The sequence below is a fragment of the Neofelis nebulosa genome, chromosome 11 (genome assembly GCF_028018385.1).
Source record: "Neofelis nebulosa isolate mNeoNeb1 chromosome 11, mNeoNeb1.pri, whole genome shotgun sequence".
Taxonomy (NCBI): domain Eukaryota; kingdom Metazoa; phylum Chordata; class Mammalia; order Carnivora; family Felidae; genus Neofelis; species Neofelis nebulosa.
This window is the reverse complement of record NC_080792.1, coordinates 64,897,037-65,018,932: the sequence shown is the minus strand read 5'-3', so window position 1 is coordinate 65,018,932 and position 121,896 is coordinate 64,897,037. Positions and strand designations below refer to the sequence as shown.

The 121,896-nt window shown below is 48.0% G+C and overlaps 2 protein-coding genes and 1 non-coding gene across 10 annotated transcripts; 1 reads left to right on the top strand and 2 right to left on the bottom strand.

The window, feature by feature from the left end:
* Positions 1-230: 230 nt before the first annotated feature.
* Positions 231-30,422, bottom strand: PPM1F (protein phosphatase, Mg2+/Mn2+ dependent 1F). Of its 4 annotated transcripts, none has more exons than XM_058692851.1 (9): positions 30,300-30,380; positions 25,683-25,851; positions 23,841-24,087; positions 19,462-19,610; positions 14,115-14,317; positions 13,262-13,450; positions 10,129-10,272; positions 5,575-5,668; positions 231-4,402 (listed from the first exon to the last, which is right to left on the bottom strand). In XM_058692851.1, exons 3-9 carry the CDS (start codon positions 24,035-24,037, stop codon positions 4,050-4,052), a joined length of 1,329 nt encoding a protein of 442 aa, XP_058548834.1. In that variant the 5' UTR covers positions 24,038-24,087; positions 25,683-25,851; positions 30,300-30,380; the 3' UTR covers positions 231-4,049. The 4 variants fall into 4 exon arrangements, with proteins under 4 accessions (XP_058548834.1, XP_058548836.1, XP_058548837.1 ...); XM_058692853.1 differs by having other exon boundaries at positions 25,683-25,855; positions 30,300-30,352; XM_058692854.1 differs by lacking the exon at positions 30,300-30,380 and adding an exon at positions 29,143-29,682.
* A 4,964-nt stretch (positions 30,423-35,386) lies between these two features.
* On the bottom strand, positions 35,387-57,529 carry TOP3B (DNA topoisomerase III beta). Of its 5 annotated transcripts, XM_058692849.1 has the most exons (19): positions 57,206-57,223; positions 52,459-52,648; positions 52,291-52,379; positions 51,154-51,285; positions 49,514-49,620; positions 48,842-48,916; positions 47,243-47,439; positions 46,585-46,741; positions 45,697-45,810; positions 44,119-44,209; positions 42,481-42,635; positions 42,252-42,357; positions 41,377-41,523; positions 41,058-41,231; positions 39,720-39,848; positions 38,744-38,893; positions 38,025-38,125; positions 36,990-37,191; positions 35,387-35,950 (listed from the first exon to the last, which is right to left on the bottom strand). In XM_058692849.1, exons 4-19 carry the CDS (start codon positions 51,278-51,280, stop codon positions 35,469-35,471), a joined length of 2,514 nt encoding a protein of 837 aa, XP_058548832.1. In that variant the 5' UTR covers positions 51,281-51,285; positions 52,291-52,379; positions 52,459-52,648; positions 57,206-57,223; the 3' UTR covers positions 35,387-35,468. The 5 variants fall into 5 exon arrangements, with proteins under 5 accessions (XP_058548832.1, XP_058548829.1, XP_058548830.1 ...); XM_058692846.1 differs by lacking the exons at positions 52,291-52,379; positions 57,206-57,223 and adding an exon at positions 57,473-57,528; XM_058692847.1 differs by lacking the exon at positions 52,291-52,379 and having other exon boundaries at positions 57,206-57,224.
* TRNAK-CUU (transfer RNA lysine (anticodon CUU)) lies at positions 52,890-52,962 on the top strand. The gene has a single exon. It is a non-coding gene; the product is annotated as a tRNA-Lys (tRNA).
* Positions 57,530-121,896: the final 64,367 nt, after the last annotated feature.

Below are 121,896 nucleotides of genomic sequence, written 5' to 3'. Positions count from 1 at the left end.
CATCCTCAGTGTCCCTGGGCCACTTCAGGCATCTAGGGGCTCCCCAATCATGTGAGGTCCCCTGTGTGTGGGGGGGGCGTGGGCTAGCAGGGCTTTCTCCTGAATTAGTCTGCTGGCTTTGTGGGGAGACTAGTAGATGGTCTCTCAGCACCACAGTAGCTCCTAAACATACTCTGGATACTCAGGCACCAGCTGCTGAGCGGTGAGAAAAGAAGGCAGGACTCAGGTGACAGGGTTTCAAAACTCGTGGTTTATTGACACTTGAGCACAGTGACCCCTGGGAAGAGACTGTGTTTCTGGGCCTCTCCTCCTGGGACTTGCCCCTGCACACAGGGGAAATAGTAGTCCCATCTTGGAACAAGATGCCCCTTGCAGAGAACACCTCTCTCAGGAGCCCTGCTGAGACGCGCACAAATAAACCCTTGGCAAGGCTGGCATGGCATGTGAATGGCAAAGCTCGGCGCATTTGGCAAAGCTGTGGAGCCTCGGCGAAAAGCGTGGGCCTCCTGGGGCTGCCTCCTTTGGGCTACAGGCAGAATTAAACCAAAAACAGCTTATTTTGCACAAGCCCTTAGGTGCCCATTTGACTCTTGTCGGGGCCAGGCCTAGGAACTGCCAGAGCTGTGACCCAAGCCCTGGGACTACTGCTGAGGTGGCCAGACACCCAAGCTGGAACTCAGAACTGGCATTATAAGGGTAGGGACGAGGGCCACATGCTGGTTTCAAAGGGTAGGGGGAGATAGGACTGTGGCCAAAGGCTGGCTCAGGACCTCAGAGGGCCTGTGCTTCCCCAGTGAGGCCTGCCCCCATCACTGTCCCCAGTAAAGCACACCCCTTTCCTAGTCCTGGATGCTGAGGACAAGCTGGGTCAGGGAGGCCATGCATCTGCCTCTGGATTTCAGCAGGTTGGGAGCTTGACTAAAAGGCAAGGGAGACCCTGGCTGTGCCCTGCCCTTCAGCCTCACACCTGCAGAAGGAGGTAGCTGAGCCTGTCTGCCTCTCCTCCTCCTGCTGGCTTGGGATCAGCTCTACCTGTAAAAGCAGGGCTCCCTCTCTCCGGCTTCTGTGTTCCTTATACGGCTAGCAACTGTAGCTCCATTCCTTTCCAACCCACTTAATTGTAAGAATAGACACTAATGATACTTAACCACCCCTCCCACTAGCAGAAGGGGAGGGTTCCTTAGCACTGGCAGCAGCTCTCCAGGATGTGCCAGGCTTGCCCTCGATGGGCCCTGAACCTCCAAAATTCCAAGATCTGCTGCACAGATTCCGTGCAACCCTGTGTCCTATAAAGGAGAAAAGGGGGCCCAAGGAGGCTCACGACTTGCTCAGCTCATATAATGAGCTAGTGGCAAAGTGGGGATTTGAGAAGGGGACTGAGGCTTCTAGACTTGGGGTCCTGGCTAGAGGCCTTCTTGGGACTGTGGCCTGACAAGGAGGTGGGCCAGGACTTTCAGAGGCTGAAGATGCCCAGTGGCTCCCAGTCCTCCCTGGTCAAGAGGGAAGAGACCTCTATGCCTAGATGCTTGCACAAAGCCAGCATCTGTGCAGTGGGAACAAGGGCTCCCCCCGCCTCAAGGCAAGGCTGAGCAGCACCAGATGGCAAGGGCCTCTCACAGACAAGAGGGGTGGGCACTGGGACGAGCCTGGAGAGATCTCCCGGTGGAGCCTTGAGTCTGGGCAGGAATCAGACCACCACGTGGGGAGTCCAGACTCCACAGGTGAAACCCCACTCTTGATGGCAATCCCAGAATAAGATTAGCAAAGAAATGAGAAAAACAAGCCCACACCTCTTTCCTCTGTTAAGGTCATGCTCAGGGGCAGCCAGGCTGGTAGGGGCCACATGCCATCTCTTGCCGGCCCTGCGCTGGGAAGGGCCAAAGAGGGGGCTTCTGGCCCCCAGAAGGCAGCAGGGCCTTCAGATTAAGTGCGGCAATACCAGGTCATTGTTGGCTCCCACCAAACCTTCTCTGAACTGCGGTGACCACATTTAAGATACTTTTTCTGTCACGAGCCCTTGAGCATGGCACTGACCACATCATCTTGGCTTCTTCATCCCTGAGGTGAGAGTAGGGGTAAGTGCTGAACCTGCGGGCGGCATCCCCCACTGCCCCCCTGCCTGCCCAGAGCTGGCTCCCACCCTCCCTGCTGCACAGCCCTCGGGCCTCGGGGGGTGGCTCTTACCAAGTCTGCCCTTCCCTGGGCTGATGAGTGCTGCCAAGGCTCTCCCAGCTCCCACCTTCCTGGAGCCTTGCTACTGCAGGTGGATTCTGGCCTGGGGGACGCAGTGCCAAGCTTCCTCCTGCTGCCCACCTCCCAGTGACATTCTCCACGAGCCTCCAAAGCCACCCACTGCTCTTCCCAGACCCGTAGGCCTGGGTCCTCCCACAGAGACCCCTCTCTGCCAGACTCTTCACCCAGCCCTGCCACTTCTAGCTCAACACACATGCTATATCTGCCTCACTGGATGTGAGTAGCCTGGGTCACCCAAGCTTCGTGGCTTCTGAGCCTCACCTGCCCAGGGCATGCTAGGGAACGTAGAGCTCTCCCCCAGGTGGTCAGGCTGTGGGCAAAGCAAGGTAGCAGAGGGTGCCGCCATGGTGGGCAAGAAACAGGAGGAGGGGTTTGGGGAGCTGTGGGGCAGGTGGATGGACAGACTCCAAACAGAGCCAGAACCCCCCAGGCTGCCTCCAGACTTGCCAAGGCCTCATAAGTGTGTTTCCCAAGGAAACCAATTCGATTACCAACACGAGACGTTCTAGGACATTCCAGTCAAATGAGAAGTCTGCTCATGGAGCTCAGTTCCTCAGCCTGGGGACCAGCCAGAGACATGGGCAGCAGGACTGAGGTGCGTAGGGAGGCTGGGGGAGGTGCCATGGTCACCCTGAACTCCCAGAGCCCCTAGGTCTGGCCCAGGCTGTGCAGCATAGCTCATGCTCTTTCAGCTGCTTTGCTGACTGTCAGCAGCAAATCGCATCACAAAGGGGCAGAAAGGAGGTGGAGTGGGAAGAATTCTAGCTGAAATCATGCCACTATAACAAAATAAATCCTGCTCTTGTAAAAACTTAAACATGCCTAGTAGAATCCATCCCAGGCCCGGCGGTTCTAGCCTCACATAAAGCTGTTTAAGGCACTTGAATGGCTTATTAACACCACCTGGAAAAGTGTTTGCTTCAATCCTGATTTAGGAAAAAAAATCAATAATACTGCAAAAGAAGTTTCTTCCAAAAAAAAAAAAAAATCAATACTTAAGGTTTCCAAGAATAAAATAAATGCTAAGCTCTGCTTAAGTTACATGACACAACAGGTCACCTTGGCACTGACAAAACAAAGACAAAAACCTGAAATACTGCTTCTGAGTTCAACTGTCCTGGAAAAAAAAAAAAAAAGACCACAAACTGAAGACACACACCTCATCGTCATTCTGACCTTCCTCTCACTGGGTGTGTGTGGGACGGGAGGGACCCAGGGAGGCTGGGGGCTGTGAGCATTCACTGCAGACCAGGTCCCTGGTGCTCCATTCTCCCCAATTTGGGAAGCTGGCTCGGGAGGCCAGGTGCGTCAGCGGAGACAAGCCTCCCAGTGGCGGCCAGTGAGGAGCAAGTGAGAAACCTGTGCTGGACACCCATGTCGCACTTGGAAATGTCCGTGGCTCCTGGGTCTGCCTGGGGACTCATGCAGCATCCTGCTGCCCCATGCACATGCCCAGCATCTTTGGTCTGGCTGTGGTCCCCACCTGAGCCCCCCACCTGATGGGGCTGGGAGCAAGAGCTGCTCCACTTCTTGGGTTGTCTTTTCTTTGGTGAGGTCTCTTCCCTAGGCCTCCTTCAGAGAACAAGGCCATCCCACTGCCTGTCTGAGCAGGGCACATCCCCCACCACCCAGTCCAGTTCCACAGCCACCAGGATGGGCCAATGCAAGCAGCACGGGAGACTTGGGGCCCTGGGAAAGCACTGTGAGGGTGGCACCCACCTGTCCACCATCACCTGTTGGGTCCTAAGGCATCTGAGGGGGAGGGTTACGGGGTAGGGGCAGGGAGCCTGCACCTCCTAGCGTCTCTGTGGAGCATCAGTCCCTGGCTCTGCGAGGCCAGTGGGCATGTCTCCTACCCCCTGGGCCCTGCCCTTCAGCAGGTCTCGGGGGTCCCTGAGGAAGACCACCATGACTGTGATGTTATCGTGGGAGCCCCGCTCCCGGGCTGCAGCCACCAGCTCCTCAGCAACCTGCAGCCCGCTGCCCCGCTCCCTGACCAAGTGGCTCTGGACGAGGTCCGCGACCTCCTGGTGGGGGACGACATCGAAGAAGCCATCACAGGCCAGCAGCAGGTAGTCCTCGGAGCCTGTCAGCTCCCGGGAGGCTGAGTCGGCCTCTCCTGACACGTAGGGCTTCTGAAAGACGTCCCCTGGGCACAGGAGAGAAAGGCCTCCTGTTGCCAAGTCCAGCCAGGCCCGGGGCCTCACTGTGGCCACCCTCTTCCGATGCCCGTGTTCACCAGTGAAATTGGATAATTTCATGTGGTGCTAAGGGCAATGTGGCAGACCTATTGGGTGCAGAGTTAGAACCCAGCCAGACCAGAGGTCAGCTCTACAAAACAGCCTTTTCACTTCCAGTGGAGCTGGGCCCGAGAGAGGGGATGACTGAGGTAAAGGACCTCACTTTTCCTCCCTTATACTCAGGTCTGCAGGTTCCCTTCCCCCCAGGTCCCTCTCCCTGAGGGCCCACATCCAATTCGTTAGCAAGTCCTGGTGGCTTTACCTTTAAAGTGCGACTCGAAACCACCTCTGTCTCCTCACAAACTGCCCAGGCCCACTGATCCCCCTCCTTCTGCTCCTGCCCAGGGGTGTGCACCAGACCACACCGCTGACACAGAACTGCCTAGGGTGTCCCCCTCCTTTGAAGGTGCCTCCACTTTTGGAGAAGCCCATCCTGCTGCCTCCGCACCCGGATGTGCCAGAGACCCAATAGGCAGCAGCAGCAGGGGGAAGGGCTATAAGGCAGGCACCGCAGGCGGCCTTAAGGATAGGATGGCGTGTGTCTGGAGGCTGGGAGGAGACATGTCACCTTGAGGGGGTTAGCAGGAATGGAGTGTTGCCTAGGTACCTGGGGGCAGCGTTGTGGCTGCGGAGCCCAGAGTGAGGCCCAGCAGCTGTAGGATGCTGAGAAAACAGGATTGTGGGGAGAGGGGGCTGCTTTTCTTTTTTTTTTTAAAGATAGAAAAAGGAATCATCACCATGAATGGGGGAGGGGAGGACAATCCTCATTTATGACCTTTCAGCACATACAGTAGCTAGCCAAGGACCTCCTGGTAGGTTTTTCTGGGGAACTGTTTTAATGAGGAGATAATCACGTAAAGGTTAACTTCTGTGATTATTTGTGTGAGATGGAAGTTTCTAAGGTGTCTGCACCTGTACTCTCTCAATTTACCAGATTGAGGAATCTCAGTCTGATTCCATGGCCCCACAGACCATAGGTGCTTTATCAGCACAGGACGCTGCTGTCCCCAACAGCTATGTGAGCCCCTGGGCCTCAGGCATGAGGCCTTTGTCTCCTGCCCCCTGTCTCCCGTCTCCTTACCGATGGCTCTAGACACGGCCAGGGTCCCGTTGACTCTCCAGCAGTCCATGTGAGACACAAAGCCGCCCAGAGCTTCAATACGCTCCTTCTCATCCTGTGGGGGACAGCCAGAGTGGGGGCTGGGGTGCACCCATGGGGAAGGGTGCCAGGTGCTGCTGCCTGAGTGGAGCTGAGCTGGTTTCTTCTTTTTTAATGTTTATTTATTTACTTATTTATTATTTTAATTTTTTTTTTTCAACGTTTTTTATTTATTTTTGGGACAGAGAGAGACAGAGCATGAACGGGGGAGGGGCAGAGAGAGAGGGAGACACAGAATCGGAAACAGGCTCCAGGCTCCGAGCCATCAGCCCAGAGCCTGACTCGGGGCTCGAACTCACGGACCGCGAGATTGTGACCTGGCTGAAGTTGGACGCTTAACCGACTGCGCCACCCAGGCGCCCAATGTTTATTTATTTTTGAGAGAGAGAGAGAGAGGGAGAGAGAGAGACAGACAGCGCAAGCAGGGGAGAGAGGCAGAGAGAGAGGGAGACACAGAATCTGAAGCAGGCTCCAGGCTCCCAGCTGTCAGCACAGAACCCAATGCGGGGCTCGAAGCCATGAACCGTGAAATCATAACCCGAGCCAAAGTTAGATGCTAAACTGACTGAGCCACCCAAGTGCCCTGAGCTGAGCTGGTTTCTAAGCACTGGGGGCTGCGATTCTCAAACAACGCCCAGATGAGGCGTTAGTGGAACCGCAGGAAACCATGAATAACCTAGACGTCCTTCAGTTACAGCAAGGGCTACCTCAGTTATAGGGTGAACACAGCCAGACCATCCATAGTCACCGACCCCCCGACCCCCCCTCTAGCTGTCTCACCTTTCACTTGGGAATACTTTCTTCCTTGCAAGCTGCTGGGACGAGCCCAAGCCTGTGTTACACGTGGCCACCTGGCAGGATTGGATGAAACCTGAACCAGGCCCCTCAGCTGTCCTCCTACCTTATCCTCTCCACCAGCCTGAACAGCTTCTCCAAGGTTGAGCCCAGAGCCGGTGGCCAAGTGGGTTCCCATCAACGGCCATTTCCTACTCGACCTGGAATACAAGGCTCTGCACAGCTGGGCCCCTGGGCCCCCACTTCCGTGAGGCTGCCCTGTCCAGCCATTTCCCCTCATGGCCCTCCGGCCTCCCTTCTGCCCCCTGACTGAGTGGCCTCGCTCACCTGCGCATTGCCCAGGCAGTGGTCAGTTCCTCCTGGGCTTGGCTGGCACCGAGGTCAACTGCAGAGGTATCGTGCCCTGCACTGCGCTTCGGCCACCCCTAGGCTCTCCTGCTGGGTTTCCCTCTGCTGTGTTCCCCACCTCCCTACTTCTGATAGGATAGGCCCACTCTCCTGCCACATGCTCGCTCCCACACACGTCTCAGCTCTGTGAGCATGCAGCCCCCAGGCCCATGTCCCCGGTCCTGCCTGTCATCACAGGATATCCTACCCACCCCTCCAGACTCTGCACTCACAGGGCCTGCCTGTCATCACAGGATATCCTACCCACCCCTCCAGACTCTGCACTCACAGGGAACACCCCACCCTGTCCTCCCTGGCCCCCGGCGCCCCGGGCTAATGGCATTGCCAACCTCTTAGAAGCGTAAGGCCCTTTCCCCATCCTCAAAAGCCTGGATTCTTCTCCATCCCTCCTGATGCTGCCTTGCCAGGCAGGTCCTCCTCCCCATAGCTGGCCAGGTGACTGCAGCGGCCTCTTTTGTGACCCAGCTCTCACCTTGCCCTCTGGTGGTCTGACCATTCTAGAAGCTTCTAGTAATTCCTTGTGAAGTTCCTCCTGACACAGAAGCAGGAGCCCTCGGTCTCTCAGTGGCTGCTCCTGGCTAAACCTGCCCTTTCCTCCTGGACTCCACCCCTGGCCTGCTGGGGTCCCACCTGCCATCAGGATTGGGCTCTATGCCTCCTGCTCATTTCCCTCTTCCACATCTCCCAACACTTTGCCCAAGTACTATGGCTTGCAGCTGCCCATTAGTCTGAGAGGTGCTGGAAGGCTCACTGCCTCAGCAAAGTGTCCTGTGCACAGTAGGTGCTAACTGTTCGTTGGCCTGAACTGAATCCAGTGGCAGCAAGGCTCTGTCCAGACAGCAGCAGAACAAGGCAGAGTGCCACGTGGTCCCCACGTGTGCCTCAGAGCCGGTTTCAGCAGCTGCCAGACCCTTACTGCCCTTCACAGTGGCTCACTAGGTTGTTACTAGTTTCCCACTCTCGTGACCAGTGTGATGGTGGTTATTATTCGTGGGAGACCTTTGAGCCGGTCTTTGATGACTTCTCAAAGGGTGTAGGTGACAGGCTAAGCTTGGGATCACAGGGCTCATTAGCCGGGAGTGGCTGGCAGGGGCCAAGAGGGCCCTGGAATCTAGTCTCTGTAGCCATGTAGGGTGCAGATCAATGAAAGAACAGACACTTTGGCAGGCTTTTCCCATGCCGGCTGTGGTCCCAGCACCCCATGTGCACCAGGACACTCCATTCTTATCTCCTGGGAACCCCATTTCACAGACAAGGCACTCAAGGCTTGGAAAGGGTGGAGCCAGGACTGAGCATGGCTGTCAGTCTGTGATCTTTGCTGTGGTGTCATTCTGCAGGGCTCAGGCAGTGCTGGGGAGACACTGCCAGAAAAGTCCTCACCGGGCTGCAGAGGAGGCACAGGACGCCAAGCTTGTAGGGATGAGGGTGGGCAGGAGCAGGCCAGGCACCCCGAGCAGAGGCTTGCAGCTAGTCCTCACTTAGGCAGCATTTCACCTGACTGCCCATCTCAGGGAAGGAGGGTCCACCAGGGAGCAGGTGCCGAATGCCCCAGTGCTGCAGTGGCAGTGGAGTGACACAGGACACCTGCCACTTCCCGGCGGTATGCTCTGGGCAAGGTACTTAACCTCTCTGAGCCTCAGTTCTCTCCTCTATATAACAGGGAGGGCTTATGTAGGAGGTTTAGCACAGACAGAGCTGCAGTGAGGCCAAGGAATGCTGTCATTCCTGGCTGTTTTGGTGATCATGGCCTGACACTCCTTTGCAGTGCTTTCCAAATCTAGAAGCCACAAAAGGACAGCTCCGTTCAGTTACATAAAAACCAACATGTCTACAAGGCAGAAGCCCATAAACAAAGATAAAGCAGGGGGCAACTTGCAAATCACCCTGCAGACAAGGAGCTGACCTCCCTGGTGTATAACAGATGCCTACAAATTGATAAGAAAAATAGCAACAGGTCAGGAGACAAATGGGCAAAGGACAAGAATGAAGGGTTCTCACAGAAGGCAATGTAAATGATCTTAAGTGTTTGAGAAGATGCTTGGCCTCATACTGTAAGAGAAATGCAAACTGAATAACCACTTTCCTTCCTCTCAGACTGGTCAGTGGGGCTATGGCCAGAGGACATGCAGCCTGAGGAGGGCAGTGTGGCAAAAGTGCCAAGACTGTAAATGGGAGTGCCCTGACTCATCCCTCCATTCCTAGGAACCGTTCTATTAACATACTTGACCCAGAACAATGCAACGCTATGCAAAGTCATCTAGTGCCCTGTGGACTTTAGCATGAAAAAGACTGAGGAAATCTCAGGGCACCTGGGTGGCTCAGTCAGTTAAGCGTCCGACTTTGGCACGGGTCATGATCTCATGGCTCATGAGTTTGAGTCCCACATTGCACTCTGTGCTGACAGCTAGGAGCCTGGAGCCTGCTTCAGATTCTGTATCTCCCTCTCTCTGCTCCTCCCCTGCTCTCTCTCAAAGATAAATAAATGTTAAAAAAAAAAAAAAAAGAAAAAGACTGAAGAAATCTCAACGTCCATGCACAGGATGGCGGACAGATGGGGCTCTGCACAGCCCTGTGGAAGGTGGGGGCGTTTTCTGTGCTGATGTGGAAGCCTGTACATGTGGGGAAAGCAGAGCAGGGACAGGGCTCCTGGGCATTTCCCAGTATGCAAACTCCCACCATCCTACAGAGACAGACAGACTGGACACCTCTGTGAGATGTGGTCCAAGGAGGAATGTCAGCCTTACATCCAGATGAGGACCCTGAGGCTCAGACAGTTGAGTGACTTCAGGGTCCCAGTGTAGCCTCTACCCAGTGAAGTCCCAAGCCTGCTTCCTTCTGACCTTGGCTTAGCATCACCTCCTCCCTGGAGCCCTCCACCCCCACAGCCCAGGTGGCCAGCCGCCCCTTGCCCACATGCACAAAGTACACGACCCTGCACTTTGACCCCACTTCCTGGGCTGCCTCTCCTCTGCAGCTCTGGGCTCCATGTCACTGTGGTGAGAAGGGCTTACGTGGGACTCTTGGCTATTAATGCCCCAACTTTAGGGAGGGGACCCCTCTGCCAACAGACAAATCCTGTTTGCCAACAGACAAACCCCTGGCCACTTGAATCAGGCAGAAGGACCCTCCCTCTGGAGGAACACCAGGATCTCCCTACGAAGATGGTGCAGGGCCCCTCTTGCTTCCTTGCCTACCTGACCATCCACTAACCCGTGCAGTCCAGCACGATCGGGGCCGAGGATGACCCAGGCATGGAGGGAGGGAGCCCCTTACCTGTCGCTCAGGTCTGTGCGGCTCCATCAGCTTCACCACCTGTCCCTGTTGCACCAGGATGACCTGGGAGTCCCCAAGCCAGGCGACGTGCAGGGTCTTTCCCGCAATGAAAGCGCACACACCCGTGGTGCCACTCTGCAGCCGCTGAAGGGAGAGAGGGCTAAGGGTGAGCCATGTGCTGGCACTGTGGGCCCAATCCTGTCCAGACTGAACGACTCCTGCAATAGTGCTCAGCCAGATAAAAGGAACAGACTCCAGAAGTACACAGGGCACAGTCAGTCTCCTAAGGGTTACGCTGCATGACAGGAGAGCACATCCTGTGTGGTCCTGCTTATCTACAACTCTGGAAAACACAAGCTCTATCGTCTATTACGTCTGAAAGCAGAGTGGTTGTCTGGGGAGGGTGGGGTGACAAAGGCCGGGAAGAAATTCTTTGGGGGTGATGGGTACTTCTGTTATTGTAGACAAATGCTAAAACCTATCCAATTGTACACTTTATTTTTATTGAACCAACTGTACACTGTATATTTGTAATATGTGCAATTTATTATGTGTCAATTTCATCCCAATCAGCTATCTTAAATTAATAATACACTTAATTTAGGGGCGCCTGGGTGGCGCAGTCGGTTAAGCGTCCAACTTCAGCCAGGTCACGATCTCGCGGTCCGTGAGTTCGAGCCCCGCGTCAGGCTCTGGGCTGATGGCTCAGAGCCTGGAGCCTGTTTCCAATACTGTGTCTCCCTCTCTCTCTCTGCCCCTCCCCCGTTCATGCTCTGTCTCTCTCTGTCCCAAAAATAAATAAAAAACGTTGAAAAAAAAATTAAAAAAAAAATACACTTAATTTAAATACTTGCTTCAGTGAATCGTTATTTTGGGAGGTGGCCCAGAGCTCCAGGGCCTTCTTCACCTCCCAAGGGTGACAGTGACCAGGAGGTCTGAGGCATGTCAGCTTTGCACCAGGCTCCCACTTTGTAGTTTTAGATGCTGTATGGTTTTCTGTTAAGATGCAAAGTCTGGGGGCTCCTGGGTGGCTCAGTCGGTTAAGTGTCCAACTTCTGCTCAGGTCATGAATTCACGGGGTGTGAGTTTGAGCCCCACGTCGGGCTCTGTGCTGACAGCTCAGAGCCTAGAGCCTGCTTTGGATTCTGTGTCTCCCTCTCACTCGGCCCCTCCCCCACTCACGCTCTGTGTCTCTCTCTCTCAAAAATAAATAAACATTAAAAAACTAAAAAAAGGGGGCGCCTGGGTGGCTCAGTCGGTTGAGCATCAGATTTCGGCTCAGGTCATGATCTCACGGTTCGTGAGTTCGAGCCCCACGTCAGGCTCTGTGCTGACAGCTTAGAGCTTGGAGCCTGCTTCAGATTCTGTGTCCCCGCCCGCCCCCCCCCCCCCCCCCCACCTCTCTCTGCCCCAATCCTCCTTGTGCTCTGTCTCTCTCTGTCTTTCAAAAATGAATAAACATAAAAAAATTAAAAAAAAAATTAATTAAAAAAAAAAAAAAGATGTAAAGTATGGCTTTGCTGATTTCCATTGAGGCCCGTGCTTAGAGTGTCTGAGGACAGTATACCCCCTTCTAAGTCTCCTTACGAGCCATGTCAACTGGGGCACATCCTTTAAGCTCTCTCAGCCTCAGTTTCTCCAAGTCTAAAATGGACAAAATTTTAGTAGCTACCTCACGGGGCTGCTAGGAGGGCCCCACAGAAGTTCTGCATTCTGCACGTAAGGTTCAGTGGGTGGTTAAGTTCACAGAGGAGGGGCTGGATGGCTTCTTTCAGAAACAAGTGCCTCACCCCTACACGGTTCTAATTCCCAAAGAAAGAATATACCCAGTGGACACCAGCAGCTTGCCAAGACTCTGCTTGGGTGAGCAAGGGAAGGTATTAATCATGGGCTTTATTTTTTGTATTTTCCTTTCTTTTCAATTTTTAAAAAATGTTTATTTTTGTGAGAGAGAGCGCACATGCGCGCGCACACACACGTACACGCAAGGGGGGGAAGGGCAGAGACAGAGGGAGACCAAGGATCTGAAGCAGGCTCTTCAGGCTCTTTGCTGGCTCTTTGCTGGCAGCTCTTCAGGCTCTTTGCTGGCTCTTTGCTAACCATGAGATCATGACCTGAGCCAAAGTCAGATGCTCAACAGACTGAGCCACCCAGGCACCCCATATTGTATTTTCTCATGCTTTGACAAACTGGGGTACTTGCTAATTCTAAAGAGTGCCTGTCCCAGGACAGGAAATGTCTTCCCTTCCCCCAGGGATGCAACCTTCATGTATGAGCCAGCTGGTCTGAACCCACTTCCTCAACCATCTCCTCTGTTTCTCCCATCAGGCTGCTTCCCCTGGCCTGGATGGCTGGGGACTGCCCCTGTCTGTAGTCCAGAGCCCATCAGGTTATTCAAACCATCCAAACTTGTGACTTGCCTGCTCTGCCTCATCCAGGCCCTCCTGTGAGGCCAGAGCAAAGGCTCCAGTCATGCTGTGCTCTCTCCCTCTGCCTCCTGACCAACCCTGGTGCCCCCCCATATGGCCTTGCATGGTGTGATGTCTCCTCTTGGGCACTGTAAATAATAAAACTCTTCTTCCAAGGCAGGTGTTTGTGCCTGTCACCTTGCCATCCCTGATTAAAAGAGAATCCTTGGCACATTTTAAAATAGACTGACCTTCCCTGTGAGGTCTGCATACCCACCAGTGGGGCCAGGCATGCAAGACCAGATGCACGCTTTATGTGACTTTTATTCAAATGGAAAACAAGCCCCCTTTTACCATAAGAATGAAGTGATTTGATTGCCAACAGAGTTTAGTGAGGACCTTCTTTTTTTTTTTTATAATTTTTAAAAATGTTTTATTTATATTTGAGAGAGAGAGAGAGTGTGAGCAGGGGAGGGGCAGAGAGAGGGAGACACAGAATCTGAAGCAAGCTCAGCTGTCAGCAGAGCCCAATGTGGGGCTTGAACTCATGAACCATGAGATCCTGACCTGAGCAGAAGCTGGATGCCCAACCCAGGCGCCCCTAGTGAGGACCTTCTGACACCACCAATCGCTTTGATTTCCTTCCTTCGGCAAGGGCTGGGCCTCTCTGATGCTAATGGCTATTGGCCCCAAACTGCACATGAGGCCCATTCACTGGTTCTCACCTCTCGCTTGGCTTTCCAGAGGAACATCTCATCTGTGTGCCGGAAGGCTTCTCTGAGGGCTCCCGCGGGGTCTGTGGGCAGCTCCAGCCGGTGGGCCACGTTGGTGTGCACGTGTACAGCAGCATACCTTGCAGCGTCCACCCCTCCATGGCCATCAAACACAGCAAAGTAGGCTCGGTCCACGGGGTCCTGGTAGGGAATGCAGTGGGAATCACACTGACTTCGCCTTGACCAAGGCTGTGACCTGGCCAGAGGCTTTGTCTGGGGGTAGAGTCCAGGTGCTGACTGGGGTGGGTCTGGAAGAATCAGCATGGACTCTGCCATCAGATAGGTCAACCTGACTCAAGCATTAGGAACTGGAAGATTTGGAAAAGGACAACTCTCTGGAGTTGGTTTCACCTTCTATACTGAGTTGCTGGAGCATAAAATGAGGTGCGATGTACCAGCGCCTCCCAGTGCTGGAGATAGAGCAGAGCCCAGTAACTGTGAGTCTGGGGCAAATGAGAGAATCCTGGGGCCTCCCCTTATAACAGATTTGGGCAGACCATTCCCCTTCCTCAGTCCTTTAGCTGGGAAAGCAAGGTGGCCACGGTTGGTCTGGCCCAGAAGCCAGACGATGGGACAATGAATAGGACTGATGGGATGATGAATCGGGTCTCTCAGACCTCCTGGGAAGTGCTCTGCCTCACCTAGCACCTTGGCCTTCAGATGACAGCTACAGCCGTTACTCCTGCTTCGGCTCTGGCTAGCAGCTCTGATGGGAACCCCAGGTGGCCCCCACCCCCTGCACAAGGCCTCCTAGGCTGTTCTGCTTGGGGGCCAGGAGGTGGAAGACTAGAGGTGGAGCACTCACAGACAGGCCAAAGAGCTGGTTGAAGGCAGGAAGGCACACGTGCCGGTCCTCCATTTTGCGGCGAGTATTCCGGATGGCATGGATGGAGACCAGCCACTGCCGCTGAGGAACCTGGGCACTCGAGGGCACCTGCTTCTGCCACTGGCTGCATACTTCCCAGAGCTGGTTAAAGAAACTTCGCGCCAGGCCCTTGGCATCCAGCACTGATGGGTATAACAGAAGACTGTCAGGGAAGCACCAACCAGACCAGCTGGGCTCCACTCGCTCTCCCTGCCACCCCTTCCCTGTGGCCCCTTTGGCTTAGCAGACAGCTCCCACCACAGGCCTGCACAGGCCCCATGAGCCCATGAACCCCCGGAGCATTCCAGCCTAGTAACAGGCACACCAGCCTAATAAACTATGTGTGACAGCCTGTGTCATCAGCAGTGAGCAGTGTCTGGTTTGGCAATATGCACAGGAAGGAACCTCCTGTCCCACAGTGAGCAACTCCACTCGTGGGAGCCCACCCCAAGGAAATAGCTGGAAATGCAAGGATAATTTAAGGATGAAGTAAAGAATCATTTATAATTGCGTGTTAATTGGAAACACTATGTATCCAGTGACAGAATAAATTACATTCTATTCTCTTGATGAAGAATTAAGCTGCTATTAATCATGATTTTCACAACTAAACATGCAACTGCCACATGGCCCAGCCACTGCAGCCCTGGGCTTTTATCCCAGAGAAATTAAAGCTACGCTCACACAAAAACCTGTGAGCCCCAGTCAGTGTTCCCAGCAGCTTCACCTGTAATAGGTGAAAACTGGAAATGGCCCAGATGTTTTTCACCATGTGAGTGGGTAAATTTCAGGACATCATGCCATGGGATACTGCTCGCAGCAGGAAAGAAAGGAAGGAGCTATTGGCAGGTCACAGAAACCCGGATGGATCTCCAGAGAAGTATGTGGAGTGAAAAAAGCCTATCCCCAAACTTACGTATTCTATGATTCCATTCATAGGCATTCTTGAAATGACAAAATTATAGAAATAGAGAAGATTAATGGTTGTCAGGACTAGGGACAGGGCATGGGGTATTAGGGTGGCCATAAAGGGTAATGTGGGATCCTCATAGGATGAAACTGTTCTGTATCTTGGCTATGTCAAGATCTTGGTCATGATATTTAAATATAGTTTTTCAAGATGTTACCATTGTGGAGGGACTGGGTAAAGGATGCATGGAATCCCTCTGTGTTCTTTTTTTTTTTTCTTTTAATAATGATGGCTTGATGGTTATTCTTTTATTTATTTTGAGAGAGAGAGAGAGTGTGTGTGAGTGAGCACAAGCCGGGGAGGGACAGAGAGAGAGAAGGAAAGAGAGGATCCTAGGCAGGCTCTGTGTTGACAGCGCAGAACCTAATGCAGGGCTCGAACCTACAAATAGTGAGATCATGACCTGAGCCAAAATCTAGAGTTGGATGCTTAACTGACTGAGCCACCCAGTCGATTCCCTCTGTATTATTTCTTACAACTGCATGTGAGGCTATGGTTATCTCAAAATAAAGTTTAATGGAAAAAAATTACAGTGTAAAACAAAAATGGTCTTTTAGAGTGTGTGAGCACGTAAAATGCTTATGTCATGATATTAAGGAAATGAGAAAAAGAGAACAGAAAATCCCACATACAGTTTGATTGTGAGGACATGAAAAAGCCTTTATCTGCTTGGACTCGGAAAATAAAATGCAGGAAAGGCATACAATCAAAATGTCAGCAGTGGTTGTCTGCAGGTGGTAGCTCTGCCTGTGAGGTTTTTTTCTTAAGAATACTTTCTTAGTGCCTTTTCAATTTTCCATGACAAGTGTTAGCCCTAGTAATCGTTTCAAAATATGCCCATAAATTCATTGATGCTTTGATTGGGAGTCCGGTTTCCTTTCCCTCAAGCATGGGCCTTAGTGACCTGCTCCTAGTAAACAGAATAAAATGGAAGTGACCATGACAGCTTCCTAAGAGACACTGTGGCTCCCACCTTGCATGCTCTCCTTCTCCCTGTCTGTCTGTGTCTCTCTCTCTCTGTCCTGGTGAATCACTGGCCCTGAGGGAAGCCGGCTGCCATACTGTGAGGATGCTCAAGAAGCCCTGTGGAGGGTCCACGTGGTAAGGAACTGAGGCCTCCTGCCAATAGCCAAGTGACTGAACCACCTTGGAAATGGAACTTCTGCCCCCACTGGTTGTAAGCTCGTGACCACGATCTCCTGAGAGACCCTGGGCCAGAACTACCAGCTCAGCTGCTCCCAAATTCCAGACCCACAGAAACCACGGGATAATAAATGTTTAAGCCACTAAATTTTGGGAGAATTTGTTATGCAGCAACAGGTAACAGCTTCTACAACATGGCTTAAAAAAAAAGTGGGGGCGGAGGCTCAGTGGCTGACTTGGTTGGGTGCTCGACTTGGTTCAGGTCATGATCTCATGGTTCATGGTATTGAGCCCCTTGTTGGGCTCTTCCCTCACAACGCAGGGATTCTATCTCTGCCCCTCCTGCTTTCTCTCTCAAAGTAAATAAATAAACATTAAAAAAAATCCTATCTAAACCTGTTTTCTAAAGAAAAGATTAACAAGGAACAGGTCCCAAGGAAACCTCAGGTGACATGCCTCAGAGACTCTGTTCATTTCCACCTGTAAAGCCCTCCTGAGACTCCTGCTGGCCCAGGTACATGCAGCAGAGCCAGAGTCAGAGCCAGTCAGAGCCAGTCACCTGGGGGGGGGGGGGGATTTGAGGGCAGACTGAGGAGTGTCGCAGGTCCCACGTATAGGACTTGGGGTGTTGGAGAAGAGCTCCTGCCGAAAGGCAGTGGCTATAGAAGAAAAAGAGAGGCAGAGACAAGGTGGGGGGGGGGGCAGAGAGGGTCTGAGAGCACAAGAGGCTATGGGAAGACACATCTGAGGGAATCCATGCACCAAGGCGGGGGTGTCTAGAACTGGCCACTGCCACCATACCCAGGACACAAGGGCCATTCAGGTGTCTGGCAAGAAACGGGAGACCATCAGGACTGGCCTGAGGGGCTGTGGGTACAGGAAGGCAAAGCTCAGGGAAGACAGGTCCACATGCACTTGGCCCAGTGAACCCCCTGCCAACAAGTCAGGACCGTCATTCAGCTGGACTGCACAGTGCCGCCTCCCCCAGTCTCCTCCTTCTCTCCTCTGCAGATGGCTATGCTCGTATGACTACCTGAGCTGTTGGGCTCCTTTCTTCCCCCTCTGGGCTCTGCTTTTATTAGGCCTGAGACACCCAGGGAGGCACAGGGCACCGTGTACTCTCTTGCCTTAGGTTGTCCTACCATTTCCGTCAGCGTGTTTGAACTTGAATCTCGGCTTAAGCAAAGGCAATTACCACTGACAACGATAAGCAATGGATAAGCAATGGGAGGTTCGGCTGGCTCACAGACTCCTGATGCCACTGGCAGGAGATGCCTGCTTGTCTGGCTGAGGGCCTCATCCGGGCGCCCACAGGACCTGCTCACTGGGGAGGGGCTGGCTGGCGTTCCCACCCGACACAGCTACAGAGGTCTTAATCATATCTCTGTCCTTGAGCAGTGATGCTTATAACACCTGCCATGATGCCAATTTTGTATGAATGGCTTCGAAATGATAGACTTAACTATGTTCTGCTCCAGTGACAGGGATAGCTGATCAAGACCACAGGCCCAGGCCTGCGTGGAGGGCGGGGGCAGGCTGTGATTTCCTCCTACATGGGCCCCTCCCTCCTTCACTGGCCTGCGGGAACCCCCAGGTGTAGGGCACTGCGGGTGCCAGCCACCGCCTGGGGCCTTCCTGCCAGCAGGTGGCGCTGGTTTCCCGCCGGGACTCTTGGGTGGGGCGCTCCCTTTGTGGGGCTGTGTGCCTGCAGGCTTTGCAGAGGACAATGGCTGCCTGTCACTGTGGGCCTGGGTCTCCCCCAGCTCCCAGGCAGGAATGCGAGGCCGTGCTGGGATGGAACGTGGGCAGGGAGCCAGGGAAAAGGCAGGGCACACGGCTGAGGAGGGCTTGGCACCTGCTGAAGCGAGAGGCCACATGTTTTTCCTCTTTCTCCCCGGCCTGTTCTTGGTTTGTCCTCAATGCTTGTGCTAATGCTAAGCTTAAAGTAACATAGATAATAAATACGTGACCTGATGGAAGTAATTATATGCAATATATAAAGAGACAGAATCAGCAAATTGTACAGTAGTCTCCCCCTCCCATCTGCTTGCCTTCCGCGGTCTCAGTACAGGCAGTCAACTGTGGTCTGGAAGATGATCCTCTTCCTGATGTATCGTCAGAAGGTCGACAGTGACCTAACGCTACCCTGTAATGCCAGGTCATTCACCTACTTCATCTCATCATGTAGGCATTTAATTATCTCACACCAACACCAAGAAGGCGAGTATAGTACAGTAAGATATTCAGAGAGAGACCACACTCATACCACTTTTATGACAGCATATTGTTATAACTGTTCTATTTGAGTATCAGCTATTGTTGTTAATCTCTTACTGTGCTTAGTTTATAAATTCAAGTTGCTCATAGGTATGTGTGTATAGGAAAAAATGCAGAATGTATAGGGTTTGGTACCATTTGAGGTTTCAGGCCTCCCCTGGCGGTCTTGGAATATATCCCCCTTGGGTGAGAGGGGGGATCCTACTGTATTAGGAAAGTGAAAGAAAGACATGCAAAATAAGAGCCATGCCTGTTTCTGGGTTCCTCAGGCTGGGCGGTGTGGCTTGGGGCCCACCCTACTAGCCAGTCTCCCAGGAGGAGGCAGACAGACAAGGCCCATCGGCCCATCCCCAAGCCAGCTTTCAGACACTGCAGAGTCTCCACCTGACTGTGTCCTGAGTTGGATCGGCCCAGGCAATGGGCCCAAGCTCTGGCATTTTCTACCAGCTGGACCCTGAGGCCGCCCCCAGCAATGGCTCACGTCACCCTCCTGACTCCCACGCCACCCTGGGGCAATGTCAGCTGAGGCAGAAGAGCAAGTGGGTGGCTGAGTTACCATCTCAGTCTCCTCCCATGTAAAACGGGAAAAGCGTTATTCATCTCCTGAGCTGTTCTGAAGCTCAGCTGCCCTCCCTCTGCTGACCTTGTGCTGGTGTGTTTTCTCTGCACCTCCATTCTGCCACACTGTCGTGAACACATGTGGCTGGCGCTGCCCTTTTGTGGCCCTCAGCCACATGTTGCCTGAGACCAACCCTCTAGCAGCAAAATAGGAAAGGCTGTGGAGCCCAGGTGAGCCCTGACATCTCCCAAACTGGCACTCCCTGAGGCCTTTCCCTTGTCTGTTTGGTGAGTCTGTCATGGGCTAAGCCTCCAGGCCAGGGAGGGAAGAGAACTCACGGGTCACAGGGGCCTTCTCTTCCTCGTTGTCATCTTCCTCCTCCTCCTCCTCCTGTCTGGGCAATTTCCTGAATTCAGAAAGGTCCATCTGCAGCAGCTGGGAAACCGCCTCGTGGGCCAGACATGAAGCAAGTGGTGGGGGAGCATTCCTGGGGACAGGAACAAGAAGTGAAGTGGGGCTGGCACTTCAGCAGAAGCTAATACCCCAGTGCCTACCCGAATGTTCCAGATGAGAGACCTCCTTTCCACTCAGGGGGCCCTGCCGGAGGTAGTGATAACGCTCGCACCACAATGTGCAGCCACAAGGAGCAGGTCAGCCTCCGGGCCTCGAGGAACTGGATGGGACATCCACTCAATGCCATTCATCAGGTCCCAAGCTACACCAAACATGGGTAGGGCTGGTGGGGAAGAGATGTGTCTGCTGGCCCCCGTGACCGGGCCGGACAACTGCCCAGTATCCAGACTGTTGACAGCTCATGGTCACCAATATCACCTGGGGACCTCTAGGGTTTTGAGTCTTATGGGTTGAATTGTGTCCCCCCCCAATTCATGTGTTGAAGTTCGAACTACGAATGCCTCAGAATGTGAGCTTATTTAGAAACAGATGCAATTAGGTCACACTGGAGTAGGGTGGGTCCCTAATCCAGTAACATACAGGAAATTCAGACACAGATGCACAAAGGGAGAACTCTATGCGGAGATGAAGGCAGAGGCTGGGGTAATGAGCCAGAAATCACCAGAAGGAACCAGCCCTGCTGATTCCCTGATCTTGGACTACAGCTTCCAGAACTCTGAGACAACACATTTTTTGTGTTTAAATTGCTTGGCCTGTGGTGCTTCTCACACCATGTCCATGGAAAGCCTTCCATGGCTCCCCCATGTGTAGGGGTCAATCCCCTTGGTGTCCCTATACCTCTAGATGCATCCTGACCCCAGAATTTGCCTCCCCACCAGTGGGAGCCCTTCACAGGCCAGAGGATGTGTGCTCATCCTTGTGTGTCTGTTCTTCAGGGCTGGGGGGCAATGCCCAGGGTAGCCAGCAATTCTCTGCTGGGCAGATGCAACTGGCTTTCCCCTAAGGGCAACCACTTCCCAACAGCCAGACAAATGGGTCACTTCTCTTTGGGGGCTGGGTGTCCATGGCGTGTCTATAGACGGTCTTAGGAATCTACTGGGATGAATTTGTGATTTAAAAGGAGAAGGTGACTCAGGGGAGAAGCCTCTGGAACTGCCTTTAGAAAACAACCAGCCAAGACATGAGAAATGAGTTCCTCTGCTGTTTGGGGATTTCCTGCTAACTACTGGTTTTCCTTGTTCAAGCAGGGAGAAGGGGTGTTGCTCCCGGGGAGGTGGTGCTGTGACTTCCTGCAGGCCTACAGAGGCCACCAGGGTCAGGGAAGCAGCTTCCAGCAGTGGTGACTCAGACAATGCTTGGCCTCAGGCCACAGGCCTCACTTCCTGGATGCACTGTCCACCCCCATTCAGGGGTCATCCGCCCGTGCACCCTCCAGGCCCGTGGGCCCTGCAGCAGTCAGAGCTCCTAAAGATTCCAGAAGATTCTACAATGAACAGAAGGTGTGTGCAAGACCTAGGTACCCAAGAAATGCTCTAGTCCCACTTGCCTGCCTCAGGATTTTCAAGTTTGCAGTCTAGTAGCAAAGACAGAAATGCAGATGAATAATTATAGTGTAAGGTACAAACTGCTTGGGGACCTGAGACAGGACACAGAACCGCTAACAAGGGGGAAGACAGGATATAAATCATTGCACCCTTGAACTTGGTGATCTGACTTCCTAACAGTCTCATGAATGACACCATTTACAATCTGGAAAAATGCCATGTGCCACTATGCTTAGAGCCCCTTACACCCAGGGGCCTGCACACCAGTGACAGGAACAGGAAACAGACGGACAGGAGCCCACCAGGAAGCTGCCAGGAACGTGCTGTGGGGTGTTCCTGACAGACACAGTGTAGACAACACGTGACCACATGTGTGACTATAGGGTCTACACAGGGAAGAAATACTAGAAAAGGATGAAAATAACTGAAGATAAATCCTTTAAGATGACTGGAAAATACATGCCTTTACAATATTACGTTTTTGTTTTAAGTAGGTTTCGCGGAGCCCAACGCTGGGGATTGAACTCATAATCCTGAGAGCAAGGCCTGACCTGACATCAAGAGTCGGATGCTTAACCGACTGAGCCACCCAGGCATCCCCACAATATTATGTTTTAAAAGTGTTTTAAGATGGATTTATTAGGGGGTTTACAGGGGCCATGACCCTTGGCCTCTCCCTCATGGCTAATGATCTCAGGCCTACTCCACCATCCTGCTAATTAACAGGGTGCCTGTTCAACACCTGAGCCCAGGCACTGCCACTAGGGCCTCATGAGGTCCCATGTCACCTCAAGCAAGTCCTGCTTTTCTTCTCCATGTAGCCTGAGACACATGGCCTCTGACATAACTAAAACTCCCTCACCCCCATGGCCCTGCACTCTGCAGACCCCTCCAACTGTCCCCTGACTTCTCCAGCTCAGGCCCATCCCTAGGCAGGAGGGCTGGTCACCTGCTCCTGCCACTGCCTGGCTGCCCTCCTCTTCCTCACCCCCTTGCATCTCCATCACCACAGAGCAAAACCAGCCTTACCTTCCGGGATACCCGCCCCTCTGGGCATGTCCCTCCTCTGTGTCCTTCCCTCCACATACCAGTAGCTGACTGACTGTTCACACTGGTAGCTTGTCCTTCTTCTGACTCTGAGCTACTAGCCTGGGGCTCTCTCCCGCCTCCATCCCCAGGTCACTTTCTCTTTATCCCTGTGGACGTGTCTTCATCCCTGGCATAGCAGGCACTATGCTGGTGCTCTCACTCTACCCAGGCTCTTGGCTCTCATGCAGGGGCAGCCAGGGTACCAATCCTCCCCGGCTTGCATTTCCCCCCCCCCACAGCCCCTAAGCCCTCACAGAAGTCCCAACGGCTGCTGTGGGGACAGACCTTGTGGCCCTGGGCCCTGAGGGAGACAGAGCCCTGGGAGCCCTCCTCTCCCCTCTCCGGAATCTAGCAACTTTGGCCTACTACGTTTCACCAACTTGCTTTATGCCACCTGCCTCTAAAATATTTCCTCAAAGCAGAACAGAACAAGCCAGTAACACCCTTTGCACATGCCACATCCTAAAAGGACATGGTCACCGGGCATGTCTTCCTGAGCTCTGTGGGCTGTGGGACTGTCAGGGTAGACATGGGCCAGCTCACACTGACCTTCACGCTCATTGACTCAGGCTCCCACCCCATATGCGGTGAGCAAGAGTCCTGAACTCTGCTGGATCCCACCAAGCAGGCCCTCAGGGCAGGGTGTGTGTGCAGGGATAGAGCTGACCTGCCACAAAGGAAGCATGCTTGGGGACACTAAAATAAAATGCCAGTATGCTGAGGCCAGGTGTGTGTCCCACTTTAGGGGTGACACAGTGACTAGGGACTGTGGGCCCAGCCCCTGGGGAGGAAGGAGGTTCACACAGATGCTGCATGGCCTACTAGCCCTTACGATCTGTTTCTTTCTCCCTTCAAATCTGCTAAGCTTGCTGTGTCTCATCTCTGCGCCTCAGCTGCCACCTGTGAACAGCAGACAAAACAACCTGGTCATTGTGGCCACGGGCAGAGTGGTAGGCACACGGCCTGGCCCTTGCCCACCCTGAGGCCTTGGCCAGTCTCTTAACTCACCTGGCCTTTGCCTCCCCATCTGTGAAATGGGACAGAAACAGGATCTGCTGCACCTGTCATGGGTTCAACTGTGTCCCCCCCACCCACCCCAAAAGATATGTTGAAGTCCTAACCTGCAGTGGCTCAGAATGTCACCTTATTTGGATTTAGGGTCTCTGCAGGTGTAAGATGAGGCCATACTGGAGCAAGGTGGGCCCTAAATCTAATAAGACCAGTGTCCTTATGAGAAGAAACCCAGACAGAAAGAGAATGCCACATGAAGACAGACACACGGGGCGAATGCCATGTCATGATGAAGGCCAGACTGCTGTGATGCATCTACAGGCGAAAGAATACTAAGGCCTGCTGGCAAGAAGCCAAGAGAAAGGCCTGGAACTAATTCTCCACAGTCTTTGTTTGAGAGAGCATGACCCCGCTGACACCTTGATCCCTGACTTTTGGCTTCCAGACCATGAGACAATACATTTCTGTTGTTCTAAGCCACCCAGCCTATGAGTTTATGATGACAGCCCTGGGAAAGCAATGCAGCACGGTTATGGGGATGGAAGAGGAGGCAGGACGTGTGGGGTGAGTGGCAGCTGAGGTCAAGTTCAACACATGGCACATGCCAAGCCCCTTGCTCCCATCCCGTGTGGTCCCCTCCTGGCTGGTACACCGCTTACCTGCTGCTCAGGAAGCCCATCGCCAGCTCGGCCAGCTCACCCTCCACCTCCTCCTGACTCAGCACTGTTCCTGGGACCTTCCATGGCAAAGGGGTGTCTAGGCTCAGTGGGGCTGGGAAGTCACGGAGGAAGGCGTCCAGGAAGCCCGGGATCTCCTCTGCCATTTGGCTGCTCTGCTGTGGGTCTCCAGAGGCCATGTCCACAGCATCCCGGGGGAGCTCTGCCGGGGTTCTGGGTGATCTTCACTCTGAGGAGAGACGTGAGGGTCAGCAAACAGAGCCCTGCTCTTGGGGTAACTGTGCCCTCACCCCACAGTGTTGAGTGTGTGGTGCCTTGCTTTCTCTCCTTTACCTCGAAACATCATACGGCAGGTACTACACCAAGCCCAGGGCCTCAAGGCAGAAGGGCAGGGCTACTGGCTTCACATATAGTTCAGAACACCCAAGTAAGTGGGAGCAACGACACTGATCAGTGTCCTGACATGGGTCCAAGAGGGGATACTTGGGAGCCCAAGAGAAGTGGCCCAAGAGAAGGAGACAGAGCTGAGATCAGAGGCCACATGGGTGCCCTGAAGGAGAAGTGACAGAGAAGGAAGGTGTGTTCCTGGTGGAGGATGGCTGGCATGGCCAAGGGCGGGCAGGAGAGGGACTCCAGGGCCAGGCCATTGAGGCAAAAAAACACAACAGGTAATTCAACCTGACCCTGGGACCTCGGGAGCCAGAAGGTGAGGAAGTGATACCATCAGGTCTGTGAGCATAGAAGAGAGAAGGGACATCGGTTGGGGGAAGAAAAAAAAGAGTCTGGACAGTGCCAGGGCCGACCCTGGGCTGTTTTTGGACATGGACAAGAGGGGGAGTAGGAAGGGGCCCCAGAGGCTGCAGGGCACCCCAGGGGCGTGGGCAGGACAGAAGCCAGGAAAGTTGGGGACATCTGTGATGTGTTTTCTCCAACAGGAGCAGTCCTGGGCCTCCTAAGCCCTGGCTGAAGGAGAAGCACCAGGGAGAGCCCAGGCTGCTGGGCACTGGGCACTGGCTCCCACCTGTCAGGCTCTTCTTCCCTCATCCTCAGGAAGGCCAAGGGCTTACTAGCTGCCAAGCCATAACAACCTTGGGAGCCAGGACGAGCCCCCATTTCATAGAAGGGAACAGTGAGGCTTGGAGAGGGGCAGCCCTTTGACAACGGACGGTAGGGTCCAGGAGGGATTCTGGAGCCCACAGTCATCACCACCCTGCCCAGCTCTTCTCCCACGAGGGCCTCACTCACTCATGGCTCCTGCCCTATTATCCTCCCCAAAGTGGGCCTCCAGCTCCTCTCTCCCAGCTCAGGACCTCCATGTACTGCCAGCCCATCTTCTTCCCTTACCCTGCCCCCTTGGGCCAGCAAAGGCCTGTCTGTCAGACTCCTGCGTGGCCCGCCTGGACTCCTGCTTCTCATCTTCAGCCCTCCAGACCCAAATGGGTCTGGAGCCTGTCTTCTGGCATACACCCTTCCCTGTTCGCTCTCAAAGCCCCACTTCCTACCCCACATCCAGGTGTGCCACACCCTGGCCACCAAGCACAGGCGCCTGAGCCCACCTGAGCATAGGCGCCTGATCTCCAGGTTTGTGAGTTTGAGCCCCACGTCAGGTCTTGCACTGACAATGCAGAGCCTACTTGGGATTCTTGGTCTCCCTCTCTCTCTCTCTGCCCCTCCTCTGCTCTCTCAAAATAAATAAACTTAAGAAAAAAAACCCCAAAAAGCAGAAAAGCACAGGGTGAAAAGGAGAGGGAAAGTTCAACGTCTAATCTGGGAGAAATTTGGAGGGACATGGGAGGTAAACAAAAAACAAACAAACAGGGGCACCTGGGTGGCTCAGTCAGTTCGGTGTCTGACTTCTGCTCAGGTCATCATCTCCCAGTTTGTGAGTTCGAGCCCCGCGTCGGGCTCTGTGCTGATAGCTCGGAGCCTGGAGCCTGCTTCGGTTTCTGTGTCTCCCTCTCTCTCTCTACTCTCCTCAGCTCATGCTCTGTCTCTGTCTCAAAAAGAAATAAACATTAAAAAAAAAATTTAAAAAAAACAAACAAAAAACAGAAAACCTCTCTCTTTTGGAGACTTGTCAAAAGTTGACTTTTTAAAGTGGCCACAGAAATAATATAGAAATGAGGGCACTTATGATGGAAGGTAACAGGGACAGATTTAAAATCACTGCCATTCTTCACGTTTACTTACAAATAGATGTAAGTACAATGTGACCCCAGGTTACAAAAGGCAAACAGGTAAAAAAAAAAAAAAAAAAAAAAAAAAGATGGTCAAAGAGAAGCAGAAATCAGGACAAGAGCAGGTCGGAAAACTGTATTCTAACCATAAAGGTGAGACTTTGTGAACTGGGAAGATCAGAAAGGGCTGGGAGCCTTGTGGGGGGCGGTGAGGGTCAACCGGGGAGAAGGCAGGCTGGCAGAGCCGCACAGCACAGCAGAGCACAGAGAACCAAGCCAGAGAAAAATAAGAAGACTGTGAATTTCCCAGCAGCCTCTGACACCCTCAGGCAGAGAAGGAGGCCAAGCCACTTCTGCCAGCGAACAGCTCCGGCCTGTTGCTTAGGGGGGAGACAAATGTGAGTACCGCAGAGCTGCCCTCAAGCAACAGCCTGCACCCCCACTCCTCCTTCATGAAATGCCTTCTGCCTCCCAGCAATTCTGAGCCCAGAAACAATACTCTTACAGGCACTGGAATCTTAGGCGGCACAAAGAGAGAGCCTCTTAAGTGTATGATTAAGACCAAAATGAGAGGAGAGCTTGCTCGCTAACCTCCCCAAAATGCACAGGAGGGCCCTAGTTTGAGACACTCCCTCCTCCCCCGCCCCCGTGTAAATAAAGCACAGAATTCAAGACCCTTCACCTGCCACCTCACTTGCCAGGGGGCATTTGCTCAATGTTCTGGAATGCGGGAACCTCCTTGGGATGCTGTTTTCTGTGCCTGAAGTCCCCTTCCCCAGAGCCTGCCCCTTTCCCTGGGGGTTGGTGACCCCTCCTCTCTGTCTCTGCCCCATGCCCACTGTCCCAAGCCCAGGGTCAGGCACAGGCCTGGATGGCAGCCTGTGACATGCCTGCTGTTGGGTAAGGGTCAGGGGTGAGTGGGGACGGCAGCACGGGCGTGACAGTGCTTGTGTGCATGCTTGGCCTGTATTTGCCAGGGTGTGGACTGGCTTATTCCCAGGGCCTGTGCCAGCTGCCCTCCTCTGTTAGACAAGCGGGTGGCCCAGAGCCATCCTCCCTGCTGAGGACCAACCAGGCTTGTCTCTGTATCACCTGGCTGAGGCAAGAGGCCAGGAGAGGAACCAGGACACGGCTTTCCTTCCCTGGGGCCCAGCTGGGGTAAAAGTCAAGAGTAATTTCCTTCCTTGTCCTTTTTTTCAACAAACTCCAAATCTGTGATGTCTGCCATACAGTTATAAGCAAAACAATCCCTGCCCCCAGGAGCCTAGGGCCGAAAGATAAAGGCATGAAGAGGGCAGGAGGGAGAGATTCCGAAAGTAAAGGGGGCCCCAGAGAAAGCCCCAGTGCTAGGAGGGGCAGGGGACGGAGCTGTGGCCCTGAGCTCTTGCAGGACCACCTGGAGGGGACAGTCTCAGCAGCCAGCTGGCAGGTGGTGCAACATGAGCCAGAGCTCTGTTGGGGGCCCTGTGTGCACTCGTGAGGGGTTCTGAGGAGGGGAGCTCGTGCGTAACGTCTGTGCAAATCATTAAGGCCCAGGGGTGGGCATGGGAGGAACACTGGGCTACCAACCCCCTTGTCACCTGCCTCAACCAGACTGGGCACACTTGGCCCATGGCCGGGTCCTTGGGGCTCCGGGAATGACGCTGCTCGTCGGCTGGCAGCCGCGGAGGCCGGCATAACGGTGCCGCCAGCCTACATCTGCCAGGGGCCCGAGGCTGCCAGCAACAATGGCAGTCTTCCTGCATCTCCGTCTTTTCACCTCCCGGCAACCTGTTGTCATTAATCCCCCTTTACAGGTGGGGGTTGCAGCAAAAGAACCAAGTGAGTTGTTGGAAGTCCCTCAGTGGGGTTCACACCCGGGAGTCTGTGGAGCCTGGCCCCTAACTGCAACAGAAACCCTGCCCACCCATCATTGGTCACCAGCCTGGGAATTCAGTCCCTCTTGGCTTCCCTTCTTTCATTTCTGTGCTCATCACCCTGGTCCAGCCCCTCACCTCCGAGTTCCTGTGCCTTGCCTTGTGGCATACCCTTTTGCCCCTCAGACCTCTTTGATCCAAGCTCTGCTGAAACTGTCACACCTTTAGGTCTAGCACACGGTCTTCCATGTGCTAGACCCCAAATAAAAAATACTTATTTTCCTCTAGTTTATCAGTTTTGACTCATAAGCTCAACTAATGCATATGTGTACAACTGCATTTTTCTAGATCGTGTGGACAAAATACTTGAGAGTCCTGCTTGACTTCAGGAGGTAGGAGTAATGCAAAAAATAGCAATCCTTAAGAACGGAAACTGCATCGTTATAAAGTATCGCCTTCATCTTTAAAAACTTGTCCATAAATGGAGAATTTTCTTTCTTTATTCCTAAGCAACCGTGGGGAAGAACATGGTGTTAATTTTCCAGATCCTTTTCTACATACGTGACATTTTTCTCTTTAAAAAACGTGGTAAGGGGCGCCTGGGTGGCTCAGTTGGTTAGGCGTCCGACTTTGGCTCAAGTCATGATCTCATGGTTTGTGAGTTTGAGACCCGCGTTGCGCTCTGTGCTGACAGCTCAGAGCCTGGAGCCTGCTTCGGATTCTGTGTCTCCTTCTCTCTCTGCCCCTCCCCAACTTGTGCTCTATGACTCTCAAAAAATAAATAAATGTAAAAAAAAATGTGATGAAATATACATGACCTACAATTTATCATTCTACCCCAATTCTTAGATCTATGGTTCTATGACATCAAGTACATTCACACTGTTGTGCAACCACCACTTTTTATAGGTGTTACTTTCTCTGTACTGAAGTCAGGAAGCCCACCCCTGTCTTCTTGGGTGTTATCATGGCCCTTTGTGCAGGGAACCTGGTAAGTGTGATGGCAGAAGCCAAGATGCTGGCTGCCTTCTGCCACTGCCAGTGGGTGGTGTAGGCTGAGATAAGCAGCCTGAGGACTGGCACCTTCAAAGAGGAAGTTAAAATATTCTTCGGAGAACAGGGATCAGCAGAGAAAGGTTTTTAAAGACAGGGTTGGCCTCAGGCAATATCTCAAAAGGAATTCTACAAATGAACTTGTATAGAGGTTTACAACTTTCAAAGTGGTATTCACATTGGTATTTGTTTTGTTACCTCTTGCACAACTAGGCTGCGAAGTACATGCTGTCAGGCCACACCGCGAATGAAGAAATAGGCTTGCGGAGGGTAACAACCCGCCTAAGGTCACACATGAGGAAATGGCAAAGCCGGACTCACATGAGGTCTTCTGATGCCTTTTGTCACTTTCAGCTCAGTTGTAGGAAGAAAAGAGTGAGATTTGACAACAGGCCAGATATGGGCATAAAGGGCAGAAGTGAGCTAGAGATGACCTCAGAGTGTTGGCCCTACATTCTATCTCCCATGGTGGGAGTACAGCTCGGCCCACAGAACTTGTCCCAGGAAATACCATGAGGACCTGTGTTCCGCTGGATGGAAGGCTGTGGGGGAGGAGTCCATCACCATCAACCGGTCCTCACTATGTGTTAGGTCCTGCATTAAAATCTCTACAATCAGGTGTCATTTCTCCCTATTGCACAGAGGTTGGGAAGCTTGGGTGAGGTCACACAGCTACCAGTGGTGGTGGAGTCCATCACCTCCCTGCCTGAGATTTAGATTTCACACATCTGGGGCTAAAGTTGCAGCAGCCCAAGGATTCCCTTTTATTAAAACACTCACTTTAAATACACTTGGAAGAGGGCCATGGGTGGAGGCAGGCCTTGGGGTAGGGGCACGTGGGCAGAGGTGTAGTCTGGCAAAGGTGCAGGGACTGGTGGGGTAGGGGTCAGGGCAGTGGGTCCAGGCCAGATGGTCCTAGGAATGGGAGCTCGGCCCGGGCAAATAGGGGGCACGTCACCCCTCAGCATCCATTCCGCTTCACCGCCCCCAGTTCCCACCTGGCCTTCGGCTCGGCCACACCCCCGTCGGCCCAATGGCCCCCCAACTCTACATCCTTGGCTCCCCTGCCCTCCAATTCCCTGCCTCGAGTTCCTCAGGCCCCCAAGTGTTCCCTCCGCTCTTCAGCTTCCCCACTCGGCCCCTGAACCCCTTGGGTCTTCCCATCTCGGCCTTCCTGCCTCCCCAGCCCCCTATTCCGCACCCTCTGGTTCCTCAGCGCCTCGTTTCACTCCTATATGCCTCAGGTCCCCACCTGAGCCTCACACCAGCGCGGTCAGCCCTCCGGTCCCACGCCTACCTCCACCCCGCCCCGCCCCCCCCCGGGCTCCTCATTTCCCAGACCCCAAGGTCCTCACCTGCTACTCCGCCACTCCGGACCCCGCAAGCCGCTCCTGGCCGGCCCCGCCCACTTCCCGTCCCCGGCCGCCGCGGGCTCCGCGCAGGCGCAGTCGGACGGCGGGCGGGCGGGGTCAGGCCTCTGCTGCCCCCTGGTGGCCTCGCGGGCCTTTCATTACAAGTGGTGAAGAGCAGCGCCGCACCCAGAGGGTCGTGCGGCCACGCAGCGCGCCCCCCCCCCCCCCCCCATCCTGGATTCTGGAGCAAAAAACGCTCACTAGTGAATTGTTTCACTTCTCAAGCCTTGGGTTGCTGGGTAGACGGGGGAAAGCAACACCTACGTCACAGCGCCCAGACATTAAGCAGCACGTGTTGTTGGCGGCTGGTGAGTGGCAGAGCAGGGTCTGAGACTGCCCCGGGGTCCGCGGACCACCAGGCCAGGGGGCACAGTGCCTGGGGCCCAGCATACTTTTAGCGGTTGTGTTAGTTTCTTATTGCTGCTGTGACAATTACCACAAACTTACACAAATTTATTTATTTATGATTCTGGAGATCAGAAGTCCGCAGAGCTCTCAATGGGCCTTAAGCTCCTAGTGTCGGCAAGCATGCGTGCCTGAATTTCTGGGTGCTCTGGGGGGAATCCGTTCCTTAGCCTTACCGATTCTAAAGACTGCCCATTCCTTGGCTGGCAGCCTCTTCCATCTTCAAAGCCAGGAACATTAGGACGAGTTCTCACGCTGCCACCTCTCCGACTGCCTCCTCTGATTCCGTTCCATTTTTAAAGATCCTGTGATGACTTTGGGCTGCCCAGATGATACATGGGTAATCTCCCTATTTTTTTTTAATTAAAAAAATATTTTTTAATGTGTATTCATTTCTTGAGAGATACAGACAGAGCACGAATGGGGGAGGGGCAGAGAGAGAGGGAGACACAGAATCCGAAGCAGGCTCCGGGTTCTGAGCTGTCAGCACAGAGCCCGACACAGGGCTCGAACTTGAGAGCTGTGAGATACCTGAACCGAAGTCTGATGCTTAACCACCCAGGTGCCCCTCCCTATTTTAAAGTTAGATGACGTGAAACCTTAATTCTGTCTGCAACCCTGATTCTCCTTTGCCATGTACTCTAACATCAACACAGATTCCAGGTATGAAAAGAAAACATGGACATCTTTGGGGGTGGGGCATTTTTCTGCTACCAAGAGAGGCCCATGAAAATGTTTTCTTTTAAAGCTAGAATAAATAAACTTTTAGATCAAAGAAAATGTTTTAATATATGATATTAATATATTCATCTTTATATCAATGCATTTGTAAAGTATAATTTAAAAAATTTAATGGGGGCGCCTGGGTGGCTCAGTCGGTTAAGGGTCCGGACTTCAGCTCAGGTCACGATCTCGCGGTCCGTGAGTTTGAGCCCCGCGTCGAGCTCTGGGCTGATGGCTCAGAGCCTGGAGCCTGCTTCCAATTCTGTGTCTCCCTCTCCTTCTGCCCCTCCCCCGTTCATGCTCTGTCTGTCTCTGTCTCAAAAATAAATAAACATTAGAAAAAAAATTAAAAAAAAAATTTAATGGAGCAAGGACTCTCAAGAGTCATACTGCAGCCCCACCTCCTTGACTTCCTGGTCCACATAGGGGCCTGTATCCTTCCCAGGAATTAGGGTCTCTGGGATGCTTCACTAATAGGAGGGGTTCAGTGATAGGGTCTCTGGGATGCTTCACTAACAGGAGGGGTTCAGTGAAGCAAGGAACCTTGGAGAACTAGCAGTTGGCTGACATGAAAGGAAGCCATTTTGGGTGGGGGTGAGTCTGAAAAGCAGGGTGTGTTTAGGTGGAGAAAGCAGGGTGGGAGAGGGGCGCTGGCTCATCCCATTCTCCTACTTAGACCCTCCTAGATCCTATAACCCCCTGTTAATGTGGTGACCCCAAGAAAGCTTGAGGTTACTTTTAGAACTTAAGACCATAGACATGTTCCTTAGCTCAGCTGAGCCTGTTTCCTTACCAGAAAAGTGGGGACTACAGCAATATAGCAACCACACGATCTGATGGGGTCATTGTGAGTTGTGAAACCCTGAATCGGTGTTTCTCATAGTGTGTCCAGACCACTGACATCAGAATGACCATGGGGGGAAGTTTGAGAACCATGGCACAGGTGAAGTGGTGCATGGGACAGGACCTCCTGCACTGTGAAGTGGTGTGCCTGTGAAAGCTGGTTTACCTGCAATCCTCTTCAGCTGGGGCCCATGTTAGACTCTTTGGAGCACTAATTCTATTCAAGGTCAGCAGCTTAGAGATGACAGAGAAGTGAGGTAGTGCCCCTTGCACTATGGAGCTGGCCCCATAGGGGCACGAAACCAAGGCATTGCCTGTGAGATTACCTGTGCCCTGTGGCTTCTGTCAACCTCTCCCTGTCTGCATTCCATCATGCCTCAGCTTCTGGCTCTTGGCTTTCAATCTCTTGAAAGCAATCTTTCAATGTCACCCACCCCACCTAGCCAGTGAGTTTGAGCTTTGCTTCTCCTACAAGGCTGCACCCCTGGCTTAGGTGAGCAGACCACACGGATCTCCCGAAGCGTTCAGCCTGGGTGTTCCTCCCACCTCTGCCCCCTGTGACTGAACCCTCTCTTGGTCCCCAAATGACCATTATTCTGGAACCTCACCCTGAACCCTCTACTCCCCTGCTATAGGACCTTATGTGTCTACAGGTGGTTATACCTAACCCCTCCTCCTATCTTCCTGCCCTGTCCCTTCACACATTGCCAGACTCATCGTAGAGATGGGGTGACATTGCTCTTGGGTTTTCAAACCATTAGTGATGCCGTGACCTTGGAAAGAAGTTACAAACCCTTACCCCTGACTGCCTAGGGACCCCCACTTGGCTTCCTATTTCCAGCAGTGCTGCTTTCTCAAAGGGGGCTCTCAGAGCTCCCTTGGTTGCTGGTATCTTCAGGTCTTTGAGGGCCTGACTGACGATGGAGGGTAGAGGGGGAGTGGGTTCACATCTGCAAGTCTATGGTGCCTTCTCCTGTCTAGCAGCCCTGGAAGGGATGCCACACTCAACTGAGCAAATGCTCATGGTGCACCTCATGACAATGTGTACTGGTCTCAAAGTGACAGGAATGGGTGTTGTCAAGGGCAATGGTCTGCGTCTAACCAATTCAGCCAGACAAGCAGGCCCTGCTTCTGTGAGCCATACACAAAGGCCTGGTCTACAGGAGTTCTGCTCCCTGCAGCCCCAGAGCAGGTCAGCCACCTCCCTGACCTCAAGGGCAGGAGGTGCAGTCTCAAGGAGCACATTAGGCTGTTCTGGACGGAGTGGGGCTCATCTCTTCCCGTCCTCCTCGCTCCTGCAGCCACCTTGGAAGTAGCAGGAGGCTTGGATGCTGTTGGTTGGTATGAGACCCAGAAGGCAGACTTGTTTCGAATGCCAAGGAGATTCATACACAATGGACAATTGCAGAGAAAAATGAATGAACCTTTTATGATTAGCCCTGTTTGGGGCTGAAACCTTAGTGCAGAATTCTAGTAAGGAAGGAACAGGTGGTTTGGGCTTAAAGCCGAAGGTACAGTTTCTGTCCCCCTAAGTCCCTCTGGCCATCTACCTGGGCTGCTTGTGTGTGTGTGTGTGTGGGGGGGGGGCTCCTAGAGCAGAAGGGAGTTGGGTCACCTTCCCATGGAGAAGGCCCTGGGTCCGCTCACTATTGACAAGGTGGCAGAGCAGTCAGAGCCCTGTGCCAGGGACACTATCCACTAGCAGATGTGGCCTTGTGAGTGCCCCAGAATCTGACCACAGCAAGAGGGGAGGGAGGAGGAACACCAGCATTCTGGAAGCACCTCTTTCCCTGTGACACTATCCCAGCAGCCGTACTACACCTTCCTGGGAGCCTGCCTCCAGGGGCAGCCTTCCGGATGATGATGTGTCACCATGTCACTGCCTATTCTCTTTGAACTTCTTGAGTGGTTTCCCAGTGTTCCAGGGACATGAGGAGTGGCTCTTTGGGATCTCCCCAAAGAGGGAGGCTGGAGGGTGCAGCATTTGCTTGGAATGCTGGGTGAAGTCACAGGTTTATTCACGGAAGCTCTGCTCAGAGCCTTGTTATATTCTAGTGTGAACTGTGAATCTAGTACCCAGATAGACAACGTGCAAAATAGTTCTGACCCGCCCTTCATGAAGGTGTTCCACCACACAGCTTGGAAAGCTATTTTTCCGAGCTCCCGTGTGGTGGAGCATGGGCAGGAGTGGCATATTCAACACGTGGTTGCCTAATGTGAGTGCTCCTCTGTGGGGACTGGGGTGGTGGTGATGGGGCACGGGAAGGACATTAGGCGGAGGGCAGCCCACAGGGCTGTTTGGTTTATGGATTATCTTCTAAATCACGCAGATGGGGGCGCCTAGGTGGCTCAGTCGGTTGAGTGTCCGACTTCGGCTCAGGTCATGATCTTGCTGTCTGTGAGTTTGAGCCCCCGCATCGGGCTCTGTGCTGACAGCTCAGAGCCTGGAGCCTGCTTTGGATTCTGTGTCTCCCTCTCTCTCTGCCCCTCCCCCGCTCATGCTCTGTCTCTCTGTCAAAAATAAATAAACATTAAATCACGCAGATGGCTTCAGTGGGGCTCCCTGCAGTTCACCCTGGGAAGTGACTGGCCTGCCTCTGTTTGAGACAGTAAAGGCTTGAGAACAGGAATTGGAAGAGGCCCTGGGAAGCTGCCAGGGTCACATACACCACACACAGACCTGTTCAGAGCCACCGTGTGACCCCAAAAAATGGGCTGCAGGGAAGGCCAAGGTCCAGTGAGGACTTCTTTCAGCCCTGTCTCCTCCACCAGGCCTCCCTCCTATGACACCTGCCTGGGATAACAGGCAGTTGGTGCCTTCCTTTCTTCCTTGCAGACATCAGGGACGCTACCTACTTGTGCTACCTTGCTGTCTGTTACACATACTGAATTATGACGTGAGCCTCAGACTGAGCTTGATCCCCCTTTCCACACTTGGTGGCCTCCCTACAGGCACCACCGTGGTGTGTGCAGAAGGAAGAGGAGGGGCGGGGAGACCAGGAAGGGCAGTGAGGACGCCATAACCCTCTGATACCAGGGAAAGGTCCTGAGCTGCTTGCTCTGGAGAAGGCAAAATACATTTTAATGATTTCTGTGGCCCCAAGGGCAACTGTGTGAGCCTGGCAAGGGATGGCGGGGCTGTCATACAAAGTAGGCAGCCAGGGCTGACATCTTGTCCTTTGGCCGCCTGGCACTGGGCTTCACTGTGGGCCGACGGCCCCGGGCCCGCCCCCGGCCCTGCCTCCTTCCTGGCCCGCCACGGTGCATGGGGTGGCAGGAGGCCGCGTGCTTCAGCTCCACTAGCTCTTGGAAGATGGGGTCGCAGAAGACGCAGCCCGTGTGCTGTGTCTCGTCGCCTGGGAGCGGGGACTTGGCCTTGTTGAAGTCCACGGCCAGCAGGGCAGCCTCACAGGTGCTGCAGGTGTCAGCGGACACCCGCACGCGGTAGGCGTTCTCGAAGCAGTGTGCCACCACATTGCACTTGTTGCAGGCCACCTTCCACTTGGGGCCTGAGGTGGGGTCCAGCACCAGCACGCCGCTCTCGCATTCCACGCACTGGCCGATGCCCAGCATGCTAAGCGAGTGCTGGCAGGTGGGGTGTGTGCACTCGTTGCAGCCCATGCCTGGTGGGGAGGGGGCAGCCCATGATGCACACCAACCCCCACCCTGTGCTGTGTCCCCCCCCCCCCAACCCCCCGGCTGCCACCTCCCGGGGGGTCTTCTCCTAGGGCCTCATGGTCCAAATCCGTCGTCCCAGCAAAAAGTGTTCCTTGCTCACCCTGGGTCTGGATTCCCCCACTGCCCTTGCCCCTGCTTCTCTGCTTATCTAAAACCTCCTCAACCTGTGAGTGTCACTCCCCCTCCCCCCATCATTTCCAGAAGGCCTTCCTGGTGGCCTCCGGCCAGGTCCATTCCCCCTCTTCACTTTGCTTCCACAGCCAATTCCCATCAGCTCCATGTGGCTCCTGTGCTGCTGGGTCACACGGAGCCATCGGCTGCCCTGAAAGATGCTGGAGGGCAGGGAAGGGCCTCAGTAACCCTAGTAGCCCAAATGCAGGCTGTCCCTGCCTCACAGGTGAGGCTTGAGTCAGGAAGGGTGAATTGAGACCCCTGAGGGTTCCCTAGACCCCTTGATGCATGTGGGTAGATGCCTTTTGCTGTACCTCATTCCTGTCTGTAGCATGGGGTGAACACACTGGGCCCTGTACCTCCTCTAGACTCTTGGCTCAGTGCTGTTGGTGCCTCCCACTACCCACCCCTACCCATGCACATGTGTCTCCTTTCCCCAGTAATGACTGTGAGGATAGAGAACGGAGGTAGACGCTGACTGAGAGTGCACCCCTTGCCAGGTGGGGCCCCCCAACCTGCTGCATCTTCTCACTCAACCTATCCCAGGAGAGGGCACGGCATGCCTACTGCCCAGATCCTGAGTGAGTGGATTACAGTTGCCCTCTCAATTATGACCAGGACAGAGAGTGGCAGACTGGCTGGCTCCGCCTCAGCAGTGCCCAAGTACACCTCAGGTCTCCTGTCCCTGAGCCGGTGAGTCCAGCCATAGTGTGGGGGCAGGGCAGGGGCTGGACAGGCACCACAGACACCCAGGGGGGACGGGGCAGCCTGTCTTGGGAGGGAGCGATTGAGGCCAAGAGACGGGGCACTCACCTTTCTTCATGTCTCGGAAGGGCGGGTGATTGGCGCAATAGGGGCACAGTGGGTAGCTCTTGCCCCTAGAGCCTGAGGACCACAGGACCAGCTCGAAGTCATCCAGTGGGCACCGGAGCTCCTTGTAGAGCTTGATGGTGCCATTCTGGGGGAGGGTGTAGGTCTCGTCGCAGTGGGAGCAGTGCAGGCGGCTGGGCTTGGCCTGCAGAAACACCAGGGAAGAGGCTCAGGGTCACTGAGGCCACCCTGCTCTCTGGCCTGCCCTCACTCTCCTAATACAGAAGTAACAGGTGACATGTAGTATATAATGTATATAACATGATACATAAGACAGAATATGCAGCACTGTAATGTGTATGTAGTACATATGATACACACAGAAAATCTAACGTGTATAGAAAACACATAATGTGTTACGTATGTCACACATGTAGAATACATTATGTTTACATATTAATTATGTATTATGTATGCATAACACATAATACATATGTATACTTATGTACACAACAGAGACATATGTAGTAATATATGTGCAATACGTAATACATAATATGTAACCCATAACACACAATGCATAATGTGTAACACACGGAATATGCATATAATGTGTAACTTGTAACATGTAACACAATACGTAATGCATAATGTGTAGCATGTTGCCAGGCAAGGACCTCTCAGGCAAGGACCCATAGCCATGAGTCTTAGGACACTTGCTCCAGGCATGGAGAAAGGTAGTTCTAGAACCCCTGCATGCGTATTAATGTCCAGGATAGCAAATAATGTGTTGTTAGGAAAAAATGGACAATGTGTTTAAGAGCCCCCATAGCTCACATGTTCCTGGGGTCAAGGGGAAACTGTGGGTGTCTGTTGGCAAGGCTGCAGTAGGCCTCTCATTCTTGTGTGGCAGCCAGAACAATGATTTATGACTAAGGATAAGGCAGAGGTCTACAGTGGTGACAGGACTTGCCCAGGTCTGTACACAAGGGTGCTGTAGGCCAGATGGGGTGGTCACAGCCCTTCACCCTCATTTACCTGAATGTACTTCATGAACCGGTGGCACTTCCCACAGCGGGAGAGGGGCTTGCCCGTGGCCGCCAGGGGCGAAAAAGACACCTCCATCAGTTCGTCCATGCCTGAAAGCAAGCAGCGCAGGGAAGAGTCACATCCTCTTAGCCTCTGGCAGCCCACCTCAGACACGTGCATGGAGGGGGAGGCCACAGCAAGCATCTGAGTAAATGCGTCTCTATCCCTGAGGTGCTAGGGTAACAGGAACAGCAGGGCTGCGGCCTCATGTGTCACATGAGCCGGGTGCCTCGTGTATGGTGTTAAGATGAGTGCTCTTGGGTCAACTGAGTGACTCAGTAGGTTAAGTGTCCAGCTCTTGGTTTCGGCTCAGGTCATGATCTCAATAGTTTGTGGTTTTGAGCCCTGCGTCAGGCTCTGCGCTGACAATGTGGAATCAGCTTAGGATTCTTTCTCCCTGTCTCTCTGCCCCTCCCCTGCTCGTGCTTTCTCTCTCAAAAATAACTTATTAAAAAATATCTTGTTAAAACACAACTTATTAAAAAATACTATTAAAAAAAAAGCCCGCTCTTTAACCCCAATGATGGTCCAGCAATGAGATGTTATTGCCCTGTCCTCCCAAAGGAGCCCCGGAGCCCGGAGCCCAAATCTGGACACTGGTCCCACACGGCTGGGGCAGCCCTGGCCCAGGGGCCTCTGGCACAGGGGTAGGGAAGAGGTGGGCTCACCGGCAATGGAGTCCACGAAGTAGTGGAACTTCCTCTTGAAGACATCCAGGGTGTGGCCCAGGACTTGGCGGTAGTCAGCTTTGCCCTGGGCGATCAGGTTCAGCTGCTTCTCGACTGCACTGCGGATGGTGGGGAGCACCAGCTCTGCGTCTGCAAGTGGGGGAGTGCTGCTGTGAGCACTCGCACTGGGGAGCTGTGGCTGCTCCCACCAGCTCAGGCTGCAGTCCTGTGGTCCCACGCCTTTCCTGATCTCCTACCCGGAAAATCCAGTGTCGAGTGGCCAGGGGCCACTGTCTCCAAGACAGGAGCATCCTGTCTCCAAGACTGTGTCACAGTTCCTGGAAGTCCTCAGGCCAGGTCTGTGCCCTGCCATCTCCCCTAAGACCCTTGGAACCTCTCTGGGACAGAGCAAAGAGCTCTGCAAGGAGGACCCAGACCCCATCCGGAGCTGGTCTGTGGGGAAAAGCCCCTCGAGCCTCCTCTCTTGGAACTTTTGCACTTGTCCATTCATCCATCCACCACACAGAGACCCTGCTGGGGCACATCCGGGGCGGGGCGGGGGGGGGGGGGGTGACAATGTAGCACTGTTCCAGTGGGAGTTGACCTGCCACAGGGCCATGGCCTGTCAGAGGCTGGGGGCTGATGAATGCAGAGCTACAGCCCAGGCCAAAGTCAGGGAGCAACAGCCAGCCAGACTCATCAATCTCTTTTCTTTTTTAAAATTTTTTTGAATGTTTATTCATTTTTGAGAGAGAGAGAGAGAGAGAGAGAGAGAGAGAGAGAGAGAGAGAGACAGACAGACAGACAGACACAGAGTATGAGCAGGGTAGGGGCAGAGAGAAGAAGCAGGCTCCAGGCTCTGAGCTGTCAGCATAGAGCCCGACATGGGGCTTGAACTCATGAACCGTGAGATCATGACCTGAGCTGAAGTCTGACACTCAACCGACTGAGCCACCCAGGTGCCCCACGGACTCACCAATCTTGTAGTAGCCATGCACCAGGACGATGCCAAGGTTGGTGGGTTTGAGTCGGCGCCCGCTCTCCACAGTGACGTAGTTGCGCTGGCAGATGTTGTTGATGTGCACGGGGATGCTGGCGTCTGTCCCTGAAACACATAGTAACACATATCAAGTGTTCCATAGCAGGCTCCCCATCAGACCGTAGGCTCCACCTTTGCTCCCACTCACCATGGGGACCCTGGTTCTCAGCCCCCTCACCTCTGTTTTTGGCTAGCACTGTGCTGGACACCACACCATGCGTTTTGAGAATGGTCTTGTGAATCCAAAAATGGCCCTCCCAGCGCCGGGCGCTTAATTCCCCTCTACAAACAACAGAGGCTCACGGAGGTTAAGGAACTCTGCCAAGGTCATGGGAGCTCAGTCTGCCTGCCCCTCACATTTGGTAAATGCGGTCCTTGACCTCTCCCTGCCTCAATTCTGAGACATCTACCCCTTCCAGAAACAGGGCTCAAGACCCCTGAACACAGAGGAACTCCCATGCTCGCTGCCAAATCGTCCCCTCTGAAACCTGCTCAGAACTGCCCACTTTCCAGCTCCCAGGTCCCTTGTGATTAGTTTCCAGGATGGCACCTCCCCTAGAGACTTCAGGGTCACCTGGCACTGCCAGATGCTGCCTTTACTGCTCCCCCGTGCTGAGGAGCCTCCTCAGATGGTGCTTAGAGGCTATGGAGGCCATTGAGGTACCGCACTGGAAGGACAATGCTGGGATTAGGATCTAAGCCCCAGCACACTCCCCGCTGTGCCCACTGCATTCTTGCCACTGCCGGAGCGGCAGCCCTTGCCAGTTCCTTTTCACACAGCCCTGGGGGCTCCTGGTTAACAGGGCTGCCCAGGGCCGCTGTCTTGTTCAGAAGGTCACAGGAGCCCTTTTCACGGGCTCATTTTGGTTATGGGATCTGGGCTGCTGTCCAGTATGTGGCTGCAGGGAGCCATGGATGTCTTGTCAATGGGGAAGGACAGAGGATGCTGGGGGAGCAGCACCCACACACCACTGTCACCAAACCCAGGTGAGACGTTCCCTGACAGTCACCTGTCACAACTGTTAGTGACAGAACAAGACTCAGGCACAGCACCCTGGATTGTTCTGGCCCTCCAGAGCTGGGTCAGCTGGTGCAGCACATCAAACAACAGGCAGTTCCCATTAGAGTGAACATTGCCTGGGGACCTGGCCACACCCTGGGCTGCAGTTACTAGGTGCTGGGCACGGAAGAGTCACTGAGCAGGTCTGGACCTGCTCCTGGGATGTAAACCCTCAGGCCCGGGGCCTGGGTGGGCAAGAGGGTGGGTGCACCCACCTATGCCGTGCTTCTCCATGAGTGTGATGAGCTCGGCCTCTGTCAGGTAGTCGGGCGGGTTCGTCTGCTTCTCCAGCATCTTTATTTCACTCACAGCAAAAGTGTCACCCCTCTGGCAGGTGGGCAGGCTCTCCTCCAGAGGCACACTCTGCCAGGGCATGATCTCCGTGAAGCCTGGAGGGACAGGGTGCTGCCACTTAGGGTCCTGTCCCAGGCAGCCCAGGCCCAAGACCCTGGGCCTCCCTCCCCAGGTTCAATGGAGAATGTTCCGTCTGTCTGTGGAGGTGAGGGAGGAGCCAGTCTGGCCCTGCAGTTTTACCTGGAGAGATGACGGTCTTCCCGGTGCAGGTGAAGTGCTCAGGCCCAATACGGAAGGAAATGGTGCTCTGGAGGTACTTGCAGTCATAGCTAACTGTGGCGATGAAATGTCTGGTGATGTACTCATAGAGCCGCCACGCCTCACTGCCTGCAGCAGGCAAGGAAGTTGGTTACTGTCCAGAAGCTCTGGCTCTAAAGACCCCCAGCACTCTCATTCAGGCGGCAGGGCCCTGGCCATCAGCACAGAATGCCAGGGCTAGCCTGCACTGAAGCTGGAGAGAGGAGTAGGAAATGCACAGGAAGGGAAAGTGAGTATCCTGTGCTGTGGTGGTTCCTACACAGTTACAGCTCCGACCTCTGCTTCCAGGTGGGACTGCTCTTCAGGGCCTGGTATGTTCTTAGTTGGTGACTGCAAGCTTGGGTGGTGCACAGTGGCTCCTGTCTCTACCTGCACGGTTCTCCCTTTCCCTGCCTCCTCCCAGTACACAGGCCCTCACACTGCCTTGGTCGGGTGGGAAGCAGGAGGCACACCCAGTGGTTGGGCCCCAGCACTCCCTGTCTTGGTCCCGTCCTGTCCCCTCCTTGCCCATCTGCCTCACCCTCCTGCCTCCTACGAGCAGCCACCTGCACCTGCACTCAGGCATACCACCCCACACTTGCTGCCACCACTTCTCCTCTGTCTTGCCCCATGGTAACAGAACACAACCTTCAGGTGACCCTCTGTGCCACAGCTGGGGGCAGGTGGGGGAAGGAGCCCCCACACTGCCAACGGGGCCCGACACTGTCCTAAGGTGCCACATGACTATAGCTTCCCACCCAGAAACTTGGTGTGTGTGTTTGAGTGAGTGTGCGAGTGTTGGGGGGAGTGCCCGATACCTAATTCAGCCTCTGTGGCAGACCTCATAGGGGTGATGGGGGGATGGTCACCAGCATCATGGCCTTTCCGTGGGCGGTTGATACCTTCTGTTAACAACCGCTTCACCTGAGGGAGAAAAGACAAAGCAGTGAGTATGGGCATAGCTGACTTCCCACAGGGAGGAGCCAGCACTAGTTCTGGGTTTGGCCAAAGTGCCTGGGAACAAGGGTGTGCGGTGGCTCTGCTCACCGTGTCGGCCCAGTAGGGGTGGTTGGCCTGCTGCCGCAGAGGGCCCTTCAGGTCAAAGTTCTCAGGGTAGTGGGTGGTCTCAGTCCGCGGGTAGCTGATGTAGCCTTGTGTGTAGAGCCGCTCGGCGGTCTGCATGGCATGTTGTGGCCCCATGCCTGTGAGGGATGGGAGGCTCAGTGGGCCAGAATGTTGGGGATGGCTGGGTCCCTGCTAATGGGCCTGGGCACTCAGCCTCCCCATCAAAGGCGGCCAGGGCCTCCTGGCAGGTGGAGGTGGTTCTGAGTGGGCACAGCTAGAGCACAGAGCTGCTGGCCAGGCCACTGTGCCCATACAGCCTTACCTGAGGCCGAGGTCCCGAACCTGTAAAGGTGGGCCCAGGACAGGGATGCTCCACAGTGTCACCCTCATAACACTAGTGGCTATGCTGATTAAATGTGGCCTGCAAAGTGCTGCTCTCTCACATTCTGGCCATGGAGTGCAACTGTGCCTCAGCATCTGCTGATGTCCCACTATGACTGCAGAATTAGCACACTCCCCCTGTTCTGAGCTCCGTGGGTGTTTCTGTCCTCGTGGCACTCCAGGACTACTGAGGGAGGGCAGCAGAGGCTGCTACTCAGCTATTAGCCACTCAATGTCATCACTGCCCTCCGAGGATCCCTGAAGGTGCTGTTCTGAGGACACTGGCCAAGGTTTCCCCAGGCTGCAGAGGCACCAGTGCCTTGAGGCCAACAGCTGTCAGAGACAGCCAACTTTCTAGTCAAAACCCCTTCTTCCTCCTGGGGCAACAAGGCTCAGAGACATTACATCAACACTGGTCACACTGGCCCCTGCAGGACATTAGCCTGGGGCATTAACCTCCCACCCCTGGCCTCTCTCCCTACACCAGGGAAGCTACTCTGGGGTGCTAAAGTCAGGACATCTCTCTTGGGTAGTGGCAGTCATTACCACTGCTGCTGTTATGATACACCATTACAATAATTTAATCCTTTTAGAACAATCAGCCCTGAGAGATGGTCACAATGGCTGCTGTTTTCTTGTGAGAAAACCAAGGCTCCAGGACAAGAAAGAAAGTAGCCAAGCTGACACTGGACCAGAGTTTGGGTCCAGGGCTGGAATTCCATGGTCTAATGCCTCTGAGGGGACTCCACTGTGCCAGTGACACACAGGCCTGCCCTATAGGTGGTCCCTGACCATGGCCTTCCATGTGTTTGGCCCTGGCAGCAGCTGCATGGATGTTCAATAATATGGTCTGTTTTCCCCATATAAGTCCAAAGGGACTGTTGCATATTAACCAATAATCTTCCAAAATGGAATCCTCTCTCGTGTTTGTCAGTTTGTTATTACTTATTTCCACTCTGGAAATGAAATCCGCATGAGGCATAGATTCCCACTAAGCCTCGAATGACACTGCAGGTGACCTGTGGCTTGACATAGGTGAGCATGAGGCACTCAGCACAGGTGCACACGGTGGGGGTGTGGGGGGGGGAGGAGGGGGAGGGGGCACTCAGCACAAGCGCGCATGAAGGGAGGGTGAGAGTCAGCATCACCCTGGAAGCCCAGGCACTGCACCAGGGCTGAATGGTCACCGCATGCCTGCTCCAAGCCCTTCGGGGGCTTTAGAGGAATGCCCCTACGTACCCAGAGAAGAGCTAGCTACTCGCAGCATCTCCACAGTGTTCAGGGCAAGGGGCCTCTGCTTGGCCTTCTCTTTCCGGCTTGTGGCCTCCACCTAGAAGACAGAACAGATTCCGGGATTTGGGGTAGTGGGGAAAAGAGGCCATAATAGAGAATCAGGAGGTATGGGCAAAGGGTCTGGTTTCGTTCATTTGGTCTCCCTGCTTCTCAATTTCACTTATCACAGTGGTCTCAAGACTTGAATATTTATTTAGGCCAAGGAAGGGAAAAAGAAAGAAAATTCTTTCCGAGAGAACTTTCTAGGGAAAGAGAAAACTTGGAGAAACGGGGAAGAGCCAAGAGGAAGGGCTGCAAATTCAAACTCCTATGGGAGCCAGTGGCAGCCAGGCCATGGGGATGGCAGGTGAGGGCTGGAGCAGGCCACGGAGTGCAGGCCTGTCTCGGGGGCAGTCAGCTGCCCTCACTGCACCTGAGTGCTTCCACCAGGGCCTACCAGTATTGCTGCATCTTCCAGTTCATCAGCAAAAGCTGCAAATCAGGACTTTCATGCGAAATCTCGTGACTTTCAAATGTTGGTGACCATTTGAAACGTTTATAAACGTTGAGGCAGTTTAGATAAAATACTAGGCAGCTTCCAACTCTGGGCAGAACAGTTGTTAGAAAAGAGGACTCTGTCTTGCCTGGGACAAAAACAATCCAAACTCAACTCCAATGCCTCGTCTCTCCCAATCCCATGGAGACCTGGCCAAGGCAGTGCCTTCTGAATTCCAGACAGACCAATGTGGGGGGTTAATTTGGGACAAAATGGGTACATGCTTCAGTGGAGGTTTGGGATCACTAGGGTCGAGATCTGGAGATGATGGCAGTGAGTCTCTTGAGGAACATGGCCAAGGATAAAAGCATGAGGCAGCTTTGGAGGAAGTTCTAGAAGCCTGAGTCAACTGCATGGGTGAGTAGAGAGCACCCAAGGAAGGCTGGAAAAGGACAAGAGAAGGTGATTGAAGGAGGCCAGGCTGTGCCTCCATGACTCTGGTAGCTGTTACTGCTGTGGACCTCTGTAATGGCGGCAGAACTACCTCCATCCCAGGTAGGCAGCCCCTTGCCAGGTGGTGTCACCCTTTTCCTAAAGGTCAAGCACATGTCCCTCAAATTCATAAAAACCCTGAATAGGAAACACAGCACCATAAAGGCCATGAAAGCTGACTGAGGTTGGGATCCCATGTTAGCTGTGTGACCTTGGGCAGGTTCACTGACGTGCACACAGGTCCCTCCAGAGTTGTTAGCATTTAGAGATCACAGAAAGGGGACATCTGTGTGAAATGGAATCCTGACAAAAGGGGATAATGCCTGTGGGGCCTGGCAGGTCATGGGCATGGGGCGGTGCCCGGAACAGGGTAGGTATGCGGCACACTGGTTACTGCAAGCAGTTCTGTAACCTTTCTTCTTTCCAAAAGATGTCTGTGTTTCAAAGAGGGACAGAAAGATGGGACCCTGGGCTACAAGCTACTCTTCCGGCCAGAGGCTTCCAAGGTCTACTCCCAGCCAGAGCGAATGTGACAGATGTGGGTGGGGCAGGCCCACCTGGGCTTCCTTCTCCAGCTTTGTCATGTTTAAAAACATCTGTGCGATTTCCCGGTCAAACACTCGCACTCGGTCCCAGTCCAAAAGAAGAGATCTGTCTTTATCGGCATTAACCTGGAGGAAAAAGTATAAAAGGACAAAACAAGAGAGAAAAAATCCAGGTAAGCCCACTGCCAGGAGTGAGAATCAAGATAGATGAAGCTGGTCCTTGCCTGGGAGCAAAATGATCCCAGCCCTAAGGTCTCACAGTCATACCTGTACAGGTGTGCAGGTGTACAGATATGTAGGCTGAGACCCAGCCCCATCCCAAGGGAAGACTGCTCTGACTCCAGGCCTCTCCCCGGAGACCAGGCAGGTGGGAGAGGAGCCGAAAGTCAAGGCTGTATCCTTAAGAAGTGTTAGAAACTCTGTCTTGAATGCCATCCCTGCCCACTAGGTGCAGTTGGTCCATGGGCCCCTAGTCCTACGTCAACCAGACCAGCTCTGTATTATGTTTTAAACCTTATAACAAGCTCACATGGAGAATTTTATTTGGAGAAAGGGTTCTAAGACTTTAAAAAATTTGAAAGTCAGTGGCCTATAGCCCTCAGTCCAGTCCTTGGACCTGACCATCACAGCTGATGGCCCTAGGGGTGACCTTGCCCCACACTGCCAAAGTGGAGTTCATTCCTGCTTACCCAAATTCAATGCATCCAGGCCTAACCTTATCCTGCCTCTCTATGAAGGCTGGGGTCTCTTCCCTGGACACCCCGCAGACCACTCTCTGGCTTCTCTCCTCTGTGCCCTTGGCCTCAGGCCCTTGCATGGCTATGATGATGATGGAAAACTCTCAGAGTCCACAGCCCAAACCTGGAAAGACCCAGTGTGCATAGGGAAAGGAAATCAAACCTTGGCCTGTAGCACCCAGTAGGTCTCTGGTTTGAAGGACTGGATTTTATCATGTCTCTCCACACAGAAGCCCAGGGTAGGGGTTTGACATGGTCCAAAGGAGATAAGGGAGCTGTCTAGATTGCCATATTTTCCCTGGAAGTATTTAGTCTGAAACCTATAAGGAGGAGGAGGCAGAGAAAGATATTCCGGTTATGTATTCACTCCAGACACCATTGTTAACCACCCATGTGAATCCAGCATGGGGCTACTAGTGAGTGCAGGGAGGGGACCAAGGTGGCTTCCCTGCTCAGAAGACAGGGGACAGGGTGAGGCCATGCTCAACATGGGGGCTGGGCAGGGTGTGTGCAGGCAGAGAGGAATCATGTGTGTGCACACGTGACACAAAACGCAAGACAGAAGAGCAGAGGTTCCACCCATCCCAGGTCTGGGAAGCCCTTCTACTATATTCTATCCCCTCCACCCTCTCCTGAAGACCCACACACTGTAGACAAACACTCTGCTTATCAAGTAGTGGCCTGTGTGGTCTCATCAGCTAGACAGACAGTTCTTCAGGGGTTTTAGAATGTGGATGTTGGCCTAGTGCTAACCAGGTCCTGGGGTGGCAAACAGGGACCAGAAAGACAGGGGCTCTGGCCAAAGGGAGGGCAGCCAGCACCTGGTGAACGCACAGCCAATGCGCAGGTCCAGCTCTTGCCGGGCATCCACCGACAGTGCCTCGTTATGGTCGGGCTCGCCCAGGCGGGCCATGGCGGCACAGATGTCTGTGTCCGTGATGGAGCTGAATCTGGCCCGGAACACTGTCTTTTCGCCACCGTGGGTTGGATTCATGATGGGCAGCACGGCATCCAGTACCTGGGGGAGGCAGCCCAGCTGTAACCCACCACTGAGGTCTTTACCTCCTGCTCCACATTTTGCCTGTGAGGCCCGGGGCTGACCCTCAATGTGTGTGACTCCTTCTCCATCCTGCCAGACCCTCCTCTGTCTCCTTCCCTGTCCAAAAGTCTCAGTCTCTCCACAGAATTCCTGCTACATGGCTGCTCTTCCACCCACTGACAAATCTGTTCAAACATCCCCCTTTTTACTACCACCCTTTCTCTCATCCTCTGCTCTCATCCCCGCCCAACCAGCAAATGCTATTGCCATGGGTGCAAGGGAGCTCAGTCACCAAGTCCATCCCACTTGACCCACTTCCCTTCTTTCTAGAGGGCAGAGTGCCAGGAGGGGTAGGTGGAACTTTTGAGAGACTGGAGAAAAGCCAGGGAAGGAAAACAGAGATGAGGTGGAAAAAGAAACGACAGGAGGGGTAAGGGTGCAGAGGACCCCCATGGTATGGGGCTTAAGAGTGGCGGGGTGGGGGCGGTGGCCCTCTTAGGGCTAAAGCACAGCAGGGGCTTGGAGCCAGACTCACTAAGAAGGCTGTGCTGTGGGAGGGGAGTCACACTGGAGCCTGGCCATGCAGCTTCTTTACAGGGAAGAGGTGCCTTTGTTTCTGAGGGGAGAGAGCCTGGTGAGCTTGCACTCCTCGATGCAAAGGCCCCCCAGGGGAGGAGCAGCCCTGCCGGGGAGGGGCCAGGAGAGGAGTGTCTGGGAAGGGACATAGCGTGTTTCCTGAGGGTGCTGCGCTGGAACTTGGGGTGCCCTGAGCACCCTCTGCCATGCGGGAAGCATTTCCTGAGGCCCAGGGTGTGCCAGGCCCCAGGTAAGAGCTGGGGACACAGAGGCAGGAGGGTGAGCCTCACTAGGGGACACCTCTAGCCAGGACCAGTGTGGGGGCACCACAGCCATAGATGAGGCAGGCACCTGCTTCCCTGCAGGGAGGGTGGAGACAGGAGGTGGGAGGGTATCTTGGGTGGGGAGAGGACAGTGAAGGCTGGAGGTGAGAAAAGGAGTGAGGAATGTTGCTGAGTGTCAACCAGCCTTGGCCAAAGGTCCCTGAAAGGTGCCCAGTGGCCAGGATGCTGGAAACCAACCCTCTCCTTGAGGCAGATTGATTGGGAAACTCCCATCCACCCAGAAAATTCTGCTCTTTCTGTTTGCTCTCACAGTGTGCCCCAGCAGGGGAAGTAACACTCCTTCACCCTTGGTAGAGTCCATGCATTTGAAAGTGTCTATGGAATTTTCAAAATAGAGGAGGAAAAAAGGCTATTTCTAAGGCAACATGGCTGATTCCCCACTGCAGCCCCAGAATGGGATGACTGCGAGTGAGGTCGGTGGGAAGGTTGGCAGTGAGGACCTCAGTGGGCACCCCTCTTACCTCAAAGCAGATGTTCTCCCCTTCCTTGTCACAGTCCAGCCACAGCACGATGTAGTCGCAGCCTTTGCCTTCCACCTGCCACATAGCACACAGCGACTGGCACCTCCACAGCCCAGCCCTGCAATGCCCACCCATAGTGCTCCTGCCTGGCCCCTGAGCCACAAGCAGGAGGGCCAGTGCCGAGTGGGACCCAGGCTGAGCAGAGGAGCTGGCTGCACTTAGGCTGCCTTAGCCACTTATAGAACTTAGCTTAGAACTCAGTTTTTTGGGCACAAAAAGTCATTAATGCAATGCTGCACAGAAAAAGGGTTGCAATAAGACTCAATGTTAATAGTGGTTGTCTTAGTGGGATCATAAATGATTTGTTCTTCCTTCTACTTTTTAATATTTTCCATGTGTATGCATTTGTTTTAAAATTAGAAAAACCACCACCAGTGCCAAACAATCTAAAAAACAGAATTTCTGCTCCCCAGGGCTGAGTGACAGGGCTGTCCAGGAGGGCCAGCAAGGGGCGCTCTCAGAAAGGGTTGCAAGGCCAGCCTGGGCATCCAGCAAAGGCCGCCAGGTTCAAAAAAGGGGGAAGGATTCAGGAGGCTTCCTGCAGTGCAGGGGTGGACCTCACCCCCCCCCCCCCCCCCCCCAGGTGCCTGTGCTCTTGCACGCCCCACGCACCTGCAGGAACTTCACCATGTTCAGCTTGGGGTTAGCTTCCTTCTTCTCTGTTGGGGCTTGGCTGAACAGCTCTGCAGGGTCCACCTTGTCCCACTTGTTGTACTTTCCTACAAACCACAGCCACAGTGACATCTGAATCACACTTCCTGGCTCACAGGGCTTGACCTCTCCAATCGTCATAACCTCAGGAGGATGGTGGTGGTCTCGCCTCAAAAACGGGGAAAAGGAGGCTTGGAGAACACTTTACCCAGGGCAATCCCAAAATTGGAGGCAGCGCTGCGCCTTCGTTCTCCTAGGCTGGTGAGGTGATACCACACCTTGGCCACCCACAGGAGCCACCACTGGGCCGGGCTGCTGCTGCTCCAACCTCACTTCAGCACAGGCCCTGTGGCTGGAAGTGCCATTCCTGGGCTGGCTCACTTTGCCAGAGCACTGAACTATACCACTCATACCTCTGTCTTCTCTTCCAGCCTGAATTTTTGTAACTCTCCCCCTACCTGGCACTGACAGGTGCTCAGGTGATCCCTGTGGGGAATCAATCTTTTGGGCCTCTTATCTGGTACATCCACCTACTTCTCTATTCAGGGCTCAGTGCTTGCATGCTTAGCCCTCCAGCTTTCTTTTAGTCTCCATTTTGTGTAGCCTGGGAGAATAGGGTCAGATAGAGTCAAGTTAAAATTTTTTTTTTACATGTTTTTATTTACTTTTGAGAAAGAGACAGAATATGAGCAGGGGAGGGTTAGAGAGAGAGAGAGAGCGAGCGAGAGAGAGAGAGAGAGAGCGAGCGAGAGGGAGAATCTCAAGCAGGCTCCAGGCTCTGAGGTGTCAGCACAGAGCCTGACGTGTGGCTCAAACTCACGAACCACAAGATCAAGACCTGAGCCGGTCAGATGGTTAACTGACTGAGCCACCCAGGTGCCTCACGTCAAGTTTAAATCCTAGCTCCCCAACTGCCAGCTGGTGACAAAACTCAGTCCAAATGCTTGGCGACACAACTGAATTGATGTCATTGTTGTCACTGAGCAATAGGAAGGAGACCTCGCTGTGTGCTAAGCTCTTTACCTTCACTGTCACACTTAGTCCTCAAACAATCCTGGGAAGTGGATGGCACTGTTGTAAGACCCACTTCACATCTGTGGAACAGAAACTTGTAGAAGCCCCAGTCCCAGCCGACTCTTTGTCAACCACAGGGCCCTGCACCTAGCTCTGTTGGGTACTAATGCTGGCTCTTCCAAGGTGACACAACAATGATACAAGGATGACAATGACAGCCACTGAATGACCACTGGACAATAGTCACACTCAGCAGGAACCACCTCCCAAATGCCTGCAGAGGCCAGGCCCCCTAAGGTGGGCATTCTCTGCCTCCAGGAAGCACAGGAAGGAGCATAGGGCATGCAGTGACTAAGGGGTGCCTCTGGGATGGGGACCCAGGGGCACTGAGCTCCAAAGCCTGGGTTCTGTGCATGTCACCCAGAGACCCTGTGTCAACCCTCCACAATCTGCTGGCCTTAGGACTCACAGGTTCTGCACAAACTCCTTGCCTGGAGCCCTCCCCTGGCTCCAAATAGACCCAGGGGAGCACTTCGCAGGGCTTCCCTTAGCAGGGTGGAGGGTGGGCAGGGGCATGGGGGGCTTACCCAGGAAATCCAAGGTCATCACATGACCACAGACAGATGTCATCTTGAAGCGGACGGGCTGGCCAGCGAAAGTCCCTGTGTACTCGTGCACTGAGCATGTTCCGTTCAGCCCTTTGCGTGAGGACATGTTTCCTACAAGGCAGAAGTGCAGTGACGGCTGCTCCAGCAAGCCACAACTGCCGTGGAGGCCCCAGGCCCTGGTGCTGCCTCTCGGAGGGCCAGAGTACCCCTTCCCCAGAGTGGTCAGTGATGATGTTCTCTGGGCCACTGCGGGTAACGGAGTGCTGAGAGGTCATGGATCTCACGGAAAACACTGCTGCTGACCAACCAGTATGGTGTGCTTTCAATGCAGAGCCCTGTGTCTCTGAAGGCCAGGAGCACCCTCTCTGAACACTCTTAAGAGCAGACATTCTTGGGTCCTTTCTCTGCATTTCAGCCTCATTTCTTTCAAACTTTACTCAAAGGTATCCAGGGACCTCATTATCAAATTCCACAATATTCTCATGCTCCCCCCGGACAGCCCCTTGGCTGACCTTTCTTAGCCTCTGGGAAGTGGGCATGTCTTAGCTCTCCCCTCCCTTCTGGAGGGATGCTAGCCCACTGTCCTAGCCAAGGGGAGGTCATGGTGGACATCTGCCATTTCTGGGTACCCAGCATGCAAACACCCTTCCTTTCTGGAGGGAATTCAGAGATGGGAGGGGAAGTAGCACCCCACCAACTATCCCAGTGGCCAGAGTTAGGGTAAGGAACACATGTTCCCTTTCTTAGTGTCCTGGTGTCTCAGGAGGACCGCAGCCAAGGGTCAGCCTAGTGGCTACTCTTGAGTGACATAAGCACACAGGCTGCAGCTGTAGCAGTCATGGGTTGAGGGCAGTGGCAAGGGTCCTGTGGTGACGATGTCCGCGGCATGGCCTCAGACTTAGACTGGGGTCTCAGACTGGAGTCAAATTTAGACAAGGGTGGGGTCTTGGCTCTGTCTTCTTCCTTCCGATGAATTCTCTTTCTGGGTAAGTTACCAGGGCTGGTTGCTATTTATGACCAACAACATGAGAGGCACAGCACTTTGACAGCAGCCTGCCTGGTGTTACGCTGTGAAGAGTGCCTGTACCTTTTTGGAGTCCCAGCCCTGGCTCATACTGGGTACGGCAGTAAATGCATCCCCCAGTGACTGATACCAAGGTACATCGTTAGCACTTGCTATCTTGAACCAAGTCAACTCCAGAGAGCTGGAAAAAGAAAGAAATGACCACGCTCATAGATTCAACCCGTCCCCCCCCCCCCCCCCCACGTGTTGGTCTTCCCTACCTCGAGAGAGGATTTTAGCAATAGATTGGGCCAAGGATGGCTTTTCTGCAACCATGAGCACGGTCCTCATCTTGTCTTAAAGCTGCCAAGGGCTTTGGCCCTTCCCACTCCAGTTTGAGAGAGATGGCAATGAAGTTCAGAAACTGCTCTGCTCTTCTTTTTGGCTCAACACTGCTGTCAGCGCTGACTCCTGAAGAGAAGAAAAGACACGTAGAAAATAGTAATGCTTCTAATGGAATCTATACCCCTAAGAAGGAAATTCACTTTAAAAAACAAAAAACAGGGGTGCCTGGGTGGCTCAGTCAGTCAAGTGCCTCACTCTTGGTCTCAGCTCAGGTCTTGATCTCAGGGTCATAAGTCAAGGCTCTGCACTGGGCACAAAACCTACTTAAAAACAACAACAACAACAACAACAACCAAAACACAGGGGTGCCTGGCTGGCTCAGTTGGTAGAGCATGTGACTCTTGATCTTGAGGTCATGAGTTCGAGCCCCGTGTTGGGCATAGTTTACTTAAAAAACAAATAAATAAGCAAAAAGAAACCTGAGGTAAGAAAAAGAAGTTAGGGAAACTTGAAGACACTGAACAAATCAGGGCAATGGAATTGGCTCGGAGATGACCTTGGGGATTTAGGTTCCTTTGGGAGACAGTGACATGGCTCCATGACCTCGGGTCTGTCTTGTCCCCAGATCCATGCTACGAAGGCTTCGGGACCTTTGGACCTGGGCTGATGGGCTGGAATAGGGCAGATGGCCCCCCTCCCAGGCCATGGTTCTGTTTACTCCTCAGGGCTGAGGGCAGCACCTCTACCTCAGCTGAGCATCAGGATGCCCTGGGACATTTTATTTTTATTTTTATTTTTTTTAAATTATTATTTTTTTTTCAACTTTTTTTTTTTTGTTTTTTTTTTTGTTTTTTTTTAATTTATTTTTGGGACAGAGAGAGACAGAGCATGAACGGGGGAGGGGCAGAGAGAGAGGGAGACACAGAAGCAGAAACAGGCTCCAGGCTCTGAGCCATCAGCCCAGAGCCTGACGCGGGGCTCGAACTCACGGACTGCGAGATCGTGACCTGGCTGAAGTCGGACGCTTAACCGACTGCGCCACCCAGGCGCCCCTCCCTGGGACATTTTATAAAATGCAGATGCCCAGGCCACATTCTTCAGGTCTTTCTGATCCACAGCTGGGCGCTGGACCTGAGATCCACTGGCCAGGGAATCCAGTCCCCAGAACTTAATAGCCCCTTGCAATGGGCTCCAATCTACCTTCCTGCCTGCCCCACATAACCTCTAGCATTGCAGACCGTGCTTTTGGCCAATTAAATTGGACACCACTGTCTAAAGAAAAACATATTCTTAAGCCTCTGTTCCCGTGCTTGGAATGTACTGCCAAGGCTGGAGAATGCAGCCTGGCCGCATAATGGCTGGGGCTCTAGTGCTAACTCTAAAGAGCTCTTCTAACACCCATGACAGTATGAGTCATTTCCTGCTGTCCCCAGTCCATTACAATGGACTGTGCACTGTGCCACAGTTAGTTACTGCCTCATCTCCCCACCAGCACAGGAGCAGCCTGAGGTCTAGATCACTGCTGGCAACTGTAATAGCTAGTTCCATGACTGATACAGGACATCTAATACCTGCTGGCTAAATAAAAGAAACATGGGCCCTTTCTTTTTTTTAAGCTTATTTACTTATTTTGAGAGAGAGAGAGAGAGAGAGAGAGAGAGAACGAACATACGCGCACAGGGGAGGGGCAGGGAGGGAGAGAATCCCAAGCAGGCCCATCCTGTCAGCTCAGAGCCCAACGTGGGGCTCGAACTTACCAACTGTGAGATCATGACCCGAACCAAAATCAAGAGTCGAATGCTTAACTGACTGAGCCACCCAGGTGCCCCTGTCTTTTTGATCATTATAGATATGGCCTTGACATTGACAAGTATGACACTGTATTAAAAAAAGCAAAACAAAACACCAAAACCTGTCTTCTACTGAGACAACTGAGCCACCTTCTGGGAGGAAAATTAAAGCTAGACTTCTACTTTATGATTTCCACCAAAACATAGTCTAGATCTAGCAGAAATTTAAGCAAAAAGATGAAACTAGAAAAATACTAGAAGAAAACAACTTTGGTATGAAAGATACCTAAGGATTTCAGAAGCTCAGAAACACACCTCTTCACGTTTAAAATCATTTGATTTCCTTTCCTGTGAATGGTCTATTCATATTTTTTATCCTTTTTCACCCTAGCTGGATTGCTGTTTTCTTATTTTTAGGAACTGTTAATATAATGAGGAAATTAGCCCTTTGTAGTAGGAGGGCCAGCAGCACCCATCACGGCAAATTAGGGGTAAAATGTTTACTGTTTACTCTAACAGTAAGTAGTAGACACTAAGCAAATACTGATTGAATAAATGGCTGCATGTATGAAACAATAATTTTACCTGCAAAGTGAATAATAAAAATACTTTTAGATGTCTAAATTTTAGAAATTTATTTTTTAATTTTAGTTTTATTGTTTTTTTTGCAAAATTTTCAATGTTTATTTTTGAGAGAGAGAGAGAGAGAGAGAGACAGAATGCAAGCAGGGGAGGGGCAGAGAGAGAGGGGGACACAGAATCTAAAGCAGGCTCCAGGCTCTGAGCTGTCAGCACAGAGCCTGACCCGGGGCCTGAACTCATGAATTGCAAGATCATAACCAGAGCTGAAGTCGGAGGCTTAACCACCTGAGCCACCCAGGCACCCCTTAGATGTCTAAGTTTTAAAAACGGACTTTAAATCTGTATGAGTATTACAAGCACTTCTCACTGTTTTTTTTTCCTATGGTGTCAGTTTCTAGAAGTTTCATATTTCTACTATTTCTCTTCACACCTAAGGATCCTAAATACCTTTTCAGTAAATAATTAACAGATTCTTCTCTAAAGATCCCTTTAGAGAGAGGGCACCTGGGTGGCTCAGTTGGGTAAGCATCTGAGTCTTGATCTCTGCTCACATGATCTCACGGTTCGTGAGATCTCACTGTCAGCACAGAGCCTGCTTGGGATTCTCTCTCTCCCTCTGTCTTTGCCTCTCCCCTGCTCATGCTCTCTCTCTCAAAATAAATAAATAAATAAAAACTTAAAAAAAAAGATCACTTTAGAGAAAAATGTTTTACCCTAGCATCTTCAAAGGGATTACCTCATTCATCCACGGCTAGACAACTGGATGGTGCCCACAAAGTGCCATCAACATCTGTTCTGATTTCTGGTCACCCGTCCACAGGACAGACTAGTTGTTACTCCCCACTAATACGTGTTGGTCTTTGGTAGTAGTGGCTCTAAAGAAACACACGTTCTAGTTCAACAGTTTATATTTCAGTTCTGCATGAGTACTTTGTGGAAAAAATATGACTTCCTTTAAGGATTCAGAATCATAGAATCCTGGGAAAGGGACCTTGGTGATGATCTGGTACAACCGTCTCAAGGAAGAACAAACTAAGACTCAGAGAAAGGGATTTTCCAAAGGTTACCTGGGAAATTTGAGTTGGGGCTGAAACTCATGCTTCCTTACTTCCAGCCGGGTACCTTTTTTTTTTTAAATGGCACCAGGGTTCACCTCTTAAAAGCATTCTCCAGTTTTAACTGTGATTAATTTTCTGTGATTATTTGGGACCTATTTTTCCATTAAGGCACACTCAGATTTCAAAAGGGAAGTCAGTAATAGCTGAAAGCAATGGTTTGCAACCTTCATTATACCATTGTTGTGTCATATACCGTCTTAACCTTTCTGCTTTACCAACATTATTATTCACTTAAGTTTTTGCTTTTTTAAAAAACCTTAAATGTACATTTTTAAAAAGGGAAATTGTATAGCCTTGTAGGAACTGAAAGCCTGTAATCAATGGCCAGAACCAGGTTCTTTCCGTAACCTATGTCGTGTATCGGGTTTGGTCTTGTTTTCTGGTAAAGCTGAGCCTAAAGTTCGTTCTCTTATTTCAAAAGGGGAGATCAGCAAGTGCTAAGGCAGTGTTGACAGCAAATACGCAGGTTAGCCTGTTACTACCCTGTCAACTATCAACAGCAATACCACCAATGGTATGTGTCCTTTGGGAGACGCTGTACATAATAAGGTCCTTTCTGCCAGTCTTATAAACAAGTGAACTTGGCTTGGGAGTGGAGGCCTCGCAGGGGTCCAAACAGCATGCAGAGCCCTAAGATTTCCCACCTTAGCAACTTAACACAATACCCATGGAGTCAGGAAAAGAGGGAAAGAAGACTCCTCCTTTGGAGGCAAACAATTGCTACAAACTGCTACTTTGTTTAATCTTGCAACAGCTTGACAAGGCTGGTTTTGTAATTTTTAAACCACGATTAAACGGAGGTTCAGAACAATCCAGACTAGTGCCAGGTGACCTTTACCAAGGCTCTGGGGGAACCCAGGGCTAAGTGGCCATCAAGCCCACGTCGGGCTGACTTCTCCACGTCCTGTTCCCTAAGGCTTTGTGCTTTAACACAAATCTTTAGAGGCAAGATTAGGTCACAGTCTTCTTTTTTACCTGTAAGAAATTAGTGCCTCCGGATTCTAGCTGTTTTGTTCACAAAAGGACCTTCCCTCATCTCCATCAACAACTCAGAGAAACACCCGGTTGCCCTCACAACTGAGCCAGGGCCCACGTAGCGGCGAGTGGAGCGTGCCCTGACTTGGCCCCGACCTCTGCACGGCCTCCCCGACCCTCAGTTTCCCTACTCGTGACAACAGATTCAGACAACAGACCCCACTTAAAAGAACCGCGGACCAGGTTGACGAACGAGAGTATTAACTGCAGCGCCTATTCCTTCCAGGCACCGGACTAAGCACTGGCCTATCATCACCTCCCTGAACCGCTAATGCAAGCTCCGGGGCGGGAAAGAGGCGGCGAGAATGCAAGGAGGTCCTCTCCCAAGCCCTGGGCTTGGGACCCCTGGGCGCCCGGCCAGCATTCGGGAAACGTGCCCCCAAAAGGCCGGCGCTTCCCGCTGCCCCGCGCCGCCCACCGCTCACCCGCCGCGGCTTCCGCCTCAGCTCCCGCTTCAGTTTTCGCTCGGGGGGGGGGGGGGGGGGGGGGCGTGCGGGGAACTCGGCAACCTTTACTTCCGGGTCCGGCCGCTGCTGGCGTACCTTCGTCTGAATCCCGGTGCGCGCACGTCGGCGTCCGAGAGTTCCGTGGCTCCCACGTTCCGGGAGCATGGTCTCCAGCCAGTCCCTGCTCGCCGCGGTCGGTTGGGGTCCCCAAACTCTCCGACCCAGATCCCTCCTCGCAGCAGTCCTTGGCGGGGTTAATCCCCAAGCCTCCATCCTGACTCCTCCCGGAGGCCTCCCCAAATCCTCCACCTTATTCTTCTCCGCTATTGCTGATGCAAAAATGACAGTTGTTATAATGATTATGAAAACCGGATAAGCATGCAAATATATATGCTGTTGATAATTAAAGTAATTAAAACTGCAGATGTGTGTATAGCAGGCTTCTTTTGATGCTATGCACCTTTGTGGAACGAACGAATGCACTGTGTAAAATATATCTGCAAGATGAATTGGGCAATAAAAGCAGTTTTTTTGTGTGTTAAAGCATTAGGATTATGGAAGACTTAAAATAATTTTCATGACCTTATTTTAAAATATCTTTTAAATAATAGCATATACACATTTCCCTTGCACCCCGCAGACACTTTCCCCAACCTACCTTTATTGGAATACTAGTCCTGATAGATGCTCTGGAAAAAGAAAAGTTTTATGGTCAAATTAAGTTTGGGAAGTGCCAAAATTTAAAAGCCACAGTGAGATTCATTTTCTTTCTTTTTTTTTTTTAATTTTTTTTTTTAACGTTTATTTATTTTTGAGACAGAGAGAGACAGAGCATGAACGGGGGAGGGTCACAGAGAGAGGGAGACACAGAATCTGAAACAGGCTCCAGGCTCTGAGCTGTCTGCACAGAGCCCTAGGCCGGGCTCGAACTCACGGACCGCGAGATCGTGACCTGAGCCGAAGTCAGACGCTTAACCGACCAAGCCACCCAGGCGCCCCGAGATTCATTTTCAAAAGAGACCTCCTGATTCCAAACCCACTCTTTGGCAGGGTCTCCATCTCCAAAAATGACATCTTCCTGCTTGCTCAAGCCCAGTGCCTTGAAAGCATCCCGGATTTCTCTCTTTTTCTCACTTGTTGCCCTTCCAAAAAATCCTGCCATCCCCGTCTTCAAAATATGTTTGAGATCCAATCAATCCTCCCAGCTTCCACTGCCACCATCCTGATCCAAGCTCCATCTCCCTGGACTCCACCCTGCACCCTAAGGTCTGTTCTCCACACTGTTATAGCAGTCAGTACTAAAATTGGATCTAAGGAATGTGGCCAGTTGGCAGAGAGGCAACACCTGAGCCCCTCTGCTGTTTTAATCCAGTTTGGGTTCATTCGCCCACCAGGAGGTAAGACCTGAGGCCAGCAGGGGGCGCTGAGTAGCTGCCTCCCCCCACCCCCGCCCCCACGCCTCGGCCTGGAGAGCCTTGCAGCCTTCCCACAGATCTCCCAGGAAACTGCAGGTCAGGCCTTCCTGTGGACCCTCAGGTTGACAAATGACCCATATTCAGAGAGGAACCCTTTGATCTTCCTTCCTTACTGCACAGGTGCCTGGTAGTGGTGGATGGGATACCTGAGAATTCCTGGATCTCTCTTCTCTCTCCTTGGTTATAGGCTTGATGGGGTTTTGGAGTGATGGGAGTCCCAAGCTGACCGCCAAGAAAGAATTCTTAAGACGTCTTTCGTGCAAAAGAAGGTGAATTTATTAAAGCACAGGGACAGGCCCCGTGGGCAGAACGTGCTGCCCGGGGGTTGTGGCTGGTGACTGATTGTACACCTTCAGGTTGGGAGGGGGTTAGGGATAGTGTTTAGTCTCTAAGGAATTTTGGAAGCAAGTTTTCCAGGACCTTGAGGGGTTAGCTGCTGTTAGAAAAAGGTCATTTATTACTGTTTAGTAAAAACTCAGGCATGAGACCCTTTAGATGTATATCAGTGGGTCATAAACTTGGAGTTTGATTGTCAACATATATCTTGGGGGTGGGGGTGAGATAAGGAAGTTTCCAAAGGAATTTTTGGTTCAGGTTTATTTATTATTATTATTATTAAATGTTTTATTTTATTTTTGAGAGAGAGAGAGAGAGAGAGAGAGAGAGAGAGAGACCGAGCACAAACAGTGGAGGGACAGAGAGAGAGAGGGAGACACAGAATCCCAAGCAGGCTCCAGGCTCTGAGCTGTCAGCACAGAGCCCAACATGGGGCTCAAACTCACAAACTGTGAGACCATGACCCGAGTTGAAGTTGGATGCTCAACCGACTGAGCCACCCAGGCCCCCCTCTAAAGAAATGTTTATATGTTAAAGTAGACTTACAAGATCCTGGGGTTCAGGATAATGTTAACCTAAGATTGCCTTTTGCCCTTAGCAAAGCATCACCATCGAGGCAGCTGAGCTCCCAGAAGAAGGTCACTCTGCCTGTCTCAAGGATGTGTCAATGAGCTGTAAACAGTAAGAAATTTTCATTTTTCATTTGCCTTTGTTGGTCACATCAGGCTGAGCCACGGTTTCAATAATGTTGTTAATAGTTAACACCCACTCAGTGCTTATTCTGTTCCAGACAGTTTTCTATTATTAGTGTATTTCATTCTCATTGCTATTAATAAGACAATTATTAACAATTATTGATATCACTATTATCCTTATTTTACACATGAAGAAATAGGTCACACAGATGTAAATGGCAGAGCCAGCTTTCAAGAGTAAGCAGCTCCGTTCCAGAAGCCAAGTTCTCAACCACTGGCTGTGGGACTTCTCACTGCCTTCTCATTCTCTTTATCTTTTCAGGCTTCAGTCTGTGCTGACTCAGCTGGCCTCAGTGTTGGGATCCCTGAGAGACAAGGTCACCATATCCTGCACCGGAAGTGGCAGCAACGTCGTGGGATATACCTCAAACTGCCAGCAGCTGCCAGTTCCTCAAAGTCCTCCTTTACAAGAAAAACAAGCAGCCCTTGGGATTCCTGACTCGTACTCTGGCTCCAAGTTGGGCACATGGTCCTCCTGACTATTGCTGGGCTCCAGGCTGAGACAAAGCTAGTTATTCCTGTCACTCCTATGACATCTCAGTTAAGCCTGCATGGCTCAGAGCTCCAGACCCCAAGTGAGACACAAACCTTTCGTCTCCTCCAGCACATTCATGACACCTGCTGGGTAAATTTTACTGTTTCTTGTTACCAAGATGGTTTAAGTCCATTCTGGCATTTTTGTGTTTTTAGTACTCATATCTTATGTATGCCGGTTCTACACGCATCTCTGCCTTCATGGCTGACTGTGGCATATTGATAACACTGACCTTTGTACTTGGAAGTCAGTTTGGCTAGACCAGTTTTCCTTCCTCGAATATCTTAAATATGTGACTCCAGTTTCTTCTGGTATAAAACATTGCCTTCAATAAGTAAGGGTAGAAAGAGAGGGAAGACAGAATCTGAAGCAGTCTCCAGGCTCCGAGCTGTCAGCACAGAGCCTGACTTGGGGCACAAACTCACAAATGTGAGATCATGATCTGAGCTGGAGTCGGACGCTTAACTGACTGAGCCGCCCAGGCACCCCTGATTTTTCTTTCTCTTGTAAGTTATTATTATTATTACTTTGCCTTGATGCCCAAAGTATATTTCTTTTTATTTTAAGTTTATTGATTTTACTAGAATACATCCTGTGTTGGTCATTGGGATCAGTTTTCTCAGGTGTACAGTTTCCCTTGGAATATACGGTTTCAAAAATGTTTTTTTTTTCAAATTTAAGGAAAGTTTTTTCATTCTGTACTATTTGTACTTGACTTTGTACTGTTCTCTTGTTTTGGCTTTCCTTTTCAGGATCTCCTAATATACAGGTGTTGGATTCTTTTTGTGTGTACCTGTCTTTTAAACTTGTAAATTTTTCTTGAATTTGTTTTGTCAGTCTATTTTATATACTTGAAAGAGAAGAACACAGGTGGGAAACTTACATGAACTGATGTCAACCCTTTCCATAAGGCAGTCATCAAACATCACGGTACTGGTTTAAGGAGAAAGACAGATCAATGAAATGTAATAGAGCTTCCAGTCAAGGACAAACATCAATTGATTTTTTTGACAAGGGCACCAGAGCAATTCAATAGGAGAAAGGAAAGTCTTTTCAATAAGTGGTGCTTGAAGTAAATAAACCTCAACTCCCATGGGCTAAAAAAAGTTAATGTAAAACTTAACAGTTAATGTAAAAAAAAAGTTACTGTAAAAGACAATAAAGGGCAGTCATCATAAATGTACACTTGATGATTCCATTCATATGCAAACACCTGTGTTACCACCATCCAGATGAAGATAAGGAAAACTCCCAACACCCCAGAAGACACTCTTATTGCCTGCCCAGTCAGTACTTCCTCTTACATTCTGCTATTAAGGTTTGAATTTGCCCTGTGCTTTGTGTGTGCATGAGTGAATATGTGTATTTAGTGTGGATTCAGGCTCTAGTCAGGAAGCAGTGCCTGTAGGGGCGTCTGGGTGGCTCAGTCAGTTAAGCATCTGACTTCAGCTCAGGTCATGATCTCACACTGAGCTGAAGCTCAGAGCCTGGAGCCTGCGTCAGATTCTGTGCCTCCCCTCCCCTCTATCCCTCTCTCTTTCTCAAAATTAAATAAATAAACATTAAAAAACATTAAAAAAAAAAAAAAGCAGCTCCTGTAATCTCTTCCCACAAGCAGCAGGGGGCGCTGTGGGCACATCTCTGATTGTTGGCCAGGGTGTTGCAAGAGGACCAATTTCTGGCTACTTATTTATTTAAGTCCCTTCCTCCCCAGGAATGGGTAGTTCTCTATCTTTTCCTATTCCCAGCCTAACTCCATTTCCATCTGAGGATACCATTGGGTGTTATTCTTTGGGGGTGGGATGGGGCACAGGGCAGTGGTGGAGTCAGGGCCCAGGCCCTGAGGCAGCAGGGGCTTGTGGGACTGTCCCTTGGGTCTGCTTTTGGCTGGGCAACTAGCCCTCTGGTTTCCTGTCTGCCAACTTCTGCTCAGGCTCCCTGGGGATGAGGGGCACCAGAGGGATCCCTAATGTGCAGAAAGGATGCCCTCCTGCCAGGATGCTGGGGAGGAAAGAGCAGGGAGGAAGGAACAGAGTTTCCCTGCAGGGGGTGGGGGCCTGTGGGACCCAGGACAGGGGATGGGGAGGTACTTCTTCTGCTAGCTTTAGATTGTTCTTCTTTTCCTCATTACTCAAGTGTAAAGTTAGGTTATTGATTTGAGATCTTTCTTCTTTTTTTAAATGTTTATTTATTTTGAGAGAGAGAGAAAGCATGAGCAGGGAAGGGGCAGAGAGAGAGGGAGACAGAGAATCCCAAGCTGCCTGGCGCCCTCAGCACAGAGCCTGATGGGGGACTCGAACTCACAGACCATGAGATCATGACCTGAGCCGAAAATCAAGAGTTGGTCGCTTAACCTGCTGAGCCACCCAGGCACCCCTCTTTCTTATTAATACATTGATAGCTCTACCTTTCCCTCTAAGCGCTGTCTTTGTTGCATCCCATACCTTTTGGTATGATGTGCTTTCATTTTCATTCCTCTTCCACTATTTTCTCATTTCCCTTGTAACTTCTTTCTTTGATGTATTGACTAAGAGTGTGTTGTTTGATTTCCACGTATTTGTAAATTTTACTTTTTCTTGTAAATTTTACTTTACATACTCATTCCATTATGAGCTAGAAAAGATATTTTGAGTGATCATGGTCCTTGCAAATTTATGAAGATTTGTTTTGTGACCTAACATATGGTCAATTCAGAGAATGTGCATGTGTACTGGAGAAGAAAGTGTGTTCTGTTGTTGGGCGGCATGTGCTGTATATGTCTGTTAGGTCTAATTGGTTTACAGCATTGTGCACAGCCTCTATTTCTTTTTTTTTTTTTTTTCCAACGTTTTTTATTTATTTTTGGGACAGAGAGAGACAGAGCATGAACGGGGGAGGGGCAGAGAGAGAGGGAGACACAGAATCGGAAACAGGCTCCAGGCTCCGAGCCATCAGCCCAGAGCCTGACGCGGGGCTCGAACTCACGGACCGCGAGATCGTGACCTGGCTGAAGTCGGACGCTTAACCGACTGCGCCACCCAGGCGCCCCCACAGCCTCTATTTCTTTATTGATCTTCTGTCCAGATATTTTATCCATTATTGAAAAGGGCATATCTAAGTCTCCATTATTGCAGAACTGTCTGTTTCTCCCTTGTCAGTGTTATCTTATCTGCTCACACATTTCTTTCAACTGACTTGTGTATACTTCCCTTTGGCTTCAGAGATTGGAGGGGATGGTTAGAAGTGTACATGAGGCTCTTTTTGTGATCAATTGTAAGCAGACACACATCAAGTCAGAAGACTACCAGACTGGTTGAAGAATGATATAAAAACATGGAGAACAAAAAGAAAATGGAATGAATGGCTACCAAATCTTTACCTGGTATAGCACATTTTAGACTTAACAGTAACTCTAAAAGCTCACATTAAACACATTCGATTACAATACCAGTTTATAACTAATAACTCATTTAATCTTTACACACACACACACACACACACACACACACACAATTTACAAGGTATGTAGTACCTTATTCCCATTTTTGAGCTGAGGAATTCTTTGCTTGAGGTCATGCGGCTAGTAATTGGAGCCACACGATCTTAACATTGCATACTCTTCTCCCCCCGTGGAAGGTACTCAGCTCAGAGGACAGTTGTGAGGATGAGGTGTGCTAAGTCATGTTTGTTTCCTCAACCCAGTGCCTGCCATGTTGTAAGTAGTCATTAAATGATAGCTATTACTAGTATTATTATTAAATTATTAATATTATTGTTTACTTGTGCATAGCTGGGGTCCCATGTGAGAGGCTTTCCAACCATTTTGTTCAATCCATGTACTTCAATATGGCACACACGTGAGAATATCCCCCCACTCTGTGATTACATAAATTAATAAAGAGTTAAGACCAGGAAAATAGAGGCAATGACAGTTGAAAATTTTTACACCAGTTAGTGAAATTGTGGATCAGGATGATGTTGTAAGAGAGTGATGAGCTAATGGGGCTGTCCTAGTTGCTGGACAATGTTCTAGTCAGGAGTCCATGAGTGGCAGTACTTTGGGATGAGCACCACATTCTGGAGTCTGGCTCTCAACACTTGCATCCAGAAATTAGATACAGAGAATTATTTAGGCTCTTAGAAATTACTAAAATGAGCCAGACTAACCAAATAACTAATCTTTACATCATATTGTCAATTATGTATGTATAATTAGAGACATGCCTCTCCTAGAGGAGAGGGGATATTCTGTCCCCTTATTGCCCTGGCAATGAGAACTCATTCTTGCTCCCAGTTGCCCATTGGAAATCACTCCAACGAGATTTCTTCTTTCCCAAATCCCACCAAAGCCGATAATGTGCTTTACTTTTCTGTAGCATTTACCACTATTTAAAATGATCTTATTTCCTCCTAGATTGTCTGCTTTCTTCCACTAGAATGGCAGGTTCTTGGATGTTTGTTCATTGCCATATCCCTAACTTCTAGAACAGAGCTTGATGCATAGCAGGAACTCAAATATATGTTTGAATGAGTAAATGTAATCTGGAGGTTGTAAATCCGAATTAGATGAATGTCAATTGAAACGTCTTTCCCTCAACAGAGAAGAGTTTCTTGGTAACTGAAGTCTTTTTCTGAGTCAGTTTGTGCTCTCAGGAATCCTCCCTTAAAATACAATTTATTAGGTTTAAGCTGAGTTACAGAATAATGTGGTTTTTTTTTTTTTGGTTCTCATTTCCATTCATTAGAAAGAAGACATGAGAAAATCAAAACCATGATGAGATACCACCTCACACCTGTCAGAATGGCTAACATTAAGAACTCAGGCTACAACAGGTGTTGGTGAGGATATAGACAAAGAGGAGCTCTTTTGCACTGCTGGTGGGAACGCAAACTGGTGCAGCCACTCTGGAAAACAGGTTGGGGGGGTCCTCAAAAAATTAAAAATAGAACTACTCTATGACCCAGCAATTGCACTACTAGGTATTTATCCAAGGGATACAGGTATGCTGTTTCAAAGGGGGCACACACACCCCAATGTTTATAGCAGTGCTATCAACCATAGCCAAAGTATGGAAAGAGCTCAAATGTCTATCAATGGATGAATGGATAAAGAAGAGGTGATATATATATATATCATATATATATACATATATATACACATAAATATGTATATGTGTATATATACACATACATATGTATATGTATATGTATGTACATATGTACATATACATATGTATATATACATATACGTATATGTGGATGGAACTAGAGGGTACTATGATGAGCAAAATTAGTCAGAGAAAGACAAGTATCATGTGACTTCACTCATGAGGAATTTAAGATACAAAGCAGATGAACATAAGGGAAGGGAAGCAAAAATAATATAAAAACAGGGAGGGGGACAAAACATAAGAGACTCTTAAATATAGAGAACAGAGGGTTGCTGGAGGGCTTGTGGGAGAGGGAATGGGCTAAATGGGTAAGGGTCATTAAGGAATCTACTCCTGAAATCAGTGATGCACTATATGCTAACCAACTTGGATATAAATTTAAAAATAAATTAATTAATTTAAAAAAAGAAGGCATGAGAGATAGGGGAGGGTTGGCTATGCAATAGGGTGTGAAATCCATTAATTCCTTATCCTTTTAACACATAAATTTCTTAAGCTCTTATCATGTTAGATGTTGGATAAGGGGGATTCTTTTGCCTCATTACTCAGTAATTAAAAAACAAAAAAGCAAAATTTGAATAGTTTTTCCAACCAAAAGAAAATGCCATTGAATGATGTGTCAAAATAAAGAAATAATCTCTATAAAGTATTGGATTTACCCTAAGTACAAAGCAGTTACTCATATAAGGTAGTGGGAATTCTGCCCAGAAACATCTAAGTCAGATGTGGTAAGTCCAGAAATGCTTTGCAGAGCAAGAAGCACAAAAGATGAGACCAGGATGTGTGGGAATAAGCCTGGAGAAGGGGGAGAACAAGTTTGTGAAGCTAACAGAAGAGCAAAGATAAAGGCACAGAAGCAAGGCAGAGTTGGGTCTGCTTGAAGAATCAAAAGAAGTTCCACCTGCTGGGAGCTTAGATTTTTATAAGGAACTTAATCTATTTCTTGCTTTAAGTCCCATTTCAAAGTATGGCTGGAAATTGTCCAGATATGCCTGACTCTCTGCTGTTCATTTTTCTGTAGGATCTGTCAGTATTTCCAGTTCTGTCTTATTTATTCTTTCTTGCATTTTTCCTTGTCCCAATACTGTTCCTGTATCTATCCTTATTTCTTCATAACACACAACCTTATTATTTTTTACTTACTCTATTTTAAATAGTCCTTATTTTTAATTGGAAGCAAATAAAGCTTGTTATATTCATATTTTTTAAATGTTAATTGATTTCAATAGAGAGACAGAGAACGTGATGAGTAGGGGAGGGTCAGAGAGAGAGAGAGAATCCCAAGCAGGCTCCCTGTTGTCAGTGCAGAGCCTGATGTGGGGCTCAATCTCATGAACTATGAGATCATGACCTAAGCCAAAATCAAGAATGAGCCACCTAGGGACCCCAGGCACTATATTCATATTTTTAAAGTGTAAGACAAAAGTTAGACACTCATGACTTTAAGAAGTGACTCAGATGGGCCCTGACGTTTTATGTTCTGCAGTACAGATCTGGTTAAATGGATGGGGCTTTTGGAATAGTTTGGCAATGGAACTTTACCTCTACCAGTTACCCGCTGAGTGACACTGTACATTTTACTTATGCTAAGCTTCAGTTTCTGCATCCATAAAATGAGTGTATAAATAGAATGGGGGAGACAGTGTTGAGGAGAACGTCTTGTCCATCATTATTATTAGTATCTCAGGATGAGAACTCCTAGATCTCTAATTCTCAGAGGACTATCAGAAACACAGTGCTTACCCTAGGGATATTTTAGGAAGGCAATGAGCCAGCATTAAGAATGTAAAGCACCATGCAAAGGGAGAAACCATTTTCTAAGAGTATGTGGGAAGGAAGAGCTGCTAGAGGGACCTATCTCAACAGACAGAGGGTTCCAGAAAAGGATGAGACTCTGAAACAACTTAAGTAATATTACATTGGCAAAGGGCTTCTAGGAACCTCCATGAAAAGCCTCACTTAGGGACCAGCTGGATCCACTTCCACTCACATCTGAGCATGCAGGGTCACAGAAGACCCCTCTGGGAACTCTGCGTGATGAGCCCAAAATGGCAGGTGGCGGTTGCTCTTATGGCCTCGGGGCACAGCTGTGGAGCGGGAAGTTCATCCCTGCTCCCACTCTGTGGGCTACTAGTGGTGTGTTGTTTTTTAGTTCCTAGGGATTGACCAAGGCTGAGGCTCTTAAGGCCCAGATTGTGCCCTGTATTGGATCTCCATGAAGGATCTCTGCAGGCAGGGATGTGTTGGTTCTGAAAGGTCCAGAAGGCTGGTGAGCCAGAGAATGACACAATGTGGTAAGCCAGGGCGAGAAAAGTCTCTTTTTTCTCCTAGGACTGGAGGTAAAGAATTTGCATAAAGCCCCTTACTAACTAGAGTCTTGATTAAAGCAAAAGAAAAAGATTAAAGAAAGCTCAAAGGGGCGGTGGAGCCAAGCCTCTCCATTATGGCATTGTTCCCAGCCTTTCCTCGTGAGGTTTTCTTACTGCTTAGGAGAGTTATAGCAACATAGGCTGTGATGTAAAGTCATGCGATCTTGGCTTAAATCCTGGCTTTGTCTCACTTCCTGTGTGATTTTGGTAAGCTACTTAAGTTCTCTAAAGCTCATATTTTTATCTTTAAAAGGGGGATTATAATTATACTTGTTTTAGAGTTACTGTGAGAAAATATATACATCACACAGCACTGAGCCTTATAGATAATGGGTACTCAATTTACAATTGTGCTTTTAACCTTATGTGAATTGATGAAAACGCTTGCCTATTTTGCTTCATCTTGTCCCAGGGGCCTTATGGCACTCTCTTGGCAAACTAGTGAGGCCAAAACAAAGAGTCATTACGTGTTGAAAACTTTAGCAAAGAATGAAGTGGGTTCACATTGCTTTAAAAAGGGAAAAAGAACATTGAAAGGTAGGTTGTCACCATAGTTTACAATCTTTAGGTTCATGAAAGGATTCTCAGAGGAAGAGACAATAGAAGGGAGGAAAGGATGAATAAACATTCTGGACAAGTGGAATAGCATGTGAGAAGGCCCTGAAATGAGCTGGAGCATGGTAGGTGTGGAGAACTGAAGTTAGCCTCTAACTGAGATATTAAAGCAAAGCATAGGTAAAGAGAAAAGCAGGGCCACATCTTGTATGGCCTTATAAGTCTTGTTAAACAGTGGTCATTCAAAGTATCCTTCCTGATCATGTATTTGTAATATATGCATTAAATTAATAATCTTAGGATATGGACAGTGTGGAATTGGCAAACTACTGCTATCCCATATGGTAACAGAAGCTAACTTTCTTCCATGAATGCTCTACTTCAAGTGGTTGATTTTCAGGGAGTCCTCTTAGAGAGGATCCTGGAGTTATCTGAATAAAAGGCCAGCCTAAAGCTGTCACTGCCAATTCAGCCCCATCCAGCCATGGTTTTGAAGATGAAGATTCCTAAATGGGGCACTGAAGGAAGAGGAGACTAAAAGAGATATATGGCCTTGCTTTGTGAGAGAATCTTTCCACTGTCTTCAGATATTGGCAGCAAGATCTAAACAACTGAAATTTCCCAAGGATGAGAAGGAAACTCTACCAAATCTACCAGAGAAACAGTGCTTGAGTGGGGCTTCTGCATGGACTCAAATGGTCCGGGGTGAAACTTCACTCTCTGACTGAGTTATTTGACTACGTAATCTTTTTGAACCTTGGTCATGAAATTATTGGCGGGAGCAAGCCAAATATTTCATGGAGAGCTCTACCCTAATGCCTGGCATGTACTAAGGCCTCAATAAATCCTAGTCACTATGCGAGGCACATGTGTGGCTTAGTCAGTTAAGTGACTCTTAAAAAAATTAAAAAAATTTTTTTCTTTGCTTTTATTTTTTAAAAATTTACATCCAAATTAGTTAGCATGTAGTGCAACAATGATTTCAGGAATAGATTCCTTAATGTCCCTTACCCATTTAGCCCATCCCCCCTCCCACAACCACTCCAGTAACCCTCTGTTCTCCATATTTAAGAGTCTCTTATGTTTTGTCCCCCTCCCTGTTTTTATATTATTTTTGTTTCCCTTCCCTTTTGTTCATCTGTTCTGTGTCTTAAAGTCCTCATATGAATGAAGTCATATGATATTTGTCTTTCTCTGACTAATTTTGCTTAGCATAATACCCTCTAGTTCCATCCACCTAGTTGCAAATGGCAAGAGTTCATTCTTTTTGATTGCTGAGTAATACTCCATTGTGTATCTAGATACCACCTCTTCTTTATCCATTCATCCATTGATGGACATTTGGGCTCTTTCCATACTTTGGCTATTGTTGATAGTGCTGCTATGAACATTGGGGTGCATGTGCCCCTTGGAAACAGCATACTTGTATCCCTTGGATAAATACCTAGTAGTAGTGCAATTGCTGAGTCATAAGGTAGTTCTATTTTTAATTTTTTGAGGAAACTCCATCCTGTTTTCCAGAATGGCTACACCAGTTGGCATTCTAACCAGAAATGCAAAAGAGATCCTCTTTCTCTGCATCCTCACCAACATCTGTTGTTGCCTGAGCTGTTAATGCTAGCCATTCTGACGGGTGTGAGGTGGTATCTCATTGCAGTTTTGATTTGTATTTCCCTGATGATGAGTGATGTTGAGCATTTTTTCATGTGTCGGTTGGCCATCTGGATGTCTTCCTTGGAGAAGTGTCTATTCATGTCTTTTGCCCATTTCTTCACTGGATTATTTGTTTTGTGGGTGTTGAGTTTGATAAGTTCTTTATAGATTTTGGATACTAACCCTTTATCTGATATGTTGTTTGCAAATATCTTCTCCCATTCCATCGGTTGCCTTTTAGTTTTTTTGATTGTTTCCTTTGCTGTGCAGAAGCTTTTTATTTTGATGAGGTCCTAATAGTTCATTTTTGCTTTTGTTTCCCTTGTCTCTGGAGATGTGTTGAGTAAGAAGTTGCTGTGGCCAAGATCAAAGAGGTTTTTGCCTGCTTTCTCCTCAAGGATTTTGATGGCGTCCTGTCTTACATTTAGGTATTTCATCCATTTTGAGTTTATTTTTGTGTATGATGTAAGAAAGTGGTCCAGGTTCATTTTTCTGCATGTTGCTGTCCAGTTTTCCTAGCACCACTTGCTGAAGAGACTGTCTTTATTCCACTGGATATTTTTTCTTGCTTTGTCAAAGATTAGTTGGCCATATGTTTGTGGGTCCGTTTCTGGGTTCTCTATTCTGTTCCATTAATCTGAATGTCTGTTTTTGTGCCATAATTTTTTTTAATGCTTATTAATTTTTGAGAGACAGACACAGAGAAAGAGAGAGAGAGAGAGAGAGAGAGAGAGAGAGAGAGAGAGAGAGACAGAGCATGAGTGGGGAGGGGCAGAGGGAGGAGACACAGAATCCGAAGCAGGCTCCAGGCTCTGAGCTGTCAGCACAGAGCCCAACGCCAGGCTCAAACTCGTAACAGCGAGATCATGACCTGAGCCAAAGTTGGGCACTCAACCAGCTGACCACCCAGGCACCCCTAAGTGGCTGACTCTTGATTTCGGCTTAGGTTATGATCTCATGGTTTGTGAGTTTGAGCCCCACATTAGCACAGAGCCTACTTGGGATTCTCTCTTTCCTTCTTTCTCTGCCTCTCCCCTGCGCTCTCTCTCTCTCTCTCTCTCTCTCTCTCTCACACACACACACACACACTAAATAAACATTTAAAAAATTCTATTCATGGGATACCTGGGTGGTTCAGTTGAGCATCCAACTCTGGCTCAGGTCATGATCTCCCAGTTCATGGGTTTAAGCCCCACATTAGGCTCACTGCTGTTGGCACAGAGCCCACTTTGGATCCTCTGTCTCTCTCTCTGACCCTTCCCTGCTCACACACTGTCTCAAAAATAAATATTTAAAAAATCTATTCATTTATGATTATTAGTATTTTTCATCTTTCACATTTTTCCAAGCATGTGATCATTTGAATTTCACAACTTTGTTAAAGTGAGTGTTGTAGAATCAGAAAGCTGTACTTGGCCAACTTGCCAGGCATTACTTTAAATTCTCTAGTTTCTTTCTTGAAGTCGTTTGTGTTAGTTCACGAGGGCATCCATACATAACAAAATAACCCACATTGGGTGGCTTACACAACAGATTTATTATCTGACAGTTCTGGAGGCTAGAAGTCTAAGATCAAGGTGTTGACAGAGTTGGTTTCTTCTGGCGCCTCTCTCCTTGGCCTGCAGATGGCCACCTCCTCACCTCACATGGGTTCCCTGTGTGTGTGCATGTCTGCGTCACAATCTCCTCTTCTTATAAAGACACCAGTCACATTGGACCCATATGACCTCATGTTACTTACGTCTTTCAAGGCCCATCTCCAGATACAGTCACATTCTGAGGAACTGGCGATTAGGACTTCAATAAATGAATTTTGGAAGCAGGGTGAGGGGCACAATTCAGGCCATTACAGCAGTTTTTTAAAAGTCTTTTTTGGGGTACCTGGGTGGCTCAGTCAGTTAAGCGTCTGACTTCAACTTAGGTCATGATCTCATGGTTCATGAATTTGAGCCCCGTGTTGGGCTCTGTGCTGACAGCTCAGAGCCTGGAGACTGCTTCAGATTCTGTATCTCCGTCTCTCTCTGCCCCTTCCTTGCTTGAGCTCTGTCTCTGTTTCTCTCAAAAATAAATAAACATTAAAAAAAATTAAAAAAGGCTTTTTCAATGGAAATGCAAAAGTAGAAAAAGAAATAGTACGATAAATCCCATGTACCCCTCACTCCACTTCAATAATCATCAATACCAATCCTTTTACATTACATGCACAGCTTCTTCTTTCCTTCTGTATTTCTTGGAAGCAAATCCCCAACATCACATCACTCCATCTGTGAATGTTTAGCATTTATCTCCAAAGTATAAAAAATAACCACGTCATTTCATTGCATGCAAAGAACTTAATTTTGTATATATCAAATATCTAGCCCGTGCTCAATTGTGTTCAAATTTTCAGTCATCCCATCAGCTGTTTATGTCAATCAGGATCCAAATAAAGTCCACATGCTGATTGGTGACAGATCTTTTCAACCTTTTTTTTTAAATAAAAATTTTTAAATGTTTTTAAAGTTATTTTTGAGACAGAGAGAGACAGAGCATGAGCAGGGAAGGGGCAGAGAGAGAGGGAGACACAGAATATGAAGCAGGCCCCAGGCTCTGAGCTGTTAACACAGAGCCCAACATGGGGCTCAAAATCATGGACCGTGAGATCATGACCTGAGCTGAAGTCAGACGCTCAACCGACTGAGCCACCCAGGCGCCCCAACCTTTTTTTAATCCATAGATTGAGTCTTTAAAAAAGGTAGTGTGTAGGTTTAGTGTCAGCCTGACTACAGACACGATCACTTCCCCTTTCCCATTTTCCTTCATTATATTTAATACCTGTCATGTTACATATTTGTGTATCTGGTGTACTGTCTCTCCACCTGCCCATAATTAGAATAAAAGCTTCATGAGGGCATGGGAAACTTTTCTGGGAGGAAAAATTCGAATGTGTTCACCCATGGGCCCTTCTAACAGTGATTTTTGGAAATTTTCTCAAGACAGGGAGGCTGAGAGACAGGTATTGCATTTATTTTTAATGATCATTCTCTTCTAAACTGATTTATTCAGGGGGCACCTAGGTGGCTCAGTTGGTTAAGTGTCCAACTTCGGCTCAGGTCATGATCTTGCAGTTCGTGAGTTCAAGCCCCGCATTGGGCTCTGTGCTGATAGGTCAGAGCCTGGAGCCTGCTTTGGATTCTGTGCGTGTCTCTCTCTGCCCCTCCCCTGCTCATGCCCTATCTCTCTCTCTCTTTCAAAAATAAACAAACATTAAAAAAAAACATAAACTGATTTATTCAGGGTGATCAGCTCAGCAAGAGTTGGTACAGTGACTAGATGTTTGTTTGAGATGGTACTAATAAAGATGCTAACCTCCAAGATCAACCTGGTAGGGTTAGAGAAGGAAAATGGAGAAAAAGATGGCAATGGGATAGAGGGGGTTGTTTGGATAGGAATGTGCGGAATGGTGGCTTTGGCTTGGAGCAGGAGGTAGCCTAGTGTCAGACAAAATGCACTGGACAATTAAGGAGATTTTATTTGGGTAATTGCAATGAGGAGAGCACCCTGGATCCAAAAATCTGAGTGTCTGGGCAGAATGGTTCTGCTTCACACTTTTATAGCGAGGGGTAAACCAGTTGCAGATGGGATTGTTTGCAAGTGGGTGAAGTCTCAAGTCAGTTATCTGAACAGCAAAAATTTTTGTTTGTGGTTAGTTTCAGGGAGACAAACATTTTCAATCTCAACAGGTTCAGGGTCTGTGTCTGGCCTTGCCACAGGTAAACAAGGGTCATGAGAAAGTGTGGGGAGTAAATCTTACCTAATGGGGAAAGGAATTCTTTGAGGTAAGCTGTTTCCTAGAACACAACTTCTCAGAAAACAGAAGGCTGGGGATAGATTTCTTAACCATAGCTGTTTTCTGGGCACACAGGGCTCAGGTAAATTTCAATATTGTCACTAGTTTGCCTGTTAGAAGACAAAATAGATATGGAACTGCTGGAGTTTCATTGCCTTAAGAGAAGCTACCCACAAACCCACCCTCTGCACCATGGGTATTCAGGTATAGAACCAGGGGGGTTGCCAAGGGCCTAGCTTGTGCTGAGCTGAGAACAAGTGGAGATGGTCTGATCTCAGGGAAGTTGCCTTCCTATCCTTCCACCTCCAAACCCCACAGATCTGGATAGTTACAGTCTGAGAGTCTCCCCCCCCACCCAATTCTACTTCTCCTAAGAGCCAAAAGGTGAAGGTCAGACCTGAGTAATTGTTTATTAGGGTTTTTCTGGTGCTTTCTGGCCCTAGGGTTCATCCACTTTCTGCCCCCTTAGCTATTTGGAGCTGACAGGATCCCAATCTGGTCTTCATCTGTTCTTTTGCCCTATAGTGAGCATGTTATATTTATGTTCAGGAAATAATTTACTATCAGTTGTATAATAGTCTCAAGCAAATGAATGGGAGAGAATCCACCAAAGCACTAACCCTTTCTTTGGGCAGTGGTATCATAAGTGGTCACTGATTTATTCACTTTTAAAATTTCTGAAATATGTGCACTAGGGTGGCTTAGTCTGTTAAGTGCCCAACTCTTGGTTTCGGCTCAGGTCATAATCTCATGGTTCATGAGTCCGAGCCCTGCATCTGGCTCTGCACTGACAGTGCGGAGTCCGCTGGGGATTCTCTGTCTCCCTCTTTCTCTGCCCCCCTTCACTCCCAAAAATAAATTTAAAAAATAAAATTTCTGAAATAACTATTGGCATACACAGCCCTCTCAGCCCCCTCTCCCTACAGATTCTCAGCTCAGGCCTAAAGCAGGGCTCAGGGACGGACTGGAGAAGGCATTGAGTGGGGACTAGTTTATGTGAGCAACTCCCCCATCTGTAGGTCAGTAAAGGGGAAGAAAGACCTAGGGTAGCCCAGCCCCACTGCATCTCCCACAGCCTGCTTGGTCTTCTGTGCTCCTCTCCTTGTGTGAGTGGGGATAGTTCTCAGAGATCTGGGGGCTGCTCCCCAGCATGGGTCAGACCCCAGAGCAGGTACGACTTGGCCCCCTGCTGAGTGATCCATGTATCTGTTCTCTCAGCCCATTCTAAGTCAGCTGCTTTCCCTCTCCATGTCCCAGGGGTCAACTGGCCACACTCACCAGAGCGACTGCTTCTGGGTTGGAGGCTACAGGGTGTTCTAGTATAAGCAGAAACCAGGTAGCCCTCCCAGTTTCTCCTGTCCCTTTCTTCAGACTCAAGGAAGCCTTCAGTTCTGGGTCCCCAATTGCTGTTCTGGCACCTAAAGATGGTGCCAGGCATCTGCTTATATCTGACTCTAACCAGGTCTAGCTCTATAATCTCCTCACTGAAACAAAGAAGGACTGGGATTCACAGACTCTGAGTAATGTGATCCTTCGTGGTTGTTAAAAATCTTTTAAGTTGTTATGGTATTGGGGCACCTGGGTGGCTCAGTCAGTTAAGCATTTAACTCTTGATTTAGGCTCAGGTCATGATCTTACGGTTTCTGAGTTCGAGACCAGCACTGCACTCTGCACTGACTGCACGGAGCCTGCTTGGGATTCTCTCTCTCTGCCCCTCCCCTGCTCACATGTGCGCTAAGATAAATAAAAATAAGTTAAAAAAAAAAGGAGTTATGGTACTAATCTATAGAGACAGCAATTGAAAGTGAGTTTGTGCTTATGGTCCCTAATTCTCCTTCTCCCAACTTCCCATTAAATATGTTTGAGAGCTCAAAAAGGCTAACGCTCAAGACCACCCCAAAATAGAGTCCTTCAGTCTTATTTCAACTCTGTGGTATTGAGATGAAGCTCACCAACACTGGTGACACAGAGCTGACCCTTCAGAGGCCAGTCTTTGAGAGTGACAGGCAGGCAACAGAGCCCTCCTGTCTCCATCACACTTGGCATCTTAGAGGCCTGGGAGACTCACAGGCAGTCCCACAACTGGGTGATTCCTGTCTTTGCAGGAGGCAGATGGAGAGCTTCCTTCTGAGCCTGAAACAGCCTCAGAGAGGCTGCAGACACTGCATTCCAGGAGTAGTGCTTTGTATGGGGTTGGGGAAATGCTCCTATGTGACTTTAAAGGGAAGCCAGAAGCTTGGGAAGTCCTGCTGCTGTTGAGGGTCAGAAGGAGCTTAGGGTGAGAGAGAAACAGGGATGGTGTGGACCTTGATGACTCTGATCCCACCACAGAACGTATTTGTGTCCTGGGGGTGGCATGGGGAAGGTCTCATGCAGGACTGGGGCACTTTATTCAGCTTTGTCAGGGCATGGTGGCACTATGTGTCCAGTTGTTTTCTGGGAGTCATCCATTACTGTCATAAAAGTGAGGGGAAGTGAGGGGCGCATGAGTGGCTCAATTGGTTAAGCATCTGACTTCGGCTCAGGTCACGATCTCATGGTCCGTGAGTTCAGGCTCTGCATCCAGCTCTGTGATGACAGCTTAGAGCCTGGAGCCTGCTTCAGATTCTATGTCTCCCTCTCTCTCTTTCCCTCCCCGACTTGCACTCTGTCTCTCTCTCTCAGAAATAAACATTAAAAAAACAGTGAGGGGAAGTGATTCTTTGAGTTGGTTTTATAAGATCAACTGAAGTACTTTTTTTCTTTTTAATTTTTAAATGTTTATTTTTGAGAGAGAAAGAGAGAGACAGAGCATGAGCAGGGAAGGGGAAGAGAGGGAGACACAGAATCCAAAACAGGCTCCAGGCTCTGAGCTGCCAGCACAGAGTCTGACGCAGGGCTCGAACTCACGAACTGCGAGATCATGACCTGAGCCAAAGTCGGATGCTTAACCTATGGAGCCACCCAGGCACCCCCAAAGTCCTTTCAATGGACTGAATTCACAAGCCAGATCAGAGACCATCTTAGTTCAGGAAACAATTATCCTCAATGCACATGTAACCTCTTATCCACCAAGTCCATCATTCACCCCTAGCACGTGCTCTTTCACTCTGGACATCACCCAAATTTGGTGTGGTTAATAAGGTTCCTTGTTTTCAAAGGATCACCCCCTCCCTTCATGGTTCTACTTCCTGTTTCTTCTGCATCCTGTTCAGTGCTGTTCCCAGCGGCTCTGATTCTGTGTGATCCTTTTAGGAGAATGTGCTGACCTCAAGATGCTCCTGGCATCAGGGTGGTAGGTAATGGCATCTAAAACCTGGTTCAAATTCCATGCTATCCCATGATGTCATAGGAGCTAAGGCCTGTCTACACAGTGACCTTCACAACCCCCATAAATAGCCCATATTCCATAAAATGCAGGGGACTGGTCATTACCAGGAGATTGGGATGAACATAAACCTCAAAAATAACTCCATTAATTCAAATAGGATGGCCTGCCCTCAGCATGATTTTCTTTTGGCTCTGTTAAGACAGAGATCTTATGCATAAATGAGCAGTAGGTGGATGAATCGGCGGCACTATCAAAAACCAATGGGGCTCACAGTGGGGTCATCTGTCCTCAGTGGTGCTGGGAGCAGGTCTCTGTAGACTTAACACCCCCAGTGTATCACAGATAGATGGTTACTTACAGGTCAAGTCCTCAAAAAATGTTAATCCAGTCAGAGGTAGTGCTTTCTAGAAATTGAATTTAAATATACCTGTTGGGGGAAGAAATGCCTCTAGGGATTGTTCAGAATGAGGAGGTTCATGGAATCAGAAGGTCTGAGGAACTCAACAGAAGAGGTTACAATGTGCAGCACCACAGGGAGAAGGGGTCTGAGATGGTGGGGAAGTGGGGCAGGATCTAAGGAGCCTGAACAGGGAAATCAGCTTTTCTGCAGCCTGAGACCTCAGCCAACATCACTCCTCTGGTTCCTTCCCCATCCTGGGCAGGTAGTGCCTGTAACAGTGAACCCAGGAAAGGAAAATAAGGCAGGAAAGGGAAAACAAGAATAGAAAAATGGAGGGAACAAACAGAAGAAAAATAAGATGAAAGGAATGTGTGTTTTTCTCATACCAAATATGTGTTGTTTTCCATACCAACAAATTCTGACACTGTGTGTCTAAAAATTCAATTCAATAATGACACTGCCTAGAGTTAACATTAGATTCCACAAGTTAAATGACTCAGTCTCACAAGACTATGTCCACTTCAGATGCCAGCCACAAATGGGGTACCCAGGCTACTCATACTTCTGCCTGGCTGATTACAAATTTGGGGGTTCCCATCACCCTCTCAGGTTTATGACTCAGAACTCAGGAATGCACTTTACTTACTATTACTGGTTGTAAAGGATAAACCTCAGTAACAGCCAAATGGAAGTGATATGTAGGACATGGTTGGGTGACACAGAACTTCCATGCCCTCTCCAGTATGACACCCTGCCAACACGTCCATGTGTTCACCAACCCAGAAGCTCTCCAGAACTCATTTTCAGGTTTCAAATTTTTTTAATGTTTATTTTTATTTTTGAGAAAGAGAGAGAGACAGAGCGTGAGTGGAGGAGGGACAGAAAGAGAAGGAAACACAGAATCTAAAACAGGCTCCAGGCTCTGAGCTATTAGCACAGAGCCCTATGCAGGACTCAAACCCAGGAGCCTTGAGATCATGACCTGAAGTCAGACACTTAACTGACTGAGCCACTCAGGTGCCCCATTTAAAATTTTTTTTATGGAGGTTTTCATTACATAGGCATGATTGATTGAATCATTGGCCATGGTGATTGAGCTCAGTCTCTGATCCCTCTTCCCTCCCAGAAGGTTGGGGGTGAGGCTAAAAGTTTTAAAACTTTCTAATTGTGTGGTTGGTTTTTCTGGACATCAGCCCACATCCTAAAGCTATCTAGGCCCCTCTTCCCCTAAGGAGTTATCTCACTAGCATATAAAACACAGTAAATTCCAAGAGTTTTAGGAATTCTGCAGCAAGGAACCAGATAAATACTGAATGTTTATTTCTTATATCACAGACATCAATCCCACCATATTGATAATTACATTAAATACATATGGCTTAAACACATCAAAAGGCAGAGACTCTCAGATTTTATTTAAAAAAAATTTTTAATGTTTATTTATCTTTCAGAGATAGAGCGTTGGTGGGGTGGGATAGAGCGAGAGAGGGAGACACAGAATCTGAAACAGGTTCCAGGATCTGAGCTGTCAGCACAGAACTCAGAACGGCGAGATCCTGACCTAGGCCAAAGTCAGACGCTGAATGGACTGAGCCACCCAGGCACCCCTCTCAGATTTTATTAAAAAAAAAAAAAAAGACCCGGCTATACGCCACCTATAAGAGACCTACTTTATAGTGATATGTAACACACTTGACCTGACATTTATAGAACTCTCCACCCAACAATAGCAGCATACACATTCTTTCTAAGCACCAAGAGAGACTGTATCCTAGGTTATAAAACAAATTGAAGAAAACTGAAATCATACAAAGTAGGTTTTTGAACAAAATAAAACTGGAAATCAATTAGAGAAGGATATCTTTAAAATCTTCAACTATCTTAAGATTAAGGAAAGTCAACAAAAAGTCAGGAGGGAAATTTTAAAATATTATGAGTAGAAGGAAAATAAAAATACAGATGACCCTTGAATAATGCAGGGATTAGGGGCACCAAACACTCACAGAGGCAAAAATCTGTGTATAACTTTTGACTCCCTCCAAAATTAACTACTAATAGCCTACTGTTGACCAGAAGCCTTACCAATAACATAAATAGTCAATGAACACACATTTTATATGTTATATGTATTATACACTGTATTCTTACAATAAAGCTAGAGAAAATATAATCATAAGGAAAAAACATTTATAGTATTATATTTGTAAAAAAAAAATCCATATACAAGTGGACCCTTGCAGTTTAAATGTTCAAGAGTCTACTGTGCTATGTATCACCATTCATGGGCTGCAGCTACAGCAGTGCTTAGAAAGAAATTAATAGCATTAAACACTTATGTAAATATGCCACAGACAAAATGATCTTACTGGATGTGTACCCCAATCTGGGGGAGACTGACTGGTGCTCCCTTGAGGAGGAGATAGTCACTTATGAGCCAGGCCATTAGGTTCCTGAACTTTTCCCATAACTACCCAAAAGGCCTGCAGTAGGAATGATTGGACGGAGATAGAAACTGAAAGTTATGACCTTATTGTGGCTAGAAACCCAACATATTCTTTGTACAAAGAAAAGAGAAGAAAAAGCATGGCAGAAAAGGTAGGATTACAGCACAGGATGGTTTTGATCCATTGACCTTTTGGATTATGAGTCCAGCACCCTTTTGCTGCATGTGCCTCTACTGTAACAAAAATCCCTATTTTTAGGGCTATAGGGGCAAACATTTGTGACATCCCTGTAGCACAGTGAAGAGGTTAATTCAAACTAAACTTAAACCCAGGGTCCTTAAATCCTATAAAGCAACCATGCCATGAGGGAGGGCTCTAACCCTAATGGTGCTGATTGGAGGATCTCTGGAGGAAGAAATTTATACAGATGAGGAAGAATGTAGGGGAATCCACTGAAGCATACCCAGTGACTGGAAGAGGAAAGAAAGAAACCTGGACATAGTGAGGGAACAACTGTAACAAAGGCTGAAATAAGGGTCCACAATTTGACCCAACTGGGAATTCAAAATCTCCTAAAAATTTTTATACAACAAAAAAGCACAGATTGATTGGCTTCATGCCTCTACAACATAGGTTCTGAATTAACTTTAATACCTGCTGAAATGTACCAGGTGGTAAAACTTCATGGCTTTAATACTGAGGTCCAAATTATAGTTGTATCCTTATAAATTTAAACAAGGTCCTCCTTATAATCCTTTAAGGGAGTTACTGAATATAAAGTAGAGAACAAATAGGTAGGCTTTACCTTAGCCATCCGAACTCTTGCCTAAATCTTCATGGCCATAGCACCCATTGCCCAAACATATCCCATGGTGGGTAGGAAAGTTCTGCCCAAATAAGTAATAAATTAAAATTAAGACTCTGGCAGTGGCTAAAATGAACAAATTAGGAGACTACAGGTGCTGGCGAGGATGTGGAGAAACGGGAACCCTCTTGCACTGCTGGTGGGAATGAAAACTGGTGCAGCCACTCTGGAAAACAGTGTGGAGGTTCCTCAAAAAATTAAAAATAGAACTACCCTATGACCCAGCAATAGCACTGCTAGGAATCTACCCAAAGGATACAGGAGTGTTGATGCATAGGGGCACATGTACCCCAATGTTTATAGCAGCACTCTCAACAATAGCCAAATTATGGAAAGAGCCTAAATGTCCATCAACTGACAAATGGATAAAGAAGATGTGGTTTATATATACAATGGAATACTACTTGGCAATGAGAAAGAATGAAATCTGGCCATTTGCAGCAATGTTGATGGAACTGGAGGGTATTATGATAAGTGAAATAAGCCAGGCAGAGAAAGACAGATACCATATGATTTCACTCACTCTGTTAAGTTGAGAAACTTAACAGAAGACCATGGGGGAGGGGAAGGGGAAAAAAAGTTACAGAGAGGGAGGGAAGCAAACCATAAGAGACTCTTAAGGACTGAGAATAAACTGAGGGTACATGGGGGGTGGGGGGGAGGGGAAAGTGGGTGATGGGCAGGAAGGAGGGCACTTGTTGGGATGAGCACTGGGTGTTGTATGGAAACCAATTTGACAATAAATTATATTTAAAAAAATTAAGACTCTGGCAATTACAGGGGTCCTGGCTGGTTCAGTCAGTAGATCATGTGACTCTTGATCTCAGGGTTGTGAGTTTTGGTGTTTTTTAATTTTTTTTAAATTTATTTTTGAGAGACAGAGAGAGTGAAAGCTGGGGAGGGGCAGAGAGAGGGGAACAGAAGATCCCAAGCAGGTTCTGAACCACAAGATCATGACCTGAGCTGAAGCTGGATGCTTAACTGACTGGGCCACCCAGACACCCCTCAGGGTAGTGAGTTTGAGCCCGATGTTGGGCATGAAGCCTACTTTAAAAAAAAAGACTTTGGCAATTACAAATTGGCTTGACAAAACTGAACCCCCATGGACACCCCTCCTCCACTAAAATAGTTACTATAGCCCAATGTAAATTAAAATAGGCCTTCTTTCAAAGGTTGAAACTTAGGACCTAATGAGTGAAGAAGTGATTATCCCCACTACTTCTCCATTGAAAAGCCCAATTTTGCCTGTTCTTAAACTTGGAAAGAAGGCAGGTACCTCATGGCAGATTACTGCAACCTTAATTCCGTGATCACATCACTTAAGGCCCCAATATCCAATATTATTGAAATTACTGACTCCACCCGATCAGTAATCAATAAATATTCTGCTATTACAGATTTGGCTAATACTTCTGTTCATCGCCTATTTCAATGCCTCTCAGCCACAGTTTGTCTTCATCTTCCAAGGGATACGATATACCTTTACCAGGCTATCTATCCATGGGCTACCTTCAACAGCTTTGCCATCCATCACATAAAATCTTTGAGGGCAAGCCCTTAACCGCACCCAATTTTCTCAAGAAGCACACAAATAACATTGTATTGATGATATCCTCCCTCCAAAGAGATTCACTTGACACACTCATTAAGGAGATACAAATACTAGAGCTCACAAAAGGAGGATGGGTTGCCAATGTCCCACACATAATGCAATGTCACACCACCTCATTTAAAAATCCTGAAAATTGGGGTGCCTTGGTGGCTCAATCAGTTAAGCATCTGACTTTGGCTCAGGTCATGATCTCACAGTTCGTGAGTTTGAGCCCCACATCGGGCTCTGTGTTGACAGCTCAGAGCCTGGAGCCTGCTTCGGATTCTGTGTCTCCCTCTTTCTCCCTGCTTCTCCCCCACTCACACTCTCTCTGTCTCTCAAAAAATAAATGTTAAAAAAATTAAAAAAAATAAAAATCTTGAAAATTATTTGGCAAACCATCCCTGACACTGTCAGGAAACAGTTGTTAATGTTCTCAGCATCCATGGTATTAATACAGCTCCAAAATCTTTTTTTTTTAATTTTTTTAACGTTTATTTATTTTTGAGACAGAGACAGAGCATGAACAGGGGAGGGGCAGAGAGAGAGGGAGACACAGAATCTGAAATGGGCTCCAGGCTCTGAGCTGTCAGCACAGAGCCTGACGCGGGGCTCGAACTCACGGACCGCGAGATCATGACCTGAGCCGAAGTCGGACGCTTAACCGACCAAGCCACCCAGGCGCCCCCCCCTTTTTTTTTTTAATTTTTAATACAGCTCCAAAATTTTTTAATTCTTTTGGGCCCTCAGAAGTCAACACATTCCCTATTTACAAATTTTACTTAATCTTATTGACGCTTATTGCAAATCGACCCACATGGAATGGCAATTCCACTAACAAAAGGCTGTAGAATCTGTCCAAATTAGAATCATCAGGCAATCCTGTTAGGGCCTTCAAGGATTCCTTTACTGTAGAGGCTTTAGCAATCTCCTCTTATGCCTCCTGGAGTTTCTAGACCATCTATGATGCCCGTAAGCTTACAAAGGGATTCTTTATTTTTTTTATTTTTTTAAAAAAAAAATTTTTTTTTTCAACGTTTTTTATTTATTTTTGGGACAGAGAGAGACACAGCATGAACGGGGGAGGGGCAGAGAGAGAGGGAGACACAGAATCGGAAACAGGCTCCAGGCTCCGAGCCATCAGCCCAGAGCCTGACGCGGGGCTCGAACTCACGGACCGCGAGATCGTGACCTGGCTGAAGTCGGACACTTAACCGACTGCGCCACCCAGGTGCCCCTCTTTATTTTTTTTTAATTTTTAATGTTTATTTTTGAAAGAGAGGGTGCAAATGAGTGGGGGAGGGGCAGAGAGAGGGAGACAGGATCTGAAGTGGGCTTCGTTTACAGCAGAGAGCCTGATGCAGGGCTCAAACCCGTGAACTGTGAGATCGTGACCTGAGCTGAAGTTGGACACTCAACCAACTGACCCACCCAGGCACCCCACAAAGGTCTTCGAAATTGTTTTTAGTGTCCATTCATTTTTGAGAGAGAGAGAGCGAGTGGAGACACAGAATCTGAAGCAGGCTCCAGGCTCTGAGCTGTCAGCACAGAGCTCAATGCAGGGCTCATACTTGTGAATCAGGAAATCATGACCTGAGCCAAAGTCGGACACTCAACTGACTGAGCCACCCAAGAGCCTCCACAAAGGGCTTCTAATGCAAAAAACTGGCTTCCTTGGTCCTGCATTATACATTATAAGGGTGGCAAATGCTGACTACTTACTGGGCCAGAAGGCAGTGGGTTAATGTATTTAAAAGCTGAATGAAAATAAATGCCAACCCCAAATCCTATATCCAGCAAAACTGTCCTTCAAAAGAGAGAGAAATTAAGACAATCCCAGATAAATGAAATTGTAGGGAATTTATTACCACTAGACCTGTCCTAACTCAAAGCTGTGTGAAGAAATAAAGGTCTCAGTAAAGGTAAAAAAAAAAGTATTATAAAGTATTACTGTAACTTTAGTTCATAACTCGACATTTTGTTTTCTATGTGATTTAAGAGACTAATGCAAGAAAAAAAGTATTGGTCTATTTTTTAATGGTATATACAGATGTAATTTTGCAAAATCAAGATTGAAAAAGGGTTATAGAAGCAGAGTTTTTACATCATAAAAGTTAAACTGGTATAAATTCAAATTAGGATTTGTAACCTTAAAATGTTAAACATAATCCGTATCATAACATCACAACAAATAGCTATAGAACATACACAAAAGGAAATGCTAAGATAATTAAAACATTTCACTACAAAAACAAACTGAACATGAAAGAAAACAGTAACGCAGAAAATAAGGAGAAAAAGTTAGGAAGCATATAGAAAAGAAATAGCAAAATGACTGAAGTAACTCCTTATCAATAATTATAGTAAAACCTTGGATTGCATGTAACTTGTTCTGTGAGTGTTCTGGGAGATGAGCAAACATTTCTAATAAATTTTAACTTGATAAGTGAGTGATGTCTTGCAATATAAGTATGAGACGCCAAACATCACATGATCACAACAGAGCCAACAGTTCTTCTCTCTCTCGCTCTTGCTCTCACTCTCTCATTCTTGCTGTGGGATTGTGGGTAATCATCTCCTATGCATGGATGCTCAGTCTCAGGCTTCAGTATTTTGCAGAAATCAGTGATTTTTCAGAAAGTTAGAAGGTGCCCACAACTGGCACTAGTGTATTTTTTGTCACTTCAAAGCACCTATGGACAGTCCTTTGCTTTTCTGTACAAGAGCAAGCTTAGGAATGCTTTGCTTCATTCTAGGTCAGGCTGCCTGCAGGTATAGACCTTTTCCTCTGCTGCCTTATTGCCAGATACATTAAATGCAGTATATGACAAGATTTTGTTAATATTGTAGTCAACATCCGTGAGAGTATACACAATGGCCCCCCATGCAGAAAAAGGTTGAAAAGAAAGGCAGTAAGAAGGAAGAGATGATTATGGTGGAAGTTAAGAAGGAAATCATTGAGAAGTATGAATGAGGTATGTGAGTGGCTGAAATTGCAAGATTTTACAAGAAGTCTATGTTGACCATTTGTACAATATATATATTAAAATTTTTTAAATGTTTATTTTTGAGAGACAGAGCGTGAGCAGGGGAGGGGCAGAAAGAAGGGGAGACACAGAATCAAGAGCAGACACGAGGCTCTGGGCTGACAGCACAGATCCTGATGCAGGGCTTTGCACACATGAATCGTGAGATCATGACCTGAGCTGAAGTTGCACGTTTAACTGACTGAGCCACTCAGGCACCCTGGCCATTTGTACAATAAAAAGAAGAAGGAAAATAAGGAGGCTAGATGCAGCAAAAGGAGTCACGAGAATATCAAAGCAATAGCCATATGTTCTGGATGATGTAGAAAAGCTGCTTCTGATTTGGATAAACAAGAAGCAACTGCAGGTAGTACTGTAACTGAGAACTTTATCTGCAAGAAGGCAAAGGCCTTGTACACTGACCTGGGATAAGGTCACCAAGAGAACCCTCAATTCTGCTTGGAGAAAACTGTGGCGTGATTGCGTTCTTGGACATGACCTAGAGGGGCCACCAGTTGTCGATGAAATTGTGTCCTTGGGGAAGACCACGGGTCTGGAGGTGAATGAGGATGACATTCAAGAGCTGGTAGAGGAACATGGCCAGGAGCTGACCACTGATGAACTGATGGATCTGCATCATGAGCAACAGCAAGAGGTTATGGAGGAGATATCATCTGCAGAGGAGGAGGAGAACAAGGCAGAGGAATCCCTCACTACAAATGAGATTGTGGAGATGTGTAAAATGTGGGAAACTGCAAAATTCTGTAGAAAAGCACCACCCAAATAAGGCTGTAGCAGTGCAAGCAATGAATCTGTTTAATGACCATGCAATGTCCCATTTCTGGGAAATCCTCAAAAGGAGGCAAAAGGAAGTGTCATTGGATAGGTTCCTTGTTAAAGTTGCATGAAAAGAAAAAGATTCCATTGAATCATATGATTCATAAAGTGCCTAACAGCTTCATTGTATGTTAAAATCCCTGGGAGGGACATAAAACTCATTAGTGTGACATACAATGTATGTATGAGCATGTTTTCTTTTCTTTTTTTAAGTTTATTTTGAGAGAGAGAGAGAGAGAGAGAGAGAGAGCAAGCAGGGAAGGGGCAGAGAGAGAGGGTGAGAGAATCCCAAGCAGGCTGTGCACTGTCAGCGCAGAGCCTGAGGTGGGGCTCAAACTCATCAACTGTGAGAATATGACCTGAGCTGAAAAAAGAGTCAGATGCTTAACCAACTGAACCACCACCCAGGCTCCCTTAGGATGTTTTCTGAGTGTGCGTGTCCACGTTTATGCCTATAATGATGAGTCCTCCCCCTCTGAATATTCATCCCAACCCTAATAAAAGGACCATGCTTACCCCTGCTTGGGGAGTTACAGCTTTAGAAATGAGTCCCTGTGATTTCCTTATGTACTGCAAATAAACATGACGTTGTGAGGCACCTCCACCTGGTGTAGTCTCTGTCTATAATTCACCAAAGAGCAATCTGCATTGGTTGGGTGATAAGGATCAGAATGGGCAATAAAGTCTTTGTCTTAAAAAAATCGGGGATCTGTGTTCTGATGGCTTTTGTGGATAATATAGGTGCAGTCAGAAGCAGGCTGCCATTGTTATAACTCCCACAGGCTAAGCAGATTCCAGGGAATTTGAAAAGACAGCAGCGGTTTTCTCCCCATTTCTCCCTTTTCCCTTTTGGGATCTAGACATTGAAGGATTTAGATATTCTACATCAACAGCTTCAGAAACTTTAGAAAATCACTGCACATACCCTGGAAAGATGCAGGCTCAGAGAAGAACAAAGAAGACCTTAAAGTTACATCTCAGGTGATCCCCAGCAAAGAGATTCCCTACAACTACAAAAAAACCTAAGCCAGCAAACCTTAGAGAAAGGGAAGAATCTGATTTATGGAGTCACCACATTGTGAGATTCAAATATCTAGTTTTCAAAAACAACCCAAAATCCCAAGACATAGTAGGGTACCTGGGTGGCTCAGTCAGTTAAGGGCCTGACTTCGACTCAGGTCATGATCTCGCATTTCTTGAGTTCAAACTCCTCATTGGGCTTGCTGCTGGTTAGTGTAGAGCTCACTTTGGATCCTCTGTCCTCATCCCCTGTCCCTCACCCTTTCACACTCTATCTCTCAAAAATAAACATCAAAAAAGTCAAAAGACATATCTCTGTCCCTCCCCCCGCTCACTCACTTTCTCTCAAAAATAAATAAAAACATTAAAAAAAGAAAATATAGAATGTACACAAAAGGAAATGAGAAAGGAGTCCCGTTGCACTGCAAAAATGTCAATTAAACACAAAAGAAGTGTGGCAAGAAATGAAGAAGAAAAAATACTATAAGGCATATAGGAACCAAAGAGCAAAATGGCAGGCCTTTACTTCTTATTAATTACTGTAAATATGAATGGATTACAGTCTCATCAAAAGATTGAGATTGGCAAAAAGGACAAAAAACACACAATCTAACCATTGTTGTCTATGAGGGCTTCAGTGGCTATATTAATATCAGACGAAATAGAATTTAAACTTAAAAAGTTAAAAGAGACAGAAAACATTATATATTAATTAGAGATTCAATACAATAAAATGTAACAAGTATAAACATTTACACATTTAATAAGGGACCCTCAAGATACATGAAGAAAAAACTGACAGAACTAAAGGGAGAAATACATAGTTTTACAATAATAGTTGGAGAATTCAATAACAATCAGATAAAAGATAGGAAACAGAGGACTTGAAGCACACAATAAACCAACCTGATCTAACACACACATGGGACATTCATCAGGACTGACCACAAAGCAAGACTCAACAAACTTAAAAAGATAGATATTATAGAAGATATCTTCTCTGACCACAGTGAGATGAAGTTAGAAATCGGTAAGATGGAGGATTAGGAGATCCCAAGCCCAGTGACCCCACAAAACTAAGGATTTAACTACCCAAGCATGAAAATAGCTCTGGAAGAGATACAGAATACAGCTAATGAGTTGCAACAACCCAGCAAAGCACAAAAACTGAGGATAATCACATAGAAAAGGGTAGGAAGAATTATATCTGTGTCACCACATCCTCCAGACTGGAACATCTCAGTATCAAGGGGAATTACCAGGACTTCCAGTTCCCTTGTGGGGAAGATGAGAGCAGGAGGACCCCAGCAATCTTTATCACTACTATAAATCCCCTCAGTCTTCAAAGATGTGGTTCCCAGCTGCTGGAGTAGCTAGGAGCTAGAGTTGTTGTGTATCACCCAGAATGCATGCTGCCATGCGACCTGACCCCTAGCCACCATCACTGTGCTAGCTCTTTCCCTCACTGCTGGTGCCAGCTTAAGCCTGCCATGAATCTTGCACCACATTATTCCCTATACCAGTGATAATGTGCACCCCACTCAGCCAGCGGCCTCACACTCACTCACAGATGGTCTTTCCCTAACAAAGCCAGCCTGGAAAATCTAGAAGAGGTGTCTTCTTCTTCTTCTTCTTCTTCTTCTTCTTCTTCTTCTTCTTCTCCTTCTTCTTCTTCTCCTCCTTTTTTGATAATATCATTTTTTCAAATATTTACTCTGAGAGAAAGAGAGAGAGAGCACACACATGCACGTGCACAAACAGGGGAGGGGCAGAGAGGGAGAGAGAATCCTAAGCAGCCTCCACTGTGTTGGCATGGAGCCTGGCATGGGGTTTGATCCCATGAACCCTAAGACCATGACCTGAGCTGAAATCAAGGGTCAGACACTTAACTGACTGAGCCACCCAGGCGCCCCAAGAGGTGACTGCTTCTCAAAATGCACAAACCAATAAAAGATCACAGGATAAAATCAAGGAAACATGACACCACAAAAAGAACATAATAAATTTCTAGCAATCATTTCCAAAGAATAGGGATCTATGAAGTGCCTGACAAAGAATTAAAACGGTTTTGGGGTACTTGGGTGGCTCAGTCAGTTGAGCACTGGACTTTGGCTCAGGTCATGGTGTCACGGTTCATGAGCATGAGCCCTGCTTCTGGTGAGCCCTGTTTCCATCTCTCTCCCAATCTCTGCCCCTCATGGGATTCTCTCCCTCTCCCTCTGTCTGCCCCTTGCTCACTTGTGCCCTCTGTCTCTCTCTCAAAAAAATTGTTTTATTTATTTATTTACTTATGACATAGAGTGTGCATGCACAGGTTGGGGGAGGTGGAGAGAGAGAGAGAGAGAGAGAGAATTTTTTTCTACTGGCTTTTTCCTCACCTTGAGAGAGAGAGAATCTTAAGCAAGCTCCATGCTCAGTGTAGAGCCTGATGCAGGGCTTGATCCCATGACCCTGGCTGGGATCATGACCTAAGCAGAAACCAACAGTTGGATGCTGAACTGACTGAGCCATCCAGGTTTAAATAAGCTCAGCAGGCTTCTTGGGAACCCAGACAACTCAACAAAAACAGGAAAATATGTGAACAAAATAACATGTTTGATTAAGACATAAAAATCATAAAAAAAAACAATCAAACAAATTCTGGGGCAAAAGAGTATAATGATATATTGAAAACTGCAATAAAGAGTTTCAACAGCAAGCTGCATCAAGTAGAAGAAAGAATCTGTGAACTTGAAGACAGATCATTTTAAATTATCAATTTAGAAGAGAAAAAAGGAAAAGATGACAAAGAATGATGAAAGCCCACAGGATTTATGAGATTCTATCAAATAAAGCAATATACACACTACAGGAATACTGAAAGGAGAAAAGAAAAAGAGGCGAAAAGATTAACTTAAATAAGAAATGAAAACTTCCAAATCTAGGGAAGGAAATAGACATCCAGACCCTAGAAGCTCCAAGGATCTCAAATAGTTGAACATATAGAAGTCTACACTGAGACATATTACAGAATAGTCCCCCTTTATCCACAGATTTGCTTTCTGCAGTTTCAGTTACATGTGGTCAACTGCAGTCTGGAAGCAGATGATCCTCCTCCTGATTATTGTCAGAAGGTCAACAGTAGCCTAACACTACCATCACAATGCTTATATCATTCACCTCATTTTATCTCATCACATGGTCATTTTATCATCTCACATCATCACAAGAAAAAGGATGAGTACAGTACAATAAGATATTTTGAGACGAGAGACTACATTCATTTTCTTATTCCAATACATTGTTATAATTGTTCTATTTATTATTAGTTGTTTTTAACCTCTTAGTATGACTTATTTGTAAATTAAAATCTATCATAGATATGTATGTATAGGGAAAAACATAGTACATATAGGGTTTGGTACTATCCATGGTTTCATGCACCAGTGGGGTTCTTGAAATGTACACCCTACAGATAAAGGAGGATTACTGTAAACTTTCAAAGAAGCAATCAGACAGAATTTTAAAAGCAGCAATAGGAAAGCATCTCATCACCTATAAGGGACTAACCCCCCCCCCCCCCCCATAAGACTATAGCTGAATTTCTCAACAGAAACTTCGCAGGCCAGGAGAGAGTAGGTTGATATTTAACGAACTAAAAGAAAGACTGACAACTGATGACCAAAAATACTATACTTGGCATAACTGTTCTTTAGCAATAAAGGGGAGACAAAAAAATGAAAGGGAGACAGTGGAGGGGGGTTCAAGATGGCAGCAGAGAAGGAGCTTGAGTTCACCTCCTCCCAGGGACACAACAAATGTATGGCTACATATGAAATAATTTCCATACAAAAAGACCTGAAAATTAGATGAACAGAACCTCCAAAATGAAAGCCAAGGGACAGCAATGAGATGGGTAGGACTGGCAGAGACAAGGTTTCACCAAACAAACAAAAAACAAAACCCACCCCAGGTGTGGCTACCCACAATTAGGAGTGATATCAAAAACACAGAAAGTCTCTCTGAGGAGGAGTTGGGGGTTCCATATCATGAACTACAACTGTTAGATCCTTCATAGGAAAAATGAGCCCCCAGAAAGCTGGACTTTGAAAACTAACAGATTAGAGGAAAACCATAGAGCTATAGAGAATGGAGAACCCATTCTCTTAAAGGGTTCATGAGATGAGATGCTGGGGCCCTGCAATAAGACATCAGTTGGAAAAGTGCCTAGAACACAGGTGAAGGAAACCCACTTACTAGTCCTGAAGCATCTGCTACAGAGGCAGAAATCTGCTAATATACACCCTAGGGATGGAGACACTGTTGGGCGCCATTTTTGCTGTCAAATTCTACTTTGGTAGTGCCAATACTGGCAGGTGCCATCTTGGAACTTTCACTCCAACCTGCTAATGCTGGTACGCATGCACTGCTTTAGAATCCTGCTCACCACTGCAGCCAGGGCAGTAGCCACAAAAGCCACTTCAGCACCTCAGCCAACTGGGCCAGTAGGAAAGCACTGCCCATGACCACAGCCATATCAGCAACCACAGTGCCCCAGTCAGCCAGGCCAGGGGGAGAGCCCTGTCCACCTCTGCAAACACGGCACCACCAGCCATTGCAGCCCCACCCATCTGTGCAGGCAAAGAGTCCTGCCCACCAGAGTGCCATAGCCACTCTCCTGCCAAAACAGGTGAGCACATACAGCCCACACGGGAGCATTCTTGAGGCCCTGGCTCTGGTGATGAGGGGGGATTGTGCTTCCGGGCCCTATAGTATATCTCCTACAGAAGCCCACTCCTTCAAGACTGGGAGAGGTAGTAAATTTGCCTAACATGTAAAAACAGAGTCAGGCAAAATGAGGACTCAAAAAAAATATATTCCAAATGAAAGAACAAGACAAGACCTCGGGCGGGGGGGGGGGAACCCTCAATGAAACAGAGATAAGTAATCTGCCTGATAACAGGTTCAAAGTAACACTCATAAGGATGCTCACTGTACTTGGGAGAAGAATGGAGGAACACAGTGAGGCCTTCAAGAAAGAGTTAGAAAACACTCAAGTACCAAACAGAGCTTAAGAACACAATAACTGAAAAGAAAAATACACTAGAGGGAATCAATGGCAGATGAGATAACACAGAAGAATGGATCAGCAATCTGGAAGAATAGTGGAAACTACCCAAAGAGGTTTCTTTTTTTTTTTTTTTCAAGACAGAGTGAGAATGGGGGAGAGGGGCAGAGGATCAGAGATAGAGAATGTTAAGCAGGCTTCATGCTAAGTGTGGAGCCCTATGCAGGGCTCGATCCCACCACCCTGGGATCATGACCTGAGCCAAAATCATGAGTTGGACATTCAACCAACTGAGCCACCCAAGCACCCCAGGAAAAAAATTAAAAAAAATTTTTTTAAATGTTTACTTATTTTTGAAGGAGAGAGAGACAGAGTGTGAGTGGGGCAGGGCCAGAGAGAGAGGGAGACACAGAATCCAAAGCAGGCTCCAGGCTCTGTGCTGTCAGCACAGAGCCTGATGCGGGGCTCGAACTCACAAACCGTGAGAACTCACATGACCTGAGCCAAAGTCGGACGCTTAACCGACTGAACCACCCAGGCCCCCCCCTCCCAAATTTTTTTATTTGAAAGAGAGAAAGAGAAAGGGAAAGTGTGAGAGGGGGAGAGTGGCAGAGGGAGAGAAAGAGAGCATCTTAAGCAGGTTCCACACTGAGTCTGTACAGAGCCCTATGCAGGCTCCTCATCCCACCACCCTGGGATCCTGACCTGAACCAAAATCAAGAGTTAGATGCTCAGTGAAACTGAGCCATACAGGTGCCACAAGAACAGAAAAAAAAATTATATATTGTTTTAATTTTAGAGAGAGAGTGTGTGCATGAGCAGGGGAGAGGAGCACAGAGAGAATTTTAAGCAGGCTCCACGATCAGCATGGAGCCTTACACAGGGCTTAATTCCATGACCCTGGGGTCAATCTGAGCCGAGCGTCGGATGCTCTACCAACTGAGCCACCCAGGTGCTTTGAGAAAAATTGTTTGTTTTTTTAAATGTTTGTTTATTTTGAGAGAGAGAAAGAGTGTGCACGTGGGATTGGGGGAGGGGCAGACAGAGAGGAAGACAGAGAATTCCAAGCAGGCTCTGTGCTGATAGCAGAGATGTAGGGCTTGAGCTCATGAACTGTGAGATCATGACCTGAGCCAAAATCAAGAGTCAGATGCTTAACTACTGAGCCACCCAGGTGCCCCCCCAAATTATTTTTTAATTCAATATAATTTTTTAAAGTTTATTTATTTATTTTGAAAGGGAGAGAGACAGAGAACTAGGGAGGGGTAGAGAGACAGAGAATCCCAAGCAGGCTCTGCACTGTCACCACAGCACCCAACACAGGGCTCCAACTCACAAAGTGTGAGATCAGGATCTGAACGAAAATCAAGAGTCAGATGCTCTACCAACGGAGCCGCCTAGGGGCCCTGAGGAAAAAAATTTTTTTTTTAATTTTAGAAAGAGAGAGGGCACAGGAGTAGAGGAGAGGGGCAGAAAGAGAGAGAAAAAGAATCTTAAACAGGCTCCATGCTGAGCACAGAGTCCTATACAGGGCTCCATCCCATGACCCTGGGATCATGACCTGAGCCAAAATCAAGAGTTGTATGTTTAGCAAAACTGAGCCACCCAGACACACCAAGAATAGAAAAAAACAACCTATTATTTTTTTTTTTAATTTGAGAGAGAGAGAGAGCGTGCACCCCCATGAATGGGGAAGGGCAGACAGCAAGGGAGAGAGAATCCCAAGCAGGCTTTGCAATGTTAGTGTGGAGTCTGAAACAGGGTTCATGCTCACGTGAGGCAGGGTTCGAGCTCACGAACTGTGAGATCATGATGTGAGCTGAAGTAGATGCTTAACCAACTGGGCCATCTAGGTGCCCCAAGAGAGAGAAAACCTTTTTTTAAAAGAAATATTTATTTTTATTTTTTATTTTTTATTTTTTTTAAAATTTTTTTTTCAACGTTTTTTTATTTATTTTTGGGACAGAGAGAGACATAGCATGAACGGGGGAGGGGCAGAGAGAGAGGGAGACACAGAATCGGAAACAGGCTCCAGGCTCCGAGCCATCAGCCCAGAGCCTGACGCGGGGCTCGAACTCACGGACCGCGAGATCGTGACCTGGCTGAAGTCGGACGCTTAACCGACTGCGCCACCCAGGCGCCCCAAGAAATATTTATTTTTGAGAGAGTGCAAGTGAGGGAAGGGCAGAGAGAGGGGGACAGAAGATAGGAAGTGGGCTCTGTGCTGACAGCCTGACAGCAGTGAGCCCCATGTGGGGCCTGAACTCATGAACCATGAGATCATGACCTAAGCTGAAGTCGGAGGCTCAACTGACTAAGCCACCCAGGAACCCCACTAAGAGAGAGAAAATCTTTTATTAAAATTTTTTTTTAACGTTTATTTATTTTTGAGACAGAGAGAGACAGAGCATGAACAGAGGAGGGGCAGAGAGAGAGGGAGACACATAATTGGAAGCAGGCTCCAGGCTCTGAGCCATCAGCCCAGAGCCTGATGCAGGGCTCAAACTCATGGACTGTGAGATCTTGACCTGAGCTGAAGTCTGACGCTTAACCGACTGAGCCACCTAGGCGCCCCAAGAGAGAAAATCTTAATCAGGCTCCACACTTAGCATGGAGCCCTATTCAGGGCTTGATCCCATGACCCTGGGATCATGACCTGAGCCAAAATCAAGAGTTGGATGCTCAACCAACTGAGCCACCCAGGTGCACTAAAGAAAGTTTTATTATTTTTTTTGGTCTTTAGAAAAAAGGAGGGAAGAGGGACACGGGGAGAGAGAGGAAAATCTAAAGCAGGCTCCACACTGAGTGCAGAGCCCTATTCAAGGCTTGATTCCACAACCCTAGGATCGTGACCTGAGCCGAAATCAAGAGTCAGATGCTCAACTGGCTGAGCCACCCAACCGCCCCAAGACAAAATTATTTTTTTTTCATTTACAGTGAAAGCATGAGCAGAGGAGGGGGACGAGGGAAAGAGAGAATCTTAAGCAGGCCAAACACTCAGTGAGGAGCCTATATAGGGCTTCATCCCATGACTCTGGGATCATGACCTGAGCTGAAATCAAGACTTAGATGCTCAACCGACTGAGCCACCCAACCACCCATAGAAAAAAATATTTCTTAAGATTTAATTTTTAAGTTTATTTATTTTGAGAGAGCGAGCAAGCAAGCATGGGGGAGGGGCAGAGAGAGAGAGGGAGAGAATCCCAAGCACGCTGTCAGTGCAGAGCCTGATGTGGGGCTCAAACTCACAAAATGTGAGGTCATGACCTGAGCTAAAATCAAGAATTGGATGCTTAACAGACTGAGCCACCCAGGCGCCCTGAGAAGAATTTATGTTTTTAGTTTTAGAGAGAGACAGCAAGCAAGCGGGGGAGTGGGACAGAAGGAGAGAGAGTGTTTAAGCAGACTCCACACTCAGCATGGAGCCCTACACAAGGCTCCTTCTCATGACCCTGGGATCACCTTGAGCCAAAATCAATAGTTGGTTGTTCTACTGACTCAGTCACTCAGGTACCCTGAGAAAAAATTATTTTTTAAATTAAATTTAATTGTTTTAAATTTATTGAAAGGGAGAGAGCAGGTGTGCAGTGGAGGGGCATAGAGATTGGTAGGGAGAGAATCCCAAGCAAGCTCCCCACTGTCTGCACAGAGCCCAACATGGGGTTCAAACTCACAACCCATGAGATCATGAGCTGAGCTGAAATCAAGAGTTGGATGCTTAACTGACTGAGCCACCCAGGTACCCTGAGAAAAAATTATTTATTTTTTAATTTTAGAGAGGGAGAGAGAGAGCAGGAGTGGAGGAGTGGGGCAGAGGGAGAGAGAGAGAGAGTCTTTAGCAGGCTCCACACTCAGTGTAGAGCCCTATGCAGGGCTCCATCCCACACCCCTGGGATGATAACCTGAGACGAAATCAAGAGTCGGATGCTCAATGGACTGAGCCATCCAGGTGCCCCACAACAAATTTTCAATGTAAAGGAAATAGACTTATTTTGGAAGAAAATGCCATCTTGGATTTCATGGCTACAAAGAGAAGTCAGTCAATACCTGGCTCCAAAGCTTCAAAGGATGGGATGCCTGGGTGGTTCAGTTGGTTGAGAGTTTGAGATCATGACTCCAGCTCAGGTCATGATCTCATGGTTTGCGAGTTCAGGACCCACATTGGGCTTGCTATCAACACAGAGCCTGCTAGGATCCTTTGTCCTCCTCTCTGCCCCTCCCCGGCTTGCTCTCTCTCTCTCAAAAATAAACATTAAAAACATTAAAAAAATTTATTTTTCAAAGGTCAGGCTGACTACCTTGTTAGGGGCGAGTGCAGCTGGTGACGTGAAGTTGAAACCAATGCTCATTTGCCATTCCAAAAATCCTAGTGCCCTTGAGAATTATGCAAAATCTACTCTATAAATGAAACAACAAAGCCTGGGTGATAGCACATCTATTTACAACACAGTTTACTGAATATTTTACACCCACTGTTGAGACCTATTGCTCAGAAAAAAAAGATTATTTTCAAAATATCACTACTCACTGACAATGCACCTGGTCACCCAACAGCTCTGATGGGGATATACAATGAGATTAATGTTTTCATGCCTGCCAACACATCTGTTCTGCAGCCCATGGATCAAGGGGCAATTTTGATTTTCAAGTCTTATTACTTAAGAAATATATTTTGTAAAGCTATAGCTGCCATAGTTATTCCTCTGATGGGTATGGGGCAACTAAACTGAAAGCCTCTGCAAAGGATTCACCATTCTAGGTGCCATTAAGAACATTTTCATGGTAGCCATGAAGAAAAAAATCTGTAATAGATACATAAAAGATAAAGAGAAAGCAAATTACTACCAAAAAAATGATCAAATAACAAAAATAGCAAGAGAGGAAGAGGAGAACAGAACTGCAAAATAGAAAACAGTGAAAAATATGGCAATAGTAAGTCCTCATCCATCAGTAATTACTTGAAATGTAAGGATTACACTCTTTATTCAAAAGGCATAGAGTGACTGAATGGATAAGTAAAACAAGAACCAGTGACATGCTGTAAGGCACTCATGGTACATCTAAGAATACACAAGACCAAAAGCGAAGGAATGGAAAAAGATATTCCATGCAAATGGTAACTAAAAGAAGGAGTGGCTATGCTTATGTCAGGCAAAACAGACTTTAAGTCAAAAACTGTCTGTAGAAACAAGGAATGTCATTATGTAATGATAAAAGGGTTAACTCGATAGTAAAAGAATTGTACATGTATATGCACCCAGCATCCCAGTGAATATACAGTAGTCAATTTTATCCACAGTTTTGCTTTCCACAGTTTCAATTACCCATGATCAACTGTGATCCAGAAGCAGATGATCCTCCTTCTGTGGTAACGTCGAAAGGTCAATAGCAGCTTAACATCAAATCACAATGCCTATGTCATTCACCTACTTTATCTCATCACGTAGATACTTTACCATCTCACATCATCACAAGAAGATGACACAATATGATAAGAGAGAAAGACCACATTTACATAACTTCTATTAGGGTATATTGTTAAAAATGTTTTATTAGCTACTGTTGTTAATTTCTCATTGTACCTAATTTATAAAGTAAACTTTACCATAGGTATGTTTGCATAAGAAAAAGCACAGGATATACAGCTGGTCCTTGAACAACACAGGTTTGAATTGTATAGGTCCATTTATATGTGGCTTTTTGAAGAGCTGACAGCAAAAGCCACAAAGCATTTATTTACAATTGCACAGGACCAAACTGAAGTCACTGGCACAGATGTCATGCCTGTTGCCGAGTACCTGGAAAGGCTCAATGAGGCTGTCAGCATACCCCCAGGGAACCCAGGACTGGGAAGGGTGCAGGTCAATCTCATGTGCCAACGGGGTGGTTGGGTTGAGCTCCTGGGGACGGCAGGCAGGAGACTAGTCTAGGAGAATGTGCCCAGAGGGCAGGAATAGCACACCCTTGGTGCCTCCAACACCCCGCAAGGCCTCCATGCACTGGGCTTTGGGGATGTGCTGAGATGACTGCAGGCCTTGGGCTCCTCCTGGGCTGGGTATGGACTCCTTCCTACAGAGATGCCCTGGTGCCAATGGCCTCCTAGATGCCAGCACACTCAAGTTTGGCAACAGCAGCTGTTGACCATGGTTGGTGGTACACCTGCAGGCAGATGGGGCAGCTATACTATACCTCTGGGTTACTGTTGCCGCCTGTGGGCCCACCCAGCATTGCCACTGCTGAGCCAAGGCTTCCAGGCTGCGGAACATTGCCATTGTGGGGCCAGGCCTGCCACTGCTGCCATCACTGTCCTGGCGCAGTGCACCTATATACAAATTGTTTTCAGTAATTAGATATACAGTTCTGTAAATGTATTTCTCTTCTTCATGATTTTCTTAATGCTTTCTTTTCTACAGCTTACTATATTGTATGGATACAATATATAACACATATAACATAAAATATGTGTTAATTGGCTATTATTGGTAAGGTTTCTGATCAACAATAGGCTATTAGAAGTTAAGTTTTGGGGGAGTGAAAAATATACACGGGGGGTGGTTCAGTCAGTTAAGCATCCAATTCTTGATTTTGACTCAGGTCATGATCTGCAGTTCTTTGAGTTTGAGCCCTACACCAGGCTCTGCAGAGCCTGCTCTTGGGACTCTCTCTCTCTACCTCTTCACCACTCTTGCGCATGCGTGCACTTTCTCTCCCTCTCAAAACAAAATAAACTTAGAAAATAAATAAAAGATAATTTCTTTAAAAAATTATACATAGATTTTTTTTTATCATGTCGGGGGTTGGTGCTCCTAACCCCCATGCTATTCAAGGGTCAACTTACTAGCAAACAATTCAACAGCATAGCCAAAGTGTCATATACCATAACCAAGTAGGATTTATCCTTGGGATGCAAGGTTGGTCTAATAATATATGCAGATCAAATGATGTGATACACAAAATAAACAGAATGAAAGTCAAATATTACATCATCATCTCAGCAGATGCAGGAAAATCATTTGACAGAATTCAACATCCAGTCATGATAAATAAAACCTCTCAAACCTCAACATAATAAAGACCATCTATGTAAAGTCTACAGCTAATATCGTAACCAATGAGTTAAAACTGTAAGATTTTCCTCTAAGATCCAGAACAAAGCAAGGATTCCCACCCTTACTACTGCTATTCAACACTGTCCTGGAAGTCCTAGCCAGAGAAATCAGGCAAGAAACAGAAATACAAGACATAGAAATCATGAAGAAAAAAGTAAAATTATCTCTTTGCAGACAGAATGATCATATATGTGGAAAACCATAAAGACTCCATAAAAAACTACTAGAGGGGCACCTGGCTGGTTCAGTCAGTGGAGCATATGACTCTTGATCTCAGGGTTGGAAGTTCAAGCCCCATGTTGGGCATAGATATTACTTAAAAATAAAAATTTTAAAAACCAACCAACCAACCAACCACTACAACAAATTCAGTAAGCTAGCAAGATACAGAATCAACCTACAAAAATATAAGATGTTTCTAAAGACTAACAATGAAATCAAGAAAACAATTCCATTTACAATAGCAACAAAAAGAATAAAATACTTAGAAATAACAAAAGAGGTACGAAACTTAAATGTTGAAAATTATAAAACAGTGCTGAAGGAAACTTTCAAAGACACAAATAAATGGAAAAACATCCCATGTTTATGGATTAGAATACTGTTAATATGTTCATACTACTCAAAGTAATGTACAGATTCAATGCTACCCCTATCAAAATCTTTACAGCGACACCTTTTACACAAATAGAAAAACCGAAATAGAATTCATATGGAACCATAAAAATACCACAAATAGCCAATCTTGAGAAAAACAAAGCTGGAGTCCTCACACTTTCTGGTTTGAAATTATATTACACAGCAACCAAACCAAATAAAAACAGACATAAAAACCAATGGAACAGAAGAGATAATCCAGAAATAAACACACACATTTATGGCCAACTGATTTTCCACAAGGGTACCAAGAACATCACATATGGTTTTGGGAACCTGGATATCCACATTCAAAAGAATGAGATTATACCCCTTGTCTCACACCATACACAACAATCAACTGAAAATGTATTAAAGAATTAAACCTCAGGTCTGAAACTATAAAACTCCTAGGAAAAAAAACATAGGGAAAAGTCTTGATATTGGTCTTGGCAATAACTTCTTGGATATAACACAAAAGCACAGGCAACAAGAGCAAAAATAGACAAATGTGGGACTACATGAAATAAAAAATATTTGGCTTATCAAAGGAAAGAAGAAAGCGAAAAGGCAACCCACAGAATGGGAAAAAATGTTTGCAAAGCATATATCCTAATAAGGCATTAAATATCCAAAATATAGAAAGAACTCCTACAACTCAATACTAAAAGTATCAATAACCTTATTTAAAATGGGCAAAAAACCTAAATAGCATTTTTTTATTTAAAGAAAATTTTAATGTATTTATTTTTGAGAGAGAGGGAGGGAGATACAGAGTGTAAGCAGGAAAGGGGCAGACAGAGGAGACACAGAATCCAAAGCAGGCTCCAGGCTCTGAGCTGACAGCACAGAGCCTGACATGGGGCTCAAACTCATGAATCCCGAGATCACGACCTGAGCCAAAGTCAGATGCTTAACTGACTGAGCCACCCAGATGTTCCCTAAATAGCATTTCTTAAAAGAAGAAATTCAAATGGCTAATAGGGACATGAAAAGGTTCTCAACATCTCTCATCAGAGATATGTAAATCAAAACCACAATAAAGTATCACTTCATACCTGCTAATTTGGGGTTATCAAAAAGACAAAAGATAACTAGTGTTGGTGAAGATGCAGAAAAAGGGAACCCTCATACACTCCTGGTGGGAATACAAATCAGTACAAATGTGAAAAAAAAAAAGTATGGAGATTCCTCAAAAAATTAAAAGCCGAGCTATCAAATGATACAGTAATCCTACTTCTGGGTAAATATTTCAAAGAAATTGAAAGCAGGATAGCCAAGAGATTTCTGCACTCCCATGTTCTTTGCATCATTTTTAAGATATGGAAATAAACTAAATGTCTGTCAATGGATGAATGAATGGATAAAGAGTATCATATTTTCTTCATTCTTCTGTCATTATACATATATATATATATATATATATATATATATATATATATATATATATTTATGATCCTGCCATTTGTGACAGCATGGATGGAGCTGGGGGACAGTATGCTAAGCAAAATAAACAAGACACAGAAAAGAGACATACTGAATGATCTCACATGTGGAATCTAAAATATTCAAATTCACAGAAGCAAAGAGTAGAATGGTGGTGGTCAGGGGTGGGGACAGGGGGAAATGTGATGATGATGGTCAGAATACAGTTTCAAGTATGTAAGATGAATAATTTCTAGAGATCTAATATATGCACCTTATGGTGCCAAACATTCACAATACTGTTATTTTATGCATGTAATTTGCTGAGAGGACCCATCTTAAATGTTCTCACTACACACACACACACACACACACACACACATACATATGCCCCATACCTACGTAGAACTAATATGTATATTAATAAGCTTGACTCTGGTGATCATCCACAATATATATACATGCAGCAAAACACCAAATGCATAACTTCAATATATACAATTTTTATATGTCAATGATATCTTAGTAAGGCTATTTTAGGAAAATTATTATGAGAAAGTACTATGAATAACTATATGCCAACAAATTAGATAACCTAGAAAAAGTGGACAAATTCCTGGAAACAAAGTCTACTAAGACTGAATCACAAAGAAATTGAATTTCTGTATAGATCTACAACTTTTAAGGAGATTGAAACAATCAAAAAGCTTCCAGCAAAGAAAAACCCAGGACCAGATGCTTTCATTGGTAAATTCTACCAAACATTTAAAGACTTAACACCACTGTTTCACAAATGCTTCCAAAAAACTGAAGAGGAAGGAAAACTTCCTAACGCAAGCTATGAGGTAAGCATTAACCTGACACCTAAGCATTACCCAGACACTACAAGAAATGAACTACATGTCTTTCACAAATACAAATTCTAAAATCCTCAACAAAATATTACCAAGTGCAATTTAACAACATTTAAAATTATTATACATCATAACCAAGTGAATTTTATTCCCAGAAAGCAACATTCAAAAATCAATCAGGGCGCCTGGGTGGCTCAGTCGGTTGAGCGTCCGACTTCAGCTCAGGTCATGATCTCACTCTCCGTGAGCTTGAGCCCCTCGTTGGGCTCTGTGCTGACAGCTCAGAGCCTGGAGCCTGCTTCAGATTCTGTGTCTCCCTCTCTCTCTGCCCCTCCCCTGCTCAAACTTTGCCTCTCTCTCTCTCTCAAAAATAAACAAAAATTTAAAAAAAATCAGTCAACACAATTATACAATTATATTAATTATAAAATTAGTATAATGAAGGGGAAAAGCCCCCATGATCATCTCAACTGATGCCTATTTGACAAAAATCCAACATCCTTTCATGATAAAAAGAAACAGTCAATATACCAGAAATAGAAACAAGCCACCTCAATGTAATAAAGGCCCATAATGAAATACCACAGGTAATGCTATACTCAATGGTGAAAGACTGAAAACAAGCATGTCGGCTTTCAACACTTCTATTCAACATAGCACTAGAAGTTCTAGATAGTGCAGTTAGGCAAGTAAAAGAAATAAAGCATTTAAATCTGAAAAGAAGAAATAAAATTATATGTTTGCAAAGTTGTAGGATACAAAAATCAACAAATAAAAATCTGTTGTATTTACATATACTAGCAATGAACCATCCAAAAAATGAAGAAAACAACTCTATTTACAATAGCAACAAAAATAACAAAATATTTAGGAATAAACTGAACAATGGAGATGACAGATCTGCACACTGGAGACTACAAAATTATAAAATGGAAATAAATTAAAGAAGACCTAAAGAAATAGATATCCCATGTTCATGGATTGGAGGACTTCATACTGTTATGACAATACTAGATTAGGGGTTGAATTGTATCCCCTCAAAAAGATTACTTGACATCCCAATTCCTGGTACTTGTGAATATGACTCTATTTTGAAACAGAGTCTTTGCAGATGCAATCCGTTAATATGAGGTCATACTTGATTAGGTTGGCCCCTAATCCAATAAGACTGGTGTTCTTATAAGGAAAATTTGGACACAGACACAGAGGGAAGACAGCCAGGTGAAGATGAAGGTAAAAGACTGTAATTATGCTGCTACAAGACAAGGAATTCCTGGCTTAGATCAGAAGGTCTAAGAGGCAAGGAAGGATCATATGCTAGATATTTCAGAGAGAGCATGGCCCTGCCAACACCTTGATTTCATACTTCTAGCCTCCAGAACTGTGATGGAATAAATTTGTTTTAAGCCACCCACACTGTGGTACTTTGTTATGGTGGTGGAGAGAGGAGGATGGGAAGTTATTGTGTAAATGTACAGAGACTTTTTGGGGTGAAGAAATTTTGGAAAATAGTGGTTATGGTTGCAAAACATTGCGAATGTAACTCATGCCACTAAATTATACACTTAGATTAATTTCCATAGAAGGAACAGAGAAAGCTATCAGGATCTATTGTGCAGGAAATACCACACCTAGATGGCTTCACTTGGAATTTTACTAAACTTTTAGACTTTTAGAGACTATAGATTTCCCCTGGAAGTAGAGCATTCTTATGTAAGCTTTCATAAACTGAAACTGCATAAAGTAAAGCAATTGCCATTAATTTATATGGAAAATACTTTAGTGTTCCCAGACCCAAAAAATAACCTCTTCTAGGCTTGTCTGATACCTTAGCACACACCCTGCTAACAAATGCACAAAATAAATCAAGATAAAGCACAGATGCTCACAGACACAGTCCAAAGCTACCATGGCTTGACGCTGAGATGCTGAGTGGAGTTCCCAGGGAAGAAACTTGGCAGGACCACTGTTGCTGCTTGGGGTACTGCTTGGGGTGTGCATTGCTTGCTGCAAAACAAATGCTGAATGCTATCTTCCCTTTTTGCCTTTCTTCATAAAAGTGAAAATCCTCCTCGGATTTCTTTCGCTTAGGGACAAAAGGTACTAACATAGGTCTTTCGTAAAAAATGAAGTAGCATAACGCAAATTTTCAAAAAAGCAGGGGACACCTGTGTCTAGGAAGAAAACAAACAGCAAAAGTGAGACATACTGAAACATCGTTCCTGAATAAGCATCATTCTAGACTGACATATGTTGGAGGTATATCTTACAAAATCAGGAATGAGACAAGGATACCCACTGTTTATTAGAGATCCTAGCCTGGGTGATAATGAATGAAAATTATATTGGAGACATAAAATTGGAAATAAGTAAATAAAACTGCTGCTATTGCAGATGATAGACAAAATACAAAAGTATAAATTATTAGAGATAACAGAGGGAAGTGTAATGGACCTAGAAAATAAGAGTAGTTCTTGGGAAGTAGTGCAGAATAGGGAGCAGGTTCGGAAAAGACATGCATTTAGGTATCAGAATTTCTTATGAAGCAAAAATAACTAAAACTACTCTGTTCCATTAGCCTGCCCTCCACCTTAATCACTTTTGTTCCATATCAGTTGCTTTTTTCTCCAGAGGACTCTATGTAAAGGGCCACTCCATGAAAAACAATTCTCTATTTCACCATCAAAGGATGTGACACATCCTTCATCCTCCATCTTCTTGATTCCTTCTCACCTTACCTCTCATTTCTCTGCCTGGGAGGGCTCTCCCCAACTCTCTGGATGTGTCTCAACACTCACCTATCAGTCATTGGTATGTTTACAGAGAAGACATGATTCCCTCACCTCCCCCAAGCCCCTCAAAAAGAGTAGTCGCTATAAAGGAAAACCCCAGTTCTGTCTACCTCCTTCATAAGGAAAAACCCAGCTTTTCCCTACTGGGAGTCTTTCTCCTGTGTCTCCTTTACTACTTACACAAAATACTTCACTTCTGACACTTTTGGTCACCAAATGTGTGGGGATTTTTTCCCTGCAGCAAAAATTAAGTCATACCACATCTCTGACACCAGAGATTCTGACACCATCCCCCTGGAGATAGTGGCAGATCCCAGTTTATGGGCTCAGTCCCACAAGACTACCCCCACTCTACTTGAGCAATAGCAAGGAGGAGGTCCCCACATTACCCACAACTTGTCTGATTTGGCTACAAATCAGAGGCTCCCATGACCCCCACCTGAGGTTCAATTATTTTGCTAGAGTTGCTCACAGACCTCAGGGAAACACATTTATCACTTTATGAAAGGGTGATAGATAATATGGAGGAATAGGCAGATGAAGAGAGACACAGAAGTTGGTGTCGGGGGCGGGGGGGACAAGTGCAGGAGCTTCTGTCCTCCTGCAGTTGGGGTGCATCACCCTCCCAGCTTCCCAGTGGAAGCTCTCCAAACCTCCTTCTACTGGGGTTTTACGGAGGTTTCCTCATGTAGGCATGACCAATTCATTCCATTGCCAGCCCCTCTTCCCCTCTCTAGAAGATGAGGGGTGGGGCTGAAAATTGCAAGCTCCTAATTATGGCTTGGTCCTTCTGGGGATGAGCACCATCTGGAAGCCATCCAGGAGCCCACCTAGAATCACCTCATTAGAACAAAAGATGCTCCTAGTGTTATCACTTAGGAATTTATAAGAGTTTCAAGAACCCAGCATCAGGGATGGGGTCAAAGACCAAATGTTGGAACAAAAGATGTGCCTAATGTTCTTATCACTTAGGAAAGGACAAGTGTTTCAGGAGCTCTTTGCCAGGAACTAGACCAATACATATTTTCAATGATCTCATAGTCCTCCAACTCCAGTAACTCCTCACCATGCTGGTGGCCTGTTGTTCTCATGGTGCTCCTCTGAAACCAGCTTTCTTATTGGTTTGCTCACTTGTTTGGTGCTCTAACCCCGTTCAAAGTTAAGTCCTTTGAAAGTAGAAACGTTGAATATTTACCTCTGTTTCCCTCAGTGAGACCAGTTCAGTTCTGAACAAAGCAGGAAGCCAACAAATATCTGAATACATGGCTGAACGAAAGCTCTGTGAACACCTTATATTCATCTATTCCCTTGATGAACATTTCCTTTATCCCACTCTATAAACAAATGTTTTGAGAAGAAACTCACCCAACTGCTTGTTGTTCAAAGTGGGAATACTGAAGCAAAATGAAAGGGAAATTGAGGAAAAAGACCAGAAGGACAAGTGCTTGGAGAAGCTGTCTTTTTATATCCGGCATTAGAACCACACTTGCACGGTGCAGATTTTTGACCAGTGCTTGTCAGTTTCATGAAATCATTGAGCTCCAGCTGGATCCAGAAACAGCAGTCCCCACCAGAATGTTCATCATGTTTTTTTCTCATTTTGGTAGGTTTCTTTCAAGCCACACCATCCATTGAGGAAATCCCCCTCCACAGCTCCAGGACTCATTGCTGCTTCTCTTTCCCATCTCAGCTGTACGTTTTAACTCAGGCCACGGAGGTAGAACAAAAGATGCTCCTAGTGTTCTTATCACTTAGGAATTTATAATGGTTCCAAGAGCCCAGCATCAGGGATGGGGTCAAAGACCAAATGTTGGAAGGAGGCCACAGAGGTAGAATTAGTCAACATCAGGTCAGCCCACCCCAGTGCTTGTAACATGTGCTGCAACCTGGTGTGCACCCGGGATAGTTCCACTCTGTTGAAGCTCCCTCACCCATATTTTTCCAAGTATACAACATGTTCGTCAGGGACAGGGTATTACACACACTTCAGCTCCTTCAGCCCTGATAAGTGCTGCAGCACGTTCATGATACCTGATGTGGAGATGATGTTATCATAGAACACAAGAGAGTGGAGGTGGGAGCAGCAGCAAAGGGCAGACAGCAGGGCTCAGAGCTGGGCTTCCTTCAGCCGGCAGCTTCTCAAGTTCTGGTGCTGCAGAGTGCCTGACACTTCACCCAACAGAGCCTCGAGGGGCCCAGGGACCATTTGGGACAGATTATTGCCACAGAGGACCAACTCCTTCAGGCGGGTGGCATGAATGCTCTGGGACAAGTAGGTAATGTCATTCTCAGTAAGCCTACATCCGTTGATCACCAGAGTCTCCAGTGATTTTTGCAGGCCACTGTGGAGAGACAGACAGTTACTTCTTGGAAACTGGAATGCAGCACTAGATAAATTTGGGCAAGATCCAGAAATCTGGCCTGAAAAAGTTGCACTATGCCTACCCCAGTCTGGATGCAAATGGGGGGAGCCAGGCTTCTGTGGTGGTTAAGAACATAAAGCTTGGAGTGCAACATTTCCCCATTCCTAACAGGACCTCTCTATTTTTTAGAGTATGGTGTTGGGCATACCTCTTAGTCTCAGCTGCCTAATGAGTTACATAAACACAGTTATCACTCAGACTCCATAAGTGGCTGTAAGAATTAATGACTTTTAGATATAGCTCTTACACATGGTAAGGCCTAAGTTTTACTGGTTGGAAGATTCACGAAGATGGTTCCCCATGCTTCTATTTGCTCAAAGACCAGACCCCTGGAAAACAACTCCCTATTCTAGGGTGTGCCACAGACAGATCTGTGAGACATAAATGAGGGCAATGAGTTTACCAACTTAGGTGTTGTGGGGGCAATTCCCTCCCTCAAATACCACCCGCAAAACTTAACATCCTTATTTACCCTTCTCTAAGCTCCATGAATATGAGACCCTGATTTTGTTCAGCGTTTCATATCCATTCTTAGTTGTTTGCTTGGCACGGACTAAGTGCATGAATGAATGAGCAAATAAATGAGTGGATGAGATGCAAATTTCAGACATAAATCTTTCTCTTCTATAGCAGCCAATAGCCACTGGCTGGCCCAGGACCCCAGCCTTGGAGTCTGTGTCTATCAGTGACTCCACAAACTCACAGAAGGGGGAAGTCCAGGCTTGTCTCTGCTCCGACAGAGCAATGCTCAGAGACGTGTTCAGGGATCTCGGCCTCTGTACCTTCAGTGGGACCTTCCACACATTCACCTAAGCATCTTATGAACTGGCCCAAGAGACAGCCAAAGATGAGGTGGAGCTTCTGGAGGTGGCCCAGCAGACTCAGCAAAGAGAAATAGTCTGCAGGGAAATCCCAGGGGATGTTGTTCATGATGAGGTTGCCCAGGTTGTACATCTGCCCTACCTGGGTGAAGATTAGGTCCGACTGGGAGAAGAATATACTTCTGTGATGAAGCCTCACCTCTTGGATGGCCTCCAGCTCCAGCATTCCCAGGATCTCTACGAGGCTGTGGAACAGCCCTTGGTTAATGACCAGTGTCCGACAGTGGAGGCACAGCCAGCCATGGCTCTTCTCAACTCTCTGCAACAAGTATAAGGGGAACACAGACAGATGGAAGAAGCCAAACAAACAACCTAGGAAAAGGTCTGTGTGTATTTCCACAGGTTCTTGGTCATGCCAAGGCTGTTCTCTGGAGCTGGGTGTGAGCTGGTCTGCCTCTGGTTCTTCTAGCATGTGCGTGATGACAAAGGGTACGGGAGTGGTCTCAGAGCAGTGCTCAAAGTCATGGATAAAATCCAGCACCTTTAGCTTTGATCTCCTGTAGGGAAAGAGAAGGAGAGCAGAGATTTTGACTTTCAGGACAGTATAGCAGAGCTGGTATGAGACCAGCAGCAGCAGACCCTGGGAAGGGGCCTCTGTGCCCGCCAGCCCTGCCCACTGCCATCTACCATGCCTTCCAAGTGTTCTCCTCCAGCCTCATCCACCCTCAGATCCTCCTCATCCCAACCTCTTATATGGTCCAGGGATATCACCCAGGAACCTAACCACACTCTTAACCACCTCAGCACGATCAGCTCTGAACTACACGAGGGTTTACTTTTCAGAGGGACTCTGAACAGCGGCCTCAAGGCCTCCCCATGATTGATGTACCACCAGGAGAGTCTGGCATATCCATGGGCCCCACATCTCTGAATCCAGCTCCTGCTTCCTCAGTTCAATGTGCCCCTACCACACCCTGTCTCTACAGTTACTTGGGCAAGCAACACTGGTAGGAGCGTTGGTTGGTAGCCGATCTAGTACAGCTTCTAACAGGTCTTGAGTCATTGACTGATCTATTAACGATCCCAGATGGAGGCAGGGTAAGTGCTAGGCCCATACCATTGCTGTCACAGTCTTCGTGTGTTCCCCCATCAAAGGCCGCTGTGGACAGTGTTGGGAAAAGGCCCACAGGGAGCTCTTTCACGGCACATACAGTTGAGTCCTCATCATTCAGCAGGCTCTGTGCTGCAAGATCCAAGAGACTGAGAGGGTCTTGTCTGTCTATCTCCACTGACCTGGTGCAAGGGAAGGGAAAATCCTGAATGGATTTTCACGGTGCTCAGCCTCCTTCTGTTGGGCCAGGACAACCCAGCGTCAACCACCCTTCTCAGCAGGAAGTGAGCCCCCAGATGGCCCCCACTCTTCCTTCTGTCCTACAACTTCTAGTCCTAAATCTTCAGCTCTTTTGCTGCTGATGTCACCTGGTGTCCTTCACCCTGATACCAGCTGGATGAAATGAGAATAATTAGGGTTTTACCTTTGTTCCTTATTGGGCTTCAGAGAGTATAAATTGTCCCAAACTTAATTTCTTGAGCGTTCCCCAAGACTGTCACCATCTTCAAGGTGATTTTAAGGAGCAGGACTGAACAACCTATCTCTTACACTAATCCCATGGTTTTGTTTGCCTTCTCCAGCAAACAGGGCTTCTGAAACAGTAATGGCAACTTTACACATGTTCAGATCTGTCATCCTTCCTGCTCTATGGAGTGCATTCCTACTCACATCCCACCAGGCTTCAATGCAATTCAGAGACCAAAAACTTATTCCAAGAAATAAAAAAGATATAAAACTCCTCTTATGGAGCTAGTAAAATTTTGACACAGAATGTCAGAAAAAAAAAAAAACAAGAAAAAGGAAAATTAAAGCACCATCTCATGTATAAATAGATACAAAGGTCCTGAATAAAGTGTTATGAGGTAGAACTAAGCCGAGTCTTATAAAGGAGTAGAATCACAAAGCATTTCTTTCAGGAACAAAAGGAGAACACATAAGAGAATCCCTCAGTGAACTTCTGATTACACTTGGATAACGAAACATGAGTGCTCTGAGCTGCCACCTGAAAACCCAAATGAAGTAAAGAAGATCTAAAACCAGAAAGTCAAAAGAGAGTGAATTAGACATCCCTGCTCTTCAAGAAAAAGGCAAGCTTTGGAATCTGGAAAAGGGTGGATTAAGGGAACCATTGTGCACACTACGGAAGCCAAAACCTAAGCCCACGTGGGTGGCAAAGAAAGAAAACTGCAGAGGCTTCAGGGTGGCTCAGTTGGTTCAATATCTGACTCTTAATTTTCAGCTCAGGTCATTATCTCATGATTCATGAGATGGAGCCACGTGTTGGGCTCTGTGCTGACAGTGGGGAGCCTGCTTCGGATTCTCGCTCTCCCTCTGACCCTCTCCCCCCTGCGTGTGCATGCACTCTCTCTCTCTCAAAATAAAGAAATAAACTTAAAAAAAAATCAATTGCAGAACCTGCAAAGGCCTCAGGAGTGGCTCCCACAAGTATGGCCCTGGGCAAGAGCCAGAGACCACAGCTGGCACTGTGGTACTTGTGGTGGAGTCTCTACAAACACATGCATTTACCTCCACCACCAGCACATAGCCAGCAATCCACACCTGGGCCCAGCCTTTCTCTGGTTCCCGCCCTGACTCTGCTCTGCTGCTTCTTGGAGCAGCTCTCAGCCCTAATCCTACAGCAGGCTACCTGACTGTCAGGGACAAGCGGGTTGCACTAGGGCAGGTTTGGTAAATGATCATTTTAACAAATGTAACATTGGACTATGACCCGAATGAATCTTCTCTACTGGAGCATTTTCCGCTTTTGTATGAGTGAGAAGCACCTGCTGAGAGATCAGGCCTCATAGGCAGCCTACGGAGCAGGCAGGCAGAAGAGTGAGCACCAGGTCCCTGTCACAATTGTTCTGAAGGCAGAGCTCCTCTGGAGCTGACAGAGCCCTTGCTGCAGAGACCGTGACAAGTTTGAGCCCTCCTCTGTGCTTCTGAAATGTCCCATTTCTCTGGAGGAACAGCCCAAGGGAAGCCACATGCCTGGAACCCTCAGGGGTGCCTCTGTCCTTGCCTCTCATGCCCCTCTCACTCAGCAAAAATTAAGTCCAAATACCAAACTCTTCATGAGGGATGTATATCCTACCGATGTCTGCACAGGACAGAGAGAAGAGGTTCCACAAAACTCGGCAGTGAGAACTCAGCACACTGAGCCAACCTCCCTGTTCCTCCCTCAGCCTGTCAGCCTTCCCGCCAAATGCCTTTTTTTTTTTTAATTTTTTTTTTTTTAACGTTCATTCACCCTTGGGACAGAGAGAGACAGAGCATGAATGGGGGAGGGGCAGAGAGAGAGGGAGACACAGAATCGGAAGCAGGCTCCAGGCTCTGAGCCATCAGCCCAGAGCCCGACGCGGGGCTCGAACTCACGGACCGCGAGATCGTGACCGTGACCTGGCTGAAGTCGGACGCTTAACCAACTAAGCCACCCAGGCGCCCCCCGCCAAATGCCTTTCTTAGGAAGAGACATTCCCACCTCCAGCTTCTCCCAACTGAAGCCCCTAAGCATTTCCCCACCCAGCACCTGAAGGATCCTCACCAACCTCCCTCTATAACGTAAGCACATATTTTACTTGTCCCACTGATTTTCTCAGGGCCTTCTCTTAGGTCCCAATGCATCTTTTCCTCTGAATGGGTCTCTGCCCAGCAGGATATGATGAGCTGAGGCCTCTGGCTCCTGTGAGCAGTCAACAATCAGCCACTATCTTCCTTGTCCACAAAACCCAAGGTCTATTGCTAGCTTTGCACCACCACGTTTGCACCACCTGAATGCACTTCATCTGTTTGGGAAGGGGCTCCTCTGGGATTCCAGTGGCCTCTAATCTTAGGGGAAACTTAAAAGAGGAAGGCTGATAAGGTCAATTATAGTCTTGGCCACTGCAGCTGGTCTTGGGCTACAATGACCATCTTATCTTCCTTGCATTATTCATTGTAGATTCCCCTCAAGATCACCTACCATCTCTGCTGTCCTTGGTAGCTTACCAGGTGACCTGACTCATGCCTTGTCTCTAAAGGGTCTAAGCCTCTGCTCACTCCACCTTCTCCAGTGAGGGCTGTAGCACCTGTCTTTTTACTGCCACAATGGGGCAAGGCAATACAAAGAGATAGCTAAATGGATCCCCTGGGAGTCAAACTTAGTCCTCTCTATACTCTGGTTTAAAAGGAGCCCTACCTTCTCCTGATCTGGGTCACTTACCCCCACCAAGATGGGGCTCCTTTTCTTGCCAACTGGGTGCTGGACACAAAGATGACAAAGTGTTCAGGTGGCAGCCATAGCTTATAACTCAATGGGACTCTTCTGTTTTTAACAATGGATGGTTGCTGAGCCTAACCAACTTTATGACTCAGTGGGTCTGCCACAACTTACCTCATGACAAGCAGTCCTGGACATGCAGTCCTGTTGTGTCCAATGGTCTTCTGCCAGGATTTGGCAGCACTATAGGAGCTGCTCTATAAAACATATCTGAGGAGTGCCTGGGTGGCTCAGTCAGTTAAGCTTCCGACTCTTGATTTAGGCTCAGGTCATGATCTCACAGTTCATAGGATTGAGCCCTGTGTCTGGCTGTGCACTGACGGCGCAGAGCCTGCTTGGGATTCTCTCTCCCTCTCTCTTTGCCCTTCCCCTGCTTGCATGCACACACATGCACTCTCCCTCTCCCAAAATAAACAAATGAACGAACGAACAAACAAATAAAACATATGTGAGTCTCTACTGCAGACTTCACAACCTTGCTCCAGGTCCCTAGAAGTCAGGGTTGTGATTCTCCATGGCACCCTTTCCTGCCACTGATACCCCCCAACCCCAAAAATCTGCCAAGTCTTATGGCCCAAGCAACAGAGCTGCTTTCACTACAGGCTAAATTTTGCTGCTCTGCAGAGAACTTTCCTATTCTGGGATCTACTCAAAAGCAGCAGTCTTTTGGGTCACCCAGTATACATGCCAGAGAAGTGTTCCAAGATATGGAATATGCCGTCTCCAAAACCTGAAGAGTCCTATCAGTCACTGTGCTTCTTTGCCATAGAAGGTGAAAGTTACAAATCACCTTTTACTCTGGATGATATGACCTGGCATGTCCTCGACCACTGGGACACTCAAAATCGTTCTCATGTGCCAGATCCTTGAATCTTCATATACATTCTCTCCAACAATGCGGTGCATGTTTCTTATCAAGGCCTCCAATATGCCAGCCATTTCTTACTAATGTAACTTGATTAACATGCTATAGAAGTAGTGAGTCGATTTGATGTTCTGTAGATGCTCAGGTGGTAGATGGTCCAGATCTCTGTGAACTGTGACAGAGGATGGAAGGGTATAATCCTGGAGCAAAATTAAATGTATACTGTTGTCTGTTCCATGTGAACGCAAATGGTATCTGCTAGGGACAGAAAGGAACACATATGCCAGTTAACATTTGTATACCATATACCTGAAACTTCATTAATCCAGTTCTAGTAAATACAGCGCATCTGGCATAGCAGTTTCAGTTGGGGCTACTGTTTGGGTGAGTTTTAAGAAGTCTCAGCCAACCTCCAGGATAAATTTGGTTTCTGCAGGGGTAGACTGGTGAACTAAATGGAAATATGACAAGGACCACCACTCAAGTCCTTTACAGCCTTAAGAATGACAAAATTATCTGTCACTCCTCCTAGTATGTGATATTTTCTCTTTACTATCTTTTAGACAAATTTTTAAACATTTATTTATTTTTTGAGAGACAGAGTGGGAGAGGGGCAGAGAGAGAGAGGGAGACACAGAATCTGAAGCTGGTTAGATCTTCCGGCTTCTTTAGGGTGTGGTACCTTTTCTCCCTTCTCAGCCTGAGCACATCTCTTGTGTTATGCTGGTACATGCTGGTTAGATCTTCCGGCTTCTTTAGGGTGTGGTACCTTTTCTCCCTTCTCAGCCTGAGCACATCTCTTGTGTTATGCTGAGACATAACCCTATTACAGGCCAGGAGGGAAACTGGGGAAGACAGCAAGAAACATGTTTTGTCTTCCTGAAAGATGTCTCTGCAATGTATTCAAATAAAAAATTTAGTTTTTAATAGGGTGGGTTGGCCCACTAACTTCTGCAGGTTCAGAGGGTCAAGGAGAATTAGTGAATTTGAGATGACAGAGACCTCAATGCAAATAACTCCATCACTATGCCAGGGTGCTATTCCTTCCCAACAGGGATGACTTTGGCATAGCAGACCTATGGTGGTTGTGAGTTTAACCTTCTTCAGAACTCTACTTCTCTGAAGATTAAGTCCTGGCCGGATCCTTAGCTTTTTCTGCTGCCGACCCCCAACCCTCACCCCATCCCACCCCCAGGGTTAGATGAAGGCCTCTTTATATGCTACCAAGGAGATCCTCAGGATGGCTTTCAATTGCTGGTTGGCTCCCTACCTTTATCCTTTATTACGGTGTCAACCCAGCCTAACACTAGCATAGTTCCTCATGCTTTCCAAAGCGCCTAATCTACTGCACTGACTACTGCATTCCCTTCTATGGGGATACCACCCCAATTCAACACCAGTGGAAGCTTTAACTATGGGGCCACCATCTTGTGCCTGGGCTACCTGAGCTCCACTACGCCTTCCACCAGGGATGGCTCCTCAATGCCAGCAGGCGGTGCGCGGTATCCCGAAGCAGGACAGGGTGAGGTGTGAGCCTCAGCCCATCCTTGTAGGTCCGCCGTGTGGGCAACGCTGGGAACCGGGTTTGTCACGTGCCCTCTGTCCCATTGTGTTGGCCGCAGCCTCCAAAGGAGGTCTGCAAGGGCACCGCCTGCTGTCTTTGGTCAAGGGTAACAAGCAGCGCAGGTGGCTACAGCAAGAAAAGACCATCTATCCTAGCCCTGTAATAACGGAGTCTGTACCCACCTGGGAATCCGCCTATTTCTCCATGCCACTGGCTCGTGTGACTTTCCTTTGGGAACCTCTCTGGATCCCCCATCAATTTTCTTGGGGAGTGTCCTGCATCCGGAACGGGCCACCTGAACCGCACGAGAAAGCAGGAAGCCAAGGGCCCAGGCAGCTTCCAATCTGGTGTCCTGAGGCCTCGGTGTGCAAGCGCTGGGCTCCTGCTCCACACATTAAGGCCCCCGGGGACCCCACAGTCCAGGGGGCAGCTGAGAATGGCACCCTCGGAGAATGAGAGCCGTCGCAAAGAGCCCGACACGGAAGACTCAGAGCCTGACTGCAGCGCTGCAGAGACTCCTAAGACGGCGGCCTCTTCCTGGGTCAAACGTGGGAGGAGCAAAGGGACTGCCACCTTTTACACTGGTCATGAGGGCAGGGCCTGCTCCCCCTCACTTTGGGTCACGTGGGAAGTGGGGGCTGGACAAGTTTACCTCCTCCCCCAACCCTCTATGGGTCACGTGGGTGGGGGAGGGGGGCTGCCTCTTACCAAGGAAAGCGTGGGAAGTGAGGTGGGGTGGGCCTGCTCTCCTCAAGGGATCTTGGGTGCGTGGGCGGGGCCTGGTCGCCTCACTTTGGTCATGTGCACAGGACCTCGTTTTTCTCACCTGGGATCACGTGGGAAGTGGCTGGGGCCCGCGCGCCTCATACCAGTCTCATGGGTGACGACTTGGCTGGGAAGGACTGAGAAGCACCCTTGGACTGCCGTCTGCGGGTCGTGTCACTAGTGTGGGCTTGGAAACATGGGGGGCTGAGTAAGTTCCAGTCTGCAGGTTGGGCAGCCTGAGGCCTGGTGCTGGCCTCCAGCCAGCCAAGACCTGTTGGAAGGACTGAGGAGGGGTCATGGAGGACCCCCGGGGGGCACCTGGACCCTGGGAAGGTCCTCTGGGAACTGGGAGAAAGAGCCTTAGCACCTGAGAAAAGGGTCTTTGTTCGCTGAAGTCCCGGCACTGGGCCTGAGGATTAGGTCTGGAAGGCGGCCCTGCCCCTAGCATCAGTTTGAAGATCCCTTCTGGTGTTGGAAAGGGGTCCCAGAGGTCTGCAACTGGCTTGCTCTGAATCAGATTTTGTAGAGAGATCAGGCTCTCAACCTTCTCCCCTAAGGCCATCAGAAAGCTGACAGAAGTAACTATCTCCTAATGGACGCTTGCCCTGTGGCAGGCGTCCCGGCCAGGGCTTTGTATACCTTATTTCCTCCCAAGAATCCTGCTGTGGGGTTCTGCGGACACCTTTCGTTTTCTCATGTCTGATCCATATTGTTTTCTCTTACTGGAACACTCTTCTCAACTTTATTACCTTCATTAAGGCTATCATTATATATGTTGTTCATTTCAAGACCCTGAATGTAGACTATTCGTGTACATTTCCTAGAATAATAACATTTGTCGGTGGTGCCTCTGTGGTGAACTCTGTGATGGTTCTGCACAAAATTAGATGGTGCAAGGAGCAAGATTTATCTCACAGCAGATAGTGGATGACTGTACATGAAACAAAGAGCTAAGCCCCAGGGATCTGAAGTGGGGACTGCTGACAAATAATAGACATCATCGGTATAGTGCACATTAGGGTTTTCTTTTGTTTTTCTTTTTAATTATGGGTGGTTTCTCCTAAGCAATTCTAGGCAATTAGGAAGCCAGGAAAGTTATAGGCCCCAGGGAGGTAAAATCCTTGACCTCATCCACCATGACAATTATGACTTACAAGTGTATTGGCTCAATCTGTTTCCCTCTGAGACAGTGAATATGATTAATCTCTCTGGAGTTTCCACTAGTGTCCCAAAGTTACCCTGTAGGAATCCTGTCTCCATCATCAGCACCTTGCTCTGTATCCACTGTCTGATACCAGGCCATTCCCAAGAACGCCCATTGGCTTGGGTTAGCTGAGGCACTTCTGGTTGTAAGTGACAGAAACAGAAATCAAATGAGCTCAGGCTAGGGAGAGAGGATTTATTGGGCAGGTTGTAGGGAGCTCACAAAATGAAGCAGAAGCCCAGGCTCTCGAGTGCCATGAGGCCGGCAGGGGCTGGAGCCTGGGTTTTTCTACCTTTTCAAGGCTGTGGCAGCTTTGGGCTCACAGTGGCACACCCTCTTCCCACCCACTACACACACAAAAAGCCCAAGAATGGCTTCCTGGATAAGTCAGGTGCCCCCAACAGAACACACAGGGTGGACAGGAACAGAGGACTACAATTGGGTTGGAGAGACAGGGTCTGGCCAGGAAAAGGAAGTGGAGGGCAAGAGCTCCATGGGCCTCTCACAGGCCTCTGTATGCCATTTAGAGTTTGGTTTTGGGAAGGAGAGTTACATACCCAACTTTCCTTCCTCTAAGGTCCCAGGCAGGAGGGTTTTTCACAATCTCTATATTCTGGCTTCTAGTGTATGTTGCTCCATTGTTGGGGCTACAGCATTAAGCTGGTAATATCAGTGGGGGGGGGGGCGGATGATAAGTGAGACACTTCAAATTGACCCCCAAATTTATTTGCTTTTCCTGAGAAAGCAGTTACTTTGTGAAGTAGAGGAACCAGAATGTGGTGGAGGCACTCACTGCTTGCACAAAACCAACTCATCAGAGGATCCCACCATATCTACATGTTGAAATAAAATCCAAGGGTCATTTGATGAGAGTAAGTATTCCATTGGTCTATCAACCCCCCCTATGCAGGAGTACATGCCCTCAACTTTCATTGTAACCTCTTTTGGGAACCAGGCTCCAAGCAGACAGAACCGTCTACACATACTTGGGCTCCAACTAGTTGCCTCCATCATTCCTTTGGGTTCAACTGCTGTTTCAATTCCACATCATGTCCACATCCATGTCCAGCCACAGTTACAGTGTCTTTTACACCACTAATATTTAAAACCTTATTCTAAAGATTCTGGTCAATGCATTAAACATGAGAGAAGAAGGTCCATCTTAGCCAAGAAGGGACAAAGGACTATTAGGTATGGAAAATAACAGATCTAGGAATCTACAAACTGAATGAAAAATAATTAGTAATAACAATAATTAGTGCTGCAAGTGCAAGTCTGGTATGTAGCAGCATAACCTTTTATTCAGTAGGATGCAATAAAATGTATATGAACATTAGAAACCATGCATCTGCCTCTGGCCCCATAAAATAATTATGATAAAGCTCAGTGATTAAATGTATGGGAACTCTGTGAATAAAAGAGAAGGAAATTTGTGCTGTGCTCTAGGATGGCTAGGGAAGATTCTGCTAAGAGCAAATCTTCACTAATTAGTTTATGAGTTAGACTTTTTTTGGTTTTTTTTAAAGTTTTTTTGTTATTATTAGACTAATTGTAATTGGTTTTAAAAATTAGGGGAAAAACCCCACCATGGGTCAGGAAACACAGAGTGTATTAACAGCACAGTCAGCTTACTATGTTTAAAGAATAATAGGGGGTGCCTGGCTGGTTCAGTTGGTAAAGCACTTGACTCTTGATCTCAGGGTCATGAGTTCAAGCCCCACATTGGGCATGGAGCCTACTTAAAATAACATAAAATAAAATAAAATAAAATAAAATAAAATAAAATAAAGAATAATGGAGTGACAATGTTTTAAGTGGAGTTAACTGAAAAGGAGAGCATGAGGTCAGCATAGCAGAAGCAGGGAACCCCTGCGGGGTGTCCTCCAACTCTTCTCTAGCCCAGAGGTGGATGGTGAGGGGACTAACTGGCAGGTAAGCAGATGGAGCCCAAAGTGGCATGTTCCTCACTGCCAAGTGGCCTGGAATGAAGCCGGGTGAGTCTTTCCTTCTGGGTTACCAAGTGGCCAGAAGAGAAACCGGATTGTCCAGCGTGATTATGTGTTCTTCCTTGACCAATCAGCTGAGGTGGGCGGGGGCTCCTGATGAGGCCAAGGACTGGCACCACAAAGGGGACTGTGCTTGATGGGTGTACCCTGACCACACAGCTGTCCCTGACACCCAGCAACCATTGGATGACAGAACCTGCCTGCCACCGTTGCGAGGCCCCAGGGTCCAGGCTGCGATTCAAGGAACAGAGTCCTCTAACAAAACTTGACACAGACCTTGGACTCCCTTGAAGTGCAGGGTGCAGCCTGCAGCAGATGTGGCTCTCCCACCCACTGTACAAGGACAGGGCAGAGCAAAGAGGACCTAATGACTGTGGTGACACCTGGTGTTGCAACTGTGATCCACTTAGTGCTGAGTTTCTAGATCCAGTCTATTTTTTTATGTCCATATCACCATCTAATATTTCATATATTTTACTTATTCTCTTTATTATCTATGCCTGTCTCCCCTGCTAGAATGTAAACTCCTCGAGGGCAGAGACCTTTGTCTTGTTTGTTCTTTGATTAAATATTTGCAGAGTGAATGAAGGACCTCATCCTACTGCAGCCACCAGCTGCCCCTTGTTGGTCCTCCACAAGCCCTGCAGGCCCCCATGCAGGACACCAGTTGGTTTCCTGCTCCCTGAGTCCTCTGCCCAGAAACCTGTGCTGGGGCCTGTGTGCTGCTCTGTGTGCTGTCTCCTCTTCTAAGAGATCCCCCTCAATCTCCCTTTCCTGTCTGGTAATCTGCTTGGGTTTATTTCCCCATAGCACTCTGTGCCCTAGAAGTGATACTCCTCCAACCCTCTGGAGAAAATGTAGTTTAATCAAACGAAGAGGGGAGTGAGAAGTGCCCTTTTTTGTTGCTGGTGGAAGAAAGGCCAGAAGGAAGAAGTGGGAAATCACAGGGACACTTTTAAATAGATGACTTCAAGGAGAGGAAATAGGGGGCTCCAAGGTGTCCTGGTGGGGTGCAGATGGTGGCCACTGAGATGACTAGACCAGTCCCATTGAGGCAGGGATGGGAGGGGGTCATGCTGCAGGGCCTCCTGGGGTGCTAGGTGCTGGTAATTGATGGGACTTGGTGCTGAGGTTCTCCTGGAAGTACCAGCCTGGGGGCACTCAGCGCTTACGGAAGTGTGACCTGGAGGGTAGGAAGCCTGCCTGGGATGCTTCCAGGGAGTCCTGGGAACCTGAATGATGCCCCTTAGAGTCCTCTGATGGCCTCACTGGTTCTGGGTCAGCTGGGCCTACCCTTGCCTGGCAGCTTCCCCAACATCAGGCTTAAGGCCTATAGGGCCTCAGGGGTAATTCCTTCATTTTGTGTTCCTCTACCCTGGAATTTCTTTCAATCCTGAAGAGCTCCTTCCTCTTGACATTTCTCAGAGCCACTCCCCCCCACCCCCCATGTCTCTTCTCACACCCTCTGCTCCTTTCCTGGCTTCATAGAGGGATCTCTTAGACCCTCTCTAGGTAGCAGCCACACTGGAATCTCCTGTATGTGGGACCACAGGCCAGCCATTGTTCTGGGAGCCAGCCCCATTCCCCTCTTCCAACAAGCACATCCTGGACCTAGGGGACAGCGTGGCTGAAGATGGACTCTGTCGTGTAGCACAAGTCACTGCAGTGGAGTGAGGTTGGGGAGAAAGGTGGCTTCAAAATAGAACAGGGACTTGGAAATAACAGGGGTACACCTATGGTGATTTATTGAGAATCATGAGTGGATCACATGCTCTTCTGGGTATCCTTGATAGTGTGGTCAACAGGATAGACAAATACTAATCATTCATTCATTCATTCATTCATTCATTTCTGAAGGAGAAGATGCTTTCTTTTTCTCCTCCCCTCCAGCTGTGGCATTGGCAACACAAGGAAGGACTTGGGCATGGGGCAGGATTGTAGTCAGGGATCAGAGAGCAGATTACCATGAAGGCCACTCCCCCATCCCCAGTTGGGGAGAAAAGGCAGTGGAAGCACGGTCTCAGAAATGTTTTTCTTTCTTCTCAGGGTCTAGAATTTGTCTGCACAGGCTCCTCTGCTCATGGGATCAGGGATCGGGACCAGGGCACTCCTTCCTGCCCTGCTGTGGCAGGGACCCCTCTCTTTTGTGGGTCTGAGTGTCTATGTTAGAACCATCACCTGTGGGTTTTATCTTGGTTTCTTGCTGGCCTTAGAGGTTCTGAATTACTGTGCTTCAAAGTGAACATCCCCTTTCCCACTGAACTCACCTGAGCCCCAACCATGGCATTTCAGGCCATAGAATAAGAAAATGTTTAAACATTAGGTGGTAAGAAACATCTTGGGTGAAGTTGCAGAATGATCCTTCTTCAGTA

Coding starts and splice junctions, on each gene's coding strand:
- PPM1F (XM_058692852.1), bottom strand. CDS start 24,037: ATGGCCTCTGGAGACCCACAGCAGAGCAGCCAAATGGCAGAGGAGATC. Junction 14,318..19,461: donor AGAGAAGGCCCCTGTGACCC/GTGAGTTCTCTT, acceptor TATACCCATCAG/TGCTGGATGCCAAGGGCCTG. Junction 4,403..5,574: donor GGCCGTGTCTAGAGCCATCG/GTAAGGAGACGG, acceptor TCCTGTGCCCAG/GGGACGTCTTTCAGAAGCCC.
- TOP3B (XM_058692846.1), bottom strand. CDS start 52,528: ATGAGGACCGTGCTCATGGTTGCAGAAAAGCCATCCTTGGCCCAATCT. Junction 42,636..44,118: donor AGTAGCTAGCTCTTCTCTGG/GTACGTAGGGGC, acceptor CATCCCTCACAG/GCATGGGGCCACAACATGCC. Junction 35,951..36,989: donor CTTCCGAGACATGAAGAAAG/GTGAGTGCCCCG, acceptor CCTCCCCACCAG/GCATGGGCTGCAACGAGTGC.